This window comes from Astatotilapia calliptera, chromosome 16 (assembly GCF_900246225.1).
Source record: "Astatotilapia calliptera chromosome 16, fAstCal1.2, whole genome shotgun sequence".
In the NCBI taxonomy this organism is placed as follows: domain Eukaryota; kingdom Metazoa; phylum Chordata; class Actinopteri; order Cichliformes; family Cichlidae; genus Astatotilapia; species Astatotilapia calliptera.
In genome coordinates, this window is record NC_039317.1 from 32,969,164 (window position 1) to 33,113,342 (window position 144,179).

General features: G+C 43.5%; 2 protein-coding genes across 4 annotated transcripts; both read left to right on the top strand.

Annotated features, from left to right (window-relative positions):
• The first annotated feature begins 4,767 nt into the window (after nt 1-4,767).
• On the top strand, nt 4,768-72,509 carry ptpn4a (protein tyrosine phosphatase non-receptor type 4a). Its single transcript, XM_026145418.1, has 27 exons — nt 4,768-5,330; nt 31,691-31,845; nt 40,545-40,652; nt 41,793-41,835; nt 42,445-42,523; nt 43,985-44,029; nt 45,040-45,092; nt 48,423-48,543; nt 49,564-49,651; nt 50,598-50,686; nt 54,662-54,725; nt 56,510-56,682; nt 57,662-57,730; nt 57,812-57,946; nt 59,000-59,161; nt 62,259-62,418; nt 63,174-63,257; nt 63,500-63,556; nt 63,758-63,914; nt 65,618-65,784; nt 65,988-66,078; nt 66,316-66,377; nt 67,281-67,427; nt 67,854-67,982; nt 70,776-70,924; nt 71,351-71,486; nt 71,568-72,509. The coding sequence occupies exons 2-27, from the start codon at nt 31,708-31,710 to the stop codon at nt 71,946-71,948; spliced, it is 3,087 nt and encodes a 1,028-aa protein (XP_026001203.1). The 5' UTR covers nt 4,768-5,330; nt 31,691-31,707; the 3' UTR covers nt 71,949-72,509.
• A 4,664-nt stretch (nt 72,510-77,173) lies between these two features.
• Nucleotides 77,174-114,285, top strand: epb41l5 (erythrocyte membrane protein band 4.1 like 5). 3 transcript variants are annotated; one of them, XM_026144395.1, is made up of 27 exons: nt 77,174-77,426; nt 78,633-78,844; nt 88,948-89,052; nt 89,979-90,021; nt 90,246-90,324; nt 90,460-90,504; nt 91,469-91,521; nt 93,918-94,038; nt 94,344-94,431; nt 94,633-94,721; nt 94,823-94,892; nt 96,942-97,111; nt 97,742-97,848; nt 98,714-98,732; nt 99,490-99,535; nt 99,716-99,834; nt 106,878-107,029; nt 107,398-107,495; nt 107,644-107,778; nt 108,000-108,067; nt 108,750-108,824; nt 109,458-109,539; nt 110,463-110,543; nt 110,658-110,720; nt 110,947-111,095; nt 112,349-112,457; nt 112,673-114,285. In XM_026144395.1, the coding sequence occupies exons 2-27, from the start codon at nt 78,665-78,667 to the stop codon at nt 112,733-112,735; spliced, it is 2,409 nt and encodes an 802-aa protein (XP_026000180.1). In that variant the 5' UTR covers nt 77,174-77,426; nt 78,633-78,664; the 3' UTR covers nt 112,736-114,285. The 3 variants fall into 3 exon arrangements, with proteins under 3 accessions (XP_026000180.1, XP_026000181.1, XP_026000182.1); XM_026144396.1 differs by having other exon boundaries at nt 77,175-77,426; nt 108,753-108,824; XM_026144397.1 differs by lacking the exon at nt 112,349-112,457 and having other exon boundaries at nt 77,176-77,426.
• Nucleotides 114,286-144,179: the final 29,894 nt, after the last annotated feature.

Consider the following 144,179-nt stretch of genomic DNA (forward strand, 5'->3'; position numbering starts at 1 on the left):
TTGGTACAGCAGTGCCCTCTGTTGGCCAAATATGAACAAAGGACAACCCCACAATAAAGAAGTCCATGTGCAAGGCAAGGTCCACATTTCAGCAGCTTTGGGAAAGATTGTTATGCGGAGTTTCCAGCAGAGGTTAGGGGTGTTTTCCATGGGAGGACATCATGGCTGATAAAACCTCTGAGCAATCACTGCCGATTCTCTTGCTGTCTGCTCTCCTCTGGCCAGTGATTCCAATTTTAGGCAAAGCAGTTTTTTTCCTTAGAAATGCATGGAGTCTGTTTCAGATTAGAAGCTCACAGCATCTCACTGGAAAAGGGGATGTCATTAAAGTGTTGGCTCGCCACCTGCTTCTGTAGCGAGAGTACAGAGCAGGTGAAAGAGAGCCTGGAGAGGTGGAGGTTTGCCCTGGAGAGAAGGCGAGTGAGAGTCAGGAGAAGGAAGACAGAATACATGCGAGTGTGAATGAGAGGAAAACTGGTAACAATGTGAAAAAGTTGAAAATTGAAATTCTTGAAAATGTCTTAAAAGTAAAAAATATGTCAAGTGGGTGGAGACGAGCGTCAGAGGTGAACTGTGACAGGTGGAGAGCAGTGGTAGTGAAAGGGAAGGTTTACGAGGTGTTACTGAGACCTGCTGTGATGTGTGGCAGGGACAAAAAGACAGGAGGCCGAGCTGAAGATGCTGGACAAGATTAGAAAGACATCAATCAGATCAAGTTCAGTGTTTTGGAGACACAATTAGAGATGCAAGGTTGAGATGGTGCAGAGGAGGGAGAGTGGATACACCGGGCAAAGGATGCTGAAGATGGAGGCAGGAGAAAAAGAGCGAGACGATGCCAGAGGTTCATGCATAGGTATGATGGAGGAGGTTGCTGAGATAGGGTGATGGAGCAGCTGAAAGGAGAAGAAGAAGGGTCACCATCTGCTGCTGCCTTTGTGCCTTCAAATGGAATCTGAAAGTCTCAAACTCTATTTTAGGGATTCTTCCAAAAAGAAAACACCTGATTTAATGTCACGATGATAAAGATGGAGAGTCCAAAATCTGCCAAAGCTGACTGCAAAAGCCACATAATGCATAAAACCTGACATGAGTCATTCTCATCAAACCATTCAGTGACCTCTTAATCAACAGGAATGCTTCACCGCCACATAAAAGCATTGATTGTACACAGAGATCCTTAAACCTGTAAGGGGACAATTACACCTCCCAGTTCAGAATAAATAACTCCTAATGGCTTTATAGAGAGGGCTACTGTAAGGATCCACAATTTGCGCAACTAAACTGTTTGGTGATAATAATCTTAACACAGCTTACGGTGACTCAGGACTCATCACATGCTCACTCAGATTCCCTCAGGTCATCTGTCTGCATATTAACAAGGTTCACATATAACGTTTTAATTACACTTCCAATCTTATGCCCCATGGACTGAGCTAAATATAGAAGCATGCAATTAATCGTGTTGTAGATAGATGTGCAGACAGATTTGTTGTTGTTTTTTAACATCGCTGTCCTTCAGTGACACAGAAGTCTGTTTCACCGTTGAGTGAATGGGATCGTGAGCAGGTGCATGCTCTGATAAAATCCAGACATAAGATGCGTGAAGATGGGAGAAGTGGTGAGGCAGAACGAAAGCGTGGCTGCATTCTTCTCAAAAACATCCACCATCCTCGGTGCATTAGTGCCCTTGAGCAACATGCTGAATTTGCTCCAGCTCTGTGGTTATGCAGCACATTGTGGGCGTTGACATGCCGCAGTATTTATTGGGAAATGTTCTAGCAAATACACATGATATAAATGTGTTTTTGTTTGTTCTCCATCAGTTCATACGATGCTGGAAAAATGATGAAGTTCAAAAGAAGGCAGGAGAGTACTGAAAACGAGACAAGAAGCTTTGACAATTCTGCTCCACTCCATCAACGACAAAGCAGCTTTTGAATTATGCAGATCAACAACACTGGGGTCATTGTCTTCTTCTTACTACTGCGCTTCATCAGCTTACCTCATTGTGTTCCCCACAGAATTATCCCAACAATGGTCCATTGTTTGCCACAGCGTGGCTTGTTTCTTTTGCTAACCACTTGAGGGCGGTATAACCCAGATTACCAACCTACTGTCTTTTAGAAACAAAGGATGGGAAACAGATTGATGAATTGATGAATGGGCAGCCTTGGATTTGAAATGAAAGAGAACATTTACTTTTATTCTGAAAAGCACAGCTTTTTGTCTCCAGCAGAGAGATACAGAGCTCCCTGCAGAGCAAACATGGAAGGTGGAAAAGCTTTGTTTGTGTTTGTTTGTGTGCAAGTTAAGGGGTCGGGCACTTACTCCTGGTGCAATTTATCAGTATGTATACAGAAAAATAGAGACATCAAATGCATTTCAGGTATGCAGAACCACCTATATATCCATCCATCCATCTTCATCCGCTTTATCCGAGGCCGGGTCGCGGGGGCAGCAGCCTAAGCAAAGAGGCCCAGACCTCCCTCTCCCCAGCCACCTCCTCCAGCTTATCCGGGGGAATACCAAGGCGTTCCCAGGCTAGCCGAGAGATATAATCTCTCCAGCGTGTCCTGGGTCTGCCCCGGGGCCTCCTCCCGGTGGGACATGCCTGGAACACCTCACCCAGGAGGCGCCCAGGGGGCATCCTTGTCAGATGCCCGAACCACCTCAGCTGGCTCCTATATATATATATATATATATATATATATATATATATATATATATATATATATATATCACCCTATCTCTCTCCCTTAGATATATATAATTTTTTTTATTTATTTATTTATTTTAATGCAATATAAAACTCTGCATTTAAACATTGGTTATTATTAATTTCTGGCTCTCTTCCACGATGTGTCTTTTGTCCTGTCCCCCTCTCTGAGCCTGGTTCTGCCAGACGTTTCTTCCTGATAAAGGTGAGCTTTTCCTTCCCACTGTCGCCAGCTGCCCAGTCATCTGACTGTTGGGCTTTTCTTTGTATTATTGTAGGGTCTTTACCTTACAATGTAAAGGGCCTTGAGGTGACTTTTAGTGTGATTTGCCGCTACGTAAAATGCTGATTGTTCTGTTATAGGGCCAAGCGTTCAGGAGTCGTCATTATAACAACTTATGCTGCAGTTACAATTAAGAAAAACTTAAACTTCAGAAACATATTTGACACATGTTACTTTATTCCCAACATTCTATGATAAACATTATTACGTGTCATCTCCTTATGTCAATGACAGTGGAGGTTTTTGCCCGACATTACCACTGTATCACATTTGATATGTGAGTTTTTGTATGTTTTAAGATTTCTACATCATCTGTGTGATTTTTCCCCTCGGATAAACATAAATTAATTGCACTTTATGGTTTCAAGTAATAAACTGGAAAATAAAAGCTGGTAGCAGATATGATACATAATAAAACTCATTTATGGAAATTAATATTGATTTTTTTTTTATTTGTCAGAAGGTTCAATAAACACTAAAAAAACCAGAGCTTTGTCCATTTTTACTGTGTCCATGGAAACCTCACAGCTGAAACTAATTGTAGAGAGTACACTTCTGTCAGTATTGTGTTTGGTAAAACGCGGTCAAACTTATTGTACTTTGAAACACATTAATATGAAGTAGATGAAAGAAAAATGGTTAAAGATAATATACAGGAAACATGTTTGAGATGCATAAAAGTTGACGTGTCTCACACCAATTTCCATCAATCTATTAACAGACATGGTAGACAGCTTCAGTTCTTCGCTGAAGCTGTTAACCATGAGGCCAACTTCTGGTTAACTGGCAAACAAGCTGACCCTTTAATGTTACACTAGCTGAAAAGAAACTGAGGACCATTCAAAGTCATTTTACTCTGTGAGCCACATAAAGCCTACTTTGATCTAAATGGGCTGGAACAGTGGAACTCCCCTTTCTGTAGCTATTTTAATATAGGAAAAAGAATTGTAATTTCAGCAGTATGTCTGAGTTTTTGTTCATGATAAAGAAATGATGCTGTAGTAAATGAAAGAAATCTGTCAGCATGGCTCTTTGGGCTTAACTTGTAAGAAATAAATGTGCAAAATTGCAGAAAAAGCTCTGGTATTTCATTGTCCAGACTGTCCTGTCATCATAATATAGAAAGTTTTTCTTAAATGACAGAAAACTTTTTTTTTTTTAAAAAAAATCTGAAATCACCAAAATAAAAAATAAACAACAAATCTTTATTAGTTTGCGAAAAACAAGACCTTTTCTGTAATTTAACTATCACTTTATTTACACTGGGTTAGTGTGAATAGGAATGGGGGAGATCTTTATCATTAGGAAAAGCTGCAAAACCTTTCAAAATACAGTTAGAAGTTCAAAATGTATCTCCTTCACGTTTTCCAAAGCAGTCCAACGGGCTGGAGTCCGATACTGGCCCCGGGCCTTATGTTTGACACCCCCGCTCTATGGCATGGTATTGCCTTCAACAAACGTTTTGGTTATTACGCCCTCCCTTAACCCCTTAGTGTATCATATCTGATAAGTCAGTTTTTGAGACTCTTTGATCACCAGCACGTTTTAAGCAACACGTTTAAAAAAATGCCGGATGTAGAAAATGCGATTCAAATTAAAAGTTGTTTACGCAAATTTATATTTCATTCATCAAAAAAAAGTCGGAGGGTTCGAAGAACACTGAATTTTCTGGTAACTTTGTCACGGTTCAGACTTTAACGGGGTGAAAAGCGTCAGATTTTGCGGCACTGCTACCTGTGTGCGACGCGTGGCCCCGCCCCTGTGCGTTCGCTTTGCGCAATTACGTCGCCGCGCTGCCGCTGCTGTGCTGCAGGGCAGACAGGCAAAGCAGCTGCGGAGACAGCGGGGAGTGCTGACAACAGCGCACAGGCTCGTGCTGGGAAACTCAGAAACGCAACATTTTCCTAATTTGCGGCTTTAATGTGCGGCTTTCTTCGCGCCTGAAACGTTCACTCTTTGTTTCGGTGCATGCGTGGGATTATTTTCTCATTCCGTCGGCCTGAAATGACTGCTGGTCCCCGCGTCTAGCCAATGGTTACCGCTGGGGGTCCTGTCCTGTGGATTATCCGTCGTCGCCGAGCCAGTCGCATGGTCGAGCCCGGAGGAGGCCCCTCTCTGCTGGATGGATGTGCGTGAATCAGCGCGGAACTCTGAGCCACTGATGAGCGCTGTGATAAAGATGTCGCCTGGATTTTATCGGCAGCGGCTGGACTGATCTTGGATGTTCGGGCTCTGTTGCCCCCCCACCCCCCCTGTATACACAGACCATTTCCTCACATAACAAAAATTGTATTCCTTAAAAACTGGACGCCCCTGGAGCAGTTTATGACGGTAAGAAAGACGCTCAGTCACAGCTTTTCCCCCCCTCTTGGAGCCAGCTGACGCGGGTTAGCTAGCTAGCTTAGCGCTGTCACTTTTATCCAAGTTGTTCCCGCACACACTAAATAGCCAGAATTGCGAAATAACAGCGGGAGAGCGCTGTTTCAAAAGGCACGTTTTGCAACTGCGCTTGTGTTTGTTCAGTGGAATCTCATAAAAAGCCCCAGCACATACACATTTTCTCCCACAGCCTTAATAGCCAGCGGTTGTGTAGCTTGCTAGCTGTTTCTTAGCTCATTCGATATCTCGCAGCTTACAAGCTGATCCAATGTGCGCAACATTAGTGCGCATTTAAAGGCTTATTTAATCAATGAAACTTTGTTAGCAGCCTCCCCGGATCCGTTTCATGTGTTAAGATAAACGGCTCGTTTATCTGCCAGTCACCGGACAGCGCACAATAAGCCCTTTAATGAGCAGTTAGAGCTCTCTGGAACCAGCGCGGCGTCATTTAATGTTGTGGCTTTAAATATGGCACACACCTCTTATCGAGCGATAGGCACCAGTGAGCGCTTATTACACGGTTCCTGCGTCCCGTGTGTTGTTTGACGGGCTCCGTGGATTTATTTTAACGTGTAGCTTGGTGCATTCAGCGACCACAGAGCTGGTTGTGTGTTTTTGGTCAATCGTTGCTAAATAATTGTTGGTGAAGCAGCGTTTGTGTACATGTCACATTCCTGAAATGTCACGGGAGGGGGGCCTGCGTGGACGAGCTGCTGAGACGCAGCCCGTGCATTCGTATTTATTCTTTTTTTTTATTTTTTAATGTGAATAAAATGATGGAGATGATGTGCTGATCGGTAAGGTTTTAATGTAATGGATGTAAGGGGGTTCGCTGGGATGAGGCGTCCTCATTTTTTCGATGACGTAATCCCCCACCATCCGTGCCACATCTTTGGGTCGCAGTCGGTTCCTCTGCTGCCTGCTGCTCCCCAGTCTGCTGCCGCTGCTGAGATCATATGTACCCTGCTCTGTGCTGTTTATCTGACCGTGTCTCCGTCTCCCTTCGCTCCCTGACTAAACTGTGACATGACTTTAGAGTGATGTCCTCTGAATGGGAACCAGGAGCTGGGCTCAGTGTTCTCCAAAACAAACCCAGGCATCCAACCTGCACGGCATACTGTGCATAAACAGCAGAGTCATATAGCAGTTCGTGAAACTGTCATTGCATTCAGTCTGTTTTGTGTTCCTGCACATGAAATTTTGTATGATGGTCGTATATGTACTGATTTGTGTCCATGTACGCAATGTGAATGTTTTCACTCTTTTAAAGAGTAACAAAGTGCATATTTGGGGGGTTTGGTGAGAGAGCCTCCTCTGTTCACACCAGACAGCACAACTACAATCCCATAATTCAATTAAGTTATATTTGCACAGCGCCAAATCACAACAACAGTCACCTCAAGGTGCTTTATATTGTAAGTTAAAGACCCTACAATAATACATACAGAGAAAAACCCCACAACCAGACAACTCCCTATGAGTTAACACTTGGTGACTGTGGGAAGGAAAAAATCCCTTTTAACAAGAAGAAACCTCCAGCAGAGCCAGGCTCAGGGACGGGCGGCCATCTGCCACGACTCACCTGGTCCAGCCCTAACTATATGCTTTAGCAAAAAGGAAAGTTTGAAGCCTAATCTTGAAAGTAGAGATAGTGTCTGTCTCCTGAATCCAAACTGGAAGCTGGTTCCACAGAAGAGGGGCCTGAAAACTGAAGGCTCTGCCTCCCATTCTACTTTAAATACTCTAGGAACAACAAGTAGGCCTGCAGAGCGAGAGCGAAGTGCTCTAATAGGGTGATATGGTGCTACAAGGTCATTAAGATCAGATGGGGCCTGATTATTTAAGACCTTGTATGTGAGGAGCAGGATTTTGAATTCTGGATTTAACAGGAAGCCAAAACAGGAGAAATATGCTCTCTCTTTCTAGTCCCTGTCAGGACTCTTGCTGCAGCATTTTTGGATTAGCTGAAGGCTTTTCAGGGAGTTTTTAGGACATCCTGATAATAATGAATTACAGTCGTCCAGCCTGGAAGTAATAAATGCATGAACTAGTTTTTCAGCATCACTCTGAGACAGGATATTTCTAATTTTAGCGATATTGCACAAATGGAAGAACGCAGTCTTACATATTTGTTTAATCTGCACAAATATGGACAGATTTTCAATTGTTATTTGAAGTACTTTATTAATCATCTTTAGGAAGTCCATTGTTGGGTTTTGGAATTAAAGGAACGGAGTTATACTTAGACAAGAAAAACTACTCCTGAGGTTTAGGCTTTAGAAGTACTAAAATTACTGGATTAGGATTAGCTAATGGGTTAGGTTTTAGGTTTCTTTCTTAGTTGCCAGGGAAACAGGACCCTCTAAATAAGCCGGCTGATACTAGACAACAGCTGTAGTTACAAAACATGCTTCCTATTGAAATACATGTCAAAGTCATGCTGACTGGCTTTGGGGGGAAAAAAGGAGAAGTCATGTCCATGAGCTCTTTTTTATATATTTATTTTTTGGGACTATTTCATGTTTAGATTTAAGGGCAGGCTGGCATACAACACATGACTTACATGTATTAGACACAGAGCTGTTTCGACAGGAGCGTTTCTGTGTGTTTTTGTCCCCTCCAAAAAAAGGTAACAGATTGCTGTCCAGAAATGTATGCGAGCTGCTGTTTGGTGTTGGTCTTGACCTGAATCCATGTGGGAATCCCTGCTCAGGCTGCTAGTTTCTGGAGCTGAACTACTTATCCTGGGAATTAGGCCTGTCATGCATCACATTTTTATTTGGGACAGTATTCCAGGCTGTTGATTGCGACCATATCGTGTTAAGCCGTGGAAGCAAGGATTATTTGGCATTAGAGACTTGCTGGCTTGTGCAGTCATTAGTACTGCAACTGATGCTGGTTTTGTTATGAATTGCAGGTAGCAAGATTTAGTTTTAAATATGAAACGTAAATATGTGATACTGCTTTGAAAACAAGCCAAACCACGATGGGGTTTGAGCTGAAGATGCGAGTGTCCATCCGTTTACCGGACAATCCATAATCACGAAGCAGAATCCCACCCCGAACGCTGGTGCACACAGTGGGAGTGGGTGCTGTGCCGTGGCTGTGTTAGCATCTAAATACGACTAAGTACAGCAGAGCAAAGTTTGCTTCCATAAAATAAAAATGCACTCATCATTTTTATTTTTATACACATTATAAATTCATCAGCGGTGTTCTGAGGAGAATCCTGCTTTGACCCCGTCTGCTCTGCCCGAATCTGAAGAGGTTTAAGCAGCGGATAGACACAGTTGGTGGAGCTTAGATCGCCTGCGGCAACAGCCCTGCTTTACTTGAGCGCCACACCTGAACCTGCCATCCCTGCGGTGTACATTAGGAGGGTGTGTGTGTGTGCCAGGAGGAGAAAGACATAAGGGGTACAGGTGTGGCAAGGGTAATTGGGATAAACTGCACCTGCTAGCAGAGGGCAGGGGGCTCCCGCGGGAGCACCTTTGGTGTCAGGAATGATCAGATCCCCAGGTAACCTGCTCAGATTTGTGAATGATTCAGTGAATGTGATGAGGAGGCAAACTATAATTTATGCATTTATGGGCGCCACAGACTGGAAGGCTTTGAAAAGACTTGGAGAAAACTTAAGCCTGAAGACGGTGTGTCAAAACTCAGAGGTTTAATCATAGATTGTAAGACTGGAGATGCTGCAGGGTCAATATTTGCAAGAGTACAACAAAAATTCCTCTCGGATTATTTCCCATCATCCTCCTGGTGGAAATTTACAAGATGTCGAACAATAGAGCAGAAACAGAACAAGCGCTTGGCCACAGCTGTGCGTGTGTGTGTGTGTGTGTGTGTGTGCGTGCATGCATGTGTGTGCACGCTCTATGGTTTGTTCTGCAAAAAAAGAAAGAAAAAGAGAAGACGCAGCAGAATGCGTGCACGACTCTGGCTGAGCGAACAGAGAGCGTGCCACCCTTCTGGCCGATGACAATATTTACATGGCTAAACTTCATGATTTACATGAGCCAAGATGAAAAAAACAGATATTAAACATATGTTATGATTATCATTAGAGTTTGCAACGCATTTAGTTTGCTCATAATTTTCTATTGTTCAATAAGACTTTAAATATCTGATGGGCTTTTTACTGCAGTGAGTGCATAAGCGTATCCATGTGAGCATAAGGCTGTTTAATTTCACTCGGGAGCTTTATTGTCAACAAAATGACAACTACGTCAACCTCTCATGCTGTGTGACAATCAAAACAAGCCAGTGATATGGATGAGGATCACAAAATGCTTGTGCTGGTGATTGCCAGAGTAACCACCAGCACAAGTGTTGCACATAAGTCAGAAAAAAGTGACGCGCGGAGGTCGAAAGTGCAGCAGATTTGCATCTATTTCAGCTTGATTAGTCCTCTCATTGTCAATTTATCATCACACCATTTCTGTAACTACAGGGAAGGTGCATAAAGATGTCAGCCCCTCGGTTAAACATAGGTTATAAACCAGCCCACCTAGCAGTTTGGCCAAAGGTCAGCTGTTCTTGTTATGTGTACAGTCAGGGTTGGGCTGGGAGCAGCAGAGTGTTGGGGAAATGTGATTTTAAAGAGCCTAGAAAACTGAACAATTCTTGAGGACTTGATGCTGAGTTTCTGTACTGTTATAAAGTCATGTCTGTTCAGGGGAACGTCCGTCTGACTTTATCTTTCCAGCATTTCTTCCATCCTCGCCGTCTCCTTTTGTCCTTTCCTTATTTTCTTCTGCTTCCTTCCCCCCTCCTCTCCTCGTCCGGCTGCCTGCTCTTGTTAGTCTCAACGTTGGATAGCACACCCTTTCTCTCAGCGTGGTGCTTCTCCACGCTGACAGCTTAGTGTTGCTGCTAACTGAGAGTATTGGTAAGAAGATTGCTGGCTGGGTGCTGCAGGCAAGATACGTTATCATGCTTTAAAGATGCTAGCATTTGCAAGCCTCAGATAAGTAGGCTTGGAAATGTTGCCAGAAACGCTGTGAAAAAGCCCGTCAGAAACTTTGTGTAAAACTCGAAACATTTTGAGGCCATATATGTAGTTATTGTCATTTTTGCCTTCTTTATTTGATTGACACCAGCTTCCTGTGACCTTTTGCTCACAGCCCTGTTCATGTTTAGCCAAGAGGACCAGCGACCTTTCGTTATGACCCTTTGGACAGCTCGCAGTCCTGTTTGCACACATGAAATGGAAGTTTAACCATTGATCCACAGAGTTTGGCCGTTTCACTTTGGAGTATCATGCCAGCTTTCTGCAGTTACCCGTACGCCGTCAGCATTATCGCGCTGGACTGAACTTCCTTTAGTCTGTCAGACTGGCTGTGCACAAGTGAACCAGCAGCCATTCATTCACACAAATATCCAGCCAGATATCTCTCAGAAAGGCAGCTAGTTAGTGGTCTGTTGCTTGGGCGGATATGGCACGACTTTTTAGCGAAAACCGTCTCCCGAGCTCCAAACACAGCTGTGTTTATTTGGCGCGAGATACCACAGCTACAGGACGCCAGGATGAAGGTGCCTCGGCAGATCCAAACTTCCAAAATGGAAAGCGGATAGCGGCACATTTACAATGACACAGATTTTTGTTTTTGATATGCTGCGACGAACGAGTTATCAAATGGTGGATGAGTGTGACAGGCTTTTAGACATCTTGTCTGAATATCAATGGAAAGTAAAGCGGGAGGTTGACATGCACGAGTTTTTCAAAATCGAAATCCCAGACTAAAAATAATAATTGTCTGCTTGTGAACAGCGGGACAAAAATAAAAGCTGCCTTGTGGATTGGGTGTAGCTGTTCTTGCACTGAATATTATTTGCAAATGAATGCTGTATGTTATGACTGGATGCAGGTGTTGTAGCGGTTCTTCATGATATATTTTGTTGGCCATGTTTGATTTACTTCTGAGAAATCTTATTCTTTGTCCAGCTTCAGTGTGCTTGAGTCACGCATAACTAATCAGGTGAAACTGCATATTATGATAATGGTGCTCTCACTTAGCGGGGGGGTCATAATGGTTTGATTAGCTGGAGCAGCATGCTGTCCAGGCGAAGGGGAGGTGGATGCAGACTCCCTACTGCTTAGGCAAACGCAATTAATGCCTCATAGAGCTGCATCGATTACTCCATTGCTTAGTTGAGGAGAATGAATTGAAAATTATGATGATTTTAATCTTTAATTAATCCATTTGAGTTATTTAAAAGACATCCAGATATATTCTAAATGTAACACTTACTTATCCTGCAGGCTAATGGACAAATAAAACAGGACATCACCGATGGACACATTTCGAAAGTATCTATTAGGTGATAAAATTATTGTTTGCAGAAATGCAGACAGGTTCATTTTTAGGGTTCAATCAGAGCAATCGCTGATATTTGAGTAAGTAGTAACTGTCTTTGAACTGAGGTTGGCATGCAAAAAATAACCATCACAAATCAAACGTTTACTTTTACAAAGGTGGTCAAAATGTTCCGTTATTCACAGCATGTAAGTTGAAGCAAAGTCTAAGCTTTGTCTTTGTTGGATGATCTGGAAGCTTTAAGTGGCTGTCGTGCTGTATCATCACATCAAGCCGGCCTGGATCATCCACAGTCCTTTTTTCCCCAGCGGAGGCCCTAGGATGAGACTTCAAGGGATAAAGATCTCATGAAAAGCCTCCCTTCACTGCATCCCTAAACTGTTCTTGGCATTAGTTGACGGAGGAGAACGCAAATGCCCGATACAGCCTTTAATCTGCCAGCGCCCTAATTAAAAGTCTGTGTGATGACTGGTCTTGTCTAATATAAGAATAGTGCAGGTAATACTCTGCAAGTATGTGGTCTTCTCGCTGCATCCTGCGTGCTCTACCCAGGCAGCATGTTCACTTATACCAAACTGAGCTTTTCCCAGAAGTGAAAACGCATCTAAACCAAACGTATGAGGATGATTTGTAACGGTTCTTCAGACTTGTTCCAAATTTTGTGTGTTTTAATGGCTTTAGGAGAGGATCCTGTTTTAAAAAAAGAAAAAGGTACTTGAGGATTTTGGACAGTAATGTGTTTGCGTACAGGTAGGACTGAGTTTTGGAATCATACCCGTTGTTATGGAGGACCACAGAATGAAAATATGGAAAAAAAATAATGCGCTGGAAACACAAACTTTTCTGTCTTCTTACCGTCTTCAACGTGATTCACTGTGTTCTGACACCCACACTGCTGTAGACTTTGGAAACATTGTGACTCGAGGCGTCTATTGTAATTCAGCATCCTTTATTGGCCCTATTATGAGTCATCTGTGTGTTCTAATAGGGCTGTACAATTTATCAAAAATCCTATTCAATTAAAATTATGATTTCTAACAATTATGAAAACAAAGATGATGGAAATAAAGCAATGATGGGGCTGTCTTGCTTTGACAGTACAGCTGCTCTCATTTAGTCTTGTGTTAGAAACCCAGCTCACCTCTTTCCTTCGCAACGTTTGAACCTCTCCGAAAGGCCAGACTGACTCCCTGAAAGGCTGAGGCCAATTTAAACCAGCCTGAGACACGACGACTTTGGGCAACAAGACAGATAAACCAATCGAACGGCCTGGAAACTGTTTCACAGGGAGCCCAATTAGAGGGTGAGATTATAGCTGTGAGACAGAATTACTTGGATACATGTAAATCTTCGTACAGCCACTGATCACTTGAGATGGATAAACAGGCATAAACAGAGAAATGACCGTTTGATAGGTGTGGAGACAGAAAGGAAAGAGGGTGACTTCCTGGCATGAGTGGGCGTGTCTAATGTGTGAATTGATGTTTGTTCTTATTGGTTACATTCATGAGTTTACCAATACCGGTAACCTTATAGCTCTGAAATACCAGGAACTTCCTGTGATCCTTTCCATAAATAAACTCAAAAAATGAACTGAACTCCTTCTAGAACAGTCCAAGTATTACCGGGGAGGTACTCATCTAATGCAGCTATTGGGTGTCTAGAACCAGTTGTAGATGATTGTGCTCGTTATTTATTTATCTGTCTACCTCTCTGCAGTCTTCTTGTTCAGACTGCTGTCGTTCAAATTATCGGGAGTGTTGGCAAACTTTGTCAAACCAGTTAGAAAATGCGATGTTAATCGTACTTGTGGGTAATAACGCCGCGATGCCCTCAATATGCTGCGTTTTGGGAACGTCTTTGTAAAACTGCTGCACCGGTGAGATAATCATATCTGACGTTTTGGGGAAGTTGTCTGTTAAATTTGGAGAGCGCTCTGGAGCGAGCAGAAGAAATGTAATTCAAGTTTGCCCTGGCAAAATGAAGTTTTATACCAGTTTATGAGTAAAACTGCTACATCCTAACATTATTATCAGGATTCCTCTTCAGTGCTGCCCCACCCCCGTGTTTACTATCCTCAGGTATGTGAGCACAGCTGACTCCCTGGTTATGTTCCAGTGCTTGTTCAGACTTGTGTTTTCCTTCACTCTCCTCCATCCCACATCCATTTAACCCAGCAGCAGGTAGACACGTGTGCGCTTACACATACAAGCCAATGAACATTTGAGTTGTAGATCAATTGCCACGTGCCCATTTTAACCTGCCACCTGTGCAACCTGAGCTCGGTGTGTGCGTGTCACCTTCAGATCCTCAGGTCTGCCTTTGAAACAGCTGCTTAAAGAGCCTTGAATACCTCGGGGGGTCAGAGGACACAGTTGCTTAAGAACAGTGGGTCAGAGCCAAAAATGGATTGCTCTTTTTCTGCTGTGCCCTCGATGTAAAAACTGCATTGAAGGGCTTCTGGGCTTTTGTACTTCCTCTGTAGACAAAGGGAATTTTGACGTGACTGAGTTGCAAAATCCCAAATTTAGCCCGTTGTAATGTTTATCCTGAATATAATGTTTTGAGCTATTTTAAAAGTAATGAGAACGGGTCATAGGAGATATTTAGCCTACCTTAGTGACAGTAAGAGTGCTGTTATTTTGGTGACATAGTTAACATCTCCAACTTTTCAGTCTTATGCCATCTTTTTTCAGACATGCAGCGTTATTTTTGTGCTGCACTTGACGGGCTTATTACTGGAACGTCAACGGTTTACATGGTAAAACCTGGTTTTATCCGCTGCTTGTTGTTGTTGGAGGTCTGTCGAGGAAGCCCGGAGTGATTCCGTATCCAACCTAAACACTCACTAAAAGAGGAGTTTGAAAACCTGGGACATTACTATTTTTACTTCGTGCTACTTATTTCCTCACCGTCAGGCCTGTTTTCTGTCCAAAAAAATCCTCGTTGGTCTTGAATCATATTCCACAGGACCAGCTTGTCCAAGACAAAGCTGTTTGTAAATTCTCTCTCTGTAATTTGGTCAGTTTTAGCCAGCAGATGGCTTGTGCCAAATGTAAATTTATAAATTTGTGCTGTGAAAATGTTTTCACTGTGTATATGAGTCGATGCAGGGACGACAGCGATGGGGATGTCAACATGCTTAAGTTGCTGCGCTCCTTTGTTTATTCCCGGGCCTCCGCAGCCTTTCTCAGCTGGACTCAAAGCCCGAGGATAGAAACGGTCCCGTCAAAGAGCCGACTTTGTCACAAACAAACAAAAAACAATAAACCCCGATTATAGCTGGCATACACTAAGTACACACATCAAAACTATTTACTCGTATGCCTTCACACACACATGAACTCGAGTGTCATCTCATTCTTAATCCACAGGGTTTAATATGATTGGCTGTAACAGCTTCAACTCTTCTAGGAAGGTTTGCCACAAGGTTTAGGAGTGTTTACAGGACTTTCTCCCAGAAGAGCATTTGTGAGGTCACACCTTGATGTTGGACAGCCTGGATCGGCGTTTCAGTTCATCCCAAAGGTCTTCTGTCAGGTTGAGGTCAGGACTTTGTGCAGGCCAGTCAAGTTCTTCCTCACCAGACTCGCTCATCCTTGTCTTTCAGGATCATGCTTTGTGCACTTTGTTCCTTTCACTGCACCTAATGGGCCGAGCCCCACTCCTGAAAAACACCATAAATCCCTCCTCCACCAGACTTTACACTTAGCAGCGCAGCCAGGCAAGTACCGTTGTCCTGGCATCCACCAATCCCAGACTCGTCCATCAGATTGCCAGAGGGAGAAGCGTGATTGGTCGCTCCAGAGAACACGTCTTTACTGCTCTAGAATCCAGTGGCTGCGTCTTTACACCGCTGTATATGACACCTTGCATTGCGCTCGGTGATGTAAGGCTTGTGTGCAGCTGGTCGCCATGGAAACCCATTCCACCAACACATCTATGCATGCGCTGTTCCTGACTCTGCAGAAAGCCGGTAACCTTTGTGCGGCTCAGCATCCGCTGACCCCGGTCTGAGATTTTATGTGGCCTACCACTTCACGGCTCAGTTGCTGCTGTTCCCACTCACTTTCACATTGTTATTGTACCGCTAACACCTGATTGAGGAATAATTTATATATAATTTCAGCAATTTAAGCCTACGAGGCAGCCTCTGGCCATCCACAGTCCAGTTTCATTGACCTAATGCTGTGTTTCTGTCATTTTGGCTTGAGCAGAGCTAAACTGTTAGTGAGCTGGGACTTTTAGGGAGGGCTGAAAGCACACCGCAGTAAAGTAAAGGGATGTTATTGGTTAGAAAAATGAGGCACGAGAGCTTTTTAAAAGTAAAGGTTTTATCCCAGTTTTCTTGTTTTCAGGATCATAATTTAAATTTGATGAAACGCCTCCGTATAGATACTTTGCAAAGAGCTAATAAAAAGCTAAAGTTGTCAGATTATAACCAGTTTGGAAAGTACAGCTTCCCATATTTTATTTTATCTATTTAGTTATTTACATGGACTCTTGAGGAAAAATCCCTTGTCTCCCGATTCTGCACATTCATATGCAGAGATCTGTTTCTGCAAATTAAGCTTGGTAGTAAATCTATGAAAACAGATTGAGGCTATAGTGAGCGATTTCCATTTAATCCTAATTGTTTGCATTGGTGCAATTCTGTGCAACTGCCAAACAAGGCAACAGGTCAACACTCGTCACCGGAGAGTTTGAAGGGCTGCTGAGTCAGCCTCACGCTTTACATAAAGGCTGCTGAGTGTACGCGGCTCTGTGCGGCTTCATTTCAACAAAAGGAAGTCTCGTGTCTGCGACGGTCGAATGATGTTACTGTGAGCCGCTTTAGACAAAAGCACGTGTGCCGCATGTATGCAATTTATCGACTGCGCTCGTCATTTGTTAGCAGTGTTGCGACTCATCCTGCTAAAAGAGACCAATGTAACTGTGGTCAAACACTTTGCTGCTGTTTAAACCCTCCTCAGAATACCATTAAACCCAGATGGTGTTTAAATTTGGACGTATATTGGTTAAATTTTAAGTGTGTGTGTGTGTGTGGAGAGAAAGCTAAACAAAATGGACAGCCATAGCCTGAGAGAAAAATGTGTGTGTCAGATTTGAGAATGAGAGGATCGAGAGAACAAGAGTGTGTGAGTGAGAGAGAAGCCAGCCTCGCTGCTATTTTCTGGGGCAGGCCATCAGGCTGCGAGGCAGCAGGGAGGGATAATAACAGAAGCTGTTACATTCTTGTGGTTTCTCTGATTTCAGCATGAGGCAGGGGGCTGGCTCCGGCTGACTCATGGCCGCTCTGCCCGCTCTTTCTCTTTCGGCCTCTCTGCCAGCACTGGAGCCTCTAGCCAGAGGACAATACATGACATTTCGTCACTTTAATCTCAGACATGTTAATTACAGGACCATAAATCTGAGCTTTTTTTGCAACTCCCCTGAGCAGAAACCTACCGACTGATTAAAACTGGCTAAGCTTTCACTTCCACGGTGAGCGGTGGCAGTAATTTCTCTTTATGGTTTGGTTGTTCAGGCTTGTTGCTCGGGCTGATTAAAGGCTGATTTTTAGTGGCTGCAGCTGAGGACAGGCCCCTTATTTAGATATTAGGTATCCTAGGATATGACTGTTCGTGTTTCGTTTGTATTGATCTTTAGAGGAGCTGGTAAATTGTTTTATGTACCCTTTATTGATCAACAGCACTAGATTGACACTGAGCTGTGTGTGGTTGTTGGATGTGAGTCAGAATCGTAGAGCTGAGGCTTTACTGAACAAGCTAGAAAAACAAAACCACAGTCATGTGTTCGTATGGATTAAAGCCAGTCCTTCTACATATTAAAAAAACAGATGTGCATCCTTTTTGGGACATTACATTTCAGACGCTAAGACCTTAAATCATTAGCGGCCTTTAAAAACCCATCGGAAATGATATGATGCCTCTTTGAAGTCATGTGTTTTTAGATGCTTGGTTGCTGTCAGAACCGTTTTTTGTCATTTCTCTTGTGCAACAGCTTCGCTCTGAAGTTGAAGCTCATTTTTAGGATCCGACATCTAAGTATCAGGTTGCACTCTTTTTGTGAAATCAAATAAATGCGGGGCAGGTTAAATCGAGTGCTCTTTTACTCTTTTTCGTACGTCAGGCGTGCATCGCAATACTCGGATCAGTGACACGGCTGCAGCTTTATTGTCGCACAGTATTCCACATCAAACCCGAGCGAGTGCCGTCTGAAGGCTGTCCCTACTGCGTCAGGACATTTACAGTTCACTGGTTTGAGCGATGCTAGCAGAAATAAAAATTCAGGGGAAAAAACTCGCTGCTTGCAGATTTGGATCAGCTGTTTGTTTAGCACATAAGCATGCGTCACATTTTTTTCTGCAAAGCAGATTGTGGCCTGAAAGGCGGCTCATCCACACAAAAATTCAAACTAAAGCACCTCAGGAGATGCAAAAAAAGGCAACAAATTGCTGTCTCAGTATTTTTTCACCAGCAGCTAACCTTATTTTTTAAAGCGTGGCAACATTTTACAGGCTCTGAGGTGACTGTCAGGTAGGCCCACGCTTTCCTGTTTTGGCCCTGTTTACCAACCGCAATGTGTTCCACCCACCTCCATCTCTTCATCTTCACCTCTTCATACAAGCCGTGGTGGAGAGACATCCCCTAACACCTCTCCCACACACATGCTTCGTGTTATTTAAGCTATATAATACATTCAAACAAGCTGTTTAATCATCAACACTGCTTTTGAATCACATCTTCCGCTCGAATTGGCCGTATCGTAGCAGAGCCTTTGGCTGTTTTTCGGCGGATCGAAATAGTTTGAAGTTCTTTATGATCTCCCCCAAGCCCACATATATTTAAATTACCTTTAAGGTTTTGTGTCTTCAGCGCTTACCGTACGACTAGCCACAGCCCGGCCTGTTGTCACCTGTCTTCACATTGAGTTCGAAAGCCTAAACCACAGCACTCGAAGGACAAAACCATTCTCATGTAAATGTAACGTAGCATGCAGAGGACATCCTGAATTTGTGCACGTGGATGTATACACACACACCAGAAACCACGAACAGAAGCTCAAGCTAAAGGTGTTTAGCTCAGAAGTGCACGTATGTGATAAAAAAAAACCTCTGAGATGTTTTAAAGACTGCATGGAAGATCTTGCTTGCATGTGCCTCTGTTTCACACTGTTGGCCATCACTGCAACAAAGAGGCGAGTGGAAGTGTTTCACTTTACCTAATTTTTGTGCCCTTGTTTGATTTAAGCCTGTGTCTGCAGAGAAGCATAGACAGTAGATGCACAGCAGTAGTTGGTGCTGAGGACTGCGGCTGCACTCATCTTTCTTTGTAAATTCTAGCGAATGCAGAACAGGCTAAATGAAGCACCGTTTAACCCGAGTTTGTGAAACCCGGTTTGAGGTTGTTGTGCATTAGGCCAGGCCACAGCTGAGTGACACAAGGCATGCACATCTGCACTCACATCCCAATTTCAAGCTTTTTCCTTTGGTGCCATCGCTGCGTCGCGACAGGGTGACAGGCGAGATGGCAGAGTGTAGTTTGGAGCATTCGACTGGTGTCCTCAAGAAATAAAGAGTATTATTCATGTTATTTACATTATTTATATGCAGATGTTTAATTTGCATGCACATCATCAGGGTGGGCTCAGTATCAGCAGAGCCCCCATCGTAGCGCTTGTTTTTACAGCATGACCTAATGGTGTGGCTGGATTTTGTGCTTCTCACCTTTGTGTTTGTAAATGAAATGCATGCTGCGGGGGGTTAGGCCTGTATGTTTGGGTTTGAAATGCTAGTGCATGTTAGTGCAAGAGTCAGCCGTTCTGAAGGTTTTGCATTAAAGCAGCAGGTGTTTTGTTTTTAATGCGGTGTGCTTGGGAATAAGGAGAAAAAGGAGATGTTGTGTGGATGCACATATATGGAGTGGCACTTACGCTACCTGGCTTGTTTTGCATTAATATCCATTTTGGCTGTTTATGTGCTGATGTTTGTATGTTTGCTGCATTTGCATAATTTGGTGTGGTGAGAATCCTCTAGGTCCAGGTTTGCATAACTCTTTAGGGCCTTTTGTCTCTTTTGTAATAGGACCTTAATAACTCATTAACTGTGGGGGGGGGAATGATCCTGCACACTGATAATATGATATTATGGTCACATTTCGGTAAAGCTGCCGTAATAGTTGCAGAAACGTCCAGTGTTGCATCTAAAGGCTGTGCTCAGTGCAAAAAGCCTTTTCCTGTTTTCTGAGCTGCCTTTGTGTCATTTTGAATGTCAGCCGCTGTTTAATTAAGTTCTCAGCAAGGAGCAAAAATAAAACATGCGCATCTTCTTGGAGAAAAGGCTGGAGTAGTGTAAGGGGACACCTCTAATAAAGAGGTGGTTTGAACTTTGATGAGATGAGTAGTGACTGGTTTGGTGTTTGAGTGTTTTGACCTGAGCAGCTACAGCTTCTGAGAATAGAGTACAGGCTCGTCCCGAGGGTGACGGGGAGTAAGTGAATCATGTCGTTTTCCTGACTGTCACATGCCGTCCCGTCTGAGAGGCTGACACATTATGTTAGTTCCTAGCTGACAAAGAAAAATCCCGTGCCTCAGGCTGACTCCTCACATCTGCGTTTTCATTTACAAAGTGGTATTTGAAAACAAAACTATCGCCACCTACACGACCATTTTAACACCGTTTTAGGATTAATCCCAGCTCTGCAAAGCTTTGCAGACCCACATGTATGTGTTTTGGCTATCTGCTGTTACTGAGGGTCAGAAATATGTGGAGCGACCGGTAATATGGGCGACTCTCGTTCATGGTGTTTATGTTAGCTCTGCACGTGCTGCAGTCGCCATAGACCAACAATTAGTTTGTTTTTAACAGGTTTGACTGAACTGCAGCCATTTTTTCATTTTATGCTGGCCTTCTTGTTAACGTCTACAGGAACATGTTTGTTTGTTTTTTAACTCTTTCAAGTCTATCATAGGCTTTATATTTTAGCATGGATCTATCTTTATATTTTACATGCTATAGTGCCATAGCTGGGAGCATTTTAAGTTGTTATACATCAGTACAACCGTTATATCCCAAATTTCAATAATACGCCTGCATAAAGTCCATAGTAACTGCATAGCTTGCAAAAAAGTGCAGTAAACTACAAAAAACGTTTTTGTTTTTTTACACTTATTTCTAGTAAGAGAAATTTCAGAGGTGTAACCCTTAAAATTGTAAATGCAAAAAAGTTGCCCAAAATAGTTTCCAACCACAGGAAATTCATTTTGAGTGTCTTCATAGTTTCGTTTTTGAGATACACCAATTTTTATAAAATGCAGGAAAAACAAAAACAAATATTATTGTACACAATTTGCAAAAAAACAGCATGTTCATCAAAATAAAACAAAATAAACTATTTGCAACAGTGAAATTAAGCCTCTCAGAAACTATACAGAAAGGCTTAAAGTCAAACGTGACTTTTACAAACACCAGTAAACCTTTGAAAGGTCACTTCCAGTTTTTGCAGATAATGGCAGACATGCGATAGTTCGCACTGACGTAGGAAGTACTATTAACAGCTGATCGAATTGCGTGTTTCAGGATGATTATGTTTTAGTTGTTGGCAGCGCTTTTTACGCGATTTTTGCAAAGCCACATGTGGGAGGAAACTGCGACCTGGGACAAGTTGAATGCATGATATGTAAGTGCAGCTCTGGTTTTATGTGCAAAAGAAATTATTGCGCTAGCTTATGTGGTTGCAGTTGTACCGGGATTTAAAAGTAGTTACACAAATTGGAGCGTGCCCGCTCCGATGGGCTTAGGATTTGAATATTTACCAAAAAAAGAGATTTTACCTGCCTCCAAATGAATATCTTGGAATATGTTTTTACTTCCATGACTTACTTTGAGGCAGTTTCCACTTTAATGAGTCAAAGATCTGCCCACTAACAGCTTCACACTACAGTATTTTGTGTTTTTGGACAAAAGCTGCTTTCGCACGATCAGAGCATCGGAGCACTTAATGCTGCATCTGTTCATGTTTTCAATGTATGCATGTTGTTGGAATTTGAGCTGAAGTTGTCATGTGAAGATATTTTCAGATGCAGCACAAACAAATATGTTCAGACGTGTGTCAGCTTAATTGTTGTGGCAGCAGAGTTTGGTGATGAGGCCACAGACGCACACGGTTCAGATAATCTCACACTGCTTATACATAAAGAGCCTGCTCCTGTCTACTGTAGTGTGCTTGGCTTCTAGCGGGGTTTCTGCACCTTAATGAAGAGAGGCTGATTAACTTACAGCTTATTGACTCCACAGACTGTTAAACACACACTCGCTTACAGGACCAGATTCAGGGAACGGGGTTCAGCTTGGCACAGAGACACGGTGAATGTCAGCGGTGGTTTTACTGATATCAACATTAGATGCTTGTAGTTTGCTTATTTACTCATTTATTTATATTTCAATGCTTTTGGGTGTGGAGATGTGTTGAGCTGTGTTTGCCACTTAAATCACTGGGATCTTTCGAAGGATCGTGCGAAGTGCTGCATTGTCACTGAGCTAATCTATCTGCCTTGCAGCAGGAGGGCGTGCGCTTGCTATAGAACACCTGGCCTCCCTGCTGGTGGGGCAGGAATGTGCAGGGTTGGGGTGGATGCGGGTGGAAATTTGCAGAGTGTTCAGAAACCGACCCCGGTTGCACGTAAAGGCGCCGGCGTCAGCAGGAAAGGAGAAATGTGCAGCTTTAATCAGACCTGCATCTCTCTCTCTCTCGTGTGTGTGAGAATATTACTGCACAGAGGGCCTGCTGTTGTATAAACGGGGGCCCTCCCCTCTCACATTCTCAGTCCAAACTTTCCGTGGTGTGTTTAAAACATCAGTGACCACTCTGACAAACCCTAAGTGGTATTTTATTGTTGTCCAGCTAATTCATTAGTGCCGGTGACAGACAAATGTGGTCTTTACATCACCCACTCCTGGCTTATCTCCATTGACTTCCTGTATGTGTTTACAATTGATTTTGTGGATCTGTTTTAAAGCGACGCCTGCGTCTGGCCCCGAGCCTCAGAGCACAAACGATGACCCGGCGTGATCCAGTCTGCAGCCGTACAGCCTGAGGTGCCCTTTTATGGCCCTTATATCTCCTTTTATTCTAGTTTCCTTCCATATTTTCCTGTTTTAATATTTTTATCTTTATCCATTTTTAATGCATTGTTTTGTTGTCTTTTCTTCCGCGCTGTTTTTTGGACCCGTCCTTCAACTTTTGCTCGTCTGTTGTTAAGATTGTTTGCTTTTCACCTGTTCATTTAGTAACACCTGTGCTAATGAAATCAGTTTTTAACCACGTGTAGGATATTTGTTGGCATTGTTTCAGTAATTTTCTCACACAGAAATGCTGCTGTGTATGTGATGAACATTATGAATAGATGAATGATTATTTGCACTGTTAGCTAAAAGCAGGAAACCTCAAACCTGAGATAGTCGCCACTGATACCATTGCAAAAATAACAAAATGCGACGTGTGTGTGCATGACAAGAAGAAGAGAACCCCAGGTGTGAATGTCTACTGTAATTCATTTATTTCTTTTACCGTACTCAGACTATGACATGTTTTATTTCTCCTCAATATTTTAAGAAAGTATTCAGTGTGCACTTTACAGATGCAGATGTGTTCACGGCTGTTGTGCAAACAACAAAGCGATTATTTGTCTCCAGGCCTTGAAGAGTGCCGTAGTTGAAGCTAAATGTTGTTTTGCAGACAAATCAAGTGGACAGGATGTGCTGCTTTTGTGCATTTGTGGTGGAACGACCACTGTTTTGCAACCTTTCTTTATTCCAGCGCAGCTGTTGAGATTAATCTGTCCTCAAATAACTCACAGTGATGCAACACAGAGAGTAGATGTTACTCGCTCACACAGTTAGCTCTTCTCTTAGCAGAGAATGCACGTTAGCGGCTTCTAAAGGGGAGACGGTGGCGCCAATAACTCGGGAAAAGAAGCAGAAGAGAAGCGAGAAGTGAAAGATGGAAGAGCCAATGGGAGAGGGGAGGTTGTGAAGACGATGACATTATAATAAATCTAATAGGACGATGAGATGTCACTCGAGATGCTTGGAGAGACGAGGACTGCAGCGGGAGAATGAGCTGAGAAGTCTCCTCTGTGTTATCTTTGATTCAGCAGGAATCTGTGACAGGTGTTGGCTTTTATCAATGGCTCTGTGTGTGTTTGTGTGCAGAAGTAAATGGCTGCTCTCTGGCACTGATGACTGTAATTTGCATAATGGACTCACGCTCCATACTGACACTTAAAGACAGGATGAAGAGGAGGCGAAGAAGAAGAAAAGTCAGGGATTTAGTATCAAAGATTATCGGAATGTTTCTGCATTGTTTGGAAAATCGGATTCACAAATTTAGGATTTATTCTTAAATTCATTAGAAGGAAGTTGCTCAGTTACTGCTCCGCCCTCATGCAGTAACTGGTGGACTTGCAATAATAACAGTAATGCTGTGATTTATACTATGAAGAGACTTGAATGCTTCAGTACTAATGAGGTAAATTACATGTATGTTAACAGTGCTCCTCATTAAACTGGTGCAGTTCTGGAGGATAACGTTTTATTCGCTTTTTCTACGTCAGTCTTGTTTCGATCACATTGCCCGTGCACACAGCTGGGACTGACTCTGCAATTTTTAAATAATGTCATATATAAAAACGCTCATGTGCAAATAAACGTGCGCCCACTGTGTGACGCTCTGGGGAGTCCTTCATCTGTTTGGACCCAAACTCCAGTCGGCGAGCGGTGATCCTTCTCCCGCTCCTCAGTGACCCCCTGAATGGACGGGCAGAGCAGGTTAGCAGCAGCTGGATCGAATGTTAAAGTGTAAAATATTCCTGGGGAGGTAAACCATTTAAAAAAAGTGAACAGACTCTGCTAGTTCGCCTTAATAATTACACGCAAATTACATCTGAATGTTTTTATATGAGAAGTATTGGGCATGACTTTCCCATTTTTGATAGTTCTAATTATTGTTGATTGCCTAACACTCGACCTTTAACACTCGGCTTTACTGACTGAATGACCTCGTTTTATCCTTTTGGCAAAAACCTATTAAAATATGTTTTTATTGTTATTAATTTAGTAGGTTTTCTGTAATCGCGTTGCCCCGGGGCTCGGTAGGAACGTTTAATTCAGCGGTTTCTCATTCATGTCTCAGGAGCAGGTTATTTTCCTCTTTTTCTTTCTTGTAACTACAGGTGAAAGTGCACAACTGATGTGTGAATCTTCAAATGGAGCTCGTGATCTCAAAGGCATTTTGTGAGGTTTAAATGCGAAACGCTGAATCTCTGTTAGCTCGACTAAAATCACAAGTGCTTCCTTTTTCATCAGAAAGCTTTAGTGTTGCTGAAAGTCTGTGTCGTGTCAGGTTATTTAATATAATTCAGTGATGAAATATCGAGTGTGAAAGAAGTTAATAAGAACTGAAGCGGTCAGGAAGCTCCAAAATATAAATAACTTTGGTTTTTGGTTTCTATGAGATGCTCTTTGCGCAGCAGATTTGTTTGCTCTAATTATATTTTTACGTTTTCATACAATCTGTAACGTGTGAATCCTTAAACGTGTGTCTGCTTTAACTGTGCTCCGTGCTCTATACGTAAAATGAAATTTCCCCCTCTCAGGCTGTTATTGCTCTTTGGTTTTGTAGCACACGTTGGTGCACTTGTGTTGAAATGCCCGATGAAGTGCTTCTGGAAAGCTGAGAACTAGAATGGACGGTGTAGTTTTTCTAATCAATGCAGTCGGGCCGGCTGAGTCAGGATTTTCATTCATGCTCTCCGAGAGGTTTATTCCACAAGGGCTCGGTAAGGTTCAAGCAGAGGTCTGCAGACGTTTGCAACTCTGCACGGCTGAATGATGATGGGTTTGAGACCAAAGGGGGCAGAAACGGAACCGGACATTTATAGTTTATAGTTTGCACAGTTGATTTGATTTACTGAATCTGTGGATTAGCAGTGTCTGTTACAGGCAAACTGAACGCGTGCAACACAAAGTCTGACTTGGCTCTGGTACTGCTCAGAGTTGCTGTTATAAATGATATTCTAGCTTCTTGTTGGGTCTTCATACATCTCTCTTCTCAAGGTTATTTGCTGCCTCAGCTTTCTCGCCTCGACTGGCCCGAGTTTTTGGACTCCCAGACTATCAGAGACGCGCAACAGCCCGATGCTGTTGCTGCCCTAAAATCACAAGTGGTTCCTACATAGAAGAAGTAAAATCAAAGGGTTCATAGTGGTGATCTGATGGGGGAGAAGGGAAAGGATGTAAGACCTGGTATAGGAAGTGTTTTTCTGTCTTAATGCCAAACAATAGTTTATTTCCTCATGTTTATTTGTATAGCACCAAATAAAAACAGCAGTTGCATGAAGGTGCAGGTGAAACCCTCCAGTGTTCAACCGAGTGCTGCGCCACTCGTTCTTATTCTGATTGAAATCGTCCACGAGGGCTTTAAAGTAGTTTTTCTAATCATTTATAATGAAAACGGAAATCGCAGGCTGTCTACAAACACGCACGCGCAGTGGCACACATCTGTAATTGACCACCTGTTTGTGTATGACCTAGTTTACGCTGTGCTGTGAAGCTGTTATGCACAATTCCTTTGGGATTCCTAACTGCAAGCCTCTTATTTCAACTGTTCCAAAGCAGCACAAAGGGACAGAAAAACCATACGTAGCAGTTCCTTTGAAGGAATCGGGATTATAAATAGAAATGTAAAAGGCAAGCAGAGTTCAGCTGTGAGCCCGTATTTGAGCTGGAGCAGACGGCGCCAGTTGTGAAGCTTTCGCTTTGAGGACTTCGGCGACACTAGTATAAATAAGAGGCACGGGGAAGGACGGTGCTTCAGCCCTGTTGGGATCTGCTTTATTATGTACACAAGTGGTGTGCATGCTAATAACAGCAGAGCCATGTATACAATGTGGAGCAAAGGTGATACTTTGGTCACTTTTGCCTGAATGTGGGTAAATGCTCAGTTGTTGGTGAGCCGACTCACTGAACAGAGACCTGGCGATTGTGTGGCAGCACTCAAAGCTCAAATTTATGCAGCTGCTATTAAAAAAAAAATCATAATGAAGCTGGACAAACGAGGTAAAATTGGGACATTGGAGCCGGGTGTGCTTGCAGATGCAGAGAGGATGTTGGGAACTGCTCTGTGTGGAGAACGAGAGAGAAGAGAGACACAAACCTACAGAAGAAATCATGAAACGCAGCTTTAAACTAGAATGACCGAAATGCCCAGCCCGATCTTCGCATTAGATAAGTCTGTTTGTGTGTGCATGCTAATATCAGCATGTTTATATATGCGTTTACATTAAAGGCTCATTTTCCTGTGCATGGACAGGAAGGCTGCAGGAGCGTCTGTGTTTGCAATAAGCTGAGGGAGCCGCAGGAGCCCACCAGTGAGGGAAGCTTGAGGGTCAAGGGCCCTTGGTTAGACACACACACGCATTTCTGCCTGTTTGTAAGCTCCGCTGACTTCGGAAGCACGCTACAATAATTGCTTCCTGCAGTTCCGGAGGCTTCTCTCAGGGGAGAGTGGCTGTCCTGTCCAGCTCAGCAGAGCAAAGCTGGAAGGACCACAGCGGAGCAGAAAATTTCAGTACGGCGAGAACGGAAAGAGTGGAAGAGGAAACGGTGTAGTAGGACAGGAAAGAGATGAATAAGGAGGAAGAAACTTTTAAAAACCTAAAGAAAAACAAATGAGCTTAATCTATTATCCAGTTAGTCGACTCATTGATCCATACCACGAATACTACTCAGACAAATTACTTTATCTATGTGCAACACTTTTAACTGTTCCTTCTATACGCCAAGGGCTGCAACCCCGGCAGATGGCTTTCTGTCACTCTGTGACAGGAAGTTGTAAAGAAGCCAGGTAAAAGCAAGCTGCACCACCCTGCATGGTCCTGCAGCACTGTAAAGATGGAAAATGGACTGAACAGCAGACGAATGGAGCGACGTGTAGCCACATCCTGCACAGACATGGATGCTAAGGCTGATGCTTATGTCATAGCAACACTATGCAAACTAATCTAGTATGATATGTTTGAGATGCTGTGCACGAAGGCACCGATTAACCAGTTTAGACTGTTTAAGTGGGTTCCTACTTTTATACTAGTTGACCGGTTAACTAATGAGCACCTCCAGTTTAATCCATCCAGTCCTCAACTGTGTCCAGATTCTGTGTGTGGCTCAGGCTGAAAATAAGCCTGCTCGCTGTGGCGGCTCAGAAGACAAAATAAAAGCACTGTTGTGAAAGGAAGCAGGCACGATAATTGTTTTATCTCTTTTATCTCGTTTTCCTAATCCATGGAGGCCACAATTTTAATTGAATAGACATTTCGATTAATTGCGTCACTCTAGTAAAAGTTCATGAGAACAAATCGAATGAGATAAAACCTTGATGAAAATCATTCTTGACAAACTATTTTCATTTATATTTCAAACAATGGTTTTATGCCGGACTTTAAACTGATCATTAAAGCTCTCAGGCTCAGGTAGGTAACGTGAAAACGTGATTCAATGGTTGCAGACAGGATGGGATCATCCTGTCTGCAGTTTTGAAATTGTCTTCATGTGGATAAGCAGAGGAACGTTAAGACAGGAAAAGGGCAGGGCAAGGCGATACAGCCTGTGGAGTGTGTGTGTGTTTATCCCACAGCTCGTCCTCGGAGAGAGCCAGCGATAGGAGCACATTGCTCCGTCCCTCCCTTCCTTCTGCATGGCTTCATCCCTGCATCCGTCTCCCTGCTCTATTCGCTCTGTTTCCCAAGCTCGCAGCGCTGTGGCTGGCATCATCGCGCATGCTTGGCCACGTCTGCGTGCGTTTGCCCGCACTGAGGCCAGCGTGCTCGTTCCGCTGGCAGAATATACCGATCCCACCAGGAGCACCTACAGCACGACCAGCTCTGCATCTTGCAGCACTTTGTGCTCTGATGCTGTGGCAGTTCTTGCCCAGGAAATTGTGAGCGGACGTGGTAAACCGTGACCCACTGATGTGATTAAGACCGATACAGACTGATGTCTTTGTGTGATCAGTTTGGTTACTGTGACATCATAAACAATCAGCTTGCTGCACATTGTAGCTTCTTTTTCCTCGATAGGCTAATGCTTTGCTAGTTCTTCTGAGATTGTTACTGAACATCAGAGATAAATTTATGAATTTAAAAATTCTTTGTAATTAAGTAGCTGGAGGCATTACATACATGTTCCGGTTTAAGATGTCAGTAAACGGTAAGTAGGCACAAGAGATCGCGCTTCTGGGTTTGGTCAGATCTTCTGGGATGGCAGAGGCGGTTGTGCTTTTGAATCGTATAATTTTGAAATTGTTATCAAAGACATGCCTTTCTTTATCTTTGCATGGAGGAGGGGAGCAAAGGGCAATGAGTTAACTGAAACTAAAATAATAAATGGATATTTTTCACCAGCCTGTCATTGAACAGAGGAGTTTGACAGTGTGAGAAATGCTTAGCTGGAGTTTCTGAGGTTTCCCTGTTAGTTCAGTGAAGGCGAGATGCTTTTGAATCCACACTTTGCATATTTTATGTTTGTATTAAACACCTGCAGCGTCATGCTGTCTGCAAACACGATAGCTATAATTTGACTTATATCCACCAAGGTCTTCAAGTCAGCTTAATGATTAAAAAAATGACCAAAAGAAAAAACACCTCATAGCTTGAGCTTGTGTATTGAAGGTCAGTAGATTGATCTGATCATTTAAAACTGTGTGTCTTACTGCCAGTGTTTGGACTGATGAGATGTAGGCATATAGGGAAGGATAATGTTACAGTAACAGGTTGTAACTGTTTCAATCAAAAACATTTTTCACTTTATTACATTTACAGACATTTTACCAAAAAAGGATCCTATACATGCATGATATCCACATAAATTGTGTCAGGTATATTAAAATGAGTCTCAGCAGGGTACAATTACAAAGTTAAAGTCCATTTAAGGAGAGCCAAGAAAGCTAAATGAATATATAGAATAAACCATTGGCCCTGGTGGAGCACTTCTCATATTTTTATGCTTTCCTGAGTTGTTCTTAAGTCACTGGACATTCAGCACGATGAAGTAATATAATGTGACCACAGGGTGATAGATGCTTTCTTGAGATGTCTGTCACATGTCATTGTGTCTATTTTTGGTCTATTTTTGGATGAGGCGACTGTCAGAACTTCCTCTGTGCATATGACATATAGATTATTGTGTGTCTGTGTGTGTGAGAGGGAGAGTTTGTTAGCGGTGACCTGAAGTATAAATGTGCATTTATAGAGAGCGCACCATCTGTCAGTAGGTCATCCTGGTTTGTGCTCATGTGTAGTGATGAGCAGCTCGGAGAGCTCTCCCCATCCACAGATCCGTCGCTACAGACACAGCAGCCCGCGATGACAGCACCGTGACCCCTGTGGGTTTGTCACATCTGCAGTCATGCTAGATGACCTAAAAGTAAAAAAGCAGGATGTGGACAGGAAGGGCTTGGAGCTCATTGCAGCATCATATCATTCCTCTGTTTCATTGACCAGCCTCTGACAGACGGCTTTAACGACGACTCCAGACAGTCTGCGAGCCACCGACTTCTCATCAGAAGCTTCACAGAACTGAACTGTTACTCACTAATCGGATAATCGGACAGAAACACAGTTTATTGTAAAGGAAAAGTGAAACACTGTGGGGGAAACGGGGCCCGTCTGATTTCTCTGAAGCAGCTCAGAAAATTCAGAGTCGCTATTTCACTTGAAATTGACAAACAGGAAGCTCAGCAGCAGCAAAGGTGACGAGGTCTGCTTATCTCTTCCTGTGAAGCTCTCCAAGTTACATCGCAGGTCTCTTCTTTGTGTAAAGTGAACCAATCATCTTTTTTAAAACCCTCGGTTTGCATGGAGCATCCGTCCAGAACAAACGTGGCTTAAAGGAAAATAGAACAGCCCTGGTCTGAGATAATGAAGACTTACTCTGGATAAGAGCTGCTCTAGAATCTGAGAATATGCATCATAATGTATGAAAATCATGTGGAACAGGTGCCCGTGATCTTGTCTTTACTCTTTGAAAGAACTGTTCATCTACGGAGATTACAAACACATTTAGAGTCACGTGAAAGAGTCCTCAGCAGGGTGTAAAAGCAGAGAAATCCCACACCTTCATGTTTTACCTTCAGTCGGCATCAGTGACTATAGGAGGTTTACTCATTCGTCGCTTTGTGTGAAGCAGGTCCGTCATTCGCTGCTCTAACTCTGCTGTAGCCTTCGTGTTTTTGTCTTCATGTTGGAAGTGAGAGCTGCGTCGTCCTCCTCATCAGCATCACCATCAGCAGTGTGTCTGCACAGATCACACAGTGAGAGCTGCACCTACTCAGCTGTGCTCTGCCGTCACAGGGCGCCTTTTTTGTTTTAGATAGCGGCGTGCTAACAGCGTGCTAACAGCGTGCTGCATTAATTCTCCCCACTAAGATTAAAACTGAATTGTTCTTTGTTTGGAAAGATACATCAGGTGTGCTGTGGTTTTTGAAGCTTGTAATAAACAGGGCAGCATGGCCCCGGTTGTTGCATTATTCTTCACTGACGAAGTCTAATTACCTCTTAAAATAATAAAATGTGTCATCCTGGGTTGTCCCGTGAGTGTTTGAGGTGGCGGGCTGAGCCGCATCACCCTGGCAGGGAATCTGCCGCTTGCGTATTGACATTCTTTTCCCATGAAACACTCGCTCGCCGATGCTTCGACCTGCTTGCACGGGCTTGCGCGGCTGCCGTCGCTGCGTGCCGTATTGTGCATCTGTTTGTAGATGGATCGAGCCTTGAACAAAGAGGTTTTTGTCCCCTAAAGCGCACTTTAAGTTTCGTGGTGTTATGCATTCATTACAGGCAATCTTAGATCTTTGGCAGATCGGACCCTGATCGAGCCCCGTTTTGGTTTTGCTCTCACTCATCGTTTTCTCCTCTGTGCTGTGTCCTCTCTTGTTGCAGACCCTGGTAGGAGCGTGATGAGCGCGCGCTTCCGCTTGCCTGCTGGCAGATCCTACAATGTCCGGGCGACTGAGCTGGAGCGAGACAGGCAGCACACACAGGTTGTGTGCAACGTACTGCTGCTGGACAACACAGTCCAGGCCTTCAAAGTCAATGTAAGTAAACCCCCTTCAGTCCCAACCGCCTTGTTTCAATTGTGTGTGCGAGTTAAAAGCACATGGCAGAACATTACGTTTGTTTTTTGTTTGTTTTTCTTAGTGTTTTCTCAATAACACTGAAATTGTTCCCAGACAAAGACGTTAGGATGAAGACAGTGGTCTCGTCTGCTCTTTCTTTTTTTAGAATTGAAAACTTCCAGTATCAAACCCCTTCCCCTTTCTCTCAGACCAACTTTCCTACATACCTTTTTCCGTTACTGTGAATTTCCCCTCAAGCCCACCTCAGATTCATCTGAGAGTCGGTGGGGGAAAAAATCCCTTGTGTTTCGACACATCGGCAGACATTTAAAACGCAGCCCACTCTCTCTCTCTTTCTCTTGTGTTCTGATGATACTAATGGGTAGGGTTTCACTTGTCCCACTGGCTTCAGTTTGTTCCATTTCTGGCTTTGAGGTTTGATCTCAGCGGTTGATCAGTCGGCCTTTATCTCGCTTTGCAAGCATTCGGTCTCACGCAGGCGAAGCTCGAGGGGAAAATAAAGCAGGGTGTCTGTAAGCGAGCGCGGTGCGTGCGCTTCAGACCAGGTGACGAGCCAGCTTGTGACTGATGTTACGGCCGTCTGTCTCGGCTCTCCGTCTGATCAAGCACCGTGACAGAGAGACACACAGTCAGTCGGGAAATTCCCTTTGAGTCACAGCGCAGTTCTTCTAATAACATCCTCTCAGACACATCACTTCCTGTTAGCGTTGAGATTTGTGTTTACTGAAAGAAAAGCACGAACGACAATATGAACATTATATCTGATGAGTGCTGATGTGATAATGAAGTCGTACTTTTTACTCTGTGCGTTAATCCACGCTACTTTGTAACTGCTCGTTCACTTCCTGTCAGTCTTGTCATGCAGATGAGTCTGAGCCACGTATGTAAAAGACCGTCTGTGTGTTCAAGCTTAGCCGAATGTGAGAACTTCAATGTAGTGTGAGCTCTGTCGGCCTCTCTGCCAGCTTCATTGATCAGGCCCCCGCAGCAGCAGTAACTTCCTGGAAGGACAAGCCATCCCGAGAGCAACAATACTTCTATTGATCCTCTCTGTGGCCGACTGGCCGTGACTCCGGCGGAGAGTGAAAATCCAGAAGCAGCCTCTTATTGTCATGGGAACCGTGGGGGCTGGTGGTGTGCGAGTGTGTGGGTTGGCTGTGGGAGGCACATGAGGGGCTTGTATTGATGATCGTATAGATGGAAAGCCGTAGGCTGAAATAATATCAGTGTAAAGTGTTATTCCAGATATTGTTGTAGCGCCGAGCGTAATTTAAATGTCATCTAAAGAAGGGTCGATGAAATTTCAAGCATCGAGCGCTTGGTTTCCATCATTTCTTGTCAGTTTTGTATTTGTTGCGCTTCAGTTTACGATGGAAAATTCAAGAAAAGCACCAACGATCAATGCGACGACTGTATTTTAGACAATAACTCAGCGAGGAGGTCAGGTATTCCGATTTACGTTCAGATATTTATTCTAACTTTTGTCTCTTAATTGCATTCATGCTGAGCCTTTTTTTTTTTTTTTTTTTTTTTTAATGATTACGTTTGAATTTGTAATTTTGAGTAACTGTGGAATTGCCCTGTTTTCACATTTAGTTTGAGGAAGAAGCCTCGTTAAATGTCAATGTGTCACACTTTCATAAATTAATGAACAACAGCCCCTGGACTTACAGTTTCTGCACAGTCAGAACATTTCAGACATTATCTCTGTAGTTCTCACCTACGTAATTGAGACTCACTTAAAAACTGCCTAGCAACAACACTCAGCTTACTTAATTTTCAGGAAGAAAAATATCAGATCGCCTCCTCCTTTTCCTTCCGGCTGTTCCATCCTGCACGCCTGCACGGTGCAGGTACCAAATTTCATATTCATAGTTTGCAACCCACTGCAGGAGTAGGAGAGACCTGCCAGAGGCATTCATCGCTGAGTAATAGCTACACCCATGTCGTCATCGGAAACACGATCACTAATAAAAGCAGTTTTATCTGCGTTCACCTTAAGTTCAGACTCGGTGTGGAAAATGAGGCAAAAACCCACAGCAACCATCAGTCACACCAGTCAGTCACCACTGCAGCGTTTAATAAAAAAGGAAAAATACAATGATATCACGCGTTATCCTCACATATGCGTGCTTGGAAAACCCACCTCCCCACATACAAAAGCAGGGTTAGCAGCATGGTCAATTCACAGGAAAGCAGAACCAAAGTAACCACAATACCCAACATGAATATTCAGCTGTCTGTAACAGCTATTTGGTAATCAGGCAGCTCTTAACAAAGACCCAAGTTACTGGGGTTTTTTCCCAGGCTCACAGTCAGTCTTTCGTTTGTCACACATGTATAGAAAGCACCACGTGTCCCAGTTTGCATCATTGAAATCACTACATTTGAGTATTTCATAAACAAAAATGTCTGTGATTAGGTAATATCCCTCTACTGCTGTACTACATACGGAGATCGATGAGTTGAAATGGCACTGGGATCATCTGCCCAGTAGAGAAAAGTACAATAACAAACTTAAAGTAGAAACCATCAAACTGCTTCTTTAAAAGAGCCAGCTGCTGCAAACAAGCTAATCAGAGCTACACGCTACTGTTGTTTTCTGTTTTTTATGTGTGTACCACAAGGGCAGTCCTGTGAACTAAATGTACTTAAACACACTAGTAAGCAGACCTGACTTCAATGTAACAGCAAAAGCTGAACTGGCGTTTGTCAATGAAGCGCCCGGCCCACTACAACTGATTTAAATGGCTTTAAATGGGGCTTATTGTGCTCACATTTCTCTTGGACATTCAGTATTAGCCCAACATTATTCCATACCATACCCACTTTATTTATAAAGCACTTTAAATGCAGGCACGACAGATACAAAGTGCTGTATGCACACAATAAAAACGATTATGAAATAAAAACGAGTAAGTGCTCACACTAGGTGGAATAATGGACAGGCTCCGCCCCCTCTGAGCTTGGATTTCTGTTTCTGTTGGTCAGAAACTTTGACATGGACTCTGCACATGCAGGCAGTGAAGCACCGCCACGACAGGTGTGCTTGTTCTTTTTATTTACGTGTTTCATTTTGAACCAGCTGCAGGCGTGACTGGAGTGTGCTTCTTTAACCCCAGACGTTCGTGTAGATCCATCGTTGAGCTCAGCTTGGTAACTGCGCTTTTCTTTTTTTTTTATTGGGATTTTAGAGGCCAAGCAGAGTTTTTGCCACCTCTCCCCTTTTTCAGTTATTGTATTTCTTTTTTCCTTTAATGGGACTCTATTGACTCAGTGTTTCTGTTTAAGAGATGCCCTTAAATTCCTTCTGAAGCGATTCCTGTTCTTTTATTAATGCGTCATTTTTGATTCCTGATCAGTTTTTCTCTGTGGAGCCAAAAAGATTCGATGAGCTTGGAGATTTTATTCTGATGGAGTGAACAACCACTCGTTCTCGACTTCTCACTTCCTCCGTGTGTTTTGGTTTTTGCAGCCAGCGACAGGACAGCAGAATTTGCATGTGTTGTTGTTGTAGTGCTGACAGTTTCATGGAGTTGGTTATGCTCGATGGTGAGAAAAATGAGAGCGTAACAGTAAACGGTTCGCTCCACCTCTGTGACTGGAAGAGCCAAAATAGTGAATGCAACCACGCTGCTTAGAAACCAGGGAGGTGTGAGGGAGGTGTCACACTGCATGTGTGGGCAGGATGTGCTATACGTGTGCGCTCTCGCATGTTTCTTGGCCTCAGCACGACGTCCTTTGTTTTAGGGCTGTTTAAAATCAATATTAGCAAAACAAGGCTGCCCACTAATTTTAAAATGAAGATCACTGTTTGCCCAGATGAGTTTTCACCTCCGTTGTAAGATAAGATAAGATAAGATAGAACTTTATTAATCCCTCGGGTGGGTTCCTCTGGGAAATTCGACTTCCAAAAAAAGCACAGCAACGACCGAAGTTACAGTTACAGAATTGTTATATACACACACACACACACACACACACACACACACACACACACACACACACACACACATATATATATATATATATATATATATATATATATATATATATATATATATATATATACAGAAACAAATATAAATAAAATATACAAAGGGGATAAATAGAATAAATAGGAGTAAAAAATAAAAATACAAGTGAATTGCACATTTCAAGTATTGAGTCTGTTGACTATTTACAAAAGTATTGCACAAGGTATTGTACAGTGAGGTGAAGAGGCACTACAGCTTAGTTGTTCCCCCCTCCTTTGTCCTCCTGTTTCCCCTCCCTCTCCCCTCCAGAGAGGAGTTAAACAGTTTGATGGCGTGTGGGACAAAGGAGTTTTTAAGTCTGTTAGTTCTTGTCTTGGGGAGAAGCAACCTGTCACTGAACAGACTCTTCTGGTTGTTTATGGCCGTGTGCAGAGGATGCCCAGCATTGTTCATAATGTCCAGCAGTTTCTTTAATGTCCTTTTCTCTGCCACTGTCACCAGAGTGTCCAGCTTCATGCCGACCACAGAGCTAGCCCTCCTGATCAGTTTCTCCAGCCTGCATGAGTCCTTCTTTGCTGTGCTGCTCCCCCAGCACACCACAGCATAGAAAAGTACTCCAGCAACCACATGTGCATCACATGCCGTCGTGCTTTTTGGCGTTGACTCGGTGTATTAAACGAGAGCTGGTGCTGCTCATTCAGCGAGGTGGACGGACGTGCAGAGATCACAGATCGGTCCCTCGGTTCTCATCCTGAAAGTCTGTGCTGAGTTTACTGGAAAAGGAAAACGGCTATAGATGTCAGCGCCTCCACCTTCACGTTGTTCCTTTCCTGCCTGGACAAGCTGCCTCATACTTCCTGAAATTCCGTCATTCTTTAACACACACACCCACACACACACACACACACACACACACACACACACACACACACCCATCTTGTGGGGACATCTAATTGACATAATGCTTTCCCGAGCTTTTAGAATAGAATAGAATAATCCTTTAATTGTCCCAGAAGGGGAAATTTGGTTGTAACAGCAGCCAAAAAGACAGATATACAAACAAACAGTACACAGGAAGTGGTTACTATATACAGAGAGTATTGTACAGTTATTAAATTAAATAAAAATAGCTACAGATAAGAGGCAAAGCAGGTTGTAGTGCGAATCGGTTGATTAACTTATTGCAGTTACAGCGCAGATGTAAACATCTATGTTTGTTGGGAGCAGTTCTGATTGTACAGTCTGACAGCTGCAGGGAGGAAGGACCTGCGGAAACGCTCCTTCATGCATCTAGGATGCAGCAGTCTGTCACTGAAGCAGCTCTGCAGCTTTACCCTAACCATGAAAGATGAATGCCTAACCCAACTGTAACCCGTCACTAAAACCACATTTGGAGTCTTAAAAATGCCTTCAAGCTCGTGGGGACTGGGATTCTGGTCCCCATAAATATAATAAACTTCCTATTTTTGGTCCCCACAAAGATATGAATACACGCTCATGCACACACACACACACACACACACACACATTGACACACTCAGTTGTTTCCTGTGGAAGGACTTCAATAAAAATGTCACATTTTTTGTTAACCTGTCATAAAACAGTGGAATTTCCCCCCGAGTGTTTGATGTTCGATGGTCTGCTCCCCTCCAACCCTGAAGATGAACCCCTCGGGGTGACAGACTTATCAGAGCATCTTTTTCCCCCCCTCTCTCTCGCGCTCTCTGCCCCTCCTCTGCTCTCAGCCAATCTCTTGTGCTCTAATTGCTCTCTATCACCATGTCTCCTTCCTCTCTCTTCATTCTCACGCACACAGACACTGTTTCAGTCCGCGGTGCGGGTGAAGGGCACAAAGAGGGTTTGTCTCACCCGCTCGCATCGTCAATCACTCCGTTTCTCTTCTTCCATGCTCCCTCTCTCTTTTCTTCTCAGTGACTTTCTCTCTTCTTACGTTTGCATTCTCTTTCTTTTCTTTGAAAGTCTTTCTGCATTTCTCTGCTCTTTCTGACTCGTCTATCCAGAATGTGGAGCTGCTGTTGCCATAGTCTGTGTAGCTTGTTGCGTAAAAGTCCAGAGGAAGCGTGTGTGCGTGTGTGCGTGTGTGTGTGTGTGTGTGTGTGTGTGTGTGTGTGTGTGTGTGTGTGTGTGTGTGTGTGTGTGTGTGTGTGTGTGTGTGTGTACACGCTGGTGCTAGTCTCTTCTGGTATTCTAAAAGCGTACGAGCCAAATGTGCGATTGCTGTGAGAGCAAACAGACATACATTGTTAAAAGTGAGCCAGGAATACACACAAAAGGCAAGCATGCCCGCTCACACACAGACACACACACAGGCGATGGGTTTCCTGGGATTGCAGTGTAAAAGTGCACAGAGGGCTCCCACATCGAGCTGAAAAGCTGCTTCGTACAAAGGAGAAGCGTACACACAGAGTTTCTCATGGAGGCAGCAGACACGTTTATCAAGAGTCTCCGAAGGAAAGTGTCACACGAGAGGCTAGCATCGCTAGCTTCCTCATTCTTTCGGTTAGCCGCTGTCAGCTGGCTGTAATCATCAGACTTTTCAGGCACTTGGGATTTCCACCAGATACTTTAAAGCAGCCAGAATTTAAAAACTGATTTTATATCATCCTAAAAAAATTAGTATATTTCAAAAGCCCTTCTAATGTATTTAAAGAGGCATTAATAGAGATTTAAAATGCCCCATTTTTCGAAATTTAAGGTGTGGTGATGATGGAAGGGAAATGTAAGAGCCTTGATGTTGATGAAGCGCTGCTCCCTTCATCTGTCGCCACAGCAGATCATCTGCATTCATCTCACCCCATCCCCAGCATCCTCTGTCCTCCTTCACTACGTCCATGAACCTCCTCTGAGCTCTTCCTCTTCTCTTCCTGTATTTTCTTCCCGTCTCCAAACCATGCATCACAGCCATCTTGTGCCTCCTGCTGCTCCCCAGACACTCGTCTCCTCCAGCTCCACTCTGCCTGTACTCTCTTGTTCACCACAGTTGCTTTGGATTGTTTCCTCCTCTCTCTAGTGCATACCTCCACCTCTTCAAGCTCCACCTGCTCCCGATGCACACTACAGATCAGTGTTGTCTGCACGCATCATAGTCCACAGAGACTCCTGCCCGACCTCATCTGTCAGCCTGTCCATCAACACTAAGAACACTTTGTTTGATTTTGAGGAAAACATGTTTCATTTGTTGGTTAACACATGAATTCAGGAAGAGACAAAATATGGATGAAGGACAGCCCACTTGTCTTCCATGTTTAGCCCATATTTCATATTAAAATCACAGAAAGCAGGGATGAGGTCCGCTTCGGTGACTCGAGCAGCTATCGGCTAAAACCAGGATGCGTCTGCCTGTTAGCAGATGAGTGATGGCAAAAATGATCATCCCTGCAGACTTGCGATGAAGGGTAAATGCATTATTGGTAGCAAAGCTGTTTCTAGAAACGTGTTTATCGGTGATGTCAATCTGGGCTCTTTAATATGGGAGGCAGCCTCGGGTGCGCTTTAGAGGAACAGCAGCCACAAAAGGGCCGTTTGACGCAGTGAAATATGAATTTGCTACTAGAGTAAACAGTTGTTTACCAGGTTTTAATGCATTATTAAACTGCAGATAAATATTTTTTAATTAAACCGCTCATGCTCGTTTCCAGCTCATGCTGCCTGATAACACTTTCTTATTTTTCTGATTGGTGGGCTTCTTATTAGGGGATATCCCTAATGTGGTCATCCTCTCTTCACGTCCTTATTTTAAACTTCTTCTAATAAGCAATGAGCATGTAACTCGACAAAGACAAGGAAAGCCTAACCGATCACCTTCGACAATGTTCTGACCAAATTGGCTTTGTCCACAGGGTTTCCTCTCTGCAGCGCTCCTCTTTTAAATGTAGCCATGTTGAATTTTTCATGTTCACCTGAGTGTGACTGGAAAGGCCAAAAAGTCACCAGTTCTCTCAGTACACCAGCAACTCACACATAACAAGGCTTTGACATTAGTAGATTGCACACATGCAAGTTGTCCTAGAGGGCTGCCATGTCAACATGTCAACTGTCAGCTAACATTGTGTCTGTTTGCCCCACACACACACAAACAGTGCGTTGTAAAACTGTGTCAGCAGGGCAAAGGGGAGTGTGTGTGTGTGTTCTCCCATGGGAGCTCTGATGGAGCCACACATTTGTGCCCTGCCTCCTCCTCCTCTTAAAGTTGCAGCAGATCAGGTGTGACTTTCTGCCCCACTTGTGATCCCGTGGCTTCTCCTCTCACCCTCGCTGTTTTCTCAGGAAATGATGTGATATTAATGATGCGTTTGATAAGTGATTTCTCACATTTTACAGCCTTTTAATTGGCTCTCTGTGGACTCTGTGTTTAGGGAGAAATCCCCCCTTTCCTCTTCCTTAATCCTGATCAGAAACCATCTGTAAACGAAACCTGCTCACCGCTTCGCTTGAAACTGATGTTTATCTTGACGTCTCGTGGAAGCTCGAGTGCAGATGGGCAGTTTCTGTTTCTTGTTTTGTTTTTTTTAAACCTGTCAACATCAGTGACTCTCACATGAAACCTGTTTCCAGGAAGGTGAATCAAGGAGATCGTGTATACAACTTTTGTCTATCATTATATGTTGGTAGTAAATAAAGCTCAGCGTGGATGACCGTGTTTTCCTTTGTTCTCTGCAGAAGTCGGATAATGGCCAGGTGCTGCTGGATGCTGTCTTCAAGCACCTGGAGCTGACCGAGAGGGACTATTTTGGCCTGCACCTGACTGACGACTCATCAGATGCACCAGTTAGTATGACAGCTGTGTGTGTGTGTGTGTGTGTGTGTGTGTGTGTGTGTGTGTGTGTGTGTGTGTGTGTGTGTGTGTGTGTGTGTGTGTGTGTGTGTGTGTGTGTGTGTGTGTGTGTGAACTGTTTTCACTCAGGGATCGGCACTTCTGTGGAGCACTGATGGGCACTGAAACTATGCAACGTGTTGCTGGGTAAAGATCAGCAGCAAATTAAACTTTATCAGCCTAAAGTTTGAGTCTCGCAGGCCAATAGACTGATCCTCTGTGATCCTCCGTGCGCTCTGAACACCTGTGGTGAGTGGTTCCTAGCTGTCACTGTGTAACATTGATTGCAAAGAGGGCGCTGCACCAAAATCCTCCTCGCGATTGTTTTGATCGATTGCAGATTGCTGTGGCTGACTAGTCTTTAAAGACTAGCACTACAGAAGGTTTGCCTTCAAAGTAAAAGTTCACCTGACTGCTGCAACCAACACGTTTAAAAAGGTGCAAATTTCACTTTAACATTCAAATAGTCATGCAAAGTACAGTACCAGTTGCCATGACAACCCGATGACGACCTGATAACAGCCACAGAAATCACAAAAGAGTTTTTAGTGCAGCATCTTATGTCTCTTAGCAACCAATTTCACCTAGCGACTGCTAGCAGCCAATGACAGAATGCTCACTTTACCTTAGCAACCAGTCGTTGCCAGGAGGTTGCCGACCGGTCTCTGTGAAGCACGCCTGAGAGAAACCAGTATCAGTTTAATGGTGCTGTGTTTTTAGGGGATTTAATAGAATTACATTTGATCTTTAAAACACGACAGACCCGCCTCCTGCCGCCTTACTCGGTTAGCTAGTTTCATTATAGTTTGACTTTTTGGTAAGTTAGGTCACATGTGTTTACTAAAGAAGTGATTCATGTAAAGCAAATTTAAACTGTGCTGATCCTGTATTTTGTTGGGAAAGTTGGGAGTTGATAAGAGCTTGTTTAAGGGCCAGTGTGATGAAATTAAATCATGTCTGCCTGCGAGTAATGATCAGTGTGTGCGTGCGTGCGTGCGTGCGTGCGTGCGTGTGCGTGGCCACTGGTAAATAATTGAAGTTGTGTGTTCACACTTCATGGTGTCTCTAAGTGTCTCTCTATCAATATTTTACAGCGCTGGCTGGATCCCAATAAGCCCGTCAGGAAACAGTTAAAAAGTATGTGAAATCCTCCGCACACACCAGCTCAGCTAATTCACTTCATCCTGCAGCCAAACACGTTCACTCAAGTCAAACTTCATTACACGATTTTTATTATTAATTTTCTTCCCAGCTGGTTGAGGCTGCAGTGTGCAGCGTGGTCCCAGCAATGGTTAAAAATCCACTCTCCACCTGAGGCTGATGTCTCTCGTCCACGCTGCCATTTAAAATTCTGCCTGTGCTTTGAGCCGTTATTAAACTTAATTTCAACTCCGCTCTTGTTTTTAGTAATGAGTAATATAATATGTGACGTGTGGAACAATTAAGCTTGAGTGGAATCTGCAGTCCTCCTCCAGCGATGTTTGAACTGCGCTTCAACTTTATTTCATGTCGATTGGCTCATTGACAAAAAACACTGCAGCTCTGTTTCTTAAGCAGCATGAGCGTACGTGTGTGTTTTACACTTATTATTAATTATCCCATTATCTGCATCACTAAACAAAAATACACATGCATAATGTTTCCTAAAGAAGCCCCTGAATAGAGAGCACATGTTCATTTATATCACAGACTGACACTCTCCGATGAACATTTCTCCCCTCTAACTGCTCGTCTCTGTTTCTGCAGGAGGGTCTCCCCATAACTTAAGCTTCAGAGTCAAATTCTTTGTCACAGACCCCAATAAACTTCAGGAAGAATACACACGGTAAGAGTTTCTAACAACACGACAGGCTAAGAACAGCAGCAACCACTCGGTTTGTTAAACGCTGACATTAAAGTTCACTAACAGAGGAATAAAGGCTCAGTTGTAAACGAGATCCGCTCCTCACAATGAATGAAGTGTTTTTGTCATTTGACTGAGCGTCACAGAAAGTGCTAATCAAAGCAGAGCAACTCGAACGCGCTGTATTGATGTCGTTTCATTCAGAAACGGAGCAGTGATCTCTGCGAGCAGGAGCTGTGCAATGGAAATGATGTTTCTGTAGATTTGTTAGTTCTGCGTTCAGGGTCAGTCGTCAGTAATGGCATCAGCATCAACAAAACACACACCATCAGTAGCTCTTGTAGTAGCAGGTGTTTAAACACGCTAATGCAAAAAAAGTCAACTTTGATGCTCTGAAGTGTTTCAGTCTGAGCAGCAAAGAAAGAGATTTTCTTGGTCCAGAAGATTTAGGGACAGGTTTACGTGTTGGGACATCCCAAACTGGGGTTTGGCATTTAAAAAAACAAAACAAATAAAACAGAGTACTGTCTGATTGCGTGTAAAAGGTGGGAACTCTTGATGCTGAAATGAAGCGATCTTTGAGCGCTGTTTTGTCCCGTTTAGTAAATCTGACCTGGCTGCAGACCATTAAAGGGAAACACTGTGTGCAGTTTTTAATAGGAGAAAGATACCTGTACTGGTTGAGATGCTTTTTTTGAGCCACACACAGCAGGAAACATCAGTACAGTCCCGGAGTTCCCCCCCAAAAATGTCATTCTGTTAAGTGAATCTGTACAAAATATGTGACGTATGCGTTTAATCTTAAGTGAAGGAAATAAACAGTTGAAGTTTTTTAAGGTCGCCCACATCGGTTTTTCTCTGATTCTTCAAAAATTCTGGCATGAAGAATAAAAAGATTTAAAAACAGTGACCCTAACCCCAAAAACAGCAAATTGATTCTCTGGATCTGAGCTGTATTTTCTCTCTTAATGCAGATCAAGAAATATTTTTAAAAAGCATCTTTTTCTAAGAGAAAATGTTCTGCAAATCCACTGTCTGCTTTGTGCACGTGCAGAGGAGCGATCGCAGCTCTGCAGAGATCGTTTCAGCCTCTCTGAGCCTTATCTCGGTTTTGCACAGAGCTTGTAAAAGTGAATAGAGAGCCTTGGATCTGACGTGCCCGTCTGATGCATTGTACATTCAAGTCACGTTTAACAAGCACTCCTGACAGCAGTGTAGTACACAGAAAAACCTTAACAGTGTTCACGCTCAGGTTTGAAACCTAAACTATATATAGATATATATATATATATACACACTTCACATCCATCCCGCAGAAGTTGTAACTGTGATAATGTTCCCACCAGGCCAGTGCTGTGTGCTCGTCCTTACATGACACTATCACTGCAGCTGTGCTGGTGTTTCACTGATGACTTGTCCTGATGCTCTGTTCCTCCCCCTCAGGTACCAGTATTTTCTGCAGATCAAACAGGATATATTAACTGGAAGGTGAGTGTGTTGTTCTTTGTGTACACAGTGTTGCTGACTCAACTAGGTGGAGCATTCTGCCTCAGGCCAAATGCACTCATACAGGTGTGTTTACGGCATGAGAACCATTTATGCAGATATTTTTAACAAGCCTACACTTTAAAGGGCATTTCCCATGTTTTATTTTTGACCAGGGTAACTTTGCATGACTTACAGTTAATCCGTATTTTTATGTTACTGGGCCTTGGTGCAGCAGCGTAGGTCATCTGAAACAAGCCGCTTTAATTTTCCCCTCCCCTGTAAGCCGGGGGTGTCAAACATGTGGGTCGCGGAACAGGTACGGCCTGCCAAAGAGAATAGTTCAGCCCTCTGAAAGTCGTGAATTCATTATTAAATATTTGTAGATCAACACAAGCTCTTTAAATCATGAAGGATGTAAAAGTCGTGCTGTAGTTTAATTCCAAAAACACACAGAGGTAAAAATAAAAGTCACCTTGCGTTCATTTCGGGGCGTTTTCTCATTAAACGCTCATTAACCGTGAGAAATCGGCACAGGTGAGCATCCTCTTCTTCGTGGAGGGAAAACGAGGGCATTATTATGCGATGGTTGCATTTGTTCGACCCCATAGATCAGATGGCGTTGTGCGTGAGTGAAATCGAGGTTGACACCTCAGCAGCCTTCTGATTGTTGCACAGTGGGTCCTGCTTTAAAGCCAAGATGTGGGTGACTGGAGGAAATATGAGTTAATGCAGCGCACGTAGGCTCATTGGGCAGTCGTACAAGCACTCACGACACGCTCATTATCCTTTTTGTCAGTGAATATAAGGCTCGCTGCTTCCTCTTACTTGGTTCTTCACACAAACTCGAATAGATTTTTCCCCCTCCACATTTCTGTTGCTGTTATTGATGATAGCTAATCTCTGCTCTTTGAAATGAACTGTAATAACTTTTGTATTGATCCAAGGCTGAAACGTCTGTTTAATCTGTGTGAATGTGTGTGTGTGTGCGCGCGTCTTCCTTCGACTTCCAGATTGCCCTGTCCTCACAACACAGCCGCGCTGCTGGCTTCCTACGCCGTGCAATGTAAGTAGCGCTCCCTCGGTGCTCCAGTTCTACTTAATAATGGAAAGGCAATTCATTAGGACTGTCTTTAGCTGCACACGCTCTTAAATGTAATGACTGTGGTTGCCTGAGTGCATTTATAACTGCTGCGCTGAAGCCATTACATTTCAATTAAGCCACGTGCTGATATTTGATATTAACACCAGTGGTATAAATATTCGATGAGGTTGTGGCTTCTCTTTGCAAAAATGGCTGCTCATAAATAACATGCAGTGGTGAAAGTGGTGAGAAAGCCTGCTGCGACGGCGCTCCTCTGCAACGGCGCCAGCTCCGTCCGCTCTGAGACGCTGTGGGTGCATCAAACGGGGAGAATATATAAACTAGACTCTCAACATGAGATGTTTTACCTGAAGGTTTTTCTTTCTTCACCCTCTCCCATGATGTGCTGCCACAGTTCTAAAGCGTTTTTCTTTGTTATTGCGGTTCTGTGTCGTAGACTACTTTTAAGGAGATTTTCACTTTGCCGTGTGAGAGCATTTTAGGCTCTTTGAGCGTGTTTTTTGACGCCGTTGAGGCCCCATTTTAAAGAGGGCCTTAAATTAATTGAATTGTGACAAATACCAGATACTGGACAGGACACTGTGGCGATTTCATACCCGAGTTTCCTCATCTGAGAAACTGATGACCTTAAACCAGAAGCTGATGGTCGACGAGCTGCTGGAGACATGGAGGTTATATGGAAACCACAATGGAAACAGTCACCAGAGAAGCCGATGTCCATGTTTGTAACCCTGCATGGCTCAGAGACACGGCCACTCAGTAAGAGCCTCAGAGCCCGGTTGGATGGATTTAACTCTGGAGCACCCAGAACAGTTCAGCAAGCCAACCAGGGAACACAGGAACGTCTGATATCTGCTTTGTGGTTTGGACATCTTCTACCTCTCGACTGTCCTACAAGGTGCTGCTGGATGGAAGCAACCGATGGATTCAACAGAACGTTGGCGTGGATCCTGTAGCTGCTCGGCCGTCACTCAGGAATGTCTTACGTGGAAACCTCTAGTGTCACTTGCCAATGTACTGTTCCAGCAGTTGTAACGGGTCAGCTTGGTGGTATTATATACAGCAAACACGTATTAGCACACTCCATTAAATAGAAGCATGCAGCTGTATAGCTTAGAATGCTGATGCAATAGTCAGTACACTACACGCCAGTGGGACCAGGCTATTTTCTGGTTTTCATTGCTCTGGTGATGCGTGCATAGACTCAGTCGCTTCACCCTTTCATGCATTTCAGTAGCTGTTGTTCAATATTTATTAGCTTCAGGCTCAACACAGTTAGCTCAGTTTCACTGGTGATGGCAGAGCAGTGCAGATGCTCTGCTGCCAACAGCAAAGCAGAGGTTCAGCACACAAGTGTAAATCAAGCTTTATGCAATAAAGCACATACGACTCGGTCACTAACAGCATTTCAAATCCAGCTGTTCTCAAGGGAATTTGATATAAAAAAATTAAATAATAATCAAGTTTCTCTGTCTAATCAGATCTGTTAAATCCACTTCTGCACTTGGCTTGATGTGATCACCTTGTGCCTTACTTTAGCTGTTCTGGAGCCTCATTTAACCACTATAACTGTAAAACCCACTGACTGCAACCTGTTCATTACTATGCAGACCTGCAGACTAGGCCATTGCAGTCGATGTTCAGCCCCTCCTCCACCGATTTATGCGCTCATAAACCCCCTCTCTTACCTCGTTCCACTCTGCCTCCCTCTTCCTTTCAGCGCTCTTCCTCTATCACATGTTTTGCTGGGAATATCCTCAGCTTCAGTATGTAGGTCACAGAGCAGATTTGGCCTAGTCTAGCTGAATCACACTGCTACTGCTTTTACACACACGCGCGCACACACAGATACAGAGTGTAGCGAGGTCCGTGTCGTCACGTCGCTCAGTGCCAGCATAGATTATGAAGATACATGTTCACTTTTGGGGAAAAACTGTTCGTAGCAGCTGTTATGCTGCTAATTCAGTTAGCTCAGCCCAAATGCTGTACTCACAGCTCTAAATCCAACTCCAAAGCTCTGAAAGAAAAAAAGGCAGAAAATGACTGCCTGAAAACCAAAAAGTTCAAAAGAATTTGAATATCATCCTAATCTTACCGCAACTTGTACCAACACAAGTATCCACATTGACATATACACACTTCTATTAAATTACCTGCAACGTGAGTAAAATCATCAGTAGCATCATTATAAGACCCTTGAGCTCAAGCTAGTATCTCCCACTTTGAGCCAATCGGCAGCTGAGTATGGATTTCACATCAAGAGATGGATCCACAAAGAAAGATCAGGTTGACGAGTCTTTGAGGTTCATTGACCTTCGCGCTGAACCTTGGTAAAGAAAGAACTGCAGCTTAAAATAAAACTAACCTTAAACTACTGTATGAAACAAGAGCTATTGACCGCACACACGCGTCCCTGGTGGTGTGTACACATCAATAAAAGGGAGAGCTAGAATTGATTGGTTGGTCAATATGCTCTGGCCACCAGGTTTGTAGGTTAGTCGAGAGACTGCTTGAGTGAATTGATGGTTTTAGCCTAGTGAGCTCGCTGGATTCACTTTGAGCTCTTCATCTTAGAGCGCTTTGAAAGCTATCAGAGATCTGACAGTTATCATTGCACTCATCTGTTACTAATGTTTTGTTTTTGAAGGATGCCAGCTATTCCCATTTCCAACTCTGTGATGTTTCACATTTGCTTTTTACTGGGGCTTATTGCAGTATTTTAGTTCGGCCTCTGTCTGAAACTAGCAGATTTAGCTCCTCTCCCTTTAATGACTCTCTCACTGCTCTTCTGATTGGCTGCCCCTCCTGACAGAATATTGAAACATCTGGTGGGCGGGGTTTCTGGGCTCAGAGGCAGAGCAAAAGTTCTTCACACACTTAGTTTAATGTGTTTAGTGTGAAACCCCAATTGTGACAGTGTATATAACAGAAAAGGTCGCTTTAAGATATTTTACGTGTCGAATGATGAGGTCATTTGATGTTATTAACAAACATCCTCCTGATGTGTTGTAAAACTAAGTGCACAGTTAGTACTTAGAGTTAGTGACTCCACCAAAGTAGCTTTGCATGATTAAGTGTTCAAAATAATCCTTATTCGTCTTAAAACAAACTCTTTTGCCAACTTGTTCCTGATTGGCTGCCCCTCTCAATCAAAAGGTTTGAACAGCAGTTGGGTGGGGCTAGTTGACAATAGACGGTTATATCCACTCCCACAGATGGATATGTCTGAGCCAAGAATGGGGAAAAACTGAACATCCTGAAGCCTAACGTGCGTCTCTCTTCTCTTTCTAGCTGAGTTGGGGGACTACAGTGAAGCAGAGCATAGTCCGGGCTATCTGTCTGAATACTCCTTTATCCCAAACCCCCCTCAAGACTTTCACAAAGAGGTCGCCAAACATCACCAGCAGCACAGGTACGCTGAGACACGCTACAACACACCTGTGATTTGGTACAGTTTCCTGCATGTGGAGGCGGAAAATCGAAAATTGGTTCTTTATGTTGATTTTCAGCACCTACACCATCATACTGTATATTATGGGCCACGACTAAGGGCGTGGTTCCCGTGTAATTAAATCAGATTTAATTGTTATTTATATTTACCTGCAAACACTTAAATGTAGGTACAGTCGAATGACTGAAACCAGCCCATTGTTTCCTCAGTGGGCTGGGCACTTGGATGAGTGACGAAACGTTTCTCCCACTGTAAACGCTTCGTCCAGATGAACAGAATCAACCTTTGGAGCTTAATTTATTTTTCTTTCATGATCGCTGCTCAAACTAAACTGACAAAAGGAGTGTACAGAAAGGAGTTTCTGCTTCCCTGTAATGTACCTGGAAGTTAGGCGAGGTTAAGCAAAGGTTAATCCATAACACTGAACCTTAGAATTCAGTCATGATGAAAGATGGGGAAATATTGTTTGTTCCTCTGCAACATTATCAAGAAATGATGCAATACTTAAAATCACTTGCATCATAATTGGTTTCTATAAAATACCTGCAGTTATGCAATGTTTAAAATTACTCATGCATCCTTGAGCAGACTTGCAGTATCATTATTTCTTTGTTTCCTGTCAAACCCTGACCGGTTACGACAACCTTTGAGCGTTTGCAGGTAAATTTAATTACTTGTAATTTGATTACAGGGGTGTTACATTGTTAGTTATGGACCCTTATTATAAGGTGTTACCAAATACAGTAGAAATATGAAAGACTGATTACTGTCCCTGTATAAAAGCACACATATGGCTCACATGCTGCAGGTTTAATGACCTTTTCCTTCTGCCTGGCTCGTTTGTTTGCTGCTTTTCTTTGTGTATTTTCCGCCTCCATATGTCTAACACACACCGCGTCGTCGTCGCTGCTCCGCACGGCCTCCCGACGGCTGCTTCACCCTCTCTCACTCTGTTTATTTTTTCCCCTCTCTCTCTCTCAGCGGTCTATCTCCGGCCGAGTCAGAGTTTAATTATCTGAACACAGCACGCACGCTGGAGCTCTATGGGGTAGAGCTGCACTATGCAAGGGTAAGTCTGTTAACGCCTGTGTGTTAAAGACTGTGTTACGAAGAGTTTGTCCTTGCTTCTGGAGCATTACGGTTCATCACCTGCAACATTTTTATTTCTTTTTTAATTCCACCAAAGCTCGGAGGCCTGTCAGACATGTCCAGCGTCTGCGATCTCACTCTAGCCGTCTTGCTTCCTTCCCCTCCCCCCCACAGCAACCGCGAGCAGTTAGATGATAATCCAGAGTCCGGACCCACCCTCAGCCGTTGTGCTCAAAACTGATATCACAACGTTTTAATCTGTAAAAGGTTTCCCTCTTTCCCGCTGTCACAACGTGGTTCGTACACTGTTTTCACAGAGCCAATCACGTCTGTGCTGGGACTGAGATCAGGTCTGTGGAGCTGCAGCGTGTACAGCTGACGTTGTTGCCCACACCCTGCAGAAATGCCACACATTGGCATTCAGCTCTCATCATGACACCAACACATAGAAGCAGAGCAGGAAAACCAGCATTTAATCCGTATTTGCGATGCAGTTCTTTTTATCCACGAGCTTCCTGACTAATTCATCTGCATTCTGTTAGATTCATGTAGTTTCACTTCACAGCAGCGAGCTAAAACACTCCCATGCTAACTTAAGAGCTGCTCTAGCCTGTTGTAATTTCTAGCTGAGGCAGTAGAGAGTGGCGCTCCAGCTGCTGAAGGAAATGAGAGCAGTGATTTTTTCAGGTGTGTTATTATGGGATGTACAAACGGGACTCGAGCGTGGATTAAATGTGACGGGCAAAGTATGAAATGCGTATGAGAGCTATAATCGTGAAGCTCAGTTTAAAACTGTGACTCTGTGTCAGATTTAGGAACACATACTTGGTTTACATCAGTGAGGAAGCCAGTTTTACTCTCCTCCCTCCCACCTGCCTCCACCTTTACCACGCCCTCCTTCACCTGTCCCACTCTCCTCTCCTCAGGACCAGAGTAACACAGAGATTCTCCTCGGGGTGATGTCTGCTGGAATTGTGATTTACAAGAACAGGGTACGGATCAACTATTTCCCATGGTGAGTGACCCACACGTCAAGAAGAGAGGATCACAGACATCACTGTGTATGTGGGCTCAGTTTCTGTACTTTCCTGTGTCCTTTAAAATACAACAACACAAAGTAAGAAACACGTGAAAAGCAGAAGTGACAGAGGTAGTGCTATGACTGGATTTACATGGTTTTTTTTAAAGCGAGGTTTCAAAGGGAGCTCTGGGGAATCCCTGAGGATGACTGGGATGCTCCCCTGAGTTCTGCGTGACTTCCAGGATGTTTGCCAGTATGATGCTCTGTGAGCATAGCTTCCAGCTGGCAGCCAGACTACAACCACAACAAGTTGGAGGAAACAGAGTTCAGAGTTGAGTGGTGGTTGTGTGTCATGGGTTTTGTGATAACACTTGAAATGTGAGTTGCGTGGTTGGAAGAACCTGTTTTATCCTGTTTTAAGTCGTATAGCATAACATTACAAGTGACTTGTAAGTAGTAAGAATACAAGGAGCACTGAGCTTGGACGGAGCTTTTCCCATTGCTAGCAGATGTTGGTGTGATTTCTGAACTTGACTGGTTTATTTCTTACCCTTCACAAAGCCTTTAATGTTACTGGATCCAACTGGTTTTAGAGTGGGCACCAGCAAATACCCAGCCGATGAACCCTCTGTGCTCTCCTTACCAGACTATGCCAGTCTGTGGCAAAGGACAGCATCTGACACCTCTGAGCCGTTGTGGTTGAAATCGAGTTTCAGTGTCATTTTCGGTCTCGATAGCTTTACAAATTGAGAGAAAGTGCCGGGGAGGTTCCTCTGCGCAGGCAGATCAGATCCTTTGGGGCCAGCCTTTTGACGCCACTGGTCTAGACTGTTCCTCGTGGATTGGCGTCACTCAAAGATGCCTCTTTAGTACCTGTTTACCCGGTAGTATTGCTTAATATCACCCCCCACACAACAGGGAAATAAGAACTTTTAGTTTCCAGTTCTTTAATAATTCATGTGTAGACTTACATAAAAGGAGGACTTCCTCCATGATATGTTTAAAAATGTGACGAGGTTCCTCTGGTCAGAACGTGTCCAAATACGACTCTGAATCTGAGGCTGTGTGGACCTGTGCCATATGGGATTCACAGGTGACTCCTCTCCATCGTGTACTTTCAGTAAAGTGGTTGGTCAGGGTGGAATGACTTGCATTATCAGTGAATTTGATGATGAATGAGAATATACAAGATGAACAGGAGAGGACTAAAGGGTACTAAACCCCGAGGGACACCACAGGGGGGAGAATCTTTGCCTCGGCACACCCAGGAAATCGGATAGATTAAAAAATGTAGAAACTACATATGCTTTTCGAAACATGTATGTATTCCTGTAAACATCGTGTATTCCACTTATTATTTTCGGAGTATCAAAAAACCCAAAAGACGCTTATGATCTGAGGCTGCAGTTTCACCTGCTCGGAGCCAAAGATCAAGGTTGTTTGAAAGCAGCTCTGCAGCCAGCGGAGAACCTGGCACGTATCCGATGTGGATGAAAAACGGTGCACTGCTGGGGGAAAGAAAGAAAGCGTACTTCACTGATATTTTCATACTCTGTCATTTCCTCCTGCCAAATTTGCCCCGAACTGGGAAATCAAACGGTGGATGTTCTTGTCACAAATCCACCTCTGCGCCTGTCGGTCTGCAGTTCCTCTTGTACTGCTTCCAGGAACCCTTTTTGCTGAGAAACGAGCTGCATAATATTTTGGAAACCCCTCACATGGTGATTATTGACATGGCATATTAATGTTTAAGCCCCTGTTGAGCTTTTCTAGAATTATACAGATGATTTCACCAGATTTTTCTGGGAAGTGGGGGGAGGGGGTTTGTGTGAAACTAGGTTTCCTGAAAATATTACAGGCGTCAAATCTGCTCTCTGTCGTTCTCTCTTTGTCCTGCTTTTGCTTCTCTCTCTCTTTCTGTGTCCAAGTCACTTAATCTCATCGCCTTTTGCTCTCGGTCTCTCTGTGAAGCATCAGTTCTTGGAAATCTCCCATTCTCTGCCGTAGCATTGTGGGTGGTTAAATGTTAATGGGTGCTGAGGGTGGGAGATGAACTACTCAAACCTCTGTAACGCTGGAAGATGTGTAGGCTTAATACATCCTGAACACACTCACACAGCGGCTGGTGTGTGTGTAGGTGCATCTTTGGGGGGTTTTCTAAGATGAGTTTGATTCGATGGAAGGATTTTGTATTACAGACATTGCGAGGCCTATATTCATAAATCTGAGGTCTTTCCATTTGGGCCACAGGAAAGCCAAACCATGAAATCGTAGGGTTAAGACTCTGTTTCCGGTTTGAGCGACTACGGATAAGTCTCCGTGGAATGAGCGCTTAAGCGAGAGAAGCTGATGCAAAGTCGTCCTGAGTGGAGGAAAAATAGGCTAAAGGAAGTGTGCGTGTGCATCCAGTCTGTTGAGCTAAATTTAGAGCCCAACAGCGGTGTCCCCAACAGCTGCTGACTACCATGTGTGAGAGAGGGAGGGAGCGGAGCAGAAACATTATAGTCAACAGCATCTCTCGGCCTACGCTCGCCAATTTTTCTTCCCGTTCCTCTTCTTTCTGCCCTCCTTTAACAGAAGCTCGCCGTTTCTGCGTCCGGTTCCCTCCCGTCACACCTCACGCCGCCTCCCCTTTTGCCTTATCGCAGATCGATCTGTCAGATGAGGAGGGGTCAAGAGAGACATTTAGATTTCTGCCTCTTTCTTATTTCTGTTCACAGCAGCCTGACAAATGAGCCACACTTAGATGGGGCATGACTCACACTCTGGGTGTGTGTGTGTGTTCATGCACGTGTGTGTGCGAGCAAGTATGTAAAATATATTTAGCAAGCAGCGATGAGTCACAGCAGCAACAAAACTAGAGGAAGGGATTAGGTTACTCTGCTCCTGCCGCTCATCAGCAGACTTTCTTACTGTGGTCACGCGTGTGCGGTTTCTGAGTCATTTTTATAGCGTGTGCGTTTCAGGTAATGCACAGATTGATGAGGTAATATCGGCGTGGTTAAAGCCTCGGACTCTCTGGTGTTGGCACGGTCTTTTAGCCCACGCCTTCAAGCTCTGGCAGGAGGTCAGAGGTTAAATGAACAGTTGATAGGACACGCGAGTCAGCCAGCTGAGAAGAAATGAGAGATTTGCTTTTCAGAGCTCGGGTCAGACTTACAGAAGATTGTGGTGGAGAAGGAAGCAGGAGTACAAAAGCACTGTATGAGAACCAGAATCAGCTCCAAATTAATTTAATTAATTCAGTTTCTTCTTAAAATGTAAATATTCCACAACAGTTTAAAACTAAACTTGACTAAACCCTAAAAATCACCTGACTGTGGGACCAATCCCAAAGGATTTTATCTGTACACTCAGATCTCATCACGCAAGTCTACGAGCTGTGACTGCTGTCTGTTTAAAGATGCACTGATTGTAAATAAGCTTTCGCGGCTCACCTGCTTTGCTTTCATTGAGCGCTTGTAGCTGCCGTGTGGTCACGTATTGGTTTCTGGACTCGGTCATAATTTCAGTGTCTGCATACATCAGTAAAAGTAGGTTTTGTGGTACTTTTTCCTGCAGTGCTCTTAATTTTAAGCCTTAATGGTATCCTCTAAGACAGGGATGTCAAACATAAGGCTGGGGGCCCAGAATTAGCCCGGCAAAGACTTGAATCTGGAAATGTGGATGAGGGGATAAATTTTGGACTTTTAACTGCATTAGGAAGTTTTCCAGCTTTTCCTGCTGATAAAGATAAAGACCTCCCTCATGGCCAGTCATACAACACCAGACTAATTAAGTCAGAGATTTGGCTGGATGGGTGGAAATGAGAAGAGATGACGAGGCAGACGTGACAGCAGAGAGGAGGCTAAATGTTGTGCAGCGTGAAAATGTGTGACGAGTGGAAAAGAGGAGAGTGTGTCGCGTTGTTTGAAAGTGGAACGTCAGCGTCTCAGGACTGAAGATTTAACTCCGCTTTTCTGCTTCCAGGTTGAAAATAGTGAAAATCTCCTTCAAGTGCAAACAATTCTTCATCCAGCTGAGAAGAGAGGCAGTAAGTACACACACACACACACACACACACACACACACACACACACACACACACACACACACACACCTGTTAACCTCTGTGTGTGTGTGTGACAGCATCAGATTAACCCCCTGCTGTCTGTGTCCTGGGCATCTCTGTTGTAATCCCTCCCTTTTGTGTTGTTTCACCCTTGAATGTGTTTCTGCTTTCAACACAACAAACAGCATGTTTGTCTCCACCACAAATATTTACTCTCCTGTCCTCATTTAGCCCTCTTAAACCTGACGTAATATCTTAAGCTCAGCGTTATTACAAAACAAACAATTACAGCCGCTGGCAACTCCCGTTCTCAAGCATCGTTCTCAAGATTCGACGTTAAGCTTCCTCATTTTTCAGTGTGTTGTTGTTGCTGTATCAACACATTTCATTCCAGGTGTTTCAGATCATAGTTCAGGAGATTAGTTGTTATTATTGATGACAATACAAATTATAATACACAGGAAAGTTTGAGTGTTGATCATGTGAGAGCGCACACAGGACGAGTATTTGTATTTGCCAGCATGAGACCAGCGCAGGTCAGAGACACTGAGTCAGGTAGAAGGTGGAGCTCGGGTGTAGGTGAGTTGCTAAACAGCTTGGTTTCATGGCCCGTCTGAAGTTAAGCTCATGTTTCTGGTGTTGGTTGTGTGTGCATTATTCTGTCTGTAAACACAATAGTTTAAAAACTTAATTCTAATAAATCTTGTAGGGGTGTCGAGTGGGCTCATCTTAACGAGCCGTTTAAATTTGCCTTCCACCCACCAAGGTCTTCAAGATCAGCTTCATGAGTTATTATTGGAAGATGGACAAAAAGCCTTCGAGCTTAGAAACCGTGGTTCTAACACGCGAGCTGTGGATTCTCAACATAAGGACATGATCACATATCAGGTCAGATTTGACCTCTGACCTCTCCAACAAGTTCAGTCTGGTTGATCTGACTTTGAAAGTCATAGTAATGTTAGTTTAGTATGTTTGTATTTTTAATGAATGCACTATATCCACATCAATAATAATTATACTCAGCAGTGCAGATAACAAAAGCTCGCACTTTTACGTTTAAAAAGAAAACTAAATATAGACTGGGTCTAGAGAGTATTTTAAATTCAGGGAATTTAAAATAGAAAGTAGCTCGTCCACAGAAGGACTGGTAGCTCCCCTTACGATAAGGGTTCAGATCGCGCGAACAGGTGTGAATGTGAATGTGTGTGTTTAGTTAGTTTGTTTGCTTGTTTTAATCAATTTTAAATCATGCTTTTTATTTGTTCTTGTTTCTAATGTCTCTGTAAAGCACTTTGAATCACCTTGTTGTTGAATTGTGCTATACAAATAAATTTGCCTTGCCTTGCCTAGAAAATAAAAACAGTTTTCTTAAAAGCTGCCTTGGTGGAGTTTGTGCTCTCTGAGCGCTTCTTGTTTATTTATTTCTGTTTTTTGGCTCCGGACCAAAAGTGTTAACAAGCTAAATGTTTGAAATAGACTCAGAGTACTAAAGACAAGCTTATCTCAAAGTAATGAAGTGTGACGGGGCTTTTCCTGGATTTTTGCTGCTCTCTGAGCCACACGATGTTTCTTTCTTGCACAGTTATCACCCCCTGAAGGCCCTTTGTGATTCAGGAGAAAAGAACCTGTCTGAAATCGCTCAAAGTAGAGAATAAAAAGTAATAGCAGGGCGGCAAACATGTGCAACAGTTTGTTACTGTAGCTAACAGTTATGGATGATCGGAGCAGGTCACGAACTAACCCCGTCCTCTCCTCGCTGCACACAGACCGAGTCTCGTGAGACGCTGCTCGGCTTCAACATGGTCAACTACCGGGCCTGTAAGAACCTGTGGAAAGCCTGCGTGGAGCACCACACCTTCTTCAGGCTGGAGCGGCCCATCCCGCCGCAGAAGAACTTCTTCGCCTACTACTTCACCCTGGGCTCCAAGTTCAGATACTGGTGAGAACCGCAGGCCACAAACACGAGCTGTCAGAGAAGCACCGGAGAGCCTCTGAGCATCCAGGGTCTCACATGTCCAGCACACACACAGATATGTGGGTGGATGCTTTGTCTGGCCCTCCTCCTTCGCGTCAGTTTGCGAGGCTGAAAGTGGCCGCCGTTTGCCTTTGAACCTTCTCGCACTACCTTGCCCCTGAAAAGCACGGCTTAATTATTCATGGTTTGCCTGAAACAAAGTAACCGAATTCGTGTTTGGCCTTCCGACCGTTGTCTTTCAAGTTTTGCGGGAAGTGTTTGTGTCCACGTGAGAGCCAGCCGTGCATTTCATTTCATTTTCCGTCACGCTGCCGCCGCCCTCCTCCTTTCAGACAGAGCATTCCTTCCCGTTTGGTTTGATAGTTTTTTGTTTTTTACTTCAAGTTGGAACCGGCACCGAAACATAAAATAAAATGAGGTTTTCTCCTCGCTGCTTTATGACATTGCACTGTGTCAACTTTGTTTCACTTCACTGGCGCCATGTTTTTCGTTTCCTTTTTCTATGAAATGTGAGCGAGAGCTGAACTGAGAGCTGGAGGTCTTGTGATGCATTATTGAGCAGCAGTGATGCAACGTGAGCTAGGCTCGTCTGATGTTTGGCTCCGCTGAGTGCGAGTGGTTGAGATATTGACTGACTTTTCAATAAGCACAGACCTGAATTGTGAATTTGTGCTGTTAAAAATCTTATTAACTTTGTTTCAGAAGATGAAATATGCTGTGCTTGTTACTGGTTGGCAGGCAGCTCATGGTGTTTAGATTTCTTAAAGATCGGAGGAGCTAATTCACTGAAGTGCCTCTCGTTATTAGAATAAGGCAGCACGGTCTTTTTGTGTTAAATAAAATCGATATGCATTTATGGATTTATCACATTTGTCACAGAAAACCTTCGATAGCTGCTTTTTGAAACTGTCCTAAACTTAAGAGTTGTTTTTGTCGTCTTCAGCGGGCGGACAGAGGTGCAGTCTGTGCAGTACGGGAAGGAGAAAGGCATCAAGGACAGAGTGTTTGCCAGGTAATTCTCGGGTTCTTGATGGTCAGCTGATGATTCATGTTGATTTTGTGCAACGCTGAGTTAGTGCGTCTGTCTGAGCAGGTCACCCAGCAAGCCGCTGGCCAGGAAGTTGGTGAGTGGAACCGACTGGGAGTCGGTCAGCAGGAACAGCCTATCGGACGAGAGATTGGAGACCCAGAGCCTGCCCACTCGCTCCCCGCCCGGCACGCCCAATCAGTGAGTTCTGAGTACAGTTCAGCTGTCTCCGTAACTCTTCACCTATGTCCCGCAGACCTGGACTTATCTGGGATTCAGACAGCAGAGATGTGATAGCCCAAATGTTCACCTGCCAGCTGCTGGTGCAAAGTCCATGTCAGATTGTGCCGATGTGGGAAAAGAAAATAGTCTGGTGTGTTCATCCCAGCACATCTAAAACCTGCAGCTCCCCCACCCTTTCCCTAAACAATATTCAAGATCACTGCGTAGTTTCACCTGTAAAGAAAACTAAATGTTAAAGTGCACGTTCACTGATGAGGAGTTTCTCCTTCGTCAGGATATATCGGATATTTCCCGTCCACTCCTCTCTCACAGGGCTGAGGCTGTGTTTATTTTCAGGTCAGCTTGTGCTCTGTTATTATAGATTAACGAGAAGCTTATAAAGTAAATAAAACTGCTGTATTTCTGCAGGTAAAAGTCTGCTTCACTGTGGAGAGAACAGACCAGGCTCTGGTCCAACTTCTGCTTTCTTTCTCTCCTTTTGGACACCTGTTTGTGTTTTTATTGAACTTGTCAAGAATTAATTGGTGGGTGATAACGAGTTTTTCAAGAGTCGTTGCTGGTTCTGAGTGGCTCCGCCTCTTTTACCACAACGTTTGTTAACTCAGTATTCAGCCAGAGAAACATCGGCTTCAGTCTGAGCAGCACTGCTGGGATCTCCTCGACCATAATGGCCATTTATGGCTTTCAGCCTTACATGAGGAGAAATCGTAAGGCAGGCTTAAAGATGACAGAGAGCAGGTGAATAATCTTCCAGTTGTTCAGCATCTGTTATGAATCAGATGAAGGCAGAGCGTCATTAAAGTGTCAAATCTGGATGTTTTAATAAGCAATGCCTCCTTGCAGCCTTACAGCTGACATAAATCCAGACGCGAATGTAAAAAGAGTTAAATTGTAAAGATCACGAGCTTTAAATCTGAACGTCTTGCTGGTAAATAAACGAATGATGCGTTTGGGGTCACGTTTCCATCGCTGCCCTTGAACACTGTGTGTCTGCGTCTGTTTGTTTGTCAGGAACTCGCTGTTTGTCCAAGAAGGCACGCGACTACGGCCGTCGTCGGTCGGCCACCTGGTGGATCACGTGATCCACGCTTCACCCAGCCTGCCCGTCTTCTCCTCCAATCACAAGTCGGCGTCGTCCACGCAGGCTAACAGCATCAGCCTGGACTCCACACCGTAAGTCGTCTCCTTCTCCTTTAACGCACGTCCCACTCACGTTTCTTCAAGCTCTTTGTATTTGGGCAGCAAACATCAGCTTTGGACTCGGTGGCAGAGCGGTGGTTGGATCATAATTTGACTGCTTCGTAAATAGAGCGTCCCCCGAACACAGACACCCTTTAATTTAGATTTTACTCATCAGATTTAGTCTGAGAGTACTGCTGAGTTGACAGCTTTTGTTTTTAGTCTGCCTGTCGGTGTCTGTGGCTTCTCCCGACAGTTCACACCCTCCCAGTGTCACTTAGCTGGCCCCAGTGGAAAGATGAACCCTTTGAAAAACAGCCCGTAAAATGTGTTTATAGCGCATAGCAGGGCGGAGCGCTTGTGCAACAGGGCTGAACTAGGAATTAGCACGCGCGTGTGTCTGTGTGCGCGTGCATCTGTGCTTTCTGGATCTCCTTAAAATGCTCTCACACTGTGAAATATTCGTCGAGTCGTTTAATAAAGTTCCACACGGCTGCTTCGGCGTCTGAAATCTTGCATCGAGCTGGTAGGAGAGATGGATGTCTCAGTTGGACGTCAGGATGGTTAAGTAACATTTAAGTGGTAGTTCCTCTGCCTACAAAGCTGCACACGCAGACGAACACGCCAAGTCAGTGGCTCATCGCTCTGTTACGGAGCCAGAACATGACATAATCACCTGCTCTCCCTTCCTCCCTCTCTGTTATTGTGTGCTTCGTCCATCGTGGTAGTGGAAATAAAAACAGGCCAAAACAGCGTTTTATGAGGTGAACCTCAGATGCTTTATTTTGGAGTTTGCATGTTTAACCCTTCAGACTTTAGTCTTTCCTGATGAAAACAAGTCTTCACATTTAGTGTCAAAGCACCTCAGGTCCGTGAGTAAGAGACATTCATGATCCATGTTACCTGTTCAGGTTAAAAGCAAAACACATCACGGTTTAGAGAATATATAAAAGCTATGAATTCACTGATAATATTAAACCTGGTGAATTATTTTGATTACACTTTATAATGCTGCCTGTGAAGTATTTGGAATTATTTGAATGCATTATTTAAATTTAGTTACAATGTAACATACACGAGGTTCTACTTAAATGAGCTTCCAGTACAATTCCTTTGTTTCCTGTAACAGCCTGGATTGTTAGTGTTATTCTACCCAGCTTTGAGTCCATGTAGGTAAATATCATTTCAAAAATTGCTGTGACGTTGCACGCTCAGTTGAAGGTCGAATTATTACAAAGCGTTAGCGTTGTTTTAAAATTTGTTCTATTTTCAGCTACAGTTGTTCAGAAGCACATCTATCAGTTTTAATCACAGCGCTATACTTAGTATTAGCCATGTTCCTTTTGCTGTGAATGTTTTCTGCAACTGTGCAGAAGAGAATTGGGACGCTAACCATTAGAAGAAATGTTTTTAAGTACGTCTTTCAGCTTCAGTGGTTATGAACCTCAACCATGAATCACTTTTTGATATCAGCCGCTGGTTGGAACCGCTGTGGTTTGGCTTTGATATAAATTATCAAATAAATTCTGCCTTTTCGAGTGAATATTTGCAGCATTGCTTGCGTGTTTTCAGGTGGATCACTCCTTGGCATTACGCGTTGGAGATTTTCCTCCAGTTAAACTAAAAGGAGAATCTGCTTTTTGTCACCACGCCCTTTAAAAAAAGCCCCAATGTTCTGTTTTCTAGTGGCGTGAAGTTGAAAATGATCTGTTTAGCTAACCACAGTACACTGGAGGGATCCTTATTTTTAATTGCAGTGTCTTTATTTCCTTGACAGCGTCAGGGAAAAAGCCTGGCGTGATTATGCCTTTGGCCGGAGCTGGGAGTTTATGACACGGTGGATTTTCTTTCGTTTGTTATTGTCGGATTAAACGTCGATTGGGTCATCCTCTTTACAACAGCGCGGCGCTGCACACGCAGACTTCTCGCTGCAGTGCCAGAAGGCGTGGCGTTGTTTTCGCGTGCACCCAAATTATGTGCTGGTGCACCTAAATGAAAGTTGTCATAATAAATTATTTTCTGTGCTGTAATCAAACTCTTTTCTCTGAATTCAAAGCAAAGGCAGGCTTTGGTGAATTATTTAGTTGGAAAATAAAAACTGGGTGTGCACTGAAACAGGTCTTAAATTTGTCTTTTTGTGGTTTCTAAAGCAACATTTTTCTTTATTGCAGCTCCTTTTAGCCCTCTCGTGTACCCGCATATGATTTTTCTGTCACTGCACACTCATTTGGTTCCCTCTTACACCGTGCTTTCAAAAATTTATCGAGCGATAAACATAGATCCAGTATGGAAGTATTTGATAGAAGGAAAGCTAAAAAGCAGGGCTTAGCCGTGTCCTCATCCCGGGGCTGGCCTAAGGTTGTGGCTGTCGCGCCGAGCAGATGCATAATGCAGGATGATGTGCAGCCTCGGCTCAGGCCTGCTGCGCGCTGCCCTCTCTCTCTCTGAAAGCCTGACCTGGTTTTGACCCATAATAAATGTTAGTTTGCATTCGTGTGTTTAAGAGACAAAGTGACAGTGGTAGCAGAAGCCAAAACAAAGGCAATGCTCTTTGACTTGTGCTTCTGCCTCCGAGGAGCGCCCGTACGCAGCAGTGCACACGCGTGGATGCAGACATGCACTGAAATGCTTTTACGCAGCAGAGACCGAGCCCTGATGATGCTGAAAGCCTCACCTGGCTGCTGATTCGCCGTACACGCCGACTGCTTCTTTATTGTCGGGATGATGGAGGGGGGATGTTTTCCTTCCTCCAGCAGCCCTTTTATCGAGGTTAATGCATTGTGACTAACACAGTGCTATTAAGCCTCCCTGTCTCTCACGGTCTCCTCGCCTGCTTTTCTCCATTTGTCTTCACTCCACCTCTTTAACAAAGAGGAAGACCATTGTTGTGTAGTTATCATGAATGCATGTTTGCGGCTTTGCTGTCCGTCCTCGAGCGCTCACAGCAGCTTCACAAATCCTGTGTTACTAACGGTATCGTAACAAATGGCGACACAAAGGACTTTGAAACGTGTTTCTCGCTGTCATCTCGCCTTCATTTTTGCTTTATTGCTGCTTTCTTCTTCTTCCTCCCGCCGTTTGCCTCCCTCAGGTCTCCAGATGGGGTGGATGGCCAGCCTCCAGCTCTCCCGCCCAAGCAGCTGAGCAGGAAGACCCTGAGCCAGATCATCCAGGCCCACTCCCAGCAAAGCCTGCTGGACAATCACCTCAATGAGATGTATGACGTTCCCGTCAATGCCGACAAGACCACGGTCAGTACGAAGGCGTCATAAAAAAAAAACTGCAACAGTTTCTGTACAAGTAAATGGAAACTGTGTTAGCTTCAGAAGTCGTCTGATTCTAGATGTTTGAATATCTGAATAGATGAAGAGAAATCCCCGAGTATTTTATATTTGTGCCGTTTTTATATAATCTTTCTAAGCTGTTTAGAGTCTTTTAGCTCATTGTTTTGGCTGTTAAGCATCTATCCATCCATCCATCCATCTACCGGCATCATATTAAAAAGGCGGGGTCGTTGCTGTCTTTGGTCCCAAGACTTATTTCTTCTATGAGTCTCTAAATCTGGCAAAATGAGGATGAAAGAAGGCGGCACGCTCTGCTTGGACGTATGTGTAAAAGGGACTAAACCTTAGAGGTGGTTTTAAATGATTTGGAAACGGTGACATATACCTGCAAATATTATGACACCTGTTGAAGTTTCTCATTCTGTTTCATTCTTTTTATGTGTTTCAGACTTGAATTTACTGGTTACATTTTTTAAAAAGTGACGTTTGTGCTAAAAATGCAAGAAAAGTTGGGCTGAAGTGAACCACTTTATTCTGGTGTACTGTGGTGCATTTATAGCCGTCTGTATTGTAATGTATTTCCAGTTGTACTCGTGTAACAGGAAAGAGAATGAATCTATTAAGCTTACAGGATCGGCCGCTGTTAAAGTCTGAGCGCTCGGAGCTGTTGTTTGACAATGTGCTGATCCGTGATGTTGACGTGATGACTTGTGTTCTTCCAGCTGAACGGAGTAGTCCCTCACGATAACTTGGTCCTGATCAAGATGAGACCGGATGAACACGGACGCTTCGGCTTCAATGTCAAGGTGAGAGCTGAGGAGACGGGAGTGAAAACTCCCCTCGCCACCTTTTATCTCTCCTGCAGCCGCTCAGTCTGACTTGTGTTTTTCTAGCTTATTTCTATGCCTGGTGTAAACCTTTGCCCGTGGGCACGTCATCTGTAAGCACGCGGACACATCCGCACTGCTTTCCCAAATGTTAACTCGACCCTAAATATAAAAAGGACGTTTGTGTAAGACGCTGTTAACGTGTGTGTGTGTGTCTGCAGGGTGGAGCTGACCAGAAAATGCCCATCATTGTGTCTAGAGTGGCTCCGGGAACCTCAGTAAGTCAACAAGAACCTCATTTGTCTTTACACTCTAGTGAGTTGCACATTTTTTCCTCTCACTCATAAAAACACGTCTTCAGCCGCCAAACTCTCTGAGGTCTCCGTGGTGGAGTCAGATTGATGCTGACTTTAGTATAAAACGTCCAGAAACACAAAACTTCAGCTATCTTATTTGTTTCTTCTCTTTCTCCTCTTCAGGCTGACCTCTGTGTGCCTCGCCTTAACGAGGGCGACCAGGTAGTCCTGATTAATGGGCGGGACATCTCTGACCACACCCATGACCAGGTAGTCATGTTCATCAAGGCCAGCTGTGAGAACCACTCCGGGGAGCTCATCCTATTGGTCAGACCTAATGGTGAGTGGTTGTTAGAGTGCCCAGTGCATTAAACACTGATCAGGTGTAACATCCTGACCGCTGACAGCTGAGGTGAATAACACCTATCTCTTCATCATGCCATCTGCTAGTGGGCGGGATATATCAGGGAGGAAGTGAATATTTTGTCCTCAAAGTTGATGTTAGGAGGAAAAATGGTCGAGTGTAAGGATTTGACAAAAGGCCAAACTGGGTCAGAGCATCTCCAGAACCTCAGCTCCTGTGGGGTATTCCCAGGGTGTCCCCCAGGGGTCAGTGTGCATCAGCGACAGGGTCATGAGTGGCCAACGGTCACGGATGAGCAAAGGCTGACCCGTGTGGTTCGATCAAACAGCAGAAAAAGTTGATGCTGGTTCTGATAGAAAGGTGTTAGAATACACCGAGCATCAGAGTTTGCTGTGTGCTGTGCCCATGCTGACCCCTGTTCACCACCGGAAACGCCAGCAACGGACATGTGAGCGTCAGAAATGAACCACAGAGCAATGCAAGGAGGTGTCCTGGTCTGATGAATCCCACCTCACAGCTCACAGGCCTCACAGGTATCTGTTGCTAACATCTTGGTGCGGTTACCACAGCAAAATGGGAACCAGCACAATATCAGGCAGGTGGTCATGATGTCATGTCTGATCGTTTACACCGACAGGCAAACTTCTGGTACTTAGGCCTTTACAGAAAGTAATGAAAGATCAGATTTTTAGAGGATATTTGTACACGTATAAACTGTAAGTACTCTCGAACACTAGTACTGTAGGTATGTGAGTAGCTCATATATTTTCTTCAGGCTTTAACCTTCAGAGTGTCTTTGTATGCTAGTGAGCTTCTTCTGCCACTTCCTGGGTTTGAATATTTGCTCCTGATGAGACTTGCAGTTTGTGCGGTGCGGCCGGTTTTAATTTAAGGACCGTAAACATTCGAATGAAGTGTTTTACAGGCTGAGTTTAACGTATTAACACATGGTGCAGCACACTCCTGAAAATGAAATGTGGTCAGAAACTGGTGGAAACGAGATCTGCGAAGCCGCACGTGGTGGTATCCGTACGTCTCGGCCGTATGTGTGTTCACCACATAGAAGACTCGTGCTGAAGCGTCTCCTTTAATCAGCGAAGCGGGGAGAAGTGCTCTTAAAGATGATGAAACAGAGAAACTGTTTGGTGTGTGGGTCAGAAACAGATCAAAGCAGATAGAAGAGTCCATCGAAGTCTTTACGTTATTCAGTTTTGCTGTTGAAATGTTGGACTGTAAGTATTTACACACAGAGGACACGTGTTCTCTTTGTGCTCGAGTTTTGTTGTATTTAAAAGTTTGTTGTTTAACTCCATGTTTTTATTCTTGGGCTCTACTAGTGTAGCTTTGCACGACTTACAGTTGAGCGTTAACGTGTCCTCTGTAAGTCCTTTATCTACTGTCTTAAACGAGCTGTTTGGACTCCTCTTCCTCCTCTTCCTCATTCCTGATTGGCTGCTTCCTGCAAAGGACAGATTTGAGCAGCTCGTGGTTTGAGCCGCATGCTCGACACAACCACTTTCATGCGGATCCAGGATTAGAGCCTTTGCCTTACAGGGATGTAAGCTGAGCTCATTATTGTGAACTTTGTTTAATCTTAGCAGCGGTGATCTGTATATGTGTCAGATGGAAAAGCTCATAGATTCCTGTCACAGTTTGTTTTCCTCTCCTCTCCTGCTCAGCCATCTATGACGTGGTGGAGGAGAAGGTGGATCCAGAGCCAGATTTTCAGTACATCCCTGAGAAATCCCCTCAGGACCCGGCCCAGCTAGACCAGCATGCTTTGAGAGACTCTATGGTCGCACTGAAGGAAGGCCTGGGCGGCGGAGCCATACTGGCACAGTTTGATGTAAGAAGGACACGAAAAAAGTTCACACGCTCACGCACACGTGAAACTGCAGGCTCGAGTCGGTGGTTTGTCATTTATTTTAAAATATTTTGTTGATTAATTCTTTCCTCCACGTTCCTGATTTATGCGCTTTTAAAATTTATAATACATAAAAACGCACAAAACAAAGACAAATGCTGATATTTGTGTTCCTTGTCTTGCAGCAACTGTACAGGAAGAGGCCGGGGATGACGATGCTGTGTGCCAAATTACCTCAGAACGTTTCCAAAAATCGCTACAGAGACATCTCTCCCTGTACGTGACCCCACAGCGCTATGCTCGCTAACTTTCTCCTTTTTCTCATCATTTCCCCTCGACTTCTATTTTCTGACTTTTTCCAACAACTTTTAACAGAAGTAACAAAGTAACGACCCGAGAACAAAGGATAAAATCCTCCTTAAATGCAAACATGCATTAAAGACACAGTTTGGACTTGTTGCTGTTTTTCTTTGCCTAATCTGACCCCCTTCTCTTGTTCGTCTCTCCCGACAGATGATGCCACCCGCGTCATTCTGAAAAGCACAGATGATTACATCAATGCAAATTACATCAATGTGAGTTATCTTTAATGTCTGCAGTTTTGCTTGCGTGATGCTCTGTTACACTGATGCTGAATCGCAGCCGGTGCATTTGAACAGGACTATCATATCACACGCTGCTCCAGTTTCGGAGCCGTGAGTTTGGGTCCTTGTGGCCATATTTGGACGAGGGGCTTGAGTGCTAGTTTGTCAGTGAATCCTGGAAAGCTGCACCCATCATCTGGTAGTTATGCTAAGTAACTGAAACTGGAGCGCAGACTTCTTGGGCTGGCTCTGCCACATGGCAGGCTGTGGTATCGGCCCGCCAGGCCTTTATTTTTCAAAGCTAACGGCAGCTTGCGTGTAGAAGAGGGTTACAAACAGAGAACAGGTGCTTCTTGGTAAGAATTTAATATAAGAGCGTAATATTTTAATGAATTGAATCTCCTTCCTGTGGGTGGCTCTGTCTGTTCATGTCATGCCTTCTCAGACCTACTGGAGGTTTGTTCCCTGCAGCAAACACGACAACCTTTGCAAACAGTGTTTCAGTGTGAAGGGCGGCATTTTAAAGCCTTGTTCACTCTGTGATCAGTAGTTGTTCGGCGTGAAGGACACAGGCCCTGCTTCCTCGCCGTCTAATCAGCATGAACAAATCCAGCTTCTCATCAGTGTCATTATTAATTCAGGGGCTGTAGGTAATCTGATAAAGACCTGGGATAATTTGACTGTTATTTGATTTGATAGAGTTGGGACGCTCATGGAAAATGACCATTCATTTATTCTCTGTTAGCTAGAAAGTGTAGTTAATGACATGTTGTATTGGGACAAGCGCTGATCCAAAAAAACAACAAAATAAGTTGGAGTAAGATGCAAATCTAATGCAGTCTCTGCTTCTTTAACCTGAACCTCTGATGTGTGTGTGTGTGTCGTCCTGTGTAGATGGAGATTCCTGCGTCCAGCCTGATAAACCGCTACATCGCGTGCCAGGGCCCGCTGCCCAACACCTGCCCCGACTTCTGGCAGATGACGTGGGAGCAGGGCTCATCCATGGTGGTCATGCTGACCACCCAGGTCGAGAGGGGGCGGGTATGTAAAAGATCTCTTCAAGGACGAGGGCAGGAAACTGAAAATGTACTGTTAGAAAGAGCCGTTTGAATTTAACGTTTCGCCGGTAAGCGGCACAGGTTACGACGCTGAGGCGTCTGGTCGAGCTGCGTCGTAATGCCTCAGTATATTCAATTATTTACAAAAGTCTGCAAAGTCTCACACGCTGCAGACTTCTCTGCAGCTCAAGCCGTTGTTAGTTTTGGAAAGAAGTAATCCTTAACACAACATTACGTAACAACGAAGCTTCCAGACACGGTGCAGATAAAAAATCTCTGGACTCGATCTACAGTTTACATCCAGGGATGAGAAATTGGAGAAACTGGACATGTTTAATGGTTTGAAATGTAACGGCGAGGACGCGATGGGTAGATGCTGAGAGTCATAAGGTGTTTGATGTGTTTACAGGTGAAGTGTCACCAGTACTGGCCCAACCCTGACAACAGCGCCACATACGGAGACTTTAAAATCACGTGCCACAATGAAGAGGGCAACTCTGCCTTCCTGGTCCGGGAGATGACCCTCACACACACACCGGTAAACTCACACACACACACACACACACACACACACACACACACACAGCCAGATGACCCGGGCGGGCGAGGGCGCCCCAGAGGAAGACTCCGGGTCCAATCTCAGAGAGGGAACCGCGTCTCAGGAAGGATGAGCTGTCGAAGGACCCCGAGGAGGTGTGTTGCCATAGTGACCAGTGTGGGCTGTTCTTTTTCTGGCTCCCGCTGCAGCACGCGGGCCACATATTGGGATCTGGTTGCCACGACAACCCAAACACTCCAGTCGGCCACATTGCAGAAAAGGAGAAAGACGGAGAGCAGAGGAACAGAGAGTGGGATGAGGATGGTTTGAAGAACGGGGACGTAAGTTCGGTTCGATCGTGGCGTCGAAGCCTTCGGCGTGCTGCGGCGTGCTGCGGCGCGCTTTTAGTTCTTTCATGCTTTTAAACCACACACAGCCAGAGTACAGCACGGGCGCCAGAACGAGCCACGGCGGCCTGAGAGCAAAACAGAACCACCCCCTTTAACTAGATTCTTTGTTTGATACTTTCATTTATTATATTTTTTATGGTCATTTCAAAAAACAAATAAAACGAATACTAGAACAAATAAGTCTCGGTCGTTGTGTCCTTGGGCGAGACACTTCACCTGTGTCTGCTGGTGCTGGTCAGAGGGCCCGGTGGCGCCAGTGTCCGGCAGCCTCGCCTCTGGCAGGTTTGTGGGTTTGTTTTCATCACTCTGATGATGTCAGAGAGCATAGATATTCTTAATATGGTCATCCACACCCCGCTCTGGCTCCACCTACCCCTCTGTTCTTATCTTTTAATCTTAAGGAGGATGGTTTGAAAAGAATGAGGAACACGAACCAACGGATTTCTCCAAAGCTCCTCTGACTCCAAGTAAACAGATATCTTTCTGGAAATGAGCACAGCAGATCCCGCCTTGATCTCCCTGTGAGGAAGAGGAGGGGGAGGCCAGTTTGGGGTATTCAGTGCTACAAATCAGCTGACCCAGCTGTTCGTGTGCCTCTTTTTGAAGGAGGTGCCTCTGAATGTGCCAGAGATGCAGAGTGAAGCATGAGCCCAGGCTTTTTAAGTGCAGCGACACACACACATGGGAGGTGGGCGGGGCTTCTGCGCCTGGACGTCCACTCTCGGTGACGTCATACAGACCCAAGAACAGAAAAACCTGCAAGAAATGAAACTTTTGGCTCACAGGCATTATTTGTGTGACCTCACCGATTGTTTAATATGAGCATTCGCCATGGAAACGGTAAAAAAAGGATGATGGATCCCCTTTAGTAAACCACATGCTGCTGTATTGTCTCCTGTTAAATGGGCACTGTTCGGGGAGTTGATATATAAAGTTGGTATGAATAAGTAAACCGAAGGCTTTTGTTTGTTTGCTGCGTGTAACATGTGTGATGTGTAAACGTAGCGTCCAAACGGCGAGCTTTCGTGCCGGATCAGCTGTCTGTTTTTCCCGATCGCTTTCCTGCGTGCGGTCCGCGCAGCGTGACCTTTAAAGTATACGGCTATAAGAGGAGCCAATTAGCATTCTCCTCTGCCTGTGATTGTTGCTATGGAGATAGATGTGTTACCATGGCGATACGGCGAGGCAGTATTAAAGAGGAACACAGCGGCTCTGATTCGCACAAGAAACGGTGGTCAGTGCTTGGTTTCTTCTGCAGGGTGTGTGTTTGTGTGTCACGGTGATCCCGTGGGGTTTAAATCCTACCAACTTCGATTTTTCCATCATGGTTGGACCTTTTTTTGTATTTTTCTTGTCCCTGATGAATCGATAAAAGAGAGAAGATCTCTTGTGTTTATTCAGTGTCTAATAGAGACACTAAAAAATGTTTTCATAAGATGTGATTTACCAAATGTGTCCAGCAGAGTAAAAAGAATTAAACTGCTGTTACTTCTTCGCTCTACCCGTTTCATAACATAATTACACAAACAGGGTTCTGTGTTGTGTATCCCCAGGATGCAGAGCTCAGTGAAACATGCTTAGCGGTCTCCCACATAAAATACAATTCCTTGTTTTGGCGTGAGTGTGGTTGACATTTGAAAGTGAGGAATTCTTTGTGAGCTTTAGGTCTTCACTGAGGTCAGGGTGAATACCCTCAGTTGGTCTTCAGTGCCCTCCATCATGAAGAAGAAGTCTTTGTGTAAAAGATTACATAAAAACATAAAGGAGCATTTGTAGTCGGGCTAGTATCGGCTGGCTGTTGATGTATTGGTGTAAAGACGTTGCAGAAAAATGAGCCCCGGGGTAATCAGACGACTGTATCATCGGTGTTTGTTCAGCAGAGCAGATCTGATGTCGTCTGTAACGCTCGCGGTCTGCAGCACATGCAGCAGAGCAGCGTCACTGCTGCGGAGTCGAGCCGTGTCTAACTTCCCCTTTTAAACGTGTTGTATTTACACCGTTGCTCCAGCCAGCCGGAGAATCCTGGATGCAGGACCTTGGGAGTGTCCGGTGGCGTCTGGTGTTGGGAGGGTAGCCTCGGGTCCTGTAGGTCGAAAGGCTGAAGCTCTGTGGATCAGACTGACGTTACACCGTAGGTCTGAGTTTGCAGAGCGGGCCCACGGCACAATTTTCACTGCCTGTCAGGAATTCTGATCCCATTACTCATCAGCGTGTGCACATCTCAAACATCTTTACTGTATCTGCATCTCCAGAATCCAGCACTGCTCGTCCACTGATGATCTTTATTTTCTGTGTGTGCGTGTGTGTGTGTGTGTGTGCGTGTGCGTGTGTGTGTGTGTGTGTGTGTGTGCGTGTGTGTGTGTGTGTGTGTGCGTGTGTTCAGAGCGAGCAAAAGAGGGAAATCACTCAGATTCAGTACGTGGCTTGGCCCGACCACGGCGTTCCCGACGACTCCACTGATTTCCTGGACTTTGTGGCTCTCGTACGGACCAAACGGGCTGGACAGGACCAGCCAATGGTGGTGCACTGCAGGTACGGCCATTCTGTGTGAACCATGTGACCATGGCGAGCCAAAGATTACAGGATAAAAGTTAACCTGTCTGAGCTGGAAACGATGGATGTAGTGAAACGAGTGACTCTTCCAAACAGGTTTACTTCCAAGAAAAGTTCCAGTTTCCGTTACCAGAAAATGATTTCTCTCCTTTCCCTGGTCTCAAATGTTTGAACACCTCTCACCTGCTCCTCATTACTTCCTTCAGGGCAATTTGTTATACCTTAAGTCCCGCCTCCTTCACAGCGTGGGCAGTACCGTGACAATATAGCGCACAAATGATATCCATAAAGTCTCAGAATTGTTGGAATTTAGCTTATTTGCTCCTTACAGAGATTTTTGTTACTTCGTTAAATAATTAGTGTGTGTTATTAACAATCAAATGATCTTTCTTGATTTTTTTCCAGCGCTGGGATTGGTCGGACGGGCGTTCTGATCACCATGGAGACGGCGCTGTGTCTGATGGAGTGCGGTCAGCCGGTGTATCCTCTAGAAATTGTCAAGACCATGAGAGATCAGCGGGCCATGATGATACAGACACCTGTGCGTACGCAGCACCGTCCGCTTGCTCTCCGACGCTGTAAACTTTAAAAGCTTAAACTCTGCCTCCGCTTTTCTTTTCAGAGCCAGTACCGCTTCGTGTGCGAGGCCATCCTCAAGGTCTACGAGGAAGACCTGTTCAAGCCGCTGAAGACGGCCCTCTACCAGCAGAGAGAGAAGGCGGCTGACGAGAAGGAGGAGCGGAAAGAGCAGCAGAAAGCGGGAGAGGAGCGAGACGAGGCGGCGACGGCAGAGAAAGGGGAGGCGGCCAAGGTGGAGATGCTGGAAGAAGAGCTGGACGGAGAGGATGACGACGAAGTCGAGGTGCTGGATGTGGGAGAAGTGACAGAAGAGGGGGAGGAAGAGGAAGAAGAGGAGGAGGAGGAAGTGGAGGAGCCGAGCGTCGCCAGTGCCACCAGCGTGACGAGCGAGACCAGCGCGAACCCCGATCCCGCTAACCCGTGACGTGGGTGGGCGGGGCTCACCGGGAGGAGGCCGGACGAGAGAACAAAAGCACTGTTGCACTTTAAGCTGACAAAAAATGAAACGAACAGACAAACTGACATGAAAACCTTTGGACGTGATGAGTTAAAAAACCCAGCTGTGTCGAACAGGTACCTTTAGGGGGAGTTAATGTTCAGGGTAACGAAAAGAAGAATCAAAGAATGAACGAGATGATAAAACGTGGATGGGGAGTTGCTGTAGTGCCATAAGTACGAAGGGGAAGGGCGGCCACTGTGGATGGAAAGCCTCCCCTCCGCTCTCTCTCTTATTATTTTAGTTTTTTTAAATCCCAAAGGGTTGCCCTGTCCCCTTCGGAGTGAGTCTGCCAGACGGACCTGCCTTTTTTTTTTTTAGTGTCCTTTTAGCAGATAAAGAGAAAAACCTTATCTTTTGTTCCTCAGAGTATTTATTGTGTTTTAGTTTGTGTCAAACCCTGTCCACTGAACAAAAAAACGCTGTATGTTTTGTTTGTACAAGTCTAGAGCTTCATGCTTTCCTGATTAAATCTTAGGTAGTAAAGTAGTGTGATTCCTCTTCTTCGAACTACTTCATTATTTCTTTTGATTTTTGTGGTTTGGGGGGGCAAAAACAACAACAGTGATTTAATTTATTGTACTTGCTTTGATCTTTCTCGTCTCGCCTCTCGTTCGGCGCTGGGGGGAGTTTGGTACTCGATCCTTCTGTGAGCGGTGTGTTTGAGCCCACAGACGCACACGTGGACGTTGTTTGGCGGGGTTTTTGATCCTCGTCACCACAGCTCCCGTCCGCTTTCGCTCACTTTCACGCTCCTGCGTCGATTCGCTTCTCGCTAAAAACCGCGGTGTCCTCGAGCCGGACAGCGTCCCTCCGACCAGAGGGGCGCACCGTGGATTAGGATTAATGTGGAGCCTGAAGTCTTCATCGTGGCAAAGATGGTTTCTTTTAACCGAGCTGGATCCCGCTGGGTGGTACCTTCTGCTGAACCCGGTCCGAGCAGGTCATGTCAGTGTTTTGGCTTAAAATCATCAGGAAGCGCCACATTTTCCTCACTGTCTACCTGAAAACACCATTCATGTTTTATATATGCAACCTGTAGAGCCCAGTTACAGATGTGAAGCTACAGCAACATAAACTCTGCTGCAATGAATTTGAATGTGTTCATTTGGTGATTAAGGTTTTTTTTAATTACACTGCGGGAAGTGAAGACGATTAGAAAATTCTTCAGGAATGTTCGATTGGCCACGAAATGAAAGTGATTCCCTCGTCTCCTGCAGTATCCTCTCACGTTTCACACCTCTAATCTCTGGCCACATCAAATTCTTAATCAAATATAGTCATTTGAGTTAATTGGTCCATTTCATTTTGCAAAAGAAGAGTCAGACTATATGTCTGTATGCTTTATGTGCGCCTGAAGCAGAGATCCTGGAGAAAGAAAGCCTGGATATGTTGACCTTGCTTCCTCAGGCTGGAAATACTGGTCTTCTTTATGCAACTCAGATAGTTCTTGCTTTCTTTGCACAGGTCTTTAATGTTTAAAGGAACAGGTAGAGGGTCAGACATCTGTGGGTGAAAGCTGCTACAAGTTTTGTGCAATCAGTATTGTTTTTCACCCCCAACAGCGTTTGCACAATAGTAGCAAACTTTAATCGCTCCCTCCATCGATCTCCCCGCGTTTAGTCTTTTTGTTTTTTCAGCCCAGACCGGAGCAAACCCGGGTACATGCTGACAGTCCAGGTGGAAGTGTGGTTACTCTGAGCAGTCACGCGATTCAGCGTTAACCTGAGAAAAACTCGCTGTGAGAGGTCTGACAGCAGCCTGTGCGTGAGAGTTGTTTACAGAAGCAGCACAAACACAACATTCAGCCGATATTTCCCTTTTTGTTGGTTCTCTTTTCCCTAAACGATACCTCATCTTTGTAAGACATGTTTAGATTATAAGTGAGACTAAACAATTTTCGTATTTTCATTTCACAGAACCCAGGTAGTCGGTTTTATTTGTAAAACCCGGTGATGCTGCTGCGCTCGAGTGTGGCGATGAGTTTCATCTCGGCTCTCGCAGCGGATTCTGCTGGAAACAAATACCGCTGTGTGTGTGTGTGTGTGTGTGTGAGAAAAATACGAATGTGTGTTTTCGGTTTTCGTCCTCCGTTACCTCTCCCTCTCTGTTCCTCAGCCATCTCTAACATGTACTTTGGCAGCTGTCTGCTCTCAGCCTGCTTGCCTGTAAACTGGAATGAAAGGTTGAGCCGTGAAGCCGCAGACCTGCTCGAACCTGATCTCAAGTTTCTGGAAAAAACAAGACAAAAGAAACAAAATAAGAAATAGAAAGGGAGCCTTCCTGAAGTGTGGTTTAAAAAAGGAACTGGTTGAATCTTCGCCTGTGAAACAATTCACTTTGTGCTCATGCCTCCTTTTCAAACAGCTGAATCATCCTTGGCCACATGTAGAGGTGGGATTAAGAAGAGCCTGGAAACTGCTTTCCTCTTCACTCTTTTCTTTCTTCCCTCCTCCTCCTTAATCTCTCCCGTGTTGCATCCCTCTCCCAAAATTGGCCTAACACACTTCAGTCATTTCTGCAGAGCCCACGCAACATCCACAGTTCTCTCCTCATTGTTTTCCCCAGCTGCCTCTCTTTTTGGATCATTATACATGGATCCCACTCTCTGCACGGCCTGGAGGCGAGTGACACATCCGTGCAGAATACCGTGGGTACAGTATCAAACAGCCTGTTTTCCACAGAAGGACAAACTGAGGCTAGTCATGGGAGGGCCGGCGATTTTTTTTAACTTTTGCTTTTATTGACAAACGCGCCGCAGGCCCACATCTGTGAGTGTGCACTCTGGAAGAAGTGAAGCTTTTGTTTTTGGCAGCAGAATTAAAAGTGCCACCAAAAAAAAAATACAAAAAACTCGTCATGAGACGAGAAAACGTGCGGTGAGAGGTCGATGACGGAGGATTCGAGCCGTCTGTGTTCGACGTGTTTTTGTTGACACGTAATCGGTACTGTCTGTGTATCCAAGGTTACTGAGCTGAAGTAGTGTGGAGGGGCGCGGGGAGGGCTCGGGGTGTATTTTTGTAAAGATAACGAAGAAGAGACAGCACTTTGTAGAAGGCTGATTGGCGGGTAGTCCTACTGAGAGAGAAAGATGAGGCATAAAGCATTGTTCAGATGTTCTTCTTTTTAATTTATCTTTTTTAAATTTTGTTTGAAAATAAGACACCTGTAGGGATCAAGAATAAAAAAGAACTAACTACACAGTGCCACTTGCTAATTTTGTGTAAATAGTACTAGAACATGTAAATATAATGTTGTATATGAAAAAAAAACTTTAAAATAAAAGGGAAAATCATTTGTGAGCAGAAAGATTTTGTTTCTATTTTTATTTTTTTCTCTCCTTTGGATGATTCAAATGTGACACAAATGGTGTGTATTTCAACAATGCCCTTTCCAACTTTTTTTTTCTTTCTCATTTTATTTGAAAGGTAATCTATAACAGCGAGTGTTATATATAATGAACCACAACGTCATGAGAAATGTTTTACCGTATTATACCCTTGGTTAACTTCTACCTGTGTCATAAAATCCTTTGTCCTCAGTTGCTTGTTCCTCTCTGGTATCTTGGTTTTTACAGTGCTTTGGACATGTCTATAAGCTTGATTATGAACAATTAAAGCTTGTCTGTCAAAGCATGGAGACGTGGCTTCGGATCACCTTGCTTTTCCACACTGTAAAAGTGAGGTTGGGCAACGTTAGAGCGACTGGAGGCTGAAGATCTCGACTAGAATTATTTGGTGCCGTTTTAAGCGTAGAGTGAAGCCATCAGTCACACAAGGGAGACACAGTGCTGATGCTGTTAGTTGTAGCTGGAGAAAATGATGTTGGACCCCAAATGCACACAGTGTTAATATAGATAGACTTTCTGGGGTATAGCACCTGCCTCCATCTCCTCCTATCCCAGCATCCTCCTCTGTCACACCAACCCTCTGCATGTCCTCTTTCACTACATCCACAAATCTTCTCTGAGGTCTTTCTCTCTTCCTCCTGCCTGGCAGCTCCATCTTCATCATCCTTTGTCCAACATATCCACTGTCCCTCCTCTGCACGTGCCCTGACCATCTGTACTCATTTCTTATCCAACAGAAGGTCTTAGCATCTTCATCTTTGCCTCCTCGCCTGCATCACTGCCGATCTCGCTGCTTTCTCTTTCACTCTCGCTGCCACCAATCCACTTCTGTCACTCACAGTTTTCTGGGGTATAAAAATCTGTTTGGGTTCCAGATGCAAACATGTGGTCAGTGTGCTGCATTAGGATGCAGTGCAGCAGTGCATGTGCACAATTTCAAAGGCACACATGGTGCATATGCACTTAGTTTAGTGATATTCACCCATTTTTAACGTGCAGGGGAATCGGATTTGAGTGGCAAAGCTGTAAAACTTTGAACATTAATGTGCAAAAATCTGAAGACAGCTGAATCTTTTCAGATCTTAATCACAATAATATAGAAATGAATCAGGATAAGGCATTGTTTTAGCATTTTAAAGGCCTTTTGACAGAAGTCTGCCTGTGTACCTGGCCACAAAACCTCAAAGATGGGCTAAATTTAAAGGCACAGCTGTATTCATATGTGCAGGAAACAAAACTCTAATTTCAAATGAAACAGCATCAGTTTCTCAGAGGAGATGTTTGCTTTCCAAGTGCCTCTTTAGGTCTAGGGGCCAAGAAAGCTAAACCTATTTACTTCCAGAGTAATTTCTCGTGATAGTTTTCTTTTTCTTAAAAAGGTCATTTCCCGTTTTTCCACAGCGTTCATTACTTTCTGTCTAGATATAGTAATAATGTTTGGGCACACCAATTCCCTTAAATGAACCAGCAGTTCCTACAGCAACCAGTAGGGGGTGATGCTGTTAAACAGTGGCCATACTTTATAATTCGAGTTCAGAAAAATTAAATGAGTGGTTAAATCCTTAAGCGCTGCAGCTTTCCAAAAGCATGCAAGCTGTTGCGAGTTACACGTTTACACATATTTGATTTTACGTGTACCAGCTCAGCAGCCCCTTTCTCTTCTCTCATAAATAAATGAAGTAGAAACTGAAATAAAGTAAATATAAATTGCAAAGAAAATGACCGCTTAATGACTTTTTTTGTTTGTTCGTTCGTTCGTTCCAAGTGAGTAGAAAAGTTTAAAAAAAGAAAAGGTGTGTCGCTTTAAAAATGCTAATCGAGTCCCTTTCTTCGGGATTTGTCGTGACGTCACTTCCTGAGGAGCGCTTGCCTCCTACTTTTTGTTGGGACCTGGGAGAGAAAATTATCCCGCAGAGGCATCGAGGCGGAATAAAACAAGGAAAAGGAAGATTAGAAAACCAGAAGTCACAAAGTGCGGAAATGTCCGAGGCTTCTGTTTAGCCGACTGCGATGCAGGCGGGCGTCCTTTCACCGTGAATTCCCGCGAGGAGGTTTTTGTAAGTAGCCCATCATTCAGACGTCCTCGGATCCACAAGTGTCTGCTGGAGCAAGTGTACGTCGGCTCTGGGCGCTAAACGCGGCGTTCGTTTTGCTGTGCGGGGCGCGCCTGCCCGGTCGGAGTCGTACTTCTTAAGCGCGTTGGTGGCTAACGGTTAGCCCGCGCGGTATAACGAACGCACACCTGTTGCTTTTGCTTACACCAGGTACTTGGGGCCTTAACTGGGTAAGGTTACCGATAAAGCTAGGGCTAATTTGATTAATGTTGATCCAATGGATTTTTTAAATTATTTTAGGTCTGTTTCGGACTCTTTTTTTTTTTTTTAGGAACTTTGGTTTACCGGGTGACCTGAAGTCACAGGAAAAAATAAAATATATTAAAAATACGCACACTTAAGGTCGATTACCGTTAGCAGCTGTTTCAGACTAAGTTAAAACGTAAACTCTAACTTTGTTTTGTCGTGTTTAACGTTACTTTGCCTTCTTGATGTCAAATAACATCGCACATATTTATTTTCTAGATTTATTGTTATATTTAAAAAAAGCCTTATCGATGAAATCCTCCCATCAGTCTTTATAATCTATTTGGGGATTCTGTTAGATGGAAAGAAAATCATCTGTTTGACACCAGGTACACGGTTACCTGCCGTCAGTAATTACAGCCCCACCTTATCAGTTCTGTTTTCTTGACTAAATGAGCAGCATAACTTCATACAAAGTGACATAAGCTGTATTTGAATATCAGATTTTTGACAGCTTAGCATAAAATGTGTCACCTGTGCAGCTGTACACCCTAACCAGAGGACACACCTGTTCAGTCACAGCTAAAAACCACTCAGGAGGCATCCTAGTCAGATGTCTGAAACACCTCAGCTGACTCCTTTCAGGTTGGAAGAGCAGTCATTCTACTTTGAGCTCCTCCCAACCCTGAAGTGACAGAGTTCCTCACCCGATCTCTACGGGAGAGCCCAAGCACCGTTCAGAGGAAGCTCATTTCCACTGATTCTACCTGCCATCTCATTCTTTCAACAGCTACTGGAAGTTGTGGCCATAGGGTGAGGTGTACGAACGTAGGTTGAGAGTGGGCACGCCACCGTGGTTAGGCTGACGGTCATGGCTCGACTACAGACCAACTGCACACAAAACTAATACATTTTTACCTTAATTATTAAAAAAAAAAAAATCTATACACTCTTTGATTTCAGGTGCGTACAGGTGCCCTTCCTCTCCCCCCGTCATGTTAAGTTTCCTGCGCAGGACGCTGGGGCGACGCTCCATCCGGAAACATGCAGAGAAAGCCCGGCTACGAGAAGCCCAGCGGGCCACAACGCACATCCCTGCAGCTGGGGATGCAACGTCTATCATCACCTGCCGTGTGTCTCTGCTGGATGGGACAGATGTCAGTGTTGATTTACCGGTAAGGAGTTTTTAAAGATACTTCCCATTGTGCCAGGAAAAGTCTGTCAGCTCCACATCGCACTCTCTTTTATAATTATGATCCTCATTAGAGCCTTTACGTCTTAGAGAATTTCGCTCGCTCTGCGCTCAGTCTTCTGTGAAACTATCAGAAACTGGTGGATGTTAAGTTTTGGGAACATATGCAGGCCTTCTCTGGGCTCCAGACCGGCTCCCAGTTTGTGGACTAGTTCAGGTACAGAGTCCTGATTTGTTCATGCAGGTTCCTGTTATTTCTGACCTTTATGATCAATAAAAATATGGTTTAAAAAAAACAAAAAAAATTATGCACCAATGCAAATCCTTACAAAGTAATTAACAACTTAACTGTTTAGATACAGGAAAACTTGCTGCTCTGCTACATGTGCTGCATACAGTGCTGAGTATATTATAAAACAGACTGAGAGCTATTCTGCTGGACAAACTATAATATAACACCATTTCTAAATTACCAAAAGTATATTTTTCTGCATTATTCTTCAGGGATGAGGAAAACTGGCAGCTTACAAGAGAAAATAGACAAATTTCCTGGGGGAAAAGAGCAAATTTACCAAAAAAAGAACTCTGAAAATAAGTGGTCCTATTATTATTAATTTTTTTAATTAAGTCAAGTAATATTTAATTTTTGATATTGAGTCGTATAGAAATTCATAAAACTTTGATCTTCTCGGATTATTGACTCATAAGAAATATTAGAAACAATGTTATAAAACCAACCAACTTTTACAGATGTGACAGAACAAAATAAAACTGTCCTGAACTAACAACACTGGTCACTATGTTGTTGTACACTGTTGAAGATAAGTGTGCGTCTGTGATAGGACAGATATTTAGGTTGATATCAGCGCTCTAAAAATGTACTTAGCAAGGCTGAATAGCACGTTACAAAAATAAAGAATGACCCATTAACCAGCGCGCATGTGAGAGAGTCTTGTTTTTGGACGCGTCCTGATCCTTGCTCATCCTTGAAATCGACACCTTGTTAATAATAGCATCTGAGTGAATCATTCTTTGTGACTAATTGCCTTCAGATGGGCTCTTGACATAAACGGTGTTCTTATGTGGTTATGAGCTGGAAAGTGAAAGCAGTGTACCAGTGACCACAGTGTGCCTGTGTCAGTGGAGCAGTCCTGTTAATCCTATGAAGCGCGTGCTCTCGTGCTCCTGATCACCTGTAATTCCATGATCCTCTCTGGAGAACACGCTCGGTCACATGACATGCTGGTCACCACTCCAGAACTCACTCCTCCCCTTTTTTCTCTTTATTCGTTTCACTTTATTGCCTCACAGACGAGCGCCTTGCTGCACAGTGATAGTGATTGCACTTCTAGGACAGTTTCCCCCTCGTGTGATTACCGTAATTGTCGGGCTATAAGCCGCTACTTTTTGCACAAGCTTTGAACCCTGCGGCTTTTAGTCAGGTGCGGCTTTTCTATGGATTGTCCATGATTTTTGTGATATCGTAAGACGATTTGTTTTGTTTGTTCCGCTGTTGTACGGCACTACGTTGCCTGGCGGAAGGATCGGGGTTCAAGAGTGGTATGTTAGTCACATGTCCGTCCGCCAGGCAACGTAGTGCCGTACGAAGTAGCGCGAAAAACAAACTTCAAAGTAGCGCTACGCATTCAGCGGGAGGCGTGGATGATGAGCGGAGATAAACTTGCAAAAAGCAAGTTATGCCCAACTCCACCACTGGATTCTGACAGCGTGGAAAAGTGCGAAAACATCCACGATCACCAACGGATTTTGAAGGGCTGGACTGCTGCATGATGGAGAGGAGGACACCGCCACGGCCCTTCTGAGGGTGTTCGACTCCGACACTGACAACGAGGATTTCTTTGGTTTTGAAAGTGACAACGAAGGAAAGAAGCTGAGAGTGGATGACGAAGCCATCCTGAGCCTGTTCGTATCCGACACTGGAGAAGAGGACTTTGGTGGTTTTAGTGCGCAGGAAGAAGAGAAAGATGGTGAATGACTGACTTTTCTTCTTGTTAAAGCCGTGTCACTGCACCTGAGCCTAAAAGGTAGTCCGAATCTATTTTTCTGGTGTGCTGTAGGTTACTGTTATGTACTACATGTGCAAATATGTACCCATAACTTGTTTTTCAAAATATTAATAAAAGGGGTGTGTCTCCAAACAGCCATCTCTTTCCTGACAATTCCCTTTGTGCATATTCTCTTACATATGATAAGTCAACATTGAAACACCTGCGGCTTTTAGTCAGGTGCGGCTAATGTATGTACAAAACAGGATTTTCCCCTGATTTTAGCTTGTGCGGCTAATATTCAGGTGCGCTTTGTAGTCCGGGAAATACGGTATTATTTTCCTGTCACTTCATGTTCTTCCTCCCGTGAGCCAAAACTCCAGTGAAGCCAGAAGCTTATCTTGAAAGCTGTCTTGTATAAATTCCAAGGAAAATGTGCTCGGGAGAAATCCTCCTCACTGTTACTGCCTGATTTCGCTCTCCCCGTTGTAGATGTTGTGGCTCAAACTGCCTGCTGCCAGCAGCAGTGCAGACCTCATTACAGGAATTTCTCATTTGCGAGCAGGAATGTGTTTTACTCAGCATATCTCACAGGTGATGTCACACATCTGAGCCCGTCCTCAGCCTGACCTGCCAAATCCTTAACGTGTAATCCCTCCTACCAGCTCAGTATTGTGCACATGAAGAGAGAGTGCCATTGTTTTCTTACTCGGTCCCTTAGAGGAATGTTATCTGCTTGGACGCGCTCTCTTGGCCTCTTGTTTCTGCTGGGGAATTGATGATTGCAGGAATGTTACTACTCCAGCCTGTGCTTGCATTCATACATCTAGAAACTCAGACGTTTGGTGTGTGTGGAAAGCTTCTACAAATGCATTCCAGCAGGACCTTTTTCTTTATGTTGGGACTCTTTGTTTTTCCCCTCCCCAAGATATGCTTGTATGTAGCTTCTGCAAACACTCCCACCTTATCTTGGCGCACTCTCAATGATTGGGCAGCAGCAGACACACACTTGTTAACAGCCTTACTCAGTACTCTCCTCACTCGTTTAACTTCAGTTTGCAGTTACGATAATGTCCCCAGTTAGCTGAAATAGTTGTTTTTCAAAACAAGCAGCTCAATCTTAGTCTTGTTTGACTGTCAAACTTTTCTCCAGAAGGCGTTTGACTCGTGCTGTGTTCTTCTTGAACATCCTAATCCCTTTCCTGTCATCTGAGGGTGATTGTTTGGGTCTTCCTCCAGACTTTGTGGTCACACATCCAAATAAACTTGTACTTAAGTGCAGTTGTTTGAACTGATGATCGTGGAATCTGCAGTTGTGCAGAAATGGCTTCAAGGGATCTTCCCAATGTGTAAATGCACAATTCTCATCCTTAGATTTTAGGCTACGTTCACTCTGCAGGTCTTGATGCTCAATTCAGATTTTTTTATTTTTTTGTCTGCTTGTTCACACTACAAATAAAATGCGACAGCAAACGCGCTCTAGTGTGAACGCTCAAAGCGGCGCATGCGCAAAAGAAGACGTCACACACAACGCGCTCTGTTTAGACCCAGAACAACAGTTTGACTGATGCACCTTAATATAAAGACTTGTTTCGGACTTTACGTTTCCCAATTTTGCTTTAAGTTATAAAGTTATTTTGTTATTTACATTTGGCCTAATAATGACCCTTGTTGCTGTTTTAGAGGAGCGCTGCTTCAAAGGATAGCTGCAGATTATACAGTACAAAGAAAATGTTCACGTTTCTCTAGAGCTGGGCGATATGAGATTTTTTCATATCACGATATGTTTTTTTCATTTCAGGCGATAACGATATCTATCACGATATCAGCCAAATAACTATATTTGTAAGATTTAAATGTGCCGTTGCTCACAAGTAAAATGTGAAATAATCAGTAGCTTGTTTTTATTTAAATATTTATTTCCCATAATAAGTTCAACAGGGTAGATGTACTTAAGGAACATGAGACTTTTTCAGATAAATAAAGGCAAATATTGCAAACTACACAAAAGGCAGCCGCTAAAGCGTTTAAGTTTCAAAATAGAACAAACAAAACAGACTAAATTGTCAATTCCACTTAGAAACAAAATATTAATTCTAAAAATAAATCTTAGTTTGTTTTACAGAAGAACAGACAAAACTGACTAACTTTTGTCAATATCAAATAAACTGAGAACTAAAAGGAAATTCTCAGTCTCTCCTTGTTGTATAGCTGAGCTTTTCAAACAGTTTTAACAGTTACTTTAGTCTGACAAAAGCCGAATGACGAATTAGCGCTTCCAGTCAGAGACTGAGGCTACGTCCACACGTACACGGGTGTTTTTGAAAACGGAGATTTTCCGTTTTCGTTTTAAAAAATAATCCCGTCCACACATAAAGGCAGAAATGAAGGAAAACACTGCTATGAACATGCCAAAGCAGCAGGTGGCGCTAGATTCCTAACCGTGCAGAAATGTTGGCCAATCAGAAGTCTAGAAGCCTCGGTGGGAAAAAGTAAACAAAGCTGCGGCATAGAAGCAGAACCGAGTCGTATGTGTGGAGGGACAGTAACTGTGTGTATATGTAAGCATTTAAACACTGCAGAGAGTAGAATTAACAGTATTGTAGAAATTCATTTCACCGAAACAATAACGTGGCGCACAGTGTGACGCATGCACCAGTTTATTGTATTTCCAGACTTGCTTTCAGCACAATTTACAGTGCACGCTACTCTGTTTTTTGTCAGACTTGAAATAGCCGAAATACCTTCACACTACGGAACTTCTATGGCTCTTCCGTTCGACAATCTCTCCGGCGTTGGAACCATCATCTGTTTTCTCTTCGGTCACGCTCGGTTGATTTTTCTAATCGGCACACTCATTTCCTCCATTACCCGCTGGCTGCTTCCCAAACAAACACATGTGCGGCTTGGCACTTGTGCCGTACGTTACAAGTCACGCGACGTGACGCTGCGGCTGTGATTGGTTCAGCTCTGCGCTACTGAATTTGGATTGGCTGATTTTTTATTTATTTATTTTTTTTTAAGAGGACAAGAGCGGCGAGGTCTATCGCGATAGCTTAATTTCTCTATCGAGTAAAAGTTATATCGCGATACATATCGTTATCGTTCTATCGCCCAGCTCTACGTTTCTCCAACGTCGTCTTCTCAACAGTTTCACTGGATGGACAGGAAGCGTTCACGATGCCTTCTCCGGCGCTGATAGTTGGCGTCTGTCTTGTGTCAGTGACGTAAAAGACGGATTTAATGCGACCTGACCATCAAACAGCAGCCGCTTTATAAAACATCAGATATGTATCGGATTCAGGACCACATACGAAAGTGGCCCAGATCGGATTTGAAAATACCGGATTTATGCCGTTCAAACTGTCATAGCATGATCGGATATGGGTCAGAAAAGTTGGATTTGAAGCGCTTTCGCCTGCAGTGTGAACGTAGCCTTAGAGTTCCTTAGACTTTCCTGTTGTTCGGGAAGGTCCAAGGTCAATCTAATGACCACACTCATCGGATTGGTCAGTCCAGTAAGTGCTGTCAAACAAATCCTCTTCATTATGTTGACAAAGAGAAGTTGCCAGTTGTCGTCAGTCACAATATTAACTTCTCATCAACTTAAAAACACTGTAGAAAGTTCAGCACTGCTTATTAATATACATTATTGTGGAATACAGAAAAATAAAAATCTTTGTGTTTTGTTTATTTAAGATGTATGCTGTACAATAATTTCACCCAGAGAATGAACAGTTAAAAGAAATGATTGTAGCCTCTGTAAACGTCTGGTCACAGCTGTAGTGGATGACTCTGGCAGCTTTGCTAGCAATCCAGCTTAGCCTTCTGTGGTACTCGTGACACAGATCTGCTGATGATTAATTTTCAGAGTCAATTTTTTTTTTAATCATCAATTTTTATCATTGAAGTTGGAACATTTGTTTACAAAGCAAGCACAGACGCAGGCTATCAGTGTGTTAGTCCCACTGATAGCCTGCTTCATATCTCATCCTGCTTTAATTAGATGTCATAGACGTCTCCCCTCTGTGCTCTGTCAGTGGTCCTGCCCTTCACTACTTTAAAGCCTGCCTAGTGTAGAGCAGTACCTGTTGACAGACGCTGAGGTGCTGCTGAAACTGGGGGTCTTTCTGATAACCTCATAATAAGCTGTGTCTCACCGGTGGGTTTGTCACTACAAAGTTATGCAGTTTTTCTAAGTGTAGTCATCAGAAAGATTAGTAAAGATTTGGAATAACAGGGATTTTCCAATTAATCAGTTTGAGACACAGTCTGTGTTACCTTCTGTGACTGAACTCGAGTCCTGTGATTTTTGATCATTTGGATCACACAAATATCCGCTACGTTGGAGCTCATTACTCCCCAATAAAATTAAAAATAATTTCATTACAGTGCTGGTAATTTTATTTTGACTCTGACTAAAGCCTCGTTGGGGGATGCCCAATGTACTGTGTATGAAAAACTGAATAATAATGAAAGTTACTAAGAATACAAAAGTGTATTTTAAGGGGTTACGGAAGCACAATTAAAACGTTGTGATGTTCAGAGAGGACCTTTTTGTATTTGCCAGAAGCTGTGTGTGTGTGTGTGTGTGTGTGTGTGTGTGTGTGTGTGTGTGTGTGTGTGTGTGTGTGAATGCAGAGTTTATTTATCAGTTTTAATTTGACGAGATCAAGATGAAAGAGAATTTTCCCGCCTTGCAGCAGAGCCCTACTGGGAAGTGTTGGCACAATGTTTAGTTAAAAGAACTTAAAGAAAACTTGTTTCCTGTCGCTTTGGGAAGCCTTGATGGTTTGGAGAGGCTGTTGTTTTCCTTTGTTGTTCTATGCTGTTTGAACTGTTTCTCCTACGCTGCCAGCAGCACAGGGAGCTGGACTTTCATTATATTTCATACCAACAGTGTGAGTGCACAGAGTGAAGCAGAGCGAGGTTTAGGAGCAAACGCTTCAGCTTTCAGCCTCCAGATGTCTGCGTTTCAGACACTGTTAATAATACGCATGTTACACAGTTCAAGATTCGTTTCTGGAGTTTTATGGTTCAGTAAAACTTAAGTTCTGAAATGAATCGAGATCTGAAATTGGGAATTTAGCACCAGGAGGTGTTGTGTAAGCGCTAAAAATTAACCATGTTGTTGGTGTTGTAACTTTAATGGTTAACTTAAGAAGTGGCTGAATCACAGACAGTTTTTCACTTTGGAGTTTTTACTCTCAAAGAGGAGAACTTTACACTCATAAGCACACGTGCTCAGAAAGTGTTGGCCGTCTTTGGATCTACCATCATCACATTCTCAATGATGAAGTCTAACAAACCCAGATACACAAACTCTCCCAGTGACCGCACTGAACCTGACTTTCATGCACTTAAAGCCCAAAACAGACCAGATTTCTCTCACTGAGTGAGAACTAAAAGGGAAGTAGCTGAAGTAAGTAACAAGAAGCAAGACAGCAATAGCACTTTGTATTAAAAAAGCCTTTGAAATTTTACAAAGCATGCACGTGCACACAACAGTCCCAGTTTGTCATGTGGACTCTTGGGGAAAATGAACTGCCCGCCCTGCTGCAGAGGCCTCATTAACAGAACCTGCAGCTGCCCTTTTAACCACTCGGTCAGCTTTCAGGTTTGTGTGACAGGAGTGTTGGTTAGCTGTTGTTGCTCTCTGCATTTATACTGTGCCGGCCATCGAAGCAGCAGCTCCGCTGCCTCCTGGCCCTCTCTTCGTCCCGGTCTGCCTTTGCAGACTTCTCACAGTGAAGGCTCTATGGTAGAGTCTAAAGCTGACCAATTTTGCTATAATTGAGCAGCCCTACTTCACAGCTGAGGATAATAATGACAGAAGACCTTTGGACAAAGAGCGGGCTGGATTGTAAACGGCTTCATCACTCATAATCGTATGATTTTTACGATGCTTGTAAATGAACGTTTATATTAGAAAACTAGCAAAAAATCCCTTCTTTGCATCTCTAATTTTAATCTGCTCTGTATTTCACTCACAGCTGTTTGTAAGAGGCTCTCTGTGCTCCTGCTGTCAAGTGTCTGTGCGTCACACATTCATTTGCATTGTATAAAACAGTGATTTTTTTTTTTTTTAACATTTTGAGCTTAAGGTGTAACAAAGGGAAACCAAAAATAAAGCTAAACCTGTATTCATATTAGTCCCTTCTTCTCCTCTCTGCTAGCGTATGCCCTCCATGCATCACCTTAACGTGGCTTTAGGTTCAGACCCAGTCCTCCTTTGAAGTTCTCTACATCTCTCTCATGGTGGTGTTTCAGTGTCGGTCTAGTTTGCTTGGTGACATATTCGCATCCCAAGTCAGACTTAAGCTAAAGCAGACTAACATTTCTACCACCTGAGCAGTGTGGATTGGCTCAGTGGACAGAGGTGCCCTTCGACTCACAGTAAAAAAAAAAAAAAAAATCTCAGATCACTATAGTGTGTTTTAACACATCAACTGGGAACCAGTGGTATAAACATCTGGCACCAGGTGTCAGCTTAGACATACAGTAACTTAGGAAATGCTGTGTGTCCCTTCTCAATGCTTCCTGGTTTCCTTTATTCTTGTGAGACGTCCGAGTGGCTGGAAATACACCCTGAATAGGATCCACACCTCACAGGTTTACCATCTCTGGTTCTTATATGTAAGACCACCCCAGGCCAAAGGATCCTTCCCTTTTGGACATTTATTCCCTTCTGTTTTGTTTACACCACTGCCACCAGTTACCCCACCCTATCACCTACACTGACCTTCTTTTGTGTGTAGCACCAGAGAAAAGGTCAAGCCCATGGATGCTTTTTGAATGGAGTATTTAAGAGTAGACTAAATTTACATGCATGCAAACGCTCGAATCGTGTTTTTCTTTCTAAAATAACCCCGTAACCCTTCTACTCATCTTAGATATTGTTTCCTTTTTATGGACACATCGCTCCCCCGGCTGCTTGGTTGGACTCGTACTGCAGTAGTTGATATTGGTTAAAGACTTTTGTTGTCATTAAACAATCCGAGCGTCTCAGAGGGAGAACTGTGTGCTCACAGGGAGGCAGAAAGACTGCAAAGACTCTAACAATGCTACACACACACACACACACACACACACACACAATGAGTCCTTTGTGCTCCCTCTCCCAGGGTACTGTAGGGGTGCGGTATGCCTCGTCAGCTATGCCAGCTAGCATGGGGCCAGCCCCCTGTGCTGCCCAGGAGCTCTCTTGGGATCTGTGTGTGTGTGTGTGTGTGTGTGAGAGAGAGAGATCGAGGCAATCCTGCTTAAGCTTTTTACTTAGTTCTTAAACACTTCACCCATTTCTGGAAATAACATTTTGCACATAGTTGTGCTGTTATAGCCTCAGAAAGAATGTCATGTAACTGGTTTGGTTGCATGAAGTGAGATAAATTGGAAACTCTAGGCCTAGTATGTTAGAAACAATGTTACCTGGCACATGGAAAAGTACTGTGGCATCCAGGGAACGTTTTAACTAAAAAGGCTTGTGCTCCAGTAACCGGGGGTGGTGAAACCTGGTAAACAGCTGAAACTGCACCTGTTTGATCAAATAATTCCTACTTTCTTATTATGGACGAACAGACGCTGCCAGCTCGATCAGGCAGTGGTGACCGATTGGTACCGATTTTATAGGCTGATTCTAAACTCCTGAACACTAGAGGACTATGAGAACTGTGGAGCTGCAGATTGATCTCGGATGCACACAAAGCTTCTGTCATGAGATGTGACTGCTCCTCATGGAAATGTGAGACTGAGAGGAGAGCGGTGTATATTTGAGATATTTCCCAGTCCCAACGTGAACGCAGGCAGTGACTGGTACGGCCTCGTCAGAGAGGGCAACACCTATTCAGCTTCTGACAGCTTAACATTTTCTCTAATCTCTTCCACACAAGTCAGAATGTATTCCAGGGAATTATATTATTTCCCATAAAAAATTTTCCAGAGCTGCAGGCATTGCAAAGACTGATCAAATAATCAGTTTTATCATTTATAAACTTCTTGGAGGCCGAGGCAACCCTAACTTTCATTAATGTGCTGAAACAAGAGCACTGAAGTCTTCTCTTTCGTGTGTTTGCCTCTACAGAAAAAAGCCAAAGGCGAGGAGCTGTTTGAACAGATCATGTACCATCTGGACATTGTTGAGAAAGACTACTTTGGAATACGCTTCATGGACTCGGCACAAGTTCCAGTAAGCATGGAGGGTGTCTTGTGACTCTGTACTGGTTGTTTTTTGTTTATTTATTAATAAAAAAATTTAATGCCTGACTAAATCTGCAGACTTCCTGTTAATACTTAAAGTTAACATTTTTCCCCCATTACAGATATTGGATTGATGCATAAAAAGTAAATGTTTACACACTGTTTGTTTACTTTTCTAACTTTTAGCACTTATGTTATGGAGAAATATACATCTTATTGTATTTGTTGGGTAAGGAGTTCATTTTAATTTATGACTGTATTATAGTAAATATCAAAAATTTAAATATCTGTTCTTTATCTGTATGTCGCTGCCGTATAATTCTGTGTCATGCTTTTATTTGATATGATACCAAGTGTCTCTGACAGTCATGTTTTAGCCACATATCCCACATTACTGCTCTCCCAGGAAAGGTTGAGACACAGACTTTCACTTTCAGGGCTTAAAGGCTCGGTCCACTCTGGGAGTCGGGCTGTCCTCTTACACAAACAGTTTGAAGTCATCGGTCTCTCGGGGACTCTGTTCCTTCACTGGGAAACTCAAAGGCAGGCAAACAGGAGGCAGGTTTAGAGCGCTGGGAGAGGGAGGGCTGCAATAAGGAATGTGGGGGAGAGAGATGAGAGAGTGCTGTTCCTCTGTTATCTATCTCTGTCTCTGACATGGACACAGACGCCTCCCTCTCTCTCTAACATAGTTCATGCCTCGCAGAGCCTGAACTTCTAAGAAGAAACCTCGAAGAACAGCGCACTTATTAACCAATTAACTCAAGTGGTCGCTTTGTATCAGTTGACCACACCAGTGCTTTGTTTCTATGTTCAGTAAAGGCGCATGTATAGTAATGTTGCTGTTGGCTTTCATGTTAGTTTTGCTAAACCTTGCTGTGTTGATTTAATTGTTGTTGCTTTGTATTCTTTCAGCATTGGCTCGATGTCACAAAAAGTATCAAGAAACAAGTGAAAAGTGAGTATTGCAGCCCAAACACATTGATCCCTGTGTGAAGAGCATGTTTACGTTTTTGGAAGAGAAACTCACCAGCTGGGATTCTCCAGCCGACATCACAAATGGATTTCTTTGAAATGTTAGAGGCCAATACGACTGTGTTCATGTGAATAACACGAGGCACACATTACACGCTATTGTGTTATTAAATTTCATAAATATCTTTTTTAAATTTTTCCATTTAGTTGGCCCTCCTTACTGCCTTCACTTGAGAGTCAAGTTCTACTCCTCAGAGCCGAACAACCTGCACGAGGAGCTCACCAGGTGGGCTTAGACACCCACACCTGCATTTCTTTCCTCTCATTTTAAAATCCCACTGTAGTGAACTTTAAAGGAAGTTTTGCCACGCACCACTCAGAAGGGTGAAATATCTGATAATTTCCTTCTGCTTTCTTTCAGATATCTTTTTGTGTTGCAGCTGAAACAAGACCTCCTCAGTAGCAAGTATGTAACTTCTGTTTCTTGCGTACACTTTTAAGCGTTTGCATGTTTTAAGTTGTCAGGTGTTAAGAATGATGCCTGTTCCCATATTTGTTCTTTACATTCTGAGGTTTCTTCTGCTTGTTCAGAGCAGAAAATGATCAGCATTTTTCAGCCTCTCTGCTCGAGCTCTCAAAGCATTTTTATACAACAGGTCTCATTCACGTGGGAACACTTCCCTGACAGCTGTTAATACAGCTGTGCTGTAACTGTTTGGTAACTAAACAATCCTGCACTGTAGCCTTTGAATTTAAGTAAGAAGCTTTATTAGTTACCAAGGCGTGGACAGCTTTTCAGTCAGGAATGAAAGTTGGAACGTTTGGCTTACTGAAAGGACACGGAGACATTTACATAGGACGTAGCTGCATTTATTTAAAGGTCAAACTACGTTAGGTTTTTACTTCTGCTTCAAAAAAACGCTCAGTGTGCTCTGCAGACTGTCCTCAGTCATAGTTTCTAAACTCTGACTAGTTAAAATGAACTTGTCCTGCTCAGATGTGATCCTTTTATAAATGTTGGGTTTGCAGTTTTTACCTTGTAAGCTTAACGTTGGGTTACCGAGGAGTTTGTTATTAACAACAGCTCGTCAAACAAGTAAATTCACTGAGTAAGAGAGATGTTGGCAGCGTGGGGGGAACGTCTACAAATCTCTATAGTTTACACAGATCTGAGGAGACACTCGACTGTTGAACTCTGGCTAATGTGTTTAAATGTGAATCCTTTGTGTTGGTTTTCTTTGCCCTCTAACCTTCAGAGCCCTACAGGATTATATATTGACCTGCTGGTCATTGGAGTGTAGATGCCTTCATTCAGTCATTAAATAGAGATTAAAATATGGAATTCTGATTTCCTCTTTATGGAAGGGAACCTGCAGGCTTGAGCTTCATGGGTTTCACTACGATTCATTTTTGCACGTCTGTGTTTTTAGGCTCGAATGTCCGTTTGACACAGCGGTGGAGTTGGCTGCCTTCTCACTACAGGGTAAGCACATCAGTGTTTCACACACAGCTTATGTTTTATGTAGCTGGTGATTGTTCTGGTCTGGAGATTCGGCTTAGAAAGTCAGTGCAGCCAGATCTTACAGCAGCTGGAGAACTTTAGTCCATGCAAACTAAACGAGGCTGCAGAGCTGTAGCCTCAAACGCTAACTTGGTGTTCTTGGTGAGGTTGTGTGCCAACGAGGCTCTCACATCACAGATGCGTATCTGGAACCAGTCATGGCAGTCTTTGACTTACACTCTGAGCTCCTACCTTCACACACCTGCAGTAGCTGTTTCATAAGTCCAGTGTTTACCTGCAATGAGCCATTTCAGAGGTGCTGCAGAGGAGCAAAGACTGAGTCGCTGGAGACATTTATGGAATGGGCTTGCGTGCACCAACCCTTGTGTGCTCACACTTACACATGGTCATTGTGGGTAAATGCCAGCTCATTAGTGCTCGATCCTCTTCTGTGGCCCCCTAATCCAGCACCCTTTCTGCCTTCTCCCTGCCCCTCAGCTGAGCTTTCTAGCTTTATCTTCAACTTTTTCACATTTCTGTTGTTGGTCCACGTTTAGGGATAGGCTAAAGTTATATTTTCTCCCCCTTTATCCCGAGGCTTAGCTCACAGCTGGACTAGCTAAACAATGAAGATCACAAACCTGAGCTGCTTCTGTGTATCCAAACACTGAAGCCGTAATCACGACTCTTTCTTTCCCTTCTCTCAATTTTTCTGTGTGATGGTTTATTTCTTATGCTGGCAGCTGGAAATACCCGTTACCTCATTGGAGACTTTTAGGTGGGTGATTCAGTATAAAACCAGTTAAATCTGAGGAATTCATGCACACAGTAGTGTTCAGAAGTCTCGAGCAACCCCTCATTTCTTTATGTTTTGCTTCCATGGAGCCAGACTTTCCTGTAATTTTCAAAGTGCTCTTTCTTTGGACGATGGCTGCTTTTTCCTCTCGCTTTCAGTCCAATCCTTGTACCCGACCGTTTTCAGGGAAATGCTTTTGTTTAAGCCGCGTAACTGACCTCTAAATCATCCAGACACTCAAAGACCCCTAACTCAGTGTTGTGCCTACACATAAGAGGAAACATAGCAAAGAACCAATTTTAAATTTGATTATTGTCTTTGTTACAAGCAGCCGGCCACAGAAACTCGGCATTTATTCTCTTCCTCAGTTAAGAAAATGGTAAAGATAACACAGACTGGCATAAAACAGTACTTTTGCACCGTCAATGTGATTTCCAGAGAGCTGTTTGCTGAAAACGTGGCAGCAAACAGAAGATGACGTGAACAGTATGTGAAAGTCAAGTTCTTAAGGACACAGGACCTGAGAGATGCATCTGGAGCTTCATCTGATCCATGTACGGAAATGGTTTCAGTGGGCGATCAAGCAATTGTGCAAACTCTCTTCATGCCTTAAATACTGTGTTTCCATGTATGTTTGCACAGTCTATAAATTGTTGTACCCATTTCCTATTTTTCTAGAAAAATATAAAGAACAGATTTATTTTTATTAATTCATGTAATTATTTAATTTTTAACCCTTCTAAGCCCATCGGAGCGTGCACGCTCTTATTTGTGTAACTATCTTTAAATCCCAGCAGAAGTGCAACCACATAAGCTAGCGCTATAATTTCTTTTGCATATGAAACCAGAGGAGTTGCACTTGCATATCATGCAATCAACTTGTCCCAGGTGGCAGTTTCCTTCCACATATGGCTTTCCAAAAATTGTGTAAAAAGTGCTGGCAACAACAAAAACACACTCCACAAACACGCTTTGCTGATCCGATCAGCTGTTCATAGCACTCCCTACGTCGGAATAAATATCAGGGCGAACTATCGCATGTCCGCCATTACCTGCCATAACTGGAAGTGATGTCATTTTTCATGGGAAAGTTTTTTTTTTTTTTTTTTTTCCATTACAGGGCCTTTCAAAGGTTAACTGGTGTTTTTGAAAGTCATGCTTGACTTTATGGCTTTTTGTATAGTTTCTGAGAGGCTTAATTCCACTGGTGGAAATAGTTTATTTTGATGAACATGCTATTATTATATTTATTTTGTTTTTCCTGCAGTTTATAAAAATTGGTGTATCTCAAAAATGAAACTATGAAAACACTCAAAATACATTTCCTGTGGCTGGAAACTATTTTGGGCAACTTTTTTGCATTTACAGTTTTGATGGATAAACCTGAAATTTCTGTAACTAGAAATGTGCGTTTACAAAAACATGTTTTTATGTAGTTACTATGGACTTCATGCATACATATTATTAAAATTTGGGATGTAATGGTTGTATTGATGTATAGCAACTTGAAATGTTTGGTAAAATGCTGAATGGGGGGGGATATTCCATCATTAACTGTAAAGATGCGTCTGTGTGTTTGCAGCCGAGTTGGGCGACTGTGATCCATTAGAACACAATTTGGATCTCGTGTCAGAGTTTCGCTTCATGCCTGAGCAGACAGAGGAGATGGAGCTGGCTATATATAACACATGGAAGGAGTGCAGGTAAGTGTTTCGTTGTTACTGAGGTAGTGTGTTTATGAGCACAGGTAGAAAGTCATGTAATGGCCACGCTGCCATATACGCCAAACATCTTAGGACTGCTCTTTCATTTTTTTAATTTAATTTGCACAAAGTTGTTTTAAATCACAACCGAAGGTAAAGACCCGACGATTAAAGAGATCCCCAACAACCAGATGAGTCCACAGCTGGTTTGGGGGATGAGGAGGCAAAGGGAAAGCACATGAAGCGGTGGCAGGGAAGGAGGGGAGTGTAGTCTGATGCATGCGTTTCCTCCTCACCTTTTTCAGAGGTCAGACACCAGCCCAGGCTGAGATCAACTACCTGAATAAAGCAAAGTGGCTCGAAATGTACGGGGTGGACATGCATATGGTGAAGGTAAGTGACACGGTCTTTCTGTACCGTTTACACACACATCAAGCACACGTAGGATCCCAAACAGGAAGTGCCCTTGATGAAAGACAGGAAGAGAAAGGAATGTGCATCGCAACATTAGCATATGATAAGATCATAATGTGAGCTCTTTGATGTGTCTTCTTTCTTCTCCCTTCCTGTCTTTTCATCACTTCTGCCCTGCAGGCTCGAGATGGTAACGAGTACAGCCTGGGCCTGACACCCACTGGAGTTCTGGTGTTTGAAGGACAAACTAAGATCGGCCTTTTCTTCTGGTACGTTTCATTCGGACCCAATTCACTTTTTTTTTTTTTTTTTTCTTTTCATGCTTTATAGACATAATATTTTGTCCTGCCTTCCTGTGTGACTGTCTTAGGCCCAAGATCACTCGTCTGGATTTCAAGAAGAGCAAACTGACGCTTGTGGTCGTGGAGGATGATGATCAGGTGATCACGTGCGCACACACACGATGCACACATGACGGGCAGCAGACCGTGGAGAATACGGAGTAGACGGGCAGTATCTTCTTAATGTTAATAGAAACAAAGTAAAACCAGGTGTAAAAAAAAAAAAAAAAAAGACTAAATTAAATTCAAAATATAGATAAAATGTCTTTAACACCTGCAGTGTGATCACATTATTCAGCACATCAGGTGCGAGCAGGTGTTTTTGTGTGTGCGTTAGGCTGCAAAGTCTCCATTACAGTGGCTGTTCTGAGTTTTTCACTCTGAGTCATAATAAACTCAAATAAAACCGAATTAAAAAAAAAAACCTTTAATGAAACTAAACAGAAGTGAAAAAAAAATCAAAATGAAATAAGAATAAAAGCTAATTTAACAAAATTCAAACCTTGTATTAACTCTAGTTGCTGCACGTTTGCTCCTGTTTGAATGAGCTTTTATCATTTTTCTCAGCTGGTCTGGTTGAAGTAAATTAGAAAATACCAGACGCTATAAAAGCTAAACTTTGCAGCTGTAACTCTACACTGTTCGATCTCATGAAACTCACTGAACACATCTAATGTGTCAGCTTCCACAAAGAAACACAAATCAGGATGAATTTCAGCATTTTGAGAAAAGTTCATCTTACAGTGTAAAATCATTTTCTAAGACCTTTCAGAAAATTCCAACAAACAACATTTTTTGTTGTTTCTTATCAAAGAAAAATCCCCCCAAAAAACTTGGTTTGATGTTGTTCCCAATCCATATTATAACAGGGAGGTGTGTGTGTGTGTGTGTGTGTGTGTGTGTCCGTGTGTGTGTGTGTCCGTGTGTCCGTGTGTGTGTCCGTGTGTCCGTGTGTGTGTCCGTGTGTCCGTCCCTCGGGTCTTTGACTGAGGTTAATAAAGGAGCCTGCCCCCTCTGGTATTTCTGGTATGCGCCCCCCAAACCTCCCAACACACACACATTCTCGTTTTGTTGTCTTAGCAAGGACATGTAATTGACATAATGCAATGCCTGACCCTAAACCTAATCGTAACCCTGACATTAAAACCACATTTTGAGCATCAAAAAGCTTGTGAGGATCAGCGTGTGTGTCCTCACAAGTATAGTGGAATGCCAGTTTCTGGTCCTTATAAAGACGTCTAAACAGGTACACACGCACACACAGTTTTCACCTCCTAACTCTGTCCTTTAACAAATGTATGCTGTAGTAATGTGATGCGCACACACACACACACACACTTTGACAGTAAACCCGTCTGCTCGGGTGGAGGAAGTGAAGCAGTCACTTCCCCTCATCTGTCACTCTAAATTTCAGACCATTTTTTTTCTAACAGCTGGCCAGTCTGTTAACTCACGTGACTGTTTTTTGCTGAAACCCCTGTTGTGTAAAGGATGTTGTGTTTTTCCCCCTTGGAGTGGGAGGTTGGGGTGTAGCTTCATGCATGTGTGAAATACCAGAAGTACACCTGAGAATAGATGGAAATGCAGGAACAGTGTGACTGGCACTGGACCGGCTCCAGGTCTTGTAACTGGCTGCAGTGCCAGGCGGGCTTTCATCCACACCTCTCTGAGAAATCAAATTAATGAGGCAGCACCTGCGCTGGTGGTACAGCCGTTCATTCCTCGCATATCAGGCCCCTTCAGTAAGGAAAGCTCTGACTGTACTCCATCGCAGACGCAAAAAGCTGGAGGTTCGATGACCAAGCAGTCATTCCTATTACACTTCAGTAAGTCTATGCATGGCTAAAGTACATGCGTAGTTGGGGCATGTAATGCAGACGTGGAAAAAATAAACTTGTTATGCAGTTTTTCCTGCCCCAACTAGTTTTTCTGGTAAAATGCAGGGATTTTAAACTATACTTAAAATATTAGATTCATCATAAAAATTGTAAATAAAAAATAAAGACATCACTGGCTTGTTTGAGTCCTTTTTACCTGCCAGATCACTGCTGCACTTTCAAGTTCTACTCCAGCTGCAGAAGTTCACAATTTGCTCTAATGATGTCAAAACGCTTTAATCGAGTCCAACCCTGTCCCGATTCGCCTCAGGGTAAAGAGCAGGAGCACACCTTTGTCTTCAGGATGGACCACCCCAAGGCCTGTAAGCATCTCTGGAAGTGTGCTGTGGAGCACCACGCTTTCTTTAGGCTGAGAGGACCTGTGGAGAAGAACTCTGCACGCTCTGGATTCATACGCATGGGCTCACGCTTCAGATACAGGTGAGAGATGCACAGCCAGGGCTGTGGTTGTTCAGAGTCTTTGTGTGTATGTGGTCTTAGTCAGTTTTACGTAACCTTACATCCCAGATCATAAAAAATATAATTCCCAAGCTTTTTTAAAAAGGAAATCACAGGATAAAATTAGGATTTTAGCTCTGAGAAATATGGTTGTGGTGGGAGACTCAAACGTAAACTGGGGATTGTGGCAGACTGCTCGAGATTAATATGTCACAAATTAGATGTGTGTGTTTGTCATTGTGCGCCAAGAAGACCGTCTCAGATTGACAAACAGTGCTTAATCACTCTCTATACATGCCAAGTAGCCCATGTGTGTACACACAGATACTTGCAGTGGTACTGACAGGCACTTGGTATCAACATGCTGCAGTAGCAAGCTGCTTCCCAACTGTGTGTTTAAACATTACCCAGTTGGATAAGCTCTGCAGTAATGTTGTTTTAACACGGGGGTTGAAGGGGTTTGTTGTTAATGAAAGGTTATCGCCTGGATGCTTTCAGGGTTCAGCAGGGGTCATTGCTGCGCCTGTTTTTGCCACAGAGCATCGTTAAGAAAGAAATGTTTGTTGGGAACAGTTTGCAACTGTAAAGAAATTCTTGTGTTTGCACGATCAGCGGCAAGACTGAATACCAGACAACAAAGGCCAGCAAAGCAAGGCGCTCGGCATCATTTGAGAGGAGACCGAGCAGACGCTACTCGAGAAGAACCATGCACAGCAGAGGTGAGCCTGAAACGTGACAGTCAGCATTAACACTCACGGGAACAAATATTCATGGGAGCATGCATCACAACATCAGGGGAAAATATTTTATAGTAGAAAGTATTCTTGTGACGTTTTTCCTGTCAGTTTAACTTCTGAAAATTAAAAACACTGACTGATTGGCCACAAAGGATTTCACCTGTGAGTTGAATGAATAAGAGCTGAAGTAGCTGGGAAGGCTTGCACCTGTGCACACAAGGTCCCCCTATGTGCACTGCGTGCCGAGCCGTGCAGTCAGGAACACTGTACGCTTGGGACACAAATGAACAGAGCTTTAGAAATCCTCTACTCCTTGTGTAAAAAGCATACGATGACCTGCTTGCCCCACTTAGGCAGAGCTACGAGCACTCCTCATCACCCGAGCAGTGCCCCCTGGATTAGCTATGTGAAGGCTAACGTAGTCTCCAAGATGAGCATCATGCCAGGGGGCCTTTGTGTTGCAGGGTCAGGAAAAACCGGTTCGTACTGGAGGAAGGATGGAAGGAGAGGTCCTTGAAGAAAAGCTGCCCAGAGTACAGAGTAGCTCACCTTTAAGGGGGATCTTACAGAACATAAGTAACCTGCTGTAACCTCACGAGCCCCTCCCTAAACTATAACACAGGCACACCATGCACCAGTGTAAATGCTGGACATAGCCTCGACCCTTCGTGCAGCCTACACTGTAGCTTTACTTGTGTTAAACTCAAAGACGCTTCTGCAAAGAAATGACTTCAGGGTCTAAATGTTGGTTCAGCATGAACAAGAGTAAAAACAGTCACGTCTGCTGTAAACAAACAGCATTATTCATGTGGACACAGTTCTTAATGTGTTTTCTTTGCTTTTCCAGGACCGTTCAACCCACCAGAGTGAGTACAGAGATGTATAAATGTGTTCTTGTACATTTAAGATACTTTATTTGTCTTTTTTGTGACCATTTTCACATTAATTTATGTAAATGTTATGTCTCATTTATTGATTGTACGGGGGCTTTCGTTCTGAACATCCATACTGGGTCACATGATATAAATTTATCCGAGTATTTTCACTGTTTTCGGGTTAATCATCAGGTTGAGCTATGATCTCGATACAGAGCCTTTTGTTACGTGTGTGTGTGTGTGTGTGTGTGTGTGTGTGTGTGTGTGTGTGCTAAGACGTGATGTCAGCTGTCGCTTTAAGCTGTCGTGGGAACTGAGCTGCTGAGTCAAAGCATTTATGATAAATGAGACTACATTACAGCTCATTAGACTGCACTTTTTTTTAAAGCTGTGTCCAAGACTTGCTGTCTTAATTATGTATGAGGGTTTTCAAATTGCCTCAGGGCAGACGTTAAATTAAAACTTTGTCATAATTTAAGACAACTTTTATGTTTTCATTGTTCCAAAATGTGCCGCATGTGTCCTGGCCTGCAGGCTCGAAGCTCCACGAACACTTTGCCACCAATGATGGTCGCTCACCCAAATTTGCAAGACTTGAAAACTTTATTCTTATTTCTTAAATGTTCTTAGCGTTTTTTGTTTTTGTCTGTCATTTCAGTTACTTGCAGTGTAAAACCAAATAACCTGTATTAAGAATGCTTGAGCAGAGCTGTTTGCTCTTCAAATAAAATCTGTTTCTTTCTCTTAGGGCTCTTTCCTCAGGCAACGGAGTCAATTCCAGCAAAGACAGAAAGGTGAGGAGAAAAGCTGCTGTTTAATTTCTCCACTGTTATCTGGGGAAAGAGAAGAGCAGTGAAACACAGCATCAGGTTTAGATGTTATCACTGAGAGAACAAATGAAGTCAGGTTTAATCATCCGTTCAGCCATATCTGTGGATGTGTAGCTTTAACTTGTTTGCTCTGTGCTCCTCCAGGTGACCCCCAGCAGGAGTGCATGGGCAGCCATGCCCGTGGTCAGCCCGGTCGCTGCTTCTGCCTGTGGACCGATTGAGATCGAGGCTCTGCCCAGGAGTCCTGGGGGAGAAAAAAGAAGGTTGGTGCCTGCACATTTAAAGACTCCTCTAGATCTTTAATTTTTTGAGCTCGTCTTTCTCCCTGACGAGCATTTTAGAAAAGTGAATCAGGATTTTAAAGTTGATTCCTTATTTTTGAATGTCGCTGACGACTTACAGCTGCTCATTACTGTATGAAAGAAAGATGCAGGAAGACACACAGCAAAAAGATTTGGGTTAAAAATAAGGGAAGGCCACCCGGTTCCTTTTAAATGTTTTAACTGTTTCCTGATTGTTGATTGGATAAAAAACAGGCCATGATACTGGCCTCATCGTGCTGCGAGTCCCTTTGTGTGAGAATAGTTTTTTCATGTGAGACCGCGAGTATGGAACGACCCCGGAGTGGACAGGACGTGGATATTCAGTTTTTATCTTTCTACTGTATTTTTTTTAATCCCGTCATTCAGCCTCTGAGTGATGTGTAAATAATTTCAGGCTTTTTTCTGATTTGATCTGTTATTTATGGATTTATTTTGTGCGTGTGTGTGTGACTGAACACAAATGTGCATTTGCATGAATGTATGTAAGCATCCAGCTTTGTTATAAACCTCCCGTGTTTCCTTGTGTGTTCCAGTATGATTATGTACTGAGGATAATTGTCTGGCAGCACGCTGGTAGGTACAGTCAGACTGAACATGCTCTCGCTTTAACCAATCATTCGCTGTGCACTATCGGCTTTGAGACTGCGGCTTTGGAAATGGGTTTTCTTGCTCCGAACAGACAGCAATTCGCCGCCTTTTGCTGTTTGTTCCCTTTTGATCAGCATGGAATGCAGCAAATCGGTGCTGGGAATGGTGTTGTGATTTGGCTGCTGTGCGGGAATCGGCGATGTGATTTCAGCTTTGGATCTATTCTCTTTGATACTGTTGGTGCTTTGTAGTGTGTAGGTATCCTTGCTTTTTTTTCTACTGATGTCATTCTGAGCATCCTGTGAACCACCAACCTCATACTGGAAAACTTTAAGGAAAGTATCAGAACCACAGCTGTGCGTGAATCGGTGTTTATTTACAGATGATCTGTCAGATATATCATATCGTATCCCCAGAAGAGACCTCGGCTTTTATACGAGGATTTCCCAGCATAAACGTGAATGTTTCTGACCCGAACGTTCGGGTCAGAAACATTCACGCGCTCATTTGGATTTGCAGCTCGGGCTGAAACCATTTCTGCTCAGCTTCCTGTCACGTCTGTGGTGCACTGGCTCATTTTTGTTTTTAGACTTAAACAATAATCCTGGCTCACGTCCTGTGAATGTGGCTTAATGAGTCATTTGTACCCTCGGCTAAAGAGATTCCGAGCAGTTTACCAATTAGTTTACCATTGTGGTAAATGATGCCCAGTAGGAAAAAACTTAATTGTCCTTTAAATTGACATAAGACGATCTTAAATCAGGCCAAAGCATTTACATGGCCTCAGTCTGCAGACTGCAAATACCTGAAATGAGTTTATGTAATCATTTATTCATTCACTCGATTTTTCATAAAAATCTCAGCATTCCTGCTCTCACATAGATTAAAATGCTGCTGTTACACATTTCCTGTTTTTACCCCTCAGCCATAAAAGGCTGATCGGGTATTGGCGTCACCCACTGGCCGGGCGGCGTGGACGCCCAAGTTTGTGAATGTGATAACTCGAGAATGAGGCGACGTAGGATTGTGATACCGTAAGCCCCTGTACTGAGGGGCTGAGGTAGAGCACCGACTGCCTCCAGTAGTTTTAGAGCTTTTAGGAAAGATTACGTTTACGTCTGATGTTGTTTCAGCGACACGTACGGGCCGGCGATGCTGTGTTCTTGAGGCGATGCTGTCGAGCCTTCAGGGACTTCATTAAAAATGTTTCATCAGCCTAAGATCTTAAACCGAGATGACCTCAGTCTGTTTATAACCGACTGAGTGGACACGAGGAGGATGCTTTGACAGTGACATTGTTACATCACTAATGCTTTCGACTAATCCCCCGTGCTCTTTCCTTTCTCCTCTCCAGCTCTGCTTTCTCTCTCGCTTTGAAATCAATGGGGTTTTGGGTTTTTGCATGGACCCCACCCCACCCCCCATTAACCCGCCTGATAACATGAACAGTCAACAGAGAAATAAGTTGATTTTAAACTGTGATACAGACATTATAGTCTAGATTATATATAACAGGCAGAACTTCTAAAACCAACTTTATTCAGAACAACAACGCACACATAACATCGCCGTTCAGCATAAAAACACATAACACATATTATTTGTAAGGATTCGAGTGTTATAAAATTCCCCAAATGCTTTATAGATGCCGACAGTTTTGATATCTTGGGCAGTTTATATGGTGTCATCCAGATTCATTAACATGCATACATACGCTATGATCATCTCTGTGACATGTATATAAAATAAATAAGACTAATCATCAGTGGCAGCAGATTAGAAAAGCCTTGATGTTATGGTGAGAGTGGAAACATTGGGGAGTATTTCAGGCGAGCGTAACAGCAAAAAACAAAGTGAAATTAAAATGTGAGAAATACTAATTTAAAAATAACGACTGAAATTTCTACAAACTTTTTAAAAAAGGCGTTAATGAGCCCACGGTGACATCATCAGTGTCCCATACTGCCATGTGTCTTTAAAGGTTGCCCCCTCCCTGACCCTTATTCAGTCCTGTAAGCTGTTTTACTTCTCTGAACGTTATCGTAAGTGTTAGTGGGTCGGTCTCAGCTCAGTCTCTTTGGAAACAATGTAACGATTTAAAAAACATAAAATGAAAAATACAAATCAAATCTGTTGCTAAACACTGCACGCAAAACCTAAAGGTCATTGGAAGTTCACCCACTTATCATCCCGTACCATCAAGTCAGTCCCAGTTTGGACTCAAACTCCCAGGAGACCCGTCGCGGATAAAAGCTTCTGCTCAGGAATATATAAACAGTATGAACATGGATTTGACATGAGCTATCAAACATCAGCCCCTAGAGGTGCAAAGCCGGGTCACCGATGCCCCAGAGACGTCCAGTCACTTCACTTAAGTGTTTATGTGACAGCACATGTCACACCACACTTCAGTGCACGCTGGCAGACGTGTTGCAATAAGCTGGATGGCATACTCCTGACACCGCAGAGCTCGTCACGCAAACCCGCGTCTTACTCGTTTATCCAGAATGATTTATGCCCATCAGAGCAGCTGCTTTTGTCACTGAATAAATGGTAACATATTTACACAACTTGTCACAGTTATTACACACTCTCCTACGTTCATGTTATCAGCCTCCTGCTGCCTTCTTTATTCCCTTTCTTTTCTTTTAACCATCTTCTTCTTCTGCACAATAATTGCTTTCCTCCCAGTCTCACTCTTTACTTCACCTCACACACCCTGTATCTTCACTACCTCATCACCTTCCCTTTGTCACTCTTTCACTGCCACCCTGTTGTCCTCAGGTGTCCTCTCCCCTCCATCCTCCCCGCTCTTTTTCATCAAGGTTCCCCAAACGGAGTGGGACAGATCCGACCAGCTGGCCGCCGTCTCACCAGCTGTACCGGCGCGAACTGGTCTGCACGCTAATGAATGGGAAAGGCTCAGCAGTGAAGTGACTCGCCTCGCCTAGTGCGAATGTACAGATTTGTGATTAAGTGAAGCGTTCCTCAGCAGAAGTCTAACACTACCCACATCCCCCCCTTTCCCTTCAGTCCATCTCTGCACCTCATGCCTCTGCTCCTTGACCTTTGGCTCAGTGACAGTTTTGAAAAGATAACTTCCCATTGCTGCTTTCCCTCTGCTTCCTTGGCCTCTCCTTTCTGTCCTCCTCCCCCCTCTTTTTTTTCCTCCTCCTGACCTTCATGCCAAACCTCAGGGGGGAGGCTGGCAGGCAGGGGTGAGATGGTATCAGGCTCAGTTTTATGAATTCAATTCCAGTCTTGACTCTGTGAGGAAACAGCAGGTCACAGAGGTTCTGGGGGATTTAGGCTGGTCCTCTTCTGCTCCTTTCCCCCCCTCAGTCTCAGAAACAATTTCCTGTGTTTGTAATATTTCACACACTACTGCTGTGTTTAAATTCAGTTAAACATTTTTATAAATGAAATGAATTCGATTTTTTTTTAAAGTGAATCTGTTCTTGCATTTCTGCTGCTCTGTTTAAAAGGGAGTTGGATAAGAGGGTGGGTGTCGTTCACCTGTAGGCAGATTAGTCTGAAAGGGTTTTAGCTGTAGGTGAAAAATGAAGCTAACGGTTCACCATGTCTATTTCCAAATAATGTCTGGATTAGTTAAATTCTGTTTGAAGGTTTTATTGTTGTCTAATCATATTTTATGTTGAGCTTCTGTGAAAGCTTCTGAAATGAACCCGATGCTGCCTCCCCATTCAACTTCTAGCAAGAGATCGAGCTAGAATAATGCATTGAAACGTGCTGCAGTACAGTAACGTCTACCTGCGAGCATGCCACAGTTAAATGCTGAATAATCACGTAAATAATTCAAATGCACTGATCTTACATGGTAATTACACTGTTTATTGCACATCTCAACCAAATGAAGATAAATATGTAATATTACGTAGTTAATTGTTTACAACATGACCAAAGCGTTTGTCTTTAGAAACTGTGTTCGATTTTAAATCAAAGCAGGATAGTTTTAAATAAAGTTAGTTGTATTTCAGATCAGTCTTATTTTGAAATGATGAAATCAGAAAAGGCTCCAACTTTGGATGTTTGTTAGAAATATTTTATTTAACACGGTCACAACTTTGTCATTCTATGTTCAATTGTTTTAAGCCAATTAAAAAAGCTAATAAATACACATTGGAAGTAAGTCGTACATTTACGTTCTCACCTTTGCTTTAGAATATAGTGAAAATAACATTTTATTGTCTGTAATGTGATAAAGTTTGTGTTTTCGGTTTGGAACAAATCAACTTATCATTAGTGCTGCCACGATTAGTTGACTAGTCACGATTACGTCGACTATCAAAATCGTCGACGACTGATTTAATAGTCGACGCGTCGTTTGAAGTTTTGTCAGATCCCAAAAGACGCAGGAATAAGTAGCAGGATTTAAGAGTGTAATAACAGACATAAACAGGAGATGGCAGCACTGCATGTACAAGGATGCCAGCTGCCGTTAAACCCCGAAGAAGAAGAAACTGTGTCCCAGAATTCATAGCGCGGCCCTGCTCAGTTTCCAACAATGGCGGCAGCTAGTTAGTCTTAATATTACTCTTATTATTCTTTCTGGGTCACAAAAACGGTTAGCATATTTTCAGGCGAGAATGTAGCTGTGTAAACCTCAAATATCGGCTCAGTTTATCAAGACACCACATATTTTCAAAAGCGCTCCGACGTTTTCGGAGACGTCTGTTACCCACTAGCTCGATAGCTAGCCGGGGGCTAGGCTCACTAGCGCCGTGAGAACACCGGACTCCCGGCAAATCGTTTTCAAACCCACCGCCGTCTTTCACTTCTCAGGTTAAACATATATGAGTCACTTAGATAACTTAAAATGTTATTGTTTGGCTTTTTTCAGTGTTTTATTTGTTCCTGAGTAAATCGGTTTGGATGAGATTAAAGTTATAGTTTTTACACAGCTGAATAAACGTCAAGCAGACAGCTGATTATCAGAAGTGTGAGATGCTGGAGAATTTACTCCGGTGTCCTTTTATATTTTAGATAGCAAGGAGTTTATTAAACTTCACCGAAACAATCTGCAAATGTCATTAAAATTTAATAAACTATCATCTTGTCTTTATTTTTAGTTAGCACAGACCTGAAACACTTAAAGCTGTAAGCTAATGATAGTTATATAAGAGCAGATGCTGCTGGTGCAATAAGCTGTAGTTTTACGTCCAATGGATGATGATCTGATTAGTCGACTAATCGCAAAAATAATCGGTGACTAGTCGACTATCAAAATAATCGTTTGTGGCAGCCCTACTTATCATCACCCAAAAAGCTCCTGATTGTAAGTCTTCGGCCCAGTTTGATACTTTACATGATACTTTGATACTTACATTTGTCACGCTGTAATATTCAGTCAAATCCTGGTGATTGTATAATTATGTCGATATATGTGAGTCGTACCGGGTTACTGGATTACGATGTAGGATTTTTCAGTGATCTTGTATCGGATAAACGTGTGCAAACAGATATTTAAAAACGCTGCTTCTGTTGTGGAGGACTGAATAAAGACTAGGGAGTAACCGGTTGCCGGTTTCAGTTCCAGTCGGTGTGCGTCTCCTCGGTGGTACATGCATCTGTCATACTTGCCTTCGTGTCTTATTCCCCACGCGACGGCTCGATTCTCCTCACGGTGGATCTTTTAACATATTTATTGGATTTTTGAGCCCACGTACAAAGAATCGCACTTTTCTTCACATCTTTTTGTGTGTTGTTCTTTAACCCCTGTACTCTCCAGGCAGTATGTTGTAATATACAACATTTGTTATGTTTTGCTGTGTCTTCAGGCTACAGAAATATGAGGTAATTACAGAGCTGCTGGAAGAGCTTCTGCTAAGATCCGTGTGTCAAATGTTCTGCTTCAAGCACCTCTAATTCTGAGAATATTACACCGCATTATTTCCTGCTGAAGTTATTTTGTGGGCAGTGTTTTTACCTCCGGAGACATTTTTGAGTGGACTCAAACGTGGTTTCATACTTATGTTGTAAAATACAATCGTTTTATCACATGTCGGCAACGTGACCCTGTAAGTTAACGTTGGTGATGATGCTAATGGTTAATGACTATGGATTACAAGTACAAGTACTTTATGCTTTTCTTTTGGTTTTAGTAATAATTATTTGACATATTATTGGATGTTGGTGTGTTGCTCTTAAACACCTTCTGCTGTATCAGCGCGGATCAGTTCTGTCATCACTGCAGAGTCTGTACATACGTTGTCGAGGTAAGCTGTATGAATCACAATCCTTTTCTTCCAGTTTGTGTTAAAAACCCATAAAACAGCCTCTATTCTCTGTTTTCTCTTTGAATGTATTTATCATTAACCCTTCCATCCACAACTCAGGCTGAATCTGCCATGCTTTCTCTTCTTGTATGTCTCTAGTTTGCCAGTGGTTGCTGACCTAATGGAGACGTGTGTCGACGATGTCCTCAGAGGTCCCGTTGTCCCTGCAGTCACAGCTATCGAGGAGCCCGTACAAGCCGCTGCCTATGCCGGTGCTAGCGTCCCTGCAGAAGATGCGCTGAGTCTCGCTGGTAAGGCTGCAGCGAACTGGCCAATATTTAAAAACTCTCCTTAGAAGCCAGGCTTTAAAGAAAACTGCTGTAAAACAATAAATGTCTGTTTTAAGAGACTGACATAACTGCAGTTTTTGACTCTATAGCCTCATTTTTCACCGTGACGGCTGCCGCCTGGTGCGACCTTACTGACCATTGATTCACTTATATTTTTCTGTTAATGCAAGCAATAGTTACACTCAGCCAACACCGTTATGAAAAAGACCCAGAGCTGACTGTTAATAAACATCAGTGTCCTGAGACGAGACGATCACTTGCTAACTATATAAATAAAGCGAAGATAACTCTGTTTGTTTGTCTTTCTGTGTTCATGTGCGGCGACTCAGAAGCAGCAGCTCGTCTGAAGCAGCTCGAGTTGGAGAGCAGTCCGCTTCTCGCTGCGCCGAGAAATAACATGAACGTCAACGTGGCCATGAACAACCAGGCGAGTGTTTGTTATTTCCTCTAAAATCAGACTCTGCTTGCTTTGATGGAGACCAGCAGCACTTCTGTGTAGTTCACTGGCAGTTCAGCATAAACAAACACATGTGCGGCACAGCGTGATGAAGCCTCTGTGACATCTGACCCAACAGGACGATGTGGTGAAGCTCACAGAGAAGTGCGGGCTGAACAGTGCGGGCAGCAGTCCATGCGTGACTCCGCTGCGCACCCCGGAGGATCTGAAGAGTAACATCCTGAAGGCTCAAGCCGAGGCGGCCGCGCTCAAGGTGCGCAACAGACCGGGGGGTGAAAAAGAGGGCCCTCCGATGTACTCTGATTCTGCTTATCCATCAGAGTGAAAGCCTCATCAGCTGAGCGGTCTTTAGCTAAGCCTTCAGTATTTTGTAGCCTTTTGTTTTTAAACACATTTAAATCAAAACAGCTAAAGTGACGTTTTGATTCATGTGTGTGAGCCCTCTCCTCATAAACGCCTGTTTGCTCTGTGCAGGGGGCTTTGGAGGAACACGCTGTGATGCTCGGAGATAAAAACTGTAACCTGCAGGAGGCTTCTGCGAGGTACGTTTTCACTCACCTGCACTTTCAGGAATATGATAACTTCTTATGTTCAGCTTCAGAATCAAAGAAAATAGAATCACGTTTCCACTCAGACTGTTATTTAACCCTTTAGGATCTTTGCATTAAGCAGCTCTTCAGAGCGCACCGTGCTATCGGCACAGGGCACACTGTCACCGCGCCTCATTGTCTTGAAACTCGGCCTTCGTTCCTTCATCTTACTGAGTCATGCCAACTGTCAGTGCTTCATCCCAGCCAATCACAGCGCTCGCTGCTGCTCGAGCTGATTAACCTCTTGAATATTTATAAGGATTATTAGCATAGCTCACAACGTTACGTCAGCCGCAGCTCGGCAGCGCTCCACAGAATGACAAACGAGTCCACGACGGCTCGTAACCGAAGCAGCAAGCGACTCACGCTGGAGAATAAACAACGTTGGATTTGGCAGATTCTGTTGTTGACGGTTTTAGCAAATGTTTCCTGTTTGCATGTTGTTCTAAAAGCATTTCTACTGAAACTCATAATAATGAAACCTGTTTAAAAGTAATTTGTTTACTCATGTAGTCGGAGAAGTTTGACCTCCTGTCTTTCTGTGGTAACCACAGTGAATGTTTTATGCAGGAATAAGCGTTATGTGTGTCTCTCTGCCAGGTTGAAGGTGCAGTAACTCGTCTCTTTGTGTTAGCAGCCGCCCTGACGTCCAGGACACCTGGGACCTGCTGAAGCCACCATCCTCCCTGGTCTCATCTGCAGGCGCCAGGTGAGCCTTTGTTTAGAAAAACAAAACATTACTGTGGTTTGTACTTCGTTGCATCAGATCTCTCACACGTCATAGTTAAGGCCTTGACAAAGACCAGTGACAAAGTGTCCTGGCTTTGTAGGTTGATTGAAGTTAAGGTAAAGAGTTTGATTTTTCATAGTTAGCAAAAGGTGATTTGTTTTCAAGAATGTGTTAAGGTAAGCTTAACACAAAACATGTTGCACATTTAGATCAAATGGTTTAAAATAATGTTAACAGAGATGCATGTAAAGTCCTGCATCAGCCAAACAGGCAGTGAAACATTAATGGGGCAGATTAAAGTCCTTATAGTGTTTGCTGACATCTGCTGGTGTGTTTGAGTAATGCATTCGTGCATGTGTGTGTCTGTGTGTCGGCCCGGGTGTGTTAAATCACATGACTTGAGTTCTGCCTGGATACTGCTGCCGTCTCTGCAGAGAGTGACACATAAAAGCAGACGCACAGTTAGCTGTGCTGTGTGAGTTTGTGCTCTTAAAATTTGAGTTTAAAAGTGGCGAAACTGTCTTTGCTGGTTTTGGTGACTCGCAGTGTTAAAAGTTGTTAAAAGTACGCGGTCACATGCTTGTGTGATACCATTTCTTCTCCTGTTTTCAGCGCTGAGAGATTGGCTGAAGATTTAAAAGCTTCTGTTCCCAAAAAGTCCTCCGAGTCGACCAGTGAAGCCCCGGCACCAAAGGTAACGTGACTGCACGCTCACAGGTAATGACTACTGTTGTGCTTTACACTCACCAGCCACTTCTTTAGGCACAGCTTGCTAGTATCAGACTGGGGGATTTGAGTTCAGTGAACTCGTCATCAGGTTCATGAAGTCAGTCTGAAACTTTTGTGGTGTTGTGCGTTGTCCTGCTGACACGCTGTGGTCATGTGGGGATGGATGCGGTCAGCATACTGAGCCCCCACCACCACCATCACACAACCAACAGCCTGAACGTGTTGGATGCACCAAATTCTGATCCTACCATCTAAATATCATAAATGGAAACCTGCCAGACCAGGCAAGCTACATTTAGCATATGTAGCCTGAGTTTGCTGTTCTTAGCTGACTAGCATGGCACCCCATTCTGCTTCAGGCTTTAATCTGCTGTGTTCTGCATAAACTCTGCAAATGGCTGTGTGGGAAAAATTTCAGCTACGTTCAGAGTCACTTACATCACCTCCCGATGCTCATTTTGAACCTCAGCAGGTCGTCTTTCTCATCTACATGCCCAAATGCATAAAGTTGCTGCCATCTGATTGGTTCATTAGATATTTTCATTAACAAGCAGGTGAGGTGGGTTGTGAGTGCATATTGATTACTCTGTGAAAGTAGGTTCAGTCTTCAGTGTGATGTAATTGGTAACAATAGCAGGTCGTCCACTTGATCCCGGACTGCTCCAGTCTGATGCCAAAGTATCCTTGAGCAAGAAACTGAAGCGAGTTGTTCTGAGATGCATTCATCTGATTGTGAATGTGTGAATAAAACACTTTGCGTGAGTAGAGTTTATTTACCCTTCAATCTGTGCCTACGCAGCCCGGTGTTTGCGTGTGACTAACACAGGAAGTAGACGGTTTCTTTAGTGCCTGCGTGTGCTAATAAAGAGTGTTTGCATCACGCTGCAGGTTAAAGCAGAGGAGGTCGACCTGCAAAGCGCCGCCCCACTTTCTGACAACCTTATTGACTTCACTGATCCAGCTCCTGTGGTAAGAATTACTGCACTGTGTCCTGAATAATCTGCAGTGAAACTCCCACTGCATGTGTGTGGGTTAAAGTAGACCTTTAGCGTGGATGCTAACATTCTTCTGATGTTGTTGTAGCTCCCACCGGTGCAGCCGACCAAACCTCTCATCACACCGCGCTGGATCGTCCCCACAACCGCTGTGAGTTTATCAGCCTCACTTTTTAAAAGTTCACCTGTTTATGTTTTTTCCAGGTTTGGCTGTGAAATGTTAAAATGTTTTAGAAGCTGTTTTAACTGCATTCATTGTTCTGAACCACGAGGCTTTGGACTTCTCTGCACTTCCATAGTCGCTGTGCAGTTTGGCTAATGTAGAGGCGCTGTAGACACTGACCTCGGACCTTCTCCTTCACCCCCTTCTCACGCAGCCTCCCGGCGCCTTTACTAACGGCCTGCTCGACCTTGACCCCCCGCCTAAGGTCAACCCTCTTCTCCCTTCAGATGGGGGAGCATCCCTCACCTCAGCCCTCCCTCACCTCACTCACACACGTAACGCCGTCTCCACCCTCTCCACCAGGTAAAAGTGTTTGCATTTTGAACCCAAAGTTTGTTTTTTACATCGCAGCCGTCGCTGAAGAGCATGAAACGTCTCCTCCTCACTTCACTGAGCCTGAAGTTTCAGAAGAGAACATCCCTGAGAGTTTAACAGGAATCGTTAAGAGCCTTTTGTTTGTGGAGGAAGAGACAGCAAAGCAAATTAGTTATTTTTCAGGTCCTTTATGCACAGCTTTTTCTTAGTTTTTTATGATTTTGTTTGTGAATGAATCAGTATTAAACAATCAGAAATGAAAAACAATACTGAACAGCAGAACTTGAACACATGCTTGAGCTGAAAGCAGGTGTTTCAGTGACAGCAAGTCAGAACATCACAAATCAAACTTTCTGTGAGGATCTCTGAGTTCAAGCAGACGTCTCATTCACGCCTCAGTTCTTCAAAAGTTGTGATTAGAAGAGTCTGAAGGATACGACTCTTTAACCTCGTAATGTGACGGTGTGTCTGGTTCTTTTATGTTTTCCTTACATCGAGCCAGATTTTTAAATCACCAAACTGAGCTCAAGATCACATTTGTGCTTTGTCACCTGTAAATAGCGATGGAGCTGGTTTCACTTTGTCAGACTCTAAAAACACGGGTGGATGTTTTAGCGTTTTCATGCAGGTCGAATGAGAAATTTATTGAAAAATAAAAGCTGCAGTCAGAAAAACCCAAAAAACCCACAGAAGGCAAATATACGGAAGAGGATTAGTGCCACCGAAAATTCTGTTGCAGAATTCTGAGAAAAAGTCAGAATTCTGACTTCAATTCTGGAAACGAAGAAGAAAAAAGACGTTTTTTTCCATACAAATAAAAGGACGAGTGATTTTTATTTTCTTTCTTTTGTTTTGTGTGTACAGTAGCTTAAATATATGTATTGGAGCCTTGCATTTTGTTTTCCATACAGGAAGTCATTTCTGATTCATAGGTTTATACATACAGGTTCGAGCCCCGGCTTGGACAGTCTCGTCGTTGTGTCCTTGGGCGAGACACTTCACCCGTTGCCTACTGGTGGTGGTCAGAGGGCCCGGTGGCGCCAGTGTCCGGCAGCCTCGCCTCTGTCAGTGCGCCCCAGGGCGGCTGTGGCTACAATGTAGCTGCCATCACCAGTGTGTGAATGTCTGGATGACTGGATGTGTAAAGCGCTTTGGGGCCCTTAGGGACGAGTAAAGCGCTGTACAAATACAGACCATTTACCATCAAATCTGGGCTTTCAATGTCACTTTTTTTTCTCCAGTGTTTCGAAGCTCCTACGAGGTCGTAAGTGTGAGATATGGACGGTTTATAGAAGCCTGACTGCTAACCATGTGACCTTAACTTCTCGGCCATTTTGGACACACAACAATGTAAATTCAGTGCATAACATTTTATTTTACTGTTGATCGAACGAGGTAAAATTATAAAGCTATTATTAAGTTGTCGCAGGTTGTCAGACTGCAGCGTGTTCGCATTTTAGCAATTTCTTTCAAACTTACGACTCTTAAAACTGGTTCCTGCGCACAAACGTTTTCTCTTTTCTGAGGCAGTAATTTGACCGTCTCTTCCACTCCTTCGTCCACAGCACTGTGGCTCAGCCGCCAGCCTCAGAGGATGGAGCCAAACCCAGAGGTCTCTTGACCACTGAGCTCTGATGAAGAAACGAGCGGCCGCCATCACGCTCTTCATCTTCCCGCCTGGTTTCCCGCTTCACCCGCTCACCCACCCGCACGCAGGCCGGCCGAGTCTGAAAACGCAAAAGAAGAGGCAGCTTGCAAACCGCCGCGACCACAACCGTAGCTACACAGATCAGCAATATGAAGTACTTTTTTTTTTTTTAATGATCTCATGGCGTCGAGCTTAGTCTTTGTAAGATGGTGTATACAAACATTTTAGCCTCAGTATTAAGAAAACCTTATTTTTAATCTCCTGTTTGTGCACCACGTTAGTAACCTGCCATTACAGAGTCCATCCAGTCACCCAAAGCGCTGTCGGCAGCATCTCTGCCTGCTTTGAGACTCTGGTGGAAGCTCTCGCCCTGGTTCTGAGTTTAAGCACCGGCAGTGCAAACCGCTGGATCTCTGAGCTTTCCTCTGGGAAGCTGCTGAACGACACTAGATGATGGACGCACGAGATATAAGCTTGAAGTGTTCGAATATAAGAGATCACGCAGTGCAGCGCGTTTAAACCCGCTAACGCTACATGATGTAGCCACTGGATCTGGAAACGTCACTGGATTACCTTCAAACACTGGACCTTCAGCTGATTTTTATTTTTTCCCACATTAGATGATGATGATGATGTTTTTAGTTTTTCAGCTGATTTTTTTATTTTATGATCCTGTTCCTGCTCTTTGTAGCTGTCGATGCTTTTAAATGCCCCCCCCACCACCACCACCACCACCACCACCATCATGAGGACTTCCTGTTTTGATTCCGATCACATCTTATAATGTAAATTTGAATCCACACTTTTACCCCACTCTCGTTCCTGCTCACTCATCATTAAACTTTTAGCTCCTGTGATCGCTGGACTGCGTGGTGGGAGATGTGTCCGGGTATCTGACTGGATTGGACTCTCCAACATGTCGTAGCTGTTACTTTGCCTTATGTACATGAATGTGCTCTACGTGTCTGATGGGGAAATGCTGGAGATGCCACTCGCACGTCACCTTTGCTGGAATCGTTTAACCTGTGAAATATCCTGAAAGCTGGTTTTGTATGAGAGCGAGGTGAGGCCTACGTCGGCACCGTGGGAGTTATTAAATATCTTACTTTGACCCTCGAATGGTAGAGTTGTAGTATCTCACTGTTACTGTAACCACCACGTCTGGCCACTCACTCAGGTTGTGGCTCTGTAGTACTTCTCATTATGTCTTCAACAAGGGAAGCCGGCTGTTCTTCGATGTCGTCTTAGCAGCGTTTACGCCTCAGCTCAGTGTCATTGTTCAGATATTACATGTTGTAGCATACAGGTTTAACGTTTTCACTGTAACTGCTTCAGCTGCTGTTGATATGAAGTAGACGTATATTTTTTAAGACTACCTTGGCAGTATAGTTACTACTCTGAGGAGACTTGAGGTGTTTTCTAATTACAGAGGAAGTATTACAGATCAGACTGTGAAGTCTCATTTTTATATAAACTCGTATTTTTCTGGAACACCTGATCATGATTCAGTAAAGTTTTGCCACAGTAGGAGTCGTTGTCTCTCATTCATTTTAAAACTGCGGTGAGTGTAATAATCACATCACACGCTTATGTTCCTTTTGAAATACACTTATTATGTAATTCTTTTCCTACTTTTTACTTTTACTCCCTGCAAGTTTAAACAAATATCTAATTCCTGCACATTACATTTTCAAAACTCGTTACTTTCGCTTTAACGTTGTTGAGCCAAGATCCTCCTGTAAGTTTACTGTTTAAAGAGCTAAAACCTCCAAAGTTTCAGGAGTAATAAGTCATCATAAGAACTAAAAATGAAGAATGTGGGACACTGTTTGTTTGGGATTTTGAGCCCAGTGCACACCTCTGTTATATGTTATAGCCCAGTGTTATATGTTTAAAAGTAACCTAGTCAGTTTTGAAGATTAACAAAGACTAACACTGAGCAGTGCTGATTTTCTAACACTGGAATATTTCTAACATTTTGAGTTATTTTCCAGTGTTAGAAAATCAGCACTGCTCAGTGTTAGTCTTTGTTAATCTTCAAAACTGACTGGGTTACTTTTAAACATATAACACTGTCAAAGTGTTAATTTAACACTCAACAGTGTTAATTTAACACTCAGAGGTGTGCACTCATATAAATACTCTCCAGTGTTAATTTAACGCTGGAGATTTTGCTGTGTACCACTTAAAATTACTTACGTTCACGTGAATTATAATTAATATGTATGTATTCTTTTTGTTTCCTGTAAAAACCCGACTCCCTACCCTCGTATTCTAGTGTACCTACCTTTAAGTATTTGTAGTAAAATATAATTGCGCTGAAATTTCAAATACATTGAAATTGCATGTTATTACAGGGGAATTACGTTTGTACCGACTGTCAAATTAACTATTTAATAAAGTCCACTAGTCAAATGGCAAAGTTGACGTAGGTGAATGAAGCGGTCCGTTTCATAACCAGAGCTGCAACAGCGCCGTCAGTAATGTAGTCCATGTTTTCTACCACTAGATGGCAGACGAGTACCATTGTTACACTCGATGCAGTCCAGCGTTGAGCAGAGCTCCACCTTCCATCACTTCACAGATGGCTTCATGCAGAACTGCAAATATCAAACTCATGAAGTCATTAAAGAGCTGAGCCTGCATTTGAGTCCTCGTCTCTGAGCGTGAACAAGGCAAAAGAAAAAAGACTGCATCCTGGCACATAATGATCTATTTCAGCCAACACGGTCTATCTGAAATGACAGCCATGGCACGCAAAGCACTGACTTTAGCTTATAACACTGAAACCTTTATTTAGTATACTTTAAATCAGGGGTGCCCAATCCCGGTCCTCGAGAGCTACCGTCCTGCAGCTTTTAGATGCATCCCTACTCCAACACAGCTGAATCAAATGAATGGCTTGTTATCAGGCCTTTGCCAAACACGATGGCATGCTGAAGAGGTAATCAAACCATTTGATTCAGCTGTGTTGGAGTAGGGATGCATCTAAAAGCTGTAGGATAGTAGCTCTCGAGGACCGGGATTGGGCACCCCTGCTTTAAATGAAATAACTTGTACCTGTTCATCTACCTATTCATGCAAATATCAAATAGGCCAATTGCAGGGCAGGCTCTCGATGCATTTCAGCATGTAGACATGACCAGGAAGACCTGCTGAACGCCAAACCGAGCATCAGAATAAGGAGGAAAGCTGAATTTGGACGAGGCGTGGTGGTTGCTGGTCTGAGTTTTTCAGAAACTGTGGATCTCTTGGCATTTTTCAACACAACCATCGCTTTAGTTTAGTTTCTAATAAGCACTCATTACAATCAAGGTATGCCAAAGAGGTCGAGTCTTGACAGCCTGGTCTGATGAGTCTCTGCCTTTTCTGCTGAGGGCGTATTTTGTCTTTAAAAGTCGATGTTTTCTCCTTTTTTATCCTCTTTCAGAGTCTTAACACAGGCCAGTAGGTCCAGTAGTAGCAGAGGGTGGACCTGTTGACTGCTCTTTACTACTGTTAACCTCTAGGGCGCAGTGTAGCTCCAACGAAGATCCAGGGAACTCGGTGGTTTTTAATCAACACATGGAGTTATAATTCCATCTGATGTGTAGTAATAAAAATATTTAAAGAATCTGAACAGAGTGATCAGAGACTGAAACTGGGATTCCAGTGGATCTCGCCCCCTGGATATACTCTGCCATGTCTATAAATCACATCTGTGTTCAAGATTAGTGTTTGATTTGCTGTTAATCAGATTTCATATGAGTGATGTCTGTATGAGGAACACAGGAGTCATTTGTGACAGTGTGCTTGTATCAGGAGTGAGCTCCTTTCCCCCCCTAGAAGTAGAAGTCGTCCCTTTTTGATGAAGTGGTGCATCATCTCTCCAGTTGCTTCATTATCAGAAACAAAACATCAACATCCTTCAAGGCACGATAAACAAGCTGCAGCGTGCTTATTCTGGAGCCGTGCTCGGTGGCTTTAGCCAAACATTTAATGCAAAGTAAAATAAAAATGAAAAGTCTTCAGCGAGTGTTAAAATGAAAGCAGAGCCTGCTGATATTTGCGAATAGCCATATTGGTTTACATTGGTGACTGGTCTGGCTGCAGAGCAACACATAGTTGGATCATTATGAAGAGGCAGAGCGGCCTACAGCTCAATAACTCAGCCAGGACTGCTCCCCTCAGCAGATGGGCCGACTTTCCACACCTTCCAAATGAATAATTGATTACGTACACGGACCTTATGCCAGGTCATGATTGCTTAAGCATGCTCAAAGCTCTGGGTTGATTCATGCAGATTTGGCTAACAGCCCGTGCCCTGATGTCACCAAGCAGACATTACATGGCTTCTCTTAAATTTTAATGGTCTTTGAGGCCGGCTATCAGAACTGTTGGGTGAATACCAAATGCATTTAGAAACTCAGCCTTGTTTAGAGTTTGGGTTTTGGTCTGATAAGGATGTGTTAGAGCCAGGTTTAGAGGACATAACTGCATAGTTCTTCACAAAAAATAACCAAAAAAGTAAAATGTCAGGTGTTTGTTATAGTAAGTTATTTGTTATTCACTTCCACAAGAAGAGGTGCTAGAAAGAGGAAGTGATTTGTGACAGAAAGAGGCTCCAAAATGTGACCTGTCACTTTTTTCTTTTAATATCAACACTTTGTGGAAGCTACTTTGGATTTTTATATATTTTAGTTTTCTGATGACCGTTTGAAGACGGAGCAACAACATCTGTTCAAATCTTAAGCTTGATACGAATATCTGACTCATGTCAAAAAAATATGAGTTTTAGATCGAGCATCACGAGTCATGGCGACAAAAACGTCGGCAGTGGCTGACGCGCCGAAAGAAATGAAAACCAAGAGAAACTCGCCATCACGGGTATTTCTCAGACACTTGTAAACCAATGTTGGACAAATTTATGAAACTGTATTTGTCAAAATCTTCACAGAGGACGAGATTTTCAACATTTCATATTATTTTTATTTGTACACAAAAGAATTATGTTTGTGTTTGTATGTGCGCAGATTAACATGTATATCAGGATAATGTTTGTCCCTTTTCCTTTTCTTTTGACTGCATCTCATTAACCAACTGTCTCTCCTGTCATTTACAGCCTGTCCTGTTATTTTGTAAGCCTTTGTCTTAAGCTATTGTTCCTTTGTTAAAAATGTTTAAAAAAAGACTTGAGAAGAAGAACTGTTGATGCTCACAAAGCAGGAGATGGATGTACAAGTTATCACAGAGTTTCCAAGTGTCAAGAACTGGAGTGAGAAGACTCATCAGTCACACAGTGCAAAACAAGCCTGGCACAGGTCGGAGCAAAAGATTTCAAAAACTGGAAAGAAACCTGGACCCCAACAACCCCAAACAACTGCCAATCACTCAAAGAAGCCCAACACTAGAACGCTGCACAGACTGGACTACGAGGCTGCAGACCAAGAAAAACTCCACTTCTGCAGAAGAGACACCTTCAAGCCAGCCTGTAGCATGCTGAGGACAACCTGGAGAAAGATGATGCAGATGACATGAAACCAGAGCTCTTTGGCCACAGAAATGATGCGTATGTTTGGAGAAAGAAGGGCGAGGCATACAGCCCAAAGCCACCGTCCCCACGGTGAAGCACGGTGGTGGCAGTATTATGTGTCTGGACGTCGGAATCCCGACGAGGTGGAAAGAAGACGTGAAGATTTTAAAAGAAAACCTCAAGCAGTCAACAGAAAAATCAGAGTCGGGGTCATCGCGTTGCCTTGCAACATGACAACGACCTCAAGAAACCAAAGTGACCGACTCTCCTGCTACAGAGTCGGTAACGTCCTGACTAGAATCCCACTCAAAATCTGAAGTGAACTGAAGACCAAGGTCCATGCTGGAAACCATCAAATCTGGAGGAGCGCGAGATTCTCCGAAGAAGTCTGAGCCGGGATTCCTCAGGAGACGCATGCGAGACGTGTTGGAAACTACAGCAGTCGACTGCAGCTGTTAGCATCAGTCGACTAATAATTTTGAGCCCTGAAGTTTTTGTGAAATAATTTTGTTTCTGTGTGTAAAGTAAAATTATGTAAGCATCCAAAATAAAACCAGGATTTGGGGGAAAGCTGTAACAAAAATTCCGACTGTTTAACGACACTTGGGAAATACTTTTTATGAAATTTGAAATTGAATTTTCACAGGGGGGCTAATAACTCTGTCCTCATCTGCACATGCTGATGAGCCCCCTGCTTTTTGCCATCTTCTTTCAAGCTAATCCATAAAAGTTTTTGCAACGTCTTGTGTCACGAGACAGGGAGGCCAGCAGCTCAGCCATCGATGGGTGGTTGTGCAAGGTCCGTAGCAATGTTTCTGCTGTCTGTTACATGTAAGATCCAGGTAAGATTTCACAACAGAGTGTTTTCAATGGTGCGGCTCAAAGAGAAACAGGAAAAAGTTTATGGATTCATGGATGGAGTGGCAGCTCTCCACCACTTCATTTAAACTTCCTCTCCAAGCAAACCTGAGTTGTGTCCATAGAGTTTGAGAGAAAAAAGGATGTTTTTCAGAGATGTAAAATCAAATGTTTCTAATCAGACCTGCACCTCACAGGCTTTATTTGTTTTGCAAATTAAAACATACTTTCATTTGCTTGGTGCAATCCAGATGCTGATGAAATGTCCTCTATTCCTGGCCCCACATCTGTCTGCGTGGCGTTCTTTCTTGTGATTGTCAGATCCTGATGAAGTTTCCTGTTTCTGCAGAATAAACTGACCTTGGCGGGGGAAAAAATCCCCGCCGCAAAGATGAGCAAATGGTGGAGCATCTGGACGGGTGGAGAAAGGGAGAACTAAAGATAGTGCTGCTTTTGACTGTGTGTGTTTACGTACATGTTTGATTGGCATCCAGATGTCGGGGAAATTCAACAGTTAATCTCCACGACAGGGAAAAGCCAGAGTGTCTCTGTTACACAGACACAAACGAGACTCAGTCCATCAAAACAATAAAGACCCGTGTTTTGTTTTTTCTGGCAAGCGTGTTTGCAGGAGACGGATTCCTGTGTCGGAGCGTTTTGATAATAAGCTTACACATCTCCGATATCGGAACAGGTTTACATCCTTGGTGTGTGTGTGTGTGTGTGTGTGTCACAGAGTTTGTACATGTCTGGTCAGTGTAGAAAGGTATTCATAGTTAAAGCTCTGAAATGAAAAAGACGTGAGTGAGCAGTAATTGATCCCTAGAGGGCTGCATTGTGCCAGCAAGTGTGTGTGTGTGTGTGTGTGTGTGTGCCAGGTGAGATAGTGATGTGCCAGAGTCAGTAAAAAGCCTCATTATTCACACAAGAAAGGACACACACACGGACAGTCATTTTAATTGGCAATATTCATGTCAGCAGTTTGTCTCTCTTTAGGAAAAGCTTATTATTTATCTGTCATGTGTTGAGTATTGTGTTGTGTCTGCTCGAGTCCAGCAGGCTGGATATCAGTGTGTGTTTGTAGACACGCACCGTGTGTCGTGTCTGTGCGCTTGGATCGTTTCAGGTTTCTGCTACACTGCTTCCAGGAAGGCAAACACCTGATCGGAGCTCGACTTGCGGTGCACTCGTTCTTCCTAAATGTCCACGTTTTACCCCTCAGCTGTAAGAGAAGGCCGATGGGGTGTTATTGTCACGCTGTCGGGCAGCCAGGTGAGCGGCACAGACACCCAACTTTGTGAACGGGGTAAGTTGAGAATGACGTATGAACTCTTTCCTCCATAAAGCCGACATGTGATGACCTCTCCTGAGTTTATTGATGCACAGTGAGGTGTTTAAAGATGTCTGACGACTATTCCAGTGGTTTTTTCCCGTCTTTCCTGTGGGAATGTCTCTTCCTGTTTGGGCTGCCGTTCTCGCACCTGCTCTGTGTTGGTTCGGTAAGTTCATAGTATCTAAAGGCTGGATGCTGCTGCCGTGCCTTCCAGATTGTTCAGGCTAATATGGTGGGAATCAGTCCCTCTTTGATCCCTGTTCATGGTGCTTTTTGTGTGCTTGTTCCCGCCTGCTTCCCATTTCCCTGTTTGAAGTCCCTGTTTTCCTCAGTAATTTTGCAAACACTGCCAGCTGATATCATCCCCTTCACAGGAAATTAATTATCAATAATCCAGTTGCCTGCCTGCCCGCTCTTCACCGCCACTCACCGACCTGCCCGCCGTTTACCCCTCCAGCAGCTGTACGAGAGACAGAAAGACTAAGGCAGCTGAAACTGAGCATACGTTTTGCAGGATCCTGTTGAATTTTGAACTCCATCTCTCTTCCCTTTCAGTGCCTCGGGTTGTGTTCCTGCTGACAGATCGCTCTCTCGAGGCACCTCCCTGCTCTCCGCTAACTCGTGCCTACTTTATAATAAATGCTGTAAAACTGCTGTCGGCTTGTTGAGTCTGATTCCCGAGTCCACGAGCTCAAACCTGACACAGACTCTGTGCCTTAGTCAGATCCTGGGTGGAAGAGCCCATAATGTCACACCTCCACCTCTCTCTGACCTTCTGCACATCACCGCTCTGAGATCTTCCTCCTCTGTGACTCTCGCTGTACCGCCTGCTCGTCTGACCACCGTGAACTTTGAGCCGAGTGGCCCCTTGTCACGTGCTGTCTTAAAGCCAGCCTGTGTCTTGAACATATATAACTAACTATATATTATTGTTTCTAATTATTATTATTAGCAGTTTGCAATCGGTTCTGTTTGTCTGTTAGCAGTCCATTGTCCACAGTTTCAAATTTGGTGTGGTGGTAGATGCCAATAACAGCATCATTTTAGTAAAACTCGGGTCTTTATTGTTGTTCCTGATCCGACTTGGTGGGACGCAGCCTCCTGCTGATGGACCTGATGTAAGAACTCACTGCACTGTAACCAGATTATCAATGTGTTAAAGTGATTTATTGATTTAAAAGAAAACTTTTTTTAAGTCTATATTGTGTTTGTAGCCTGATTAGGGACAAAGGTTGGGCATAATAATAATAAACCTGCTCAGTGTAATAGTGAGACCCTCCAGAACAATGCTGTTCTGCTTAAAGATACCCTGTATTTTCCTCTAAAGAAACTCATTCGCTGCTTTTAATCCATCTGAGACATTAGGAGCAGTGAGCAACCACGGTGAAGCACCCAGGGACCAGCTCTAGTTGTAAGCCACGAGGGCAGAGTGACGGGAGAATTAACCCTGCGAGTGTCTGACGGTGGGAGAAGTCCCAGAGGAAACTCTTGCAGGCACATGGAAAATCTTCAAGCTCCACACAGGAGGGTCTTGTTCTGGCCCAGGCTGTAACCGAGCAGCGTTCCCTGGACCTGAAAACAGAAGGTAAAGCTGAAAACTGCAGTTCACTCAATGATCACTTGGGGCCGGTTCCAAAAGCAAGTCAAGTCTGGGGGGTTTCTTTATAACTCATCTGCTTGGATGATGGCGTTAGGGGCGTGGCTTCTGTCTGATCCTGAAAAACAAACATGAGGCAGCCACAATACCAGGATTTCATCCTAAACTACGGATGATGGCGTCGCCCATCTTCTATGCAGTGCATGGTTGTCTCCAGGACCAGCCAGCTCTGCAATAACGCAGCTAACCACCGAGGACTGTGTTCAGTTTTTATGTAAAGAGACGTTACAGCGAGTCATTTTCCCACCATATCTTGGGAAATTTCTAATTCAGGATATTTTCCACATTTGCTCTTTCTCACATGCACGAAACGGTCTGAGTCAGGCAGTTAGATGTGCTGCATGCACAACGATGCAATCTGATATTATCCGAGCTTCATACTAAGCAGGTGTGTGCATGTCAGAGAACAGCTGATGCTCCATGTGACTGTGTTGGACATTCAGTTCTACTGAGTAAATCCTGGAAATGTTCATGTTTGAGTGCGGCTCAGAGTCCACAGCTGAGCTCAAGCACTGCTTCCCTCTGCAGCTCTGAACCTCTGTAGTGAAATCTCTCTCTCCAAATGTCAGCCCGGTCTTTTGAAACAATCCACGGTGACAAACACAGTGACAGAGATTCCCCGACACATCAGAAGATGCATATGAATGAGACAGCCTCACCCTGCAGAGGAGAGGGCTGCTGTTATCAGTATAGCAGGTTCAGTGGCTGGCCATGGGCAGGGCTGTGACAGGTTGTGTGTGTGTGTGCGCGCAGAGGCAGGATAGAGGGGCTATTGGGCCTATACGGCAAGTGTGTGCTTGAGAGCAGAGACGAATTCTGTGTGTTAAACACAAACAAGAGTCATTGTGAAAGAAAGAAATTGAGTTGTAGGTGTGTGTGTGTCTGTGTGTGGGTGGCTGACGGGCAGACAGCTTGACAGAGCTCATCTGTGGCAGTCACCCTCCTGTGTGTTATCAACAATGCCCAGACGGGTGCTGCCAATCATCCCACATGCCAACGGGACCTCACATCAACCCATCAGCCAGACCACAAAGACACACAAACACACACACGCATGCACAAACACCTGGGTCTGCAGCGTCATCTGCATGCACACACACACACAACAGGCTGCGTGCTCTCGCCCGTCACTCTTAGTTGCTGTCATTACGCCTGTGCACACTGGGAGCAGGTGTCACTCACAAGCAAAGATGAGGGTGGGACACCCCCTCCATGCACAGCCTCTACACACAGACACACAAACATACAGGGCCCTTTACTGACTTACAAATCCACCCATACGTTGTTCTGTGGGCTAATGCCACACTTTCTTCTTCACTGAGACAATTTCAGAACTATATTCGTATGTGGATGCACAACAGGGTGGCAGTAAGAAAAGGCCTGAAGCTGAAGCTGAAGTGTGTGTCAGCGTGCTGGAAACATGTAAAGACTTTGACTGCAGGTACTGTGGCGACTTAAAATTTCTTTTTTATAATATTTGTCACACAGAAAAGTTCTGACGTGGACCCACTCAGGAGCCGGAGGGCAGGTAGTGAAAATAAGGAGTTAAATTTAAAAAATGTACATGGTTACAGAAAGGTTCTGCAATAAGGAAGCAGGTCATCTACAGTGAAATAAGGAAAAGTCCAAAGAGAACGACACAGAAAGCAAACAGGGAGCAGCAGGAGCCAGGAGAGCAAGCGCAGAAACAGGAGGACGGCTCCATGATGCAACAAAGACGAGCCCGCGTGCAGCTCCGCCACGCCACGTTCTGATTTTATTCCATCCTTCTGCTGGCTTCAAAGCAACCTGAGGGCCTGCACCACATCACTTTGCTCTGTGCTCTTCATCCTGCATATTTTTAGCTTCTGAAACTTGTGAAGCTTCTGAAGCTTTCAAAGCACTTATTAGCTTGAGTGGTGGATCAGCTCCAGTGGCCACGGTGCAGGTACCCCGAGTGGGATTCGGGCTATACGGAAGACACTAAATATACACAGAGGGGGGAAGGTAATGAGGGACAGATGACCTCAGTCAGACAACAGGAAGGTAGTAAACCCACTGTAAGCCAAACTGAGGAGCAAACCTTTAACTAAAAATGAGAGAAACTACATGTTACCTGGAGCTGTACAGCTACATGAGAGTGTGCGATGGTGTCGGTTACCCACAATGCCTTAGCTTCCTGAGGAGAAGAGGAGGAACGAGCAGCCAAGTTTGTGCTAGCAGGAGGAATTTAGCATGAGCACAGCCTGACACGCTAACGTGTGCTCCCAGCTAACATCATCAGATTTTACTCACACTGTAGCGCTGTTTAGTGTTCATATGTGTTAAATTATTACCTTTGAAATAGAAAACGTGTGTCGTGCAGGGTGACTGGCCTTTTCACAGTGGAACAGTTAGCATCTCAAACATGGTTGAATATGGGGAAACATGCCAGGTCAGATCTGAAACAGAAAAGATGGAGGCAGCATCTGTGCTCCCACCCACTGGTCAGACCTCTACATCGGAGAGACCAAACAGCCACTTCATAAACGCATGGCACAACATAGACGAGCCACCTCGATGGGACAAGACTCAGCATCTAAAGGTCAAAGGTCACTCTTTGGGGATGCCAATGTTCACATTTTGGACAGAGAGGACAGATGGTTTGAAAGAGGAGTGAAAGAAGACATCTATGTCCACTGTGAGCGACCATCTTTGAACAGAGTGGGTGGGTGAAGCTGCGTGGGTCCAGCCTCCGTGTCTTCACCCACGCCTGGTCCAGCCTCCGCCTCTGCCTCGGCTTCACCTGGTCCAGTCATGACACTATGACTATCATGCACAGTCAACGAGTTTAGAGAGAGTTCAAAGTTTAGCTTTTACTTGCTGTAAATCTTCAATCTTACTGAAGTCTGCTTGTTTAAAATACAATTAAGCCAAACTTCAGATTGTCCATTCATAAAGTGTATTGTTCTTTAGTGTATTAGATTAATTACCGACTCTTTTTGTTTAACTCAGTGATAAAAGCAGCAGTAAGAAAAACTTTGAAATGAATTGCCAGTTGTTGTTTTTATTCACGTGCTATTTGATGGAGGCGTTGTCCAAAAGTACTGAATAAAAAGTCCTTTTTATTTATGTTTATTTGCACATCTCAGCTAAATGCCACCAAGTTATTACAATGACGGGAGATAAATCTTTTTTTATGCTTGAATTTGTCGCTCATTGTACTTGGTAATGATATGATTCATAATATTTACCCTTAATTAAGTCTTTAAGTCTTTAATCAGGTGGAATACTACTGCAGATTGACGCCTTCATTCCAGTTTGTTGGCATTTAGCAAACCCCTTTTCATTCGATGAAAGCGTTCATCCACCGAGTCCATTGTGATGTGTTTGTATTGTGTTTTGATTCTTTATATTGTTGGGCTATTTATTCGCCAGCACTTCCTCCAAATCCGTCAGCATCCCTTGTGGTTTGCCGTATCCTAATTGCCACAAACGCATCTGTCACACCAAACAACGTTTCCATAACAACCATTATTGAGATAGGCAACCGCAGCCTTTGTAGAGTGTCAGCTAACTCAGAAGGGAACGATGCACACGGACACACATACTGTCCACGCAAACGCCGCAAACACACACTCATAAATATTTCAGTGACGGCATCGGTCACATTTGCTTAACTTAAGATGTTATTATTCCACCGATTCAAACAGAAAATAATGATCACTCACTCATTACCATGTCTATTTCCATCGCTCTTCTTCTTCTTCCTCCTCACTCTCTCACACATGCTGTCTGGATAGAGTATCAGGCCTCTATTCAAGGTAATTAGCGAACTGTAATTCTGTCACTCAGGGTCTCTCTCCATCTGTGTGGCTGTGCCATAGAGATAACATCTGCTGAGACGACTGCATGATGCTGTATTCGTTTTGTTTGTCTCTGTTTTATATTGAAAGAAAAATAATGCCAATGAAGAAACAAGGCTTTAGGGTTCAAGTGCAGCAACAGCTCAGTGACGGAGCTCAGAGAACGTCAGCAGTTCAAATAAAGCACAGGAGAATCAACGTCGTAGCATGAAGGGAGCTTAACCTACACCACCTAACCCAAAGAAGCTCAATTCTGTCTTGAGTTGGTTTAAAATGGCTTCAAATTTTTAATTTAATATGAATATCTCATCATCATGTGGCAGGGATCCTATGGTTTTTGACAGGCTTACCTTGGATCAGTGGTTCAGGCTGGTGGGTGGGATATGTTCTTTGGTTTCATCTGATCACAGAGCTCCAGTCATCTCAGACATGACAATGAGTTCACTGTACTCAAACGTCCTCCAGGTCACCAGATCTCAGTCCGGCAGAGCACCATTGGGATGCAGTGGAACGGAGATTAGCATCGTCGATGTGCAGCCAACAACTCATCAGCAGCTGTGTGATGCTCCATCTCAACATGAAACATGAAACACGGAATGAAGCTCTGTGTAAGAGCAAGGTGTACCTAATAAAGTGCAGCCAAAGTTAGAAGGAGAGCTGGTGAAAGAGCACAACTGACCAGTCCTTCTTATGCACCATCATTAAGACAGAGGTAGATCTGACAATCACACTTTAATGTATTCATCTTGGGTGGAGGGGCTCTCGGGAGCAAGTGGAGAGCCAGTAAGTAGGCTTTGCTAATATGAGGTCAACAAGCAGACAACGAGGTCTAACAGCTCACTTTTCTCAGGATTATGTTGCTACACAAATGCCTACAGAACGCTGAAATGGCTTTGAAACTGCTTACCGCCAGCAGGAAAAACATAAACTGGGGAATAAATTTCCCTCTGCTCAGAATCTGTATCTCTTATTGATGATCGTCAGGGAAAACCAAAGGATTTAGACGGTCTATAAAAACAGCAGAGCCTCTCACTATCCCCAGAGAAATGACTGGTCAGGAGGCAATGGTTCTCAAACATCTGTTTTCTGGAACATGGGCTGCTTAGAGAAATTAGAGATGCAGCATAAATAATGAAGACAACAGACCTCAGAAGAAAACTCTCCTGTAGTTGAACCTTACTGTACGTATATCCTTGATACTCATCCTGCTCTGACTTTATAATGATCCTCATTTATAAAATGGACATAATGAACAATAAGACTTCCACCTAGAACTAAGCCCACAGGTGCAACAGTGAGAGAGTTGTTGTCTTTTTGCCACCAGAGAAGGCGCCCCCTGTAGGCCATTCTAAACAGTGCAGACTGACTTTAATTTTAAGACCCAAAGGTTTCAACATTTTTTACAGTCTGTCGTCAGAAATGATGAGAATCTTCATCGGTCTGACCACTAAGCACTGGTAACCTTTTATTCGTGGCACTGTGAACAGGAGCGAACATTTTCACCTTAAAGTTGATGTTAGAAGCAAGAAAAATGGGAAAGTGTAAGAATTTGAACAAGTCTGACAAAGGGCCAAACTGTGACAACGATTTGGGCAGAGCACCTTCAGATTTGCAGCTCTTCTGGGGCGTTCCTGCCCTGCAGGGGTCAGCATCCATCAAAAGTGGTCCAAGGAATGAACTATGGTGTACAGGGATGATCTGATATCGTCGTGTTGGTGTTGTTCCCACATCATCATAATAAATGTTGTTCCAGGTGCACATTGCAAGTGACCAATCACATTGTTGTGACGTAATACTTTTGCAAGCCAAGTGATTTGTTCATTTATGAATGTTGCAAGGACAATATGTATAATGCTTACCGTTTATTAAAGAACAGCATCCTGGAATGCAAAGAATTCAAATTGCTGGATCGGCGGACAGAGGCGATTTCTCGCAAGTTAAGTAGATTTTTTTTACGGCGTTTTTTTCCGAAGTCGCAAAAGTATGACGTCACAACAATGTGATTGGTCACTTGCAATGTTGAACCTGGAACAACAGTTATTATGATGATGTGGGAACAAAACCAACACGACGATATCAAGATTGTGCGGTGTACAGGGTCATTGGGCCGCCAAGACTCACTGATGAGCGAAAGCCGGCCCATATGGTCCAATCCAACAGACGAGATGCTGTAGCTTAAATTGCTGAAAAAGTTCATGCTGGTCCTGGTAGAAAGGTCTCAGAATACACAGAGGGTCACAGTCTGTTGTGTTTCGCCAAAGGCACCAACTACAGACACGTGAGCATCAGAACTGGACCACAGAAGAAGTCTGAAGAAGTCTTAGTCTGATGAATCCCGCTTCCTTTTACATCATGTGGATGGCAGGGTTCGGGTGGGTGGGTCCGTTGCTTACCTGGGGGAACACCTGATACCAGGATGCACCATGTAAAAAAGGCGAGCTGGTAAAGGAAGTGTGATGGTTTGGGTGATGTTCTGCTGGGAAACCTGGTGCTGCATCCACGTGGGGATGTTACTTTGACACATACCATCTACTTAAGCATTGTTGCAGACCAGATATATACTTTCATGGAAACAGAACTCCCCGATGGCTGTGGCCTCTTTCCGCAGGATAATGCAGCCTGCAACAAATCAGAAATGGTTCAGGAATGATTTGAGAAGTTGACTTGGCCTCCATATTCTCCAGATCTCAATCTAATCAGGCATCTGTGGGTCTGATCCATGGAGGCCTCACCTCCGTGGACTGTTGTTAACATCTTGGTGCAGATACAGCACAGCTTCAAGGGTCTAGTGGAGTCCATGCCTCAATGGGTCAGGGCTGTTTTGGCAGCAAAAGTGGGACCAACACAGTTTTAGGCAGGTGATCATAAAGTATATGTTGACTGAGAAAGCACAGTGTATTCAGGGTCCTGCAGCTCTGTGAAACACTGACCTTGAGAGAAAGAGAGGAACACAAAGTCGAGGCAGGAAATGGAAGATCGTTCAGAAAAGCAAAGAACCAATCATCCGTACTGTGCAGACATGCACGCTGGCAACATATTTGCAAAACATTTCTGTTATTTGAAAAAGCTCAGAGGCTTTCATAGAACAGCAGAGAGTAGAGCAGAGGCTATTACTCATTAGATCGCTGGAGAGAGCTACAGACAGATGTGGGATGATTCAGTCTGAACTTTGGTTTATTGCCATTTCGCTCTGTCTCTACTCACGAAATAGAAGCGCTGCGCTTTGATGGTTCAGCACAGAACAGGAAGTTGAAATGTGGAGTTTGCTTGTTTTTTGAACACGGTGTTGTTGTCCTTGTCATGCGTTTGTCTTTGTGTTCAGGTGCCCCAGTTAAAACTCAGCGCTTTGTTCCTCAAACTAGTGCGAGCCTTCAAGTCTCATAACAACGCCTGCACACACACAAATTTGACAAATGCAAATATGCATGCACAGCACTAGTCAGGGATTTCAGGGTTACTTGATTCACCAAAGGCAATAGGCATGGTGAAGAAATGCACTCCCTTGAATAAGATTTCAAACTGAGCTTATGTTGGGAGTCTGTGCATTTTGAATAATTATTCTGTTTTCTAAAGAACGGGCAACCTTGTCTTAACATGAGAGCGATGGATTGTTTTGCATTAATTAAAATACCGATGCTCTGATTGACAGTAGAGAACATCATGCACAAGATAACGTGTTGCAGGGCAACCACAGCCCTCTGACCCCATGATAATCGGGATAAAGTGCAGTTTAAATGTTCGCACTGTGCTGCGTCACTGTTTCAGTCTCCCATGTCACGATGCTTCTTTCATCAGTCGCCTGCGCCGGCTGTCAGTTGCAGCACAATAAAGAAAAATAAAACAAAAACACAAAGATAAACAAGGTTTCTGTTGGTTGCAGACATTTTCATTTACATGAACTGTGACTGTGATGGGCCAGCCGTAAAACAGGAACACTGAAATTGTCAAAAGTGAGTAATCTTTTTAATTTAGTCAGTGTGTGTGTAATGGCGAGGAACACACTGAATAGGGCAGAATCAGTGGAATGAATAAAAATGATTATCTTATTAGAGAAAAAAGGCAATGTAAGGGAAATCACTACGTTTCCAGTACTCCGACATAATGATGTATATTTTCAGTGACATTCAAAGCTGTTACGATTGCATACACGTACATGTATACATGCATAATAGAGCATCATTTGTTGCTGTGGAAATAAGTAACGGCGCCGGCTGTGTTTGAAAAATCTGCATCGCACACATTGCATCAAAGAAAAACTATTACAATGAGACACAGCGCAGCATCTATGTCAATAAAATGAATCTAGCCTCGCTCGCGTTTGTTTCATCTTTCCACAAAATCGAATCATAAATAGTTAAGACAGATGTTCACTGAAGTTCGGAGTAAAACAGACAATAGGCAAGTTTTCTCTTTTAACTTATTATGAAATAGATGTCAACTGCGCAGTGCAGAGGCGGTGGAATAATGATGTTATCAGTGTTTAAGTCGGTTTGCCTTCACTAATAATAACACTTTTTTGTTTTTCCCGGGAGCTGAAGTTGTCGGAAGTGAAACAGCTGGAAATGCTGTGGAAACTCTAAGAATGTGGGTCCCACTGTTAGACAAGCAAAGGTGACAGAGACCAGCAGCAAAACCTAAAAGTAAAGCTTGAGTATTGGAGGCTGTGTAGGAGGACCAAGTAGACATCTTAGTCAGGTTTTGCTATAAACTCAGCTAGTCAGTTAGCTTCAGATATAGATTAAAAACTCTGATTCTTACATCTGCCCGAAATACAATCAGGATCTAAGTATAAGACCAGTGGCTTTATTGCACCTGTCCATTAGTCCAAATACTATTTTCTAACCAAATACCTGCAAATATAATGGCTCCTAAGTTTTAGCTGTTTTCGTTATAGCTAATATGCTAATATGCTAAACCAAGAGGTTGTACGGTCTTAAACTTTTTACCCAGTTTTTGTTTGCATTACCCTGTAATGTCTGTTAAAAACCAAATACCTTTGTACTGTGTTTACAATAATATTGATTATATATTCCCTGAAAAACCAAAACAGTGTTAGCTTGTTAGCATGAAACTTCATCCATCTAGCTAAAACACCATGTAATGTCTAATACATGAAAATTCTCCTGAAAATCTTTGGAAAGTCAACAAAAATTTAGCACACAGTTTACCAAGCTGTCGAGGTCATGCGAGAAGAAAAGTGGCAGAAAAGATTAAATTTTTAGCTCACATTTATTTTATTTTATTTTATTTTTTTCAGTACAAATAGACATGACAAACTTTTTTGTTAACAGGTAAATCATAGCATCAGGTTGTACAATCGTGAAAAATCTTTGCAGTCCTGTGGAAAAAGTGCACCCCGTGATTTAAGATAAGATAAGATGACCTTTATTAGTCCCACAGGTGGGAAATTTGTTTTGTTACAGCAAAAGTGCAAAGTTATGTAGCAGAAATTAGAAAACACTGGAATGCAATAAAATAAAATACTATATACAATAGAATAAAATAGAAATACAAATACTATATACAACTGAGTAGGAAAATTTAGCAGCAGAATCCTGAAGGAATTATTTTCTGTAGGACTACATCAGTCTCTCACATTTGCCATTTGCTCCAGACTAGCAAACCGCCAGGACTTCTGCTTTCATAGACGTGGTCACACTTGCTGATAATCAGCTAATCAAGTGATTAGCGATACCTGGCTGACACTTTTATTCCTATGGAAGCAGTAAGGGAGCACATAGTTTTTCACATGACTGTGAAGTTATGCAGAAAAGCTTTTATTAGCAGTAACATTTATCAGAGAGGTGTTTATGCTTTGTGTTGTTTCCACAGTTTGACTTTACAGCACACAAACAAATCAAAGTCTGAAAAGCTGTTACCCAACTCAGGAAACGGGACCATCTGAGGACCACGTGAAAGCCAAGTGAGCCTCACAAAGCAGCTAGCATCACTGTTTTGCTTTCTTGTCTCTTTTTCTGTTTCACAACTGCACCGTTACACAAATCTCTTACCTCGTGTACTTTATTCTTTATTCATGGCAGTAAAATTGAATTTAAGGGTCCATTTTAGTTGTTTTTGTGATGCCCAAGTCTGTACAATTGTGCCTTTAAGAGACTGATATCAGATTTGCAAGTGCTTCACCAAAACCTCCTCCTACCTCTCTGCCCAAACACATGTCATTCACATATTCATGAGGTCAGGGCTGTGCTCTGTGGCAAACTGAGCAGATTTGAGAATAATATCAATTCTCCATGGGAAACTAATGAGTGGTGGACATCCCCACTGGTCACAGGGGGACACAATCCATTCCTTCACACTGTGGGCGCCTGTTGGAGTCTGTGCTGTCCCTCTCTGTCTTTGGAGCTTTTAGCTCCGTGCTCTGCCATATGGCCACTCTGTCAGACCATTCCAGGAATATTTAGGAGAGCCCCGACTCTCTGTGCCCAGACGTGGTCCACTCATGCTAGGCCAAGACAGAGTGACAGCGAGCCCCCTGGATGGGAGGAAAGGGGGGAGGGTGGAAACAGAAAAACTGCTGTATAAAGGAAAGGAAGAAATAGTACTTGGAGGGATGAGAAATGGATATTATAGACTGAACAAAACAGATCCCTGCATTATCTTTGAAGCCATTAAAAGAAAAATCAAACGGAAGGAGAGGGAGGAAACGGAGACGTAAAAGGCTCCAATAGCAGAGACGCAAACGCTGTCGGGAGAAGAGACAGATTGAGGAAGACGCACAAAAGAAAAAGAACTATTCATCTGCAAAAAAGGAGAGAGAGGAAGAGGACGAGGGTGAGATCTGGCAAAGTGAGAAGAAAGAGAAATGATGAGAGAGGAGAGAGAAAAGGAGTAAAAGGGAGGAAATGGAGTGAGAGAAAGTGAAGAGGCCAGGTGCAGCGTCAGAGCAGATGGAGAGAAGGAGGAGAGGGAGGGAGAGAAAGAGTGATGGCAGAGAGGGAAACACAGAGCGGAGAAGTTAATGTCTCGACCGTTGTGTGATGGGGCGTGTCTGTTCCAATGCCAGGACGCTTTTCTATAAACTCATTTAAAGACCCTGTTTTGGGTTTTTCCTGCCTCCTCTCCGCCTCCCCCCGCCCGGTCTTCTCTCTCTGTTTCTTCCCCTCCTGCTCAGCCTCCCTTTCTTCGGTCGGTCATAAAAGCACTCTGAACCATTTACCACAATTCAACTTTAGATTTAACTTGATTTAAAAACAAGCTACTGAAAAGGAAAAGATTTGGCGGATTTTCAAGTTTAATGTTTTGGCTAAAGTGTGTTTCTATTTTGATTGGAAAACTGATAACTGATCCTATCAGTGTGGTGAACGTGAGGCTAGAGGCGAAACCTGCCTACCAGCACGCCTCAGGCTCTCTGATTATTTACTTTATTACTTGGTGTAGGCAGTAACTGCCTAACTTCCTGACTCCTCTCCCTGTTTGTTATATGTGTAAGCTGTTATTATGTCTTATAGTCAACATGTTAATGTGGAAACTTCACATGCACAACCACACCACCTGCCTCCTAACGCAGACTCATTTTTAGCTCTTTTAGTTCAGTGACAGCCTGGTGTCCTCTCAGGAGATTTCACAGAACATACGATTGTTTCGTTGGAAGACTCGTGAGTTTATCCGTCTGCTCGTAAAACTGCAGCGAATCTGGTTTTTTTTTTTTTCCAACGTGTGAAGAGTTAAGCTAGCTTTCCCGCATCACATATTTACTTTATATTCAGAGGATGCTACGTTCAGTGACACATGGGTACATAAGGTTTTTGAATAATGACCCATTTTCAGGATCTCAAAAGTAATTGGACAAACAAATGTAATTTTAAATATAAGGATTGTTTCTAGTACTTGGATGAAGATCCTTTGTGGTGAATGGGCTGTGTTTCCGCCCTTGAGATGATCTCTGGGCTTTTATTGCAGCCACCTTCCTGCTCCTTTTGCTAGCAGTCACATCAGTAAACACCTGCAGCCTGGTTCAAACACTCCACCATGTCATGATTAAATGTTTTGAAAGTTTTAATCAAAGCAAGAATTCTGCGATCATCTGCTTCAGTTGTCTTCTTTGGTCTACTTTTGTAAAACCCCTTGAATGAAACCTGGAAGTCTGCACTTCAGCCACATGTTGTTCGTCTCATTTAAAATCCACTGTGGTGCTTTACAGAGGTCAAATAAAAAAAAAAACCTCAACTCTTAAAACAGGTCCAAAGATTTAAATTAAATCTATGAGTTGTTTTTGTAAAGTTCGCATATTATGGATATGTTAACAGTTTTGGTCCACATTGCGTGAGTATTAATGGATAAATATATAATAAGTCCCGTGGCTTTTTTGACCTGCATGCAACTGAACCTTTTCATTGGTTAAATCCCACAGTCCTTCTTTCCTCTCAGCCAAACAAGCAGCTTAATCTTGACACTAATCCTAACCTAAACCTGATTCTAACACTAAAACCAAATGTTAAATCCTGTTAAATCCTGAAAAAGCAGTCTAACTGTGAGCACCTCCATCTTTGGCTTCACAGTAAAAGTCCCCATGGATACAAGTGCATTCAATCCCCACTGTGACATAATAATAGGAACACGCACACACACATCTGTCCGACGTCCTGGAGACGCTTTGCCAGCGCAGAAAGCATTGTGAAAATAGCATGAACAATCTCTCTTCTTTTCTGTCACAGGGTCACTGGAGCAGCGCAGACATAAACATAATAATCCCTTTGAGCGCCATGGGGGGACGAGATGCCCATATTAGGAAGCGAGGAGAAAGGGAGGCGTGGCGAGCCCTACAGGGCCACGATGGGGAACTTGACATGGCGGAACGGGTGAATTATATTGGAAACCCTGAGAACAGTTCAGCATCCAGACTGCTGGAGTGGGATGACTGTCTGTCTGAGGCTGGCATACTCCCCCCCACACACACACACACACACACACACACACACACACACACACACACACAATATGCTTGTCTGTCCTCTTTCCGTTTCCCCGTCTTCATGCCTCTGTCCTTCATGCCTGTTCTTTTTAAAACGCTGATTTTTTTAATCCCATCTGTCATCCACGCCAACTTTAGCTTCCTTTATTCTTTTATTTGTGACTTCTCTTCCTCCTGTCCTCCCACTGCTTAAACCTTGGTGTTTCACACCTGTTAGTTTTCTGTGTAACCTCCAGTGTTTTCCACCAACGTCGGCTAAAAACACCCCCTGATCCTGCAGCACACACTTGGCTTTCCACGTGTTGCGTGAAATCACCTAGTGCTGGCTAACATCAGCTAAGAAATCCAAAAATCCAAACAGTTTGCCGAAGAGCATTTTACCCACACCGTATTCTTTTTCTTACTTCCTACCACCAGCTGGTCCCAGTGAAAATGCCGGGGATTTTGTGAAATGCCAGCATGTACCTATTCCTGTTTTCTGTGCCATGAAAGTTTAAGGAATTGGTTTCAATCGTCTCTTGTTTTTTTTTTACCTTTGCAGCTGTAACACCTGTGTCCAAGTCCCCATGAAAGAGCATGTTTTAGTGATACTTGGGCATTGCTCAGTGTCCTTGCAGACTGATAGAAACGTGAAATTTCTCTTCTTGTTATTTTAGTCCACACACGACTATCAGTCTCAGAAAAGATCCCTCCTTCTTTTTCAGTCTTAAAACTGAAGTTTGATGGTTTACAGATTGTGACAGCTTTTAAGGAACATTTGGTGCATCCATATTTTGGTATATTCATACTTTAAAAAAACACACACACATTTGTTTATTGGTTTTAACAGGTTTTACATAAAACACAGTGAACATAAGATAAAATAATGACAAAAGACATAATAATAGAAACAAAAATAGTGCAAACCATAACAGAAGGGGAGGGAAGGGCAGACAGACATCAAATTAGCACTTCAAGCCGTTAAGTCCACAGTGTGTACGTTGCAGTTCTCCCAAAAGTTGGAGAATTTTGACCATGTGGCCCAAAACTTGTCCAGTTGGTTTCTTAATACATAAGTTATTTTCTCCAGAGTTAGTATAGACGTCAGTCCATTAAGCCACATATTTTTTTGATCTTTCCAACACTTAGCAAGACATTGCTTGGCTTCCAAAAGTCCGATCGTTAACAGAGCTCTGATGTTTGCAGCAGGTCAAAATTGTTCGGATATATATTTAAAATACATATTTTGGGATCAAGTGGAATCACATCAGCAATGATTTGGCTTAACAGATTTATTACCTTTTCCCAAAAGACTTTCACTCCCATATAAGATAAGATAAGATAAGATAAGATAAGATAAGATAAGATAAGATAAGATAAGATAAGATAGAACTTTATTAATCCCTCGGGTGGGTTCCTCTGGGAAATTCGGTGCAGTGAAACAAAGAGCCCCTATCTATTCATACTTTTTAGTCAAATAAATGCCAAAGAAACGCGATCAACACACCATCCCAACATGCTGGCCAATGGTGATTTCATCTATTAGATGACTGGAAAAACTCTCAAAGGAAAAAAGAAATATCTGAATAAATATGAGGCTTGTAAATGTAAATGTGATCTAAATGTATTCCCAGTATCAGTGTGTGAATCTGCAACAAGAAGGGATTGGAGTGATTTTTCTCTGCGCTTGTCTGAAATCTTTTGCACTTTACTAATACTTTACCTGCAGAGCCATACTCTGCACTTTACAAGCAACTGTGAACAAACCGAGTGCATCACAGCGAGCAGCTATCCGACAGTTTGTCTACACGAAGCCAGTTTCAGGAACTGAAGAAAGACTCGGTTTGTGTGTTCGTCTCACGTAAACGCTCTTTAAGTTCCTGAAAACTGATTTTCAGAAGCTCCACTTTTGTGTTTAAGGAAGGAAGACGAAATTCTGGCTTGCAGCTAAAGGTTTTGTGCCTTTATCTCTTTTTGATGAAGGTGCTATTATATCGCCACCAGCGATGGTGATTGATAAGAAAAAAGAAACCTAAACCTAAAAAGACCAAACTCACTTTGAGGGTGGGCTTCATACGACATATATATTAGTTACACACAGAGAAGTTTACACATCGAGCAAATACATCTTAATCAAAGATGGAGCGTAACGGTCATCAGGGTAATTCAGGACAGCAGTCATTCTGTACATGCTTAATGTTTGTAACCTCTGAGCTGTCGTAGGAGGGTTAGGCCTCATTTCAGTTCATGCTGATTATTTTTCTTGTGCTTGTCAACAAAGTATGTTAAACATGTAAAATATAATATAAATAATTGTTCTGTTTGTTCCAGAAGGAACAACATTTTCACTTTATTCAGTAACTGGAGAGATTTCCTACCAAGTGTTCTTTAATGTGAAGAACTAGAAATGTGTGACCTGTTGAAGACTTATTATCTGCTGCTCCTCCACTTTTCTCTGTACTCTGAGTTAATGCAAGCTGTATTGGCCTCTGCTCTGCGCCTCAGTGGTGTATCTTCAGTCTGTGACGGGCCTGATTGAATCACTGCAGTTGTTTTTTTAGCTGTAAAAACTGAGGATTGCATCTACGAGTGACATTTGTTCATTTGGATGAGCCAAAAACTGTTTAACCATCTGGCAGCAACCAAATACAGGATGTTGTGGATACAAAAAACGAACTTTATTACTAACAACATGTAAACAGAAAGCACCGCACAAGAGAATTGGGTAATCCAGCACAAAGAGCTAAACGAAAATGAGGTGTAAGGAAACAAACGAGCAGGGAATGAAACGAAGAGCTAGACAAGCTGCGGTAAACAAGCAGATAATCTGACAAATGGCAAGAGCAGATTTTATTTTATTTTTTTAAATCTCCCTTTTACCTGCTAACGCGTGGTGTCTGTGCAGGCTCATCAATAGAGGGCGCTGCCCCAGTGAAAACACTGCGAGGAAAAAAATCCTTAAATTACGTACGAATGATATCATTATGTATCCTTGTGTGGATGCCGGCCAACTTCGATCTGTGGACAGACCGTAGGTTTTTCAGTCACGAGGGTCTGACGCCGAGTTTCAACTGGAGCTCAGAATTCAGCCCTCGGGATGCAATTTTGTGCGTCCCTGACCAATCAGCTTAGATTACCTGCCTCATTTAGGATTTTGATTGGACAGTTTGACACCATTCACCCGTCGTCCCAGCACTCATTCGTTAGCTCACTCGTGACTGAGGATGCTGACTTCAAGTACTGCTGCAACAGTAAAGTTAAACTCAGTGGCTTATTTACAACAAGGTAATCGGTTGAAGAAAAAAGAATTACAGAGCTTGGATCCAACAGTCCACGGATCGTGGGACAGCATATGCACGGACCTTCTCTAGCACGATATACGACAAGCAGAGATGGCTAACTGGATGTGGGGTGAGCAATGCCTTTGTCTGCTGTTCCCCCACCCCCAGATTTTTACCACCAGCCGTCAATGTTTAAAATGTGTGCGATGTTCAAGCTTGGGTTCTCTGACAATGGCGGTGTCCAAATTCATGGGATGCATCCTCCTGAGGCCGCATTTGTAGACTGATTACTTCACAGTGACATGCCGAAGGCTGTCCAAATTCATAGACTCCTCCGAATGCAGCCGACAAATGCGTCCTCTTTTTCCCCGAATTTGAAGGATGGGTCGGGCAATGTTGCCGCTGATTTTTCATGTGTCTGAGCGAACACACAAACTCCCTGAGCGGTCCCTCGGACCACTGTGAGCAACAGCAGACATGTGCAATGTGGTCACGGCAGCATCGAATCCATCCAAGTTACATGGTTTATTAACCCTGTAAAACCGGTCGGAGCAGCACGCTCCGTTTTGTGTAACTATTTTTAAATCCCTGTAGAACTGCAACCACGTGAGCTAGCGCAATAATTTTTTTTGCATATGAAACTGGAGGAGTTGTACTTACATCTTATGCCATCATCTTGTCCTCGGTCACGATTTCCTTCCACATATAGCTTTGCAAAAATTGCATAAAAAGCGCTTGCAGCAACAAAAACATAATATTCCAGAAACAGTTTGCCGATCCGATCAGCTGTTTGTAACACTTCCTACGTCCATCAGCGCGAACTATCGCATGTCCGCCATGTCCTGCCCGAAACCGGAAGTGACGTCATTTTCGCAGAAATGTAGTTTTTTTTTTTTTTTTACCATCAGGGCCTCATGAGCCTATACTGGTGGTTTTAAAAGTTATGTTTGACTTCATGACTTTCTGTGTCGTTTCTGGGATGCTTAGGACTCATATTGCACTGCTGGAAATAGTTTATTTTGATGCATATGCTGCTTTTTTGCAAATTTGCATTGTAATATTTATTTTCGTTTTTCCTGCAGTATATAAAAATTGGTGTATTTCAAAAATAAAACTATGAAGACACTCAAAATAAATTTCCTGTGGTGGGAAACTATTTTGTGCAACTTTTTTGTATTTACAGTTTTGAGGGATATGCCTCTTAAATTTCTCTAACTAGAAATATATGTTAAAGATTTTCAATTTTTATGTAATGACTATGGACGTAATGCATACATATTATTAAAATTTGGGCTATAATGGTTGTATTGATGTATATCAACTTGAAATGCTCCCAAAAATGGCACTACAGCATGTAAAAATATAATATAAGCTCTTCTTCAAAAAAAGTAACTGAGTTTGGCAAACAACAACGTTTTTTGCAGCTATTTTTTTTTAATGCAGCCAAGGCATTTTTTAAAATAAACATTTCAAACTATTTACAGAACAATCAGCTGTTCTGCATCAAATCTGATGCCACACAAATTATTTGTGCCACTCCAAAAATAACTTCTGTCCACTATGAGATGAAGGAGAACAACAGCCTGATACCTGCAGGCCTGACAGCAGCAGATGTATCACTGCTGTAACACCTGTAACACTCAGCAGTCGCCTCATTGTTCTGACACACAACAAAACTATTGACTACACTACACACTAACTACACACTAACTACACAAGATTTGCGCTAAACATCTCAAATCTCTCACATCTCAAAACACCGCCGTCACTCCTAAAACTTCCCCCTTCCTAAACAACTAAAGGCCATGTTGCCATATCATTTTTTGATTGGTCGACATGGTACATTTTTCCACCAATAGGAAAGGGTGGGGTTTTTTTGTTTTTGTCTTTGTTCACAGGCTTTCGAGCGTTTTCCTTATCAAACGCAGTTTTTACCGTTTCTTCCCGCAGTAAATATAAACAACGACAGTATTCAGGAAGAAAACCAAACATTGCAGATATTTTATCATAACTCTGGTTTTACGTGGCCAATCAACACAATTTAAAAACTGGTATAAAGTCCACACTTTTTCCGTCAATTGTTCCGTCTGTCCTGCTCACATCTCCAATGGTTGTACAGGTTGTCATTAACGTGGCTTCACTCCACATCAGCCGCTTTGCTCGCTAAAACACCGGTGTCGGCACATAAGGACGCTGTTATAGCCTGTCAATGACATTGATTAGCTGCGTATATACGAATGTGAATCGCATTATTGGCTGGACTATGGGATAAGGTGGCATCGTTCTAATCCCATACTGGAGCAGCCAGTCACTCACTGACTAACACTACAAAACAGAATTGTTAAAGTTTAAATTTTAATTTAGGTTAGATTATTTTTTGTGCACAACACAGATTTTCTGTGTGCAGAGACCGTGCCAGCAGTGCGCAATTGCGCACACGCACAGCTTAGAGGGAACATTGGGGTCGAGTGTGTCCTACGTGATCCATCATATCCCAGAATTCATAGCGAGCCAATTTCACTTTCCAACAATGGCGGCCGCTATTAAGTTTTAATATTACTCCTATTAAATGGCCTGTATTTATATAGCGCCTTACTAGTCCCTAAGGACCCCAAAGCGCTTTACATATCCAGTCATCCACCCATTCACACACACATTCACACACTGGTGATGGCAGCTACATTGTAGCCACAGCCACCCTGGGGCACACTGACAGAGGCGAGGCTGCCGGACACAGGCGCCACCGGGCCCTCTGACCACCACCAGTAGGCAACGGGTGAAGTGTCTTGCCCAAGGACACAACGACCAAGACTGTCCAAGCCGGGGCTCGAACCGGCAACCTTCCAATTACAAGACGAACTCCCAACTCTTGAGCCACGAGCGCCTTTACTCTTTTTGGGTCACAAAATACACTTGTAAGATATATTCAGACAAGAATGTAGCTGTGTAAACTTCAAATATCTGCTCGGTTTATCAAGACACCGCATATTTGCAGAAGTGCTCCAATGTTTTCGAAGACGTCTGTTACCCACCAGCTCGAAAGCTAGCCGGGGCGATAACAGCGAACTCCCTGCACATCATTTTCAGACCCCCGCGGTCTTTCGTTACTCGGGTTAAACATGATATATAAGTCACTTAGATAACTTAAAAATATTACTGTTTGGCTTTTTTCAGTGTTTTTTCTCTTTATGCTTCTATTACCAGCAGCTGGATAGTGTAGCAATAAGACTGCCAACAATAGATCGAATCCTTGCCGGGGTGCCATGTGTGTTGCTGTGGGAGGCAGGAAGTTGGACCCAAATGCAGGTCTCAAAAACAAAGCAATGAATCAAGGGAGTCAGCTTTATTCCTGTATCAAAGAACTCATACAAAAACCTCAGAAACTAGGAACACAGAACTCAAACTAGGAAACGTAGGAAGCTAGAAAAACCAAGGTAGGAAATGTAGAACTAAGACATTATCAGGAGCTCAGCAAAGAGGGTGTACAACGTGAAAATGGACAGAGATTAAATACACACAGGAGTAACGAGGGAATGGGAAACAGGAGGGAAACAGCTGGGACTAATCTGACATAACAAGGCAGGAGGAAGCAAAACTGAAAACACTGAACACAGGATACCATCAAGTCAAAGTAAAACATTAACTATAAGACAGACACGGAGATGCAGACTTAAGAAGACATGGCTATCAGGGAAGACAGATGATTAAACATGGAGACAGAACTAAACCTACACTAGAGACGTGACACACTAAGCATGGGAGGCACAGGAACAAAATTTAAGAACTACAAATCGCAAAACACTGAAGAACTTAAAAAGCTAGAAAATACAAAAGACTAAACCATGAGAAAACCACTAACCCACAGAATATAATCAAAAACATAAACACTGGGTCACCAGTTATACATCAAACTTGGACGTCGTCTAGATTCAATATGCCAGCCGACCCATGTCTGTATACATGTGCATATACATACAGAGGTTTGATTGAAGGACACGGGAGGAGCCAAAGTCCAGGTGAAAGCAATCAATGACAGGTTAGGGCGGAGCAAGATGATCACAAAGGAGGGAAAAGAACAGAAAGCAATCGTGGAAGGAGACACGAAAAGAAAAAGAAAGCTACCCTTCAACATGACAACCCTGTGAGCACCATGTGTCCGGTTTCATGAACTGAAGTTTCGCGCTGTAAAAACAGTTTTATTCAGATTCCAAACCGTGTGGCGACGGCTTTTCATACGCCCACATTATAATATCACATCTTTCTTTCAGCAAAAAGGGGACGGCGATTTAAAACACCGGGAGTTAGAACATGCACCAGCTAGTTTAAAGTGCCTTTCATCAGAGCCTTTCCTACTTTTCATCGTGGTGACTCATAATATAACCCAGAATATAACTAACATAGCACTTTAAGGATGGATACATGTGGGATGAAAGAACGGTTTGACAGCAATGGCGTTGATGTGCAATTTTGTCCTGTTTATGTAACGTTAAATTTGATGATTAAGACGCTCCGCTTCTACCCTTCTTTTTTCAAAAAGTATCTTTCCAAGCATCGCTCTCCTCTGTGCTTCTCCGTCCTCGAAGATTTTAAATGTTTAAACAGCGACTGCGGTCAGTCATCAATCACGCTGACACAGATGATTACCGAACACACACGTGCACACGCGCACACAACCTCAGTCATTACTAAACACCTAATGGACACGCAGCTAGGCATTGGCCTTTAAGCACTACGTCTATCATGCACACACACACTATGCTCTCAATCACCGAAGCTCATTAGCCCTCTCTTTCACTTCATCTGTCTTTCTGCTTATTTCCTTCCCTCTTACATTCATTTCTCTTCGCTTCCATCTCTTCCCTGCACTTTTTTCTGCCAAACACACCTCTCCCTCCTTTTTTTTTACTTTTTCCGTTAAATATTCCCCATCGTTTCTCCCCCTCTGTATCTCTGTGTCACATTTCAGTCTCTATTTCCGTCCAAAAGCATCTCCATCTCCCTCCGTCTATCCTCCCACCACCTACGCAGGGCGTCGTCCTCTGTAGTAAATCTTGTTCCCCGTTCTCTGAGGCTGATGCTGCCTGCAGCCCTATGCAGAGTGATAGATGATACAATATTGAGCCACTGTAAAGCTGCGACTGAGATCTAGGGTTCTCATAAGAGAAAGGCTCGCATAGCCTGTAGGGAGAGAAATACAGGGAGGAGGGAGAGCAGACAGATGTACGTGAGAGCAAAAGAGAAAGAGGAGCAGAAATGAGGAAGAGACGAGCAAGACTGAAATAATATATACAGAGCAAGAGAGAGTAAAAAAGCAAGGGTGACTGGCACAAATACAGCGCACTGGTAACTGTGGTCGTGAATGATTTAGGTGCCCTGGCTAATGAAAGAGGTATAGTCTATTCTACAATGCAAAATCAGTTATTACTTACATATATACAGAAACGCTTAGGGCAGAAAAATTGAAGAGCATGAAACACCTAAAGTGAACATTTCATGTGCTCCTTCTTACAGAGCAGGACTCCTCTATGATAAACACTTTTAATTTTATCAAGCTGACGGTTAAAGACGGGGTTTCACTTTGCAACATGAAGTGTCTCAATAAATATAGTTTCATGACTCTGCTCATAAGAAGTGGTTTAAATTGAGGTTTCCCACCTTTCATGCATGTCTCTCAATGCATCTTATTGAGTACAGCTCTATTTTTCCATTAGTCCTTGGAAGTCCTGTTGTACTCGTCGCTTGTGACGGGAACGGGGTCGCTGGCTGTGACTGAAAGACCAAAGAGCAGTTCAAAGTCAAAGAATCTGCAGGCTCCAAGATAAAGGTGCCACATGAGGAAAGGACAAGGTCAGGAGGATGCTTCTTCTCAGCTTTCACTCTGAAATGATCACTCAGGGTCAGATAGTAAATGCACTGCTCTACTGTAGCTTCCTGAGACATCAGAGGGAGACCTTCGTCTTCTCCTCCAGAATGAAACTCATGTTGAAGGTAGAGATGGCACGATACCACTTTTTTATGTCCGATACCGATATCATAAATTTGGATATC

Coding starts and splice junctions, on each gene's coding strand:
- epb41l5 (XM_026144395.1), top strand. CDS start 78,665: ATGTTAAGTTTCCTGCGCAGGACGCTGGGGCGACGCTCCATCCGGAAA. Junction 94,722..94,822: donor AAGATCGGCCTTTTCTTCTG/GTACGTTTCATT, acceptor TGACTGTCTTAG/GCCCAAGATCACTCGTCTGG. Junction 107,779..107,999: donor CCGAGGCGGCCGCGCTCAAG/GTGCGCAACAGA, acceptor TGCTCTGTGCAG/GGGGCTTTGGAGGAACACGC.
- ptpn4a (XM_026145418.1), top strand. CDS start 31,708: ATGAGCGCGCGCTTCCGCTTGCCTGCTGGCAGATCCTACAATGTCCGG. Junction 45,093..48,422: donor GGCTTCCTACGCCGTGCAAT/GTAAGTAGCGCT, acceptor TTCTCTTTCTAG/CTGAGTTGGGGGACTACAGT. Junction 67,428..67,853: donor CCCAGGTCGAGAGGGGGCGG/GTATGTAAAAGA, acceptor ATGTGTTTACAG/GTGAAGTGTCACCAGTACTG.